This window comes from Haemaphysalis longicornis, unplaced genomic scaffold, assembly GCF_048455015.1.
Source record: "Haemaphysalis longicornis isolate Haplotype H1 unplaced genomic scaffold, Haemaphysalis longicornis Haplotype H1 scaffold_5, whole genome shotgun sequence".
Classification (NCBI taxonomy): domain Eukaryota; kingdom Metazoa; phylum Arthropoda; class Arachnida; order Ixodida; family Ixodidae; genus Haemaphysalis; species Haemaphysalis longicornis.
Window position 1 is genome coordinate 190,152,649 of NW_027526385.1, and position 144,179 is coordinate 190,296,827.

The following is a 144,179-nucleotide window of genomic DNA, read 5'->3' on the forward strand; positions in this document are numbered from 1 at the left end:
AGAAATGTGAACCAATTATTAAACCAGTGTTTTTTTTATTTCTTTGACAGGTATAAATGTGGTTTCTTAAAATAAACGTTTTTTCTCGGATGAGAATGTTTGTCGTACTGCTATTCTTTTTTGTTGGTTCGTAAATCTGATGGACTATCTGTTAGGGTCACAGAAACTTTCATTTGTCTTCTTGTAGTCCTGATATTCCGATTTTTTAAAGCGTTTAGCCTGGTAGTTTTTCCGCTGAGCCATCGCTTATGCTGTCTTCTGCGTTGATTTTTCCTGCTCGTTTCTTTTTGCAATCTACAGATAGGCAACACTTCTCAGTTTTGACTAGTCAGATTGATTTATAAGAGGTTTAACGCGCCGACGCTTCACTGGCGATGAGGCGTGCCGTAGTGGAGGGCTCGGGATTAATTTTGACCACGCAGGGGATCTTTAACATCCGCTGAAATCTCGAACAAACGGGTGTTTTCGCTTTCCGCCTCTATCAGAATAGCGGCCGCCGTGGCCGGGAATCGAACCCGAGTCCTTGCGCCCAGCAGCACGGCGCCTTAGCCACCGCGCCGGGTTGGGATCTGATCTGACAGCAACGGGAATATGTTGTGCCACACACACTGCATGCCCTTTCACGGCAGTTGTTGCGGATGAAACGTCTGGAAACAGGTAACATTTGTTCCAGGGCTGATCTTTAAGGCAACAATGTAGCGAATAAATGTTGCTACATTCTTCTGCCTTGTCAGCTGAGGGTGAATATACCCATTTTTATCGCTGTAGCTACACGGCGTAACAAGCAAACCTCTTGAATTAACTTCAACCGACAAGTTTTGCCCGACTACTGCACCCTTCTCAATCAGCACAATTGCGCCCAGAATCTTCGAGCTTGTAGAGGATAACCTGGGTAGCGAAGCCTTCACATTCTACGATTGAAATGTCGTACATTTGCTGAATTCCTGCATAACCGCGAACCACAGCTCAGTTCCCAACGTACGTGCTGACATCGGCGCTTTCTACACCACTCGCTCCACTTACGCCAGTTTCCTCACGCAAAGACCCATCATTTTGGCAGGACGCCACATAGGTGGGAACCACTGTCATCCATTTGGGTGGTTTTCGGCATGACTTTGACGTCTTTGGTGGCGACAGATGCTCAGGTATGTCAGGGAAAATACGGGGCGCCGCGCGGTCCCTCAGAGTCCACCTGCCTTACGGTATCCTTACAGTTTGGCCGTTCACGGCGTGTTCGTAACTGTTGACGATGTCTGAAGGCTCACAATGAATGTCACAAACGTATGTTTATGGCGTAACCTTGAAGTTTTTCCGCGGAATCGCGCTTTCCCACGCCTTCAATCCGTCAGGACCCTTCGGCGCTTTGAAGAAATGCCGCTGCACGTACTTGGCCGCTTCCGAAGCATACCCCGAACGGCAGCCCGGCGCGCAGCACGTTAAAAAACCGCACCGATCCTTCAGAGATCCACTAAAATGTGTATGCACGATGACAACACACAGCTAATACGTTAATACAAACGTGATGAACAGGCGAGCGCCAACAGCACAGCGAAAACACATGGGCGGGGCGAGCTTCGCTCCCCAAACTAGATCTCAACGCAACGCCAGCGCCACCTCTCGGAATGGCGACAAAATGGTGCCGCCTCTCGAGGCGCAGTTTGCAAACTGACCTAATCTAAAAACGTTGGCCGTGACGGGGCGCTAGTTCTGTGGCGCACTGGGGGATCTCGTTTAACGTGTCGCTCGCTTCATGCTTGCTGCATTTTTCCAAAGATAAAGACGGAGGCGGACTGAAATAGTGTAAGAAGCTAGTGATTGTCGGGTAGACATATAGCTATCAGAAAAACGATATTTTAGGATGGGGCAGCCATTATTTGACTGATATTTTTTTTTCTGGAGTATTTAGAGAAGAAAAAATTGCGTGCACGTTTTTTGTTCAGGCGCTCACTTCTACGATTACTTTCCAATTATATCACGTGCTTGTAAACTTAGAAAATTATAGGAAACAAAAGGATAAGCAGCTGAGATCCCGCCACGCTGTCCGGGCGCTTCTACAGTACAGTCCTCAATTTTAGAAGTGCGTACCGATACGGAGTGCGAACAGCGGGGTCAAAACAATGCCTAAATGCGGAGGGGATAGAGGGGGATGCCCCACTCAGAAAATTCCAGGGCCTGTGATCCGAGTAGATAAGCGCACAAAGCCGGCATCAGCTTGCGGCAGCGCAAGGGATTTTGCTTCGTGACAAAGGAAGTTTTATCAGTGACAGACCAAGACAGACAGGCATGGTGAAAAACAAGAAGGCGTAGGAGCGCCGCCTCGGGAACGCTAAACAAACTTTCCACTATTTTGCATAGTTTCCGAGAAGCGGCGCTGGCTGGCGGACACGAAAGCACGCTGGAAGGCTACGGAGCGGGGAAGGGTAGGATAGAGCAACAGGAGAGTGGCTGTTTGGCCATTTTTCGCTCACGGGTTAGGCAATGTTTATACAGGCGGCGTTGTCTGAACATAGTCTAACACATGCAATACGTTTTTAACTAAGATGGAGCTCTGAAGAACAGAAAATGAATTGAGGTGAGAAATAGTTTACTACACCAAAGTCCGATGAACGGTTGACATTGCAAACGTACGAAAATCTGTGCGGAGGGGGTCTTGTGGGTGTTGCCGTAAGTTTGACAAAAGCAACAAAAAGGAAAGCTGGTATTCTACACCAGCCATTAAAGGCACTCTGCAACACTCTTTGAGCAGTGCAAGTAAACCTGCGCGACGCTTAGCTTACACTGCCAGAAAAACCTGAGCCAAATATTACACGTGCACGTGAAGCGGTGAGCGCGCAAATCTCTGTGAAGGCCGCTGAAAATCCAACCGCGCTCTCTTCAGTTCTCCTCATTATGCACCCCTGTCATAGCCTAAACGACGTCATTGGCCGCAACCTCCCATGAATACGCCAATTAACCCACGGCCCTTTGTCTCCAGTGGCTGCGAAGCAACGTAGAACAATGATCGCTTATCCATCTTATGCGTTTTTCTATTTTGCAGGGTCTCCGGTTCCCATAGAATGCACGAAATTTGGGGCAGTCACCTGTTTCAGTACTTACAGTTTAGAGTGGGCAAACCCTGCCCTTCGGCCGGACAAGCAGGGAAGATTTAGAGAAGAAGCTTTTATGGAAGCGTGCAGGTAAGGACTCAAAGCTTTCCTCAAAGACACATAAAGAAAACAAAACTTCATACATCGGCTAGTAAAATTTGGTATATTATTACGAAAGTTATATAAGTGGTGAATCCGTGTGTTCCTTTGTCACTAATAGCTGTGCTGCAACAACCCTGCGCCGTTAGGAATACAGGTACAAAGTCAATAATCTTCACTACAACAGAAAGCTAACTCCATATTCCGCGCTAGCTGTGGTGATAAAGATGTTTTTGTACTGTATTGCATTTATGGCGTTGCAGTAAAGATTATGTATTGCTGCTTGAAACATTTTGTTGGTTAGCCATAGCATCTGGTGGCACGGGCGAGCAATAGAGTTTACACATTCACGTATACCATCAAGCATATTGCCGTCAAATTGCCGTCCGTAGTTCGCGTCAGCGATTAAACACACATCTATCTGCCGGCGATAACGCACACGTTGTTGCATCTCTGGAAAATATTTTTGTATACTACCAGTGTCCGCACCGACTTCTACATGTAAACATTGATCACCGTGCCTAAACCGGTTACCGTCTTTATTAGGTTTTTATTAAATGCTGTCAATTACGCCGTAACCATCAAAGCTGCTAGTGAACGACGCCTTAAGTTCGCGTGATCTCACTCATAATGTTTGTAGTTGTTTTGCGGTGAAACGCTCCAACAATTACTGTTATAGCCCGTTCGTATCTTTGAACAATTCTCTAGATATGTAAGTCGCGTTCTGTATATCAACCACAACGTTTTATTCAAGGCACCTGCAACGGTGCCAGTAAAACCCTTCACTCTTTGTTCCCTATGCAAGCACATGAAAAGTAATACTTTTTGCAGCACAGCGTGCTACTGGATGATTTGTTATTACCGGCAGATACCTCTCGTTGTTTCTGCTTGGTAGTTGTTACAGTTTTTGAAGTGGTTATCGAGCACCCTAATATCACTTCACTAAAGTCGCTGAATTCTGAAAACAATACTTAGACCCGAAATGGCAGAAGCGTTTATTTTAATTATTGACAAGCTTTAGGAGGTTCAGCTGTTATGTTCATATTCCGTACTCCGTGTCCACCATATCTGTGTACGGATTGTGCTTATGTACGTTTAAAAAGCATTTCGGGGTTGAAAAAAATTAGAAAAGTGTTGGAAGGATCATTGAAAGCCGACTGTGTATTTTAACCTACCACGTAATTGGCAACTTTGATTCCCCTGGCCAGTAGGCAACGCTACTTATTTTCGCGTCGTCAAGACCAAAATAGCCTCTTTTCTGAGCCTTAGCAGCGGACACTTTTTACAGCTTTTCCGCTTCTTGGCCCTTTCTTTGCGGCCGCTCAAACGAGGAAGAGCGATCGATGGCTGTGCCACTTTCTAAGACCGCCGACCAAACGGCATGATTAGGTGTTGGTATTTCGATAAACTGTGCCAAAACAGACAGTCTGAAAGACAAATGGACGTAACGAGAGCATACTAACACCTAATCTTTTGTTAACACAGGCTACGTACATATAAGTGTGTGCGTAGTACTGTTATAAAGAACAGGGCAACATGCGCCCTTGGCACTCACGCAAATAAAGGCCATCTCGCAGCTGCATTGTCGGGCGGAGAGCAATGCGGAGGCACTTGTTGGCGGATTAAGGGAAGACATACATGATATTGATTCTTCCTCATGTGTTGTTATGTTGTTCCTTATGTTATCAAGCGCCTTCCTAAATATTTTTTAGAATTTGTAATGAAATGTTAGCTTTCAATTTGGGCTCATGGAGTCTGTGCCTCCTGCAAAAGTGTCAGTTTATGCGCAGGTGTTTGTACTGAATTCGACCATCTCGCTCAGGCTTTAGGTGGCGTAAAGCTCTAGACTAGGCTAGTTGGTAATTCATAGTGAACAAAGGTAGCGCAGAAGAAACACACGGGAGGGAAAGAATACACACGGACGAGCGCTCGTGCGTGTATTCTTTCCGTCCCGTGTGTTTCTGCTGCGCTACGTTTGTTCATTAGGTGGTGTTTTTGTATAAGAACACCCAGCGGTGAACACCAAAAACTGCCTTGAAAAATTAAGGACAAGAAAACGACCGGGGCTGCATCACTTCTCTCAATAATTTGATCTGCTACACGCCAGTCATGCCACGGCAATGATTTTTTGGCCTTAAGCGGAACTTCGCTCCAATGTGTGTTTTAAGTCTGGTTCAGCACTTCCGCGTTTAACAGTTGTGGAACATCAATGAGTAGCCGTCTCCAATTACTGTCCCAATGATGCTCATACCATTATGTTGACTGTGTGACAGATTCCGGTTGCGGAGAGTCACATCTCTTTTCCCGATTCCCTGTCCAAGTCGGTTTACTCGCTGCTGTTTCTTCTTACGACGAGTTCATTCCTTCCACTTTCATGGGTTTTAGATTGTCAGTTTGGATTCTACGAACGAAAACTAACAAGCTGTAGTCGAGTGTGCATGTAAACTTTTTCTTAAGTGCCCTTAGCGCCCTGATAACCTCACTGTATTAATGAAGCCGTTTAAATGCCAGCCACCTACATCACTAATGGTAGAAGCTTTGCCATATCAAGAAACCTTGTTTTGTGTCCGATGCACTATGCAGAGCAATATCATAGAATGCGAAAATGAAGCCATGGTAATCCCACTGGGAAAATATCCATATTGTCTAGTAGTTTGTTGATACAGTAACCGACGGTGTTTTGGGACTCCGAAAATTTGGACATGCTGGATAACCGGAACCTTTCCAAGGAACCGCCTGTTGTCCTATAGAGGAATGTATGTGAACAACGCATATTGTGTACAAAATAAAGCAAAGGTTCAATTTTTCGGACAAAATTTTCCGCGACAGAGCCGCGGGGCGACTTGGGGACGACCGAATTTTGAATCCTAACCACCCGGGTTACCCCGGATTGGATGAGGATTAGCTTGACTCATGCCGGAGTAACCAACATTTTCCTTTTGCACATTTCGAGAGTTTGCTGGAGGGGACAGTAACATAGTGTTGTGGCGAAGCTAACGGACGACGAGAACTTGCGGAAATTACTCGGGCTGCCGCAAAGCTATTCTGAGTCCCACGAAGACACTCCCGACTGCTCGCACTCATCAACGTTGGACATTGCCAACGCTTTGGCGCTGTTGTCACATGTTTACGGAGGAAACGTGACGCTTGCTGAGATGCTAGAATACGTTCTTACACAAAGGTGGAGTTTCAGGCTAGAAACCGTTTGCGACTTCTTCAATCCTGTTTCAATGAGATATACTTCGTTTTTGCGAATAGTGGAGTTTGGGACTACTTTTTTATTCGAACTATTTTTCGTTCCCCTCCAGGTCCCAAAAATGGTTCGGCTACTGCACATCTCAATTAACGTTTGATCACGCAGAAGGTGCCCGTAAGGCACTTCTGGTACGAAATAGGCCACTCCGCGAGGATTCAGAGCGAACATGCTTCGTGCCACAACCTAAGCAACACTGTTGAGGATCTTGTCCAAGCATATTGCTTGAAAAGCGTATAGCAAAAACGAGGGCAACGACTTACTCGAGAGTGCAAAAGCAAAAGATAAGTGCCAAATAGGAGGGCTTTTTGTGATAAATGCACCGCAGATCGCTCAACCAGTCTGTAACAAGTATTAGTTTGAAAAGCTGCGTTACGATGTGCAGCGGTAGTCTGGCGGATCCTTACCGGGGATGGCGGTGATTATAAACAATTTAAGTTAGGAAATACACGGAAAGAGCTCGAACAAGCAAAAATGAGAATATAAAATAAGTATATTATAAAATAAAAGAATATAAGGTTAATATAAAAAAAAGAAGTTTACAAGATTTACTATTTTTCACGAGGTGGCACTAACTGCGGTTGCCGTTCCAGTGGGAATATGTGGATGACCAGTGTAGTTTTTTAGCACGCAAAATGAAAGGGACAAATAACCTAGGGGAATGGCCAGAGAGCAAAATTTACTTGTTTTGGTCTCGGGCATTTAGAAGGATACAGATACATATTTGTCACTCTCTTTTCTGGTGGCCTTTGCATCCCCCCGTCACCGAATACCTTGGCGTAATTTCAGTCTTTCTCTCTCTTTGTAGAGGCGTTAAACCTGATTGGAAGGCCTGCGCTACACGGTAACCTTAAATTGACAATTCGACTCCCCTCCAGAACTGCTCCCTATGTATTTACAACGGGGCACTCAATACACAATCGGTTGAACGGCCTTCCGAAGGCCTCTGAAACGACCGTGTAGCACAGGTATTAAAGCAAGTGCAGGGATACGAACCCACACATAAGAATGCCTCGCCCCTTAGAACGACCCGAGAATGAGGGTTCCAACGGTCCAAGACTTCCACGCCGACCGTGTTCTCATAGGTCACCCACCCCGACGTTCCTTTTTTCAAGTCCTCGCGATACAGAGCGCCCTCCGCCTCAAAGAACCATGAAGCTTAGGGAGCTCTCTTTCGCGGATATTGAATACAACCTTAGCCACAGAAACCTTGATTAAAAGTCACCTGGTGAGTGAAGTCACTGTGATTAAAACAATGCCGAGGCAGTAACAAAGAGCGAAATCCGGGGCCATTTTCACACACGTGAATCCTGGGGAGGTGGGCGAAGCATGCAGTGTATTAGTGTATTCTTCGCACCTTGGCGTTTGAAGCGACGCTTTCCGCCTCCAATCCCTAAGCATTCTTTTGCGACCGTTGTTTTCAACGGGAAATTTCGCGACCAAATAAAAGAAGTTACTAACACCGTCAGGAATCGAACATGAAACGAAACGGTAAACCGTGCGAGAGCCCGTTGTCTTACTGATTGAGCTACGAGCCCACTTTTTTTTTTCTTTAATGCATGGCAATGTTAGAAAACTTTAAAAGACAAGACACTTAACACGCAATAGAAACACTAACAGACAGCAAAGGGCAAGCACATCAGTCGAACAAAGATCAAAACTCGTGCAAGCAAACGCACGCATCCAAAAGAGGCAGCCACTCCGGTGGATCACTCACCGCAGCATTAACGCTCCGCACCAACGCCGCCTGTTCACGAAAAATGCACTTGGTTGGCCTAGGGCGTTCCGCATGCTGATCGGTCATGCGGCACTTCCGCGCTGAGACGAGGCATCCACATGTTACACTCACCGAGCACACCTGAGGGTTTAACCACGCCATTTTCGCGGAAAGCCATGTGATAGCGTCGTGCGAACTCTGGCGCCGCTCTGCGACCTCTGGCGCTACTGCTGTGCGCCGCTGCACCCACGGCAGGTGTAGCGGCCGTGTGCGCGCCTTGCGAATGCGCTAGGCGTTGGTAAAAGTTAAATGAAGCTCGGTGGCAGAGACGGCGGAAAACAAAGATCGTCTAACACCGCGTTTGAACTTCCTTTATTTTATAAAAAAAGGAATCGTCACTCATGTGCTTCACCAATACAACTCAACCAACCAACTTCCATGGATAATGCATTGATTTAAACTTAGCAAAGAATATCTGTTTGAAGTAATGTGTTTCCCTTGTCTCTGGTTTCACTGCTTCTGGAGCCATGTGTGTGAATTAAGTGACGGCGAATGGGTAATCAATGTGGGTGTCGTTTACAGCTCCGCTTTCTAACGACCTTCGCAGGGTGGATTGGCCCGCCTTTTTTGCCAACAGAGGTGAAACTATTGGGGGGCAGAGGTATACAGCTTAGCTGTAAAAGACTCGTTTCTTCGAAGCATGAAGAGATCTAGCGCAAGGTCAGCGAGTTCCCGAAGTTTTTTTAGTATGCGTTACGAAGCGTTCCCGTGCGACGCGTAAACGTGCGTCCCGGTGTTTTATTAGTAAACGTTACGTTCTAGCTCGAGGCCTAAACTTCGGGTAAAAAGGAACTAATTTCTAACTACAGGCCTATTTCATTACCGTGTACCTTTTGCAAGCTTTTAGACCACATAATCCATAAACATGTACTTCAGTACCACACTGATAACAGCGTATTGTCCCGTAATCAGCATGGTTTCCACTCTCATTTTTCTACAACTACACAGCTCATTGAACTCAGTCACGCATCGCTTCGGCTCTTGATACTCGAGATCAGATTGACGCCATATTCACAGATTATAGCGAGGCATTTGATGTGGTCTGTCACAGAAAACTTCTTATACGACTTAGAAATTTCAATAACAATGATAAAATAATACGCTCGATAGCTGATTGGCTATGTTTGAAGTCAAAATTTGTTACTTTTGAGCATGCGCAGTCATCGTTGTGTGCAGTCACTTCCGGGGTACCGCAGGGCTCACTACTTGGTCCCCAATTGTTCGTTATTTAGAATTATGATGTCACACAGGTAAATAAGGGCACACCAGTGAAGCTGCGATTGTACGCTGACGACTGTGGTTTTTATACTAGCGTAAAAATTGTAAATGCACATAACCAAGATGTTCTGAACAAAGTATTTTCATCTTTTTACGGCTGAAGCACCGCATGGAAAATGAGCATTAATTATCAAAAAACTGTTCAACTGGCATTTAACAATAAAAACCAGCCGCTAAGGTCCTGTTATAGTTACAATGGGCACTACCTAATTTCTGTGAATACATTCAAATATCCTGGTGTTACCTACACTCAAAACCTAAAGAAGTACCATTACTTCGAAACAATTTGCGCTACGGCACTAAGAAAACTGCGATACAAATTACGAACACTCAAACACTCCACCAAGGACTGCCAATTAACCGCGTAGAAATCGCTCGTCCGACAATTGCTAGAGTACGCCTCAGTGGTATGGTCACCCTATACTGCACTTGACATAAATATGCTCGAGGGCATACCGAAAAAAGCAGTACGGTTCATTTTCGGCCAGTATGACCGCTATTTTCCCCCTCATCCCACGCATGCTCATTGTCGTTATAACCCCTTGCATTTCGACACACCTGTTCGTATCACTCTGATACATGAGATTGTACACGGCCGCAGTTACATTGAAGCACCGATTACCTTTTGTCATTCAGCACGACGAGCCACGCGCCGATCTGACACACTCAATATTGTTCCTTTCAGTCATTTCTAAAATACTTTACAATATTTTTTCAGCCAATGTTGAGATTTGGAACAACCTAGATGGTTGTCTGCGCGAAAAACTAATTGAACCGTTTTTGAAAGAAATGCCTCACTATATTTTGTAATATGTTTTAAATTATTTGTATGTTTTTTTGGTGTTGCTTGATGTATGTTCTCTTTTTTTTCTGATGTACCCACTCCCGCTATGTCTCGTGTATCGAGACAACAGTATCTGTAAATATATAATGAAAGAAATAAACGAGTGTCCCGGTGTTATATTTCCTTGAATACATGAGACGACAGCTATGACGACGACATTATACGCCAACAGCCCGAACCGTTAGGGGGCTTCGCCCCTAATATCGCGTGTATGTTCCCAGGCGATGTTTCGCATTATACAGAGGATTAGCCTGCACGAAGCGCAGCCTGCGAAATCGACAGGAACACGTTCCGAAAACGTAAAACTTTCTCTGGCTTCTTAAACTTGAAAACTTTGTTCTGTTATTCGGTCGGACCCGACTTGGGGGGAATCAGCCAGTCGCCTTTTCCTGTCCTCTTCTTGATTCTTTTGCTTTCCTATCGTCTTTCCTAACCCTGTCCTGTCACCTGTCATCTTATCTGTTCCTTATTTCTCCGTTTTTTCTCCAGGCGGCGAGGGTTAACCCTGTGCGAAGGCTTCACCCTAGACCCCGAGCATAGGGTTATAGTGGCGAGGTACAGTTAACGTGCACTACAAAGCCACGTTCCCTTTTGGGCTCGGTGGTGGGCGACTGGCCTTGCCACCGAATTGATTCCATTTTAAATGGCTATCTGCTCACATCCCGCAAAACACCCTGATCGACCTCCTAAAAGGGGTCGCACCGAAGCACTCCGCACCCAACCACCTCAGGCAGATTTCAGCAAATACCTTGTTATACACTCGACCGACGAAAAACCTATCACCGACCTGTCAGCCTTTTTGATTGCCAAGTGTATTGAAAAGATTGTTGGAAAAGACTACAATGCCAAAACGATCCTCTCTGGAGACCTTCTTGTTGAAGTTATGCGAAAAAACCAAAGTGAGAACCTCCTGAAGCAAGAAAAAATTACCAACTTGACTGTCACACTTACGCCACACCGCACGCTAAACACTGTCCAAAGTGTTATCTCTGACAAAGAACTCCTCCATGAGAGAGATGATGATCTCCTTGAGGAACTGCATGACCAAGGTGTTGTTGGTGTCCGTAGAATTATTATAAGAGATGGAGCAGAGATTAAGACCAGACACATCATCCTAACATTTGCTAGCTCTACCCTGCCAGAAACAGTGAAGGCAGCTTTTCCTAGCTGTCATGTACGCGCCTACATTCCAAACCCGAGGCGATGCTTTAAATGTCAACACTACGGTCATGGAACTCTACCTTGCCGTGGCAAGCTCACCTGTGCGAAATGTGGCGAGAATGATCACTCCTCTGATGACTGCAAAAACACAATCATGAAATGTCCGAACTACAGTGGTTCACACGCTGCATACTCACGATCTTGCCCATCTTTCAAGAAAGAAAAAGAGATCATTCAGATCAAAGTAACCGAAAATATCAGTTTCCCTGAAGCACGCCAAAAGCACAAGATGTTTTCGGCTGCATCCTATGCAGACGCCGCCCGCCGGGGGCTGGGGCGACGTCTGGTTAGTACTGCGACACAATTCAGCTTAGCTGATGTGTCGCTGTCGTTAACCCCCTCCGAGCAACCACCAGCTCCTGCCTCTACAGCAGAGGCCCTGGTGGTTCCTCCTCCTGCTGGGCTGCCGTCCACAGCCGAGCACCCCGCCACTACTTCTGCGTAGCCCGTGGAGAATGTGGTGATGGGCGCGGTTAGGACTGGTCCGGCCTCTTCCAGTCTAGCTCCATCAGCCCGCACGACACCCGAGGGCATTGAGAGCATGAACTCAGGTGGCCCCACACGTACTCCTTCCCTTCCCGCACCGCAGGTTCCAACCAAGAAGCCTGCGGCCACATCAGGAACCAATCCGCGAGGTGGATGTCGGATGGACACCATGTCGGTGCCGCCTGATTTGTCAGACGGCACCGCAGCACTTTTGGCCGCAGCACTTTTGGCCGTGGGAAAAAACCACCTCATCGTACAACAGGCCCTAAACAAGATTCACTGACATCAACTAAAATAGGCAACTTCTCAACTACATCTTTATTATCGTCAATCCATAATAGCTGTTGAAAACATAGTTCAATGGAACTGTGGGGGTCTCATAAAAAACTTGGATGATGTATATGAACTCCTTTATAAACATCAACCCAGTATTGTTTGCCTCCAAGAGACACACCTGAATCCCAAGCAAAGTAACTTTCTTAAACAATACACTGTCTTCAGGAAAGATAGAGATGCCTTTGCTCATTCATCTGGTGGGGTTGCCATTGTGACGCGAAAATCCATTCCATCCCAGTCCATTAGACTACTCACCAGCCTTGAGGCAGTTGCTGTCCGCGTGATCATTTTTGGTCGGCTGATTGCAATGTGTTCCTTATACATTCCCCCGGATCATCAATTGACTACCTCAGAATTTGAGTCGTTGGTAAATGAGCTTCCTGAACCATTTGTCTTAGTTGGAGACCTAAATGCACACAACAAACTCTTGGGTTCTGGGTGAACTGACGCTCGTGGCCGCTTGATTGAACATTTCCTAGTATCATCTGGTGCGTGTTTGTTCAACAAAAAACAGCCCACATATTATAACATTACACACAACACGTACTCACACATAGGCTTGGCAATCGGTGCTGCTGTTCTTTTTCTACTCGTTGAGTGGCAGGTAGAGAAAAACCCGCTTGGAAGTGACCATTTCCCAGTATTCCTGAGATGCATAGACAGAGACCCTTACACTCCCACCTCAACTAAAAGGTTTAAACAAACCGCTGCAGACTGGGAGAAATTTAAGCAGAAATCTCAACTCACATACAGTTCCATAGAACACTTGGGTATTGATGAAGCTTGTAGCCTTGTCACGGCACATATACTTGATGCTGCAGAGAACTTCATTCCCCAGACTTCTGGTAACACAAGTAACCTAAGGCGGCCCTGGTGGAATGAAGAGTGTCGACAAGCATGCCAGGCACAGAAAAAGACGTGGGGCATTCTTCGCAAGTACCCCACTGCGGACAACATTGTAGCGTTCAAGCGCACCAAAGCCATGGGAAGGCGCATTCGCCGTCAGGCCAAAAACAATAGCTGGAGGTCCTTCTTAACTTCAATAAATTCTTTCACCGATACAAGAAAGGTTTGGAACAGGATAAGAAAAATAAATGGACAAAGCACACATCGCTTACCCCGTGTTTACACCACTGGTGGCACCCTAGAGGACCAGGCCAACGCGTTGGCACAATACTTCGAACACGTACGTCTCAAGCTCTTCACATTACACAAGCACATTTATACACTACAAAAAGTCAGCAGAGCGGAAGTCCATTCGCGACCACAAGCAATCAAACGACTCCTATAACTCTCAATTCTCCCTTCACGAGCTCATGACTGCGTTGGCTGGTTGCAAGCCTTCGGCGCCAGGTGCAGATAACATTACGTACGGCATGATCAAACACCTTCATACCGACACAACCAATACTCTCCTGTTTTTATTTAACAGAGTATGGCGTGCTGGGCATTTTGCTAAGGCATGGAAACCGGCTATTGTTGTGCCACTGCTGAACGAGGGAAAGGATGCATCCTGTGTTTCAAGTTATCGTCCAATTGCCCTGACCAGCTGCTTGTGCAAGCTGTTAGAAAAAATGATCAACAGAAGGTTACTATACTTCCTGAAATACAATAGTATTCTGGACAGCTGCCAGGCAGGTTTTCGGTCGGGCAGATCAAAAACAGACCAGCTTGTCGCTTTTGAATCCTATGGGAAAAATGCCTTTCTTAACAAACAGTTTTCTATGTCCATATTTTTTTATCTAGAAAAAGCATATGACACTGCCTGGCGCTACGGCATCCTGCGAGACCTGAAATCTTTTGGAATTTGTGGGAATATGCTTAATGCCCTTGAAAGCTATTTGTCTGAACGAACATTCAGAGTGAGGGTCGCGGCTGCAGTATCCGCGCTGTATATGCAAGAAAATGGCGTTCCTCAGGGTGGAATACTTAGTTGCACACTTTTTATAGCTAAGATGAACACACTTGGAAAAGCTCTGCCCCGTACCATTATTACTCCATTTACGTGGATGATGTTCATATCAGTTACCGGTCCTGTAACCTGTCTATCTGTGAACGGCAGTTACAACTTGCCACAAACAGGCTTGTAAAATGGGCCGACGAAAATGGCTTTAAGCTAAATCCTCAAAAGGGCACATGTGTCTTATTTTCCAAGAGGCGTGGTATTCACCCTGAGCCCACCGTCCAGCTCAGTGGAGTGGCTGTGCCTGTGAAGAAGGAACACAAGTTTTTAGGGATTGTGCTAGATGGAAAGCTGTCATTTATTCCACATATAAAGCTACTCAAAATAAAATGTATAAAGGCAATGAATATCCTAAAAGTCCTATCCCACCACTCCTACGGCGCAGATAAGATGTGCCTGCTGCGTCTCTACAACAGTTTAGTGAAGTCGTGGTTAGACTATGGGAGCGTAGTATACGGATCAGCTTCGAAAACCGCTTTAAAAATGATTGACCCTGTTCTGCACCTTGGGCTTCGCCTTTCGTCAGGAGCCTTCCGAACGAGTCCTGCACAAAGCCTATATGTGGAATGTGACCAGTGGTGCCTGGAAGACCAGCGCTTATACACAAATCTACTGTATGCCATAAAGGCAACATCCATAAAAAATCACCCTTCTTCGTTTATTGTCAATGACACCTTTGCCATGCATTCGTTTTTCAGTCGGCCCTCTATATCTATGCCTTTTTCGTTGAGAGTTAAAGTGCACGCTGAAGAGCTTGGGGTTTCTTTTAGCGAGACTTACAAAACTTCCATCACAGACCTTGTTGCTCCCTGGGAAATGTCCCCGAATTCTTGTGATTTATCTTTTAGAGCCATTAACAAAAGAACTGCACCAAGAGAACTCATCTTGCAGCACTTCCTACATCTACGACACAAAGTCCGCCCATTCTGTGTCTTGCCAAAGACAATGAACAAAAGACAAAGACAATGAACAAAAAATCCAGTATTTTTCCAGCTGAGGCACACGGAATTTTAACCACTGTGGAACACATTACAGATACCAGAATACACAGTTCCATTATTTTTACAGACTCCCTGAGTGTAGTATTAGCTCTCCATTCAGGAAAACCAACGAGAAACATTATTTTAAACCGTCTTATCAAATCCAGAATGTCTGCTTACGCTCTAAAATTGACTATAGCAATGTGCTGGGTACCTGGGCACAGCGGAATTTCGCGCAATGAAATTGCTGACCAGAATGCGGCTGTGGCGGCTCTCCCGAGTGTTGTAGATATCCCATATGTGCCCTACCTAGACATGAAACCACTAGTTCGGAGTATGCTTCGGAGGCGCTGGCAGGTACAGTGGGACACACAAATCGAAAACAAACTGCACATTATAAAACCACACATAGGGAAGTACAACACAGAGAAACGGAACAGGTTCACAGAAATATCAATATGCAGATTAAGAATAGGTCACACACACGCTACACACTCATATCTTTTAAACGGAACCCCACCACCATCTTGTGAGAAATGCGGACGAAGACTTACAGTCCTCCATGTATTGACTGAATGCTTGGCATACCATGACGCAAGAAAACGACACTTCCCAGAACTACACACCTACACGATACCCTTACACCCATCCTTTTTTTATCTGATCAACCCCCGATTAGAAGTGAACGCCTTTTAGCCTATCTCACTGACATTGGATTTTTAGCACTCGTCTCATACCATGTGTGACATCAGGGCCACCCAATGCAAATAGTGAGGGTGGTTCTGAGCGTTTTCATAACGGGCCAGGGACGTCACAGCCATCCCTGTTAAGTTATGGCGCTCCCAGCACACACATAAACATCGTCACTGTTACCTCTCATGTTATTCATCTTCGCTTCTTAGAATAAGGGCCCTTTACACCCATATATACATTATTTTTATCAAGTGCACATTTTACCCATATATACATTATTTTTATCAAGTACATCACAATCGTCGCCATGGCATTTTAACAAATGTGACAAAACAAACATTGTCTTGGCGCTCTTTGGCTTCATACGCCCTTGCGCCAATAAAATATACATAGTAGTAGTAGTGTTATTCGGTCCACCGTTCCATTCTGACTTCCGCCCAGAGGATGAAGCGATTGGTCAAAAATATAGATGCAGGTAGAGCCCTTTTAAATTTCTAAATCTAGAGGCGTAAGTCATACATTATCCCAGTATTTAGCGCGCAAGAAATCTCACGCCTGTATAAGGCAAGGTGTAAGTAGATAAGCGGGAGTACGGTGTTTTTACTTACAATTACACATGGATTTTATTTTAACGGTAGCAAGTGAAAACGCGTTAAAATGGTACAGAAAGAATAAATTTTTCGCAAGAGTAAATCCAGCACGAAAAGAACAGATCTTCTGGTCCTGCTGTTTTACAGAAAATGAGAAATAAAATAAAAACAAAGAACGCTTCATCTGGTCCTGCTGTTTTCCGGAGAACAAGAAATAAAATAAAATCAAATTGATGCGCGCTCTCGCAGAAGTGGCGGGCGAGCAGTGCGAAGGCGAGAAAATTGAATCATTTCCCGAGACGAGACAGGTGACATGAAGAAAGTGGATAGTGTGAGAAACCGAATAGCGGGGAAGGGGTTGCGTGCAAGGGCGTCAGACGACTATTTTTTAGGACATTTGCAATGATGGCCGAAGATAAGTAACAAATGTTTTGTTCAATTTTTTTCGCCAGTGAAACCTTCCTGGCACTGAGCTGTGCTCTTCGGATTTAGAAATAGAGTGCGACATCGAGAACGACGCAGAGAGAGGAACGATGGGACAAGCGCTCATTTGCAACTAACATTTATTTGAAAGATCGTCTCGTATTTATACAGGTATTTTTGCTGGGAGCATGCACACTTGAGTACACTATGCAGAAAGCACCAAACAGATGGTGGCCACAATCCAAGTGACGTTTCCTAAAAATCGAACACAGTGCACGCAAATGTACAGATGTACCGTTGACGCAATTGTCCCCTTTTTTCCCTATAAAACGCCTCCATGAGCTCCCTCGCTACTGTAGTAACCACACCTCTTTTGTTGGTTTCTGCTTGCGGCTGTGTGAGCAGTTGACGGACGTAGTAATGCTAGTGCACACATCGACAAAGCGGGATCGTCTGTTGAATGTGCTGCAGACTGCCGTGTCGCTACCCACACCCTAGTGGCAATATCTGGCCTTCTTTCACGTTAAATATAAAATTTAACGTTGCTTTAGGCCGTTTCATTCGAGCCATATTTCCTTGTACTCACAAATTTTTGTTTGACTTACTTGCGCGCGGCTTACGTCGTTTGATTATTGTGATCATTTACACTGAGGAAATGCGTGTCAAAACAGACAGGAGAGTGATACGACGTGATACACTGACTGGGTGCGATTTGCTTGCGGTCAGAATATCTGGTAACTGGTGTAAACGATGCAACGTTGAGGGCTGCTCTAAAATTGCTAAACCAACAATAACTCATAATTACCCAGCGTAAAAAATGCGTCGAGGGCTAACCTCGAATTTACCCCGCGTATTACAGGAATTTTATTAAACCTTTGATGTATTCCTCATCATTTTCATAGAGGATACGCACAAGTACAGAGAAAAGGACAGAGAGGACAAGTAGGGAAAAGAGAGGCTGCGCTAACGACAAACCGATTTTATGTGAAACAGTGTTGCATACATCTGTTTCTGTTAATTTTACAATCTCTCCACATGAGGCGATATAATAAGGGATCCATTACGGCAAAATACAACTTTTTTTCATTTTCCAAGAGCTCGCATCGTTCACGAAAGACGTGTTTTACAGAAAAAACGCAAGAAATGTTAAAACACCTTCAAAGTATTGCGCTACAGTGACCTTCAAGAAGCACAGTGGCGTAGCATAAGCCAGCACTAAAAAAGTATTCGTCTGTGTTTTGACTGCATGGCGGCATCGCAGTGGCCCCATCAAACGGAACTACAGACCTTACTACGATCGCGGACTTGTGCTTTTGGCAGTACATTTGTCCGGTGGCTCCCAATAACGCAAACAGGCTCTTGTGACGTCATACAAAAATTGCCAGATGACTGCTGATCAGTTGCTACAGCTTTCCCTAACGACGCTGCCTGCATAGCGTCGTTTAACGCTTAAGGAAAAAATGGCTATACAGCCACTCTTCTGTTGCTCTCTCCTAAGCGTTCCCGCTCCGTAGCCTTCCCACGTGCTTCCATGTCCACCAGCCAGCGCCGCTTCTCGGGATCTATGCAAAATAGTTGACAGTTTTTCTAGTGTTCCCCAGGCGGCGCTCCGACACCTTCGAGGCAAGCTGACCGACACACGTTGTAGACGTCGGTGCAGTGTCACGGTGTAAGAATATTTAGTTGTTGACAATGCGCGCGGCGGCGCAGCCAGATCTTGTTCGCCGCTCCATGCGCTTCTCCGGAACGCCGCCAGAGTGCGCCCCGCCACGAGGGCCTGTCTGCTCGCCGAGCTACGGCAGCCGTAATGCAGGTGCTGTGGGATCGTTCGGTGCTTCGGCGTGTACATGAAGTTTTTGTAATTGCAGATGGGCACAGACAGATTGAAAATGCTGCCGACACCAAATAATTTTGGGCTACTTTCATTTTTACTCACAGAAACTGCAGCAGTGCGCTGAACAGCAGCGAGAACGCGGTCGTGCGACCCTCCCGAGCTCGTTGTCGAAACACTTCTATTGCGAATAATTTTTTTCGCACGACTCCCGAAAGCGTAGTTACTTTGCCGCCTTTTAAAATAAAAGGTTGTCCTAAACGCACACGCTCGCCCTTTTGAACCGAAGAGTCTACGCGTAGCATAAATTGTTGCTTGAGCAGTGTACGTCGCCCAAGGTTTAAGGTGGCAATGCCCGCCTTGTAGAAAATATGGTAAAATTCGTCCAACTGTGGTTCTTTAACGTGTCGAGAGACGTCAGTGACGCCTTCGTATTTCTCCTGTATCAGAAATGCTACCTCCATAGCAGGGCACACAACCCGCTCTGTTTTGCTGTGTAGCGGGACGCCTACGCCTTTGTATGCGCGAGGGCCCGGAACGAAGCTAAACCAAGACAATACATATGTGACATTTTAATGGCTAAGGCACTGCACTGCTGCCTACTAGACGCGAAAATGGTCAGTGAAAATTTCCCACGCGTTTCTTTATCAAGCTCAGATTTCACGATGCTGCTGAGCGGTTGTCTATCTCACGGAAACGCAGGTGGGCACACCCAGATATAAAATACTGACGCGACTTTAAACTGGGATTGGCGGATGTCAGTTTGGAATAATTGCAGTCGGCGTGGTAAGGCGACTTCGTGGACCGCGAAATTCTCCACCGAACTTAGTAGGGTCAGGGCAAATTATACAGCTATATAAAGGTATTATGTTGAACCAAAATGATCAGCGGGTAAAAACTGGGCCCGTGATGGCTGTATAAACTTAAGCGCATCGCTGCCATGGCATACAGCGTGTGGTGTGCCTGTGTGAATGCTTCTTTGAAAACACATGGAAGATACCGGCATCGGTAGCCTCAATTATTTCTACTAACTGGTTCTTTCGCCCAGTTCGACAAAAACTGCACGCAGACAAGGGCGAATAAAGGAAAATACAAGAGCTCGTGTTTGTGTTTCCTTTCTTTGTCCTTATCTATGCACGTTTGTCAAAATTTGCGGAAGCCTCAATTATTTCTTCCGTGGACCTTGTGACCTCCTGACTTTTGATATTGTGAGATTTTACTGATCACGGAGCTCAATCAAACAACATAAGTGTAACACTGACTGCGGCATCAGCGAAAGAATGCAACTGGTGCCCGTGTTCTGTACGATTTGAATAATCCCATTTGGTCCTAATTTAAAGCCTTGCATTGCGGTGTCTATTATTTCCCACAGTGGCGTATCCAGAAATTATTTTCAGGGGTTGCTATACGCCACAGGTAACAAAATAAAAAGAAATAGATCCTGCGACGAAACAATGTTCGTTTTTCTGCTTTGGTAATGTCTGTGTTATTTGTTTCGTCGACCTAATATCTGCACAAAAATACGGGTACGTACAGGGCTCTGAACAACCATACTTCTGAACAAACCAACATTCTTGTTATCCTTGTTTTTTTTCATTTTAATACAACGATTCGGTGTGTTAATATTATTGCTCTACCTAGGCCCCTGATTACTCATGTATACATTGAGGATAAGGATAAAAATTATTTTTGTTCCAAGAAAGCCAAAATATCCGTTATGTGTCCCACACATTTTTAACTACGTGTCGCCTTTCTTGCTGGAGAAAACACAATGCATTACAAGTGCCGTTCGCGGAGATTTGCCATCAAAAAAGCACATGGGCAGCAATATCCGCGCTCTGCGTCGCCTTGCTTCACCGCGTGAGTTCCACAACGCTCACTGTGGCTGGTGCTGCAGTGATCGGTGACTAACACAACGTGGAAGCTGAATCATAATGTCTACTCCTCACTCTGGCAGCAGAAAACACCGAAACGCAGCGTGAATGACACGGAAAGTCAAGCACGCCGGGAATCCACCACAGCTGCGCCCGATACTCTCCGCAAGTGATAGGCGGTCCCTCATTCGCAGCGCCCCCGCGCCGCTGCGGTCTGCGCATGTACTAAGGGCGAATACGATCTGGCCGCGTTCTCTGCCGCGGCGGCCGGCGAGTGTCAACACCTAAATATTCGTACACCGTGTGCAGTGTTCGTGACCGGCGAGCAGTGACGTAAGTCGGGACGTCCGCCGGCGGGCGATACACGCGGGATGAGTGCCTGAAATAGGCGTCCCTACCAAGCCCATTGGAAAGCGGGCGACGCGTTAGGCAATGTTTTGTACAGGTTGCGTTGTCCTTAATAACTCGATTATCTTTTTACGTTCACAATAATGTGGGCATTTGTAGGTGCGGAGTACCTTAGGAGTGCACAATGTCCGTCCGCGTTCGTGCGGATAGCATTTACAATCGCAAAAAATCACACAGGCACCGGCAGGATTCGAGCCTGTGTCTGTTAGGCCACACAGACTTAGTGTTAGTCATCTTACACATTGAGCTGCGACCGTGTGTAACTACCCGAAAGTCAAACGGCTCACTCCCTCGCCTGTAACGGTGCGGTGTAACTTAGGGCCTCCAAATATCCGGCCGCGTCCATCCGTGCGCACACCACCATCAAGCGAAAATCAACCGAAATTCAATTAGAGCCATGAGTTGAAGTTTCATTTAGGGAATAATCAAGGTGCAACACACTGCTCAAATCGAATGACGGTCGGGGCGCAAATCGGATGAACTCGGGTCAAAACTTGGATGCGATTTCGAGTCCCCGTACACCGCGCCCTCGCCATCATCCACTCCGTGGAGATGCTGCCATTTTTTATCATGAAAAATTGTCGTATAATGAACGAAAGTTGTATTTTGTCTCCATGGCCACTTTCAAAAGATGCGAAGAAAGACAGGTTATTTTATCTTGCAGGCTAAGCGTTGCCACACCGCCGAGGAATGCTCGGATTAACATCAGCCTTAGTTCTCTTTTTCACATTCTGGTCCTTCTGTCCTTCACTGACAACGGGTTTGTTATATATCTTGATGCAGCAGAAGTCGGGGTAGTCCGCAACGTATTGATAACCCCGATACCTTGTAAAATTCGGTCTATGTTCTCTTGAGAACTAGTTACGACATCAGTCAATTCGACCCTTGGGTTGTTTGCAGCGCAACTACAGAATATCGTACACCACCTAGATTTGATGTGCTGCGAAGAGTGTTTAGTGTTGCATTGAACACACTCGCGGGTTCGATTCCCGGCCGCGGCGGCCGCTTTTCTGATGGAGGCGAAAAGCAAAAACGCCCGTGTGTACGAGATTTCGGCGCACGATAAAGATCCCCAGGTGGTCAAAATTAATCCGGAGCCCTCCACTACGGCGAGCCTCATCGCCTGCGTTGCGTCGGCGCGTTAAACCCTACAATCAATCAAATCAAGCATTGCACACACGGCCGGGGCTATCTCAAAGGAAGTAGGGATTTTTCAATTTTCTTCAGTTTGTCAGCTGCGCAGAGCAAAAACGTTACATTTATTCTACTGAAATGTTTAAAGTTATTGTGAGGCTGTTGTAAACTAATGAATCAATTATGTTTTTAAGGAGAAAGCCCTAAATGCCCACCGAGCAAAAAAATAGCCTGTGGCGTCCGTTCCCAAAATATGTCTCCTTCGGAGGCGGTATTTCGATCCTCCGTGTGTACAATCCAGGAACTTGAGGGATACTCTGGGTGTTCTCCAGTCGCTGGCTTTTAAGACTCCCACGATTTTTTAAGAAACTGCTAAAACATGCTCCACGTAAAGCCTCTGTAGCCAAATGGTAGCGTTCTTGGTTCTGACTCTGGCGAACTAGGTTCAAGCGGACGGGTATCTAACTATGTTCTGGAATTTTATTTAAAAATTTGTTCTAAGATCAACGTTCTTCGGATGGGATTGCGCCAACAAATAAGTTTGTTTTTGTTGATATTAGTATGGATACAAGCCTAGGACTACGTTTAATTACCGCTTTGCACAACGCCAGAAAGGCCGGGATTGTACGTACTTGGGAATGAAATGTCGCTTTTCGAAGCCGTTCTATTTCACGATCCATTCCACGACACGAGCACTGGCGAAAAATTCGGTACCTGGCTTATGTTTCTTCAATAGCAAAATGGCCTCTGCGCGAGTCGATCACCAGAAGGAGCGAAACTCGGCAGTAGCAAAACGTGGTACACCCCGCCATTATACCGCGGATAAACGACGGGAAAGAGCAAGCGGTGAAATTCGCCATCCTAGCAAACTATGAATTTGCACGGCTCCATGATGGAGCATCTGCACCATGTTGACGGGACATAACAAAGGTTCTTGACTGTGTTTAGTCAGATCGCTAAGTAAAACTTCTCCATGCAGCGACTTCGCCAGCGCAAAGCGAAACAAGGCCTCTGAGGGGATTTGCAGTTACGGCATTAGGCATTCACGGCCCATAAAAATCGCTTACTTATACCCGGATGTTTCTGTTTTATCTGTGCCCTGTGCACGCTTTTGCGTTTTCATATAGTTTAGTGAAGGTTATGCTGAATGTACCGTATAAACCGGATTATAGGTCGAGTGGGAATATAGGTCGACCCCCTACCCTGAGGTGGGAAAAGTTGACAAAAAAATAATTCGGCACAGAAGCGCACTCACAATGTCTATATTTATTTTCGACGCCCGTCTGTCAGTGCCACTCACTATGCCTGCCGAAGTCACTCGTCCGAGCTCTCAGAGTCGTCCAAGGATGACTGCTTCGCAGTCATCTTCCATGCCATCAGGCGCGTTGCTGATGAAGCACTTCCTGAACGCTCGTGTAACCATGTCGTCGGGCAGCGACTGCCAAGAGGAGGACACCCAGCTTGACACGGTCGCAACCGGCCCGTATAGGTCTTTTTGTTGTCGCCGGCTATCCCCTCATTGTACAGTTCGCGGAGCCGGTCCGCGCATGGCCTCCGGAGCGATCGTGAGCGAAGTTCCCGGACGAAGTCCGCCACTTTGTTCTCCAACTCGGGGTGGACCGCTTGACGTCCATGGAACGATCAGTTTCGGGGGTTGCCCGCGCACAGCTTGGCTTTTTGGCTCCGCCAGTACCGCACACTTTTCTCCGAAACGCCTAACTGGCGTTGCGCCGCCATATTCCCATTCTGCTCGGTGACTCAATCGCCGTCAGCTTAAACGCCGCGGTGAACTGGCGTCAACTGCCGCCACTCATCTCGGAACAGAGACGTACAGAAATGTATGCACGCACGCGTAATAGACGAGTAAAAGACGAAAAACTAGAGAAAAGCGAAATCAAATAAAAGCCTGATAGTGCGAGAGAGCAGTCCGACACGAATGGCAATGGCGACGGACTGCGCTTGCACATTGTTGCCAGACAACGATTTACATTCTGCCAATGACCGCTATATAAGACGAGGGGTGACTTTTGTGCGGATTTTTTTGGAAAAAAACTCGACCTATATTCCGGTTTATACGGTATATGATCGGCCAGGTGATATTAAGGTCCGAGCATGCATTACGATTACTCATAGACATGAGGATTTTCGAGGTAGAATGCCTCGATGCCAGCGCCACCGTACAGGATGGAGACACCCTGCGAACGGTCCCGTGCCGCCGCTGTTGTGTCAAAATGCTCAACGCGTTCTTCTTTTCCTTTTCCACAAGATCAAGCAACGTGAAACAGATAAGAAGATTAAAACGCCGCCAGTAAACTGCTTTGCGGCGATAAGCTATAGCGCGGTTCTGATACAATAACGTGCTGCGGCGCCGACCGAGTGACCCAAAATGGCAGCGCCAGCGTATACTTGTCTCCCCATTGTACGGCGGATACGCGCGTGAATCAAGGCACCCCTATTTCGAGGCGAAGAAAAGCGCAGTTGCTGGCTCTTTCAACCTTGGTATTTGGCGTCGACGTTGCCCAAAGTTGCTAATAAAGGGGCACGCCTAGAATGATGAGCTTGTTTTGCATACCCAATGCATTTCGTTTTCTTTTCCATTTTATACACAAAAGTTGGTCTTTGAGTGCGCTGTTTACGAAGTTTTGTACGTTTTGTTCAGCCAGCGATTAACCGCCAGATGACAGCGCTTCTGCAACCCTCGAATGCGAATCAACACAGTTTGTTAGCTGACCGTTTTTGCTAGTCCACTCCGTTCTCCATGGCCCGCTCAGCACAACGACAAAGTAGGCAGCACAAAGAAATTTATCTGATTAATAACCATATCTCCATAGATGGGGAATCATTGGGGCACTGGCCGTGGATCGTGCGTGTTCAAACCCGAACCTTGCCCAAAGGGGAATACAAGAAGTTATATTTAGGTCACCTGAATAAGGTACCGTATTTATTTCCTTATTTTACCTGTTTATGTAACGTCGTCGCTGCCACCCTAACATGGGTATAATGGTGCTCAATTATTTTTAAACAAGTCGGCCGTTCAACTTTCAAATTGCCCAGACAAGGATGTATTACTGGGAGCTGTATAAAATTAGGATGACGATTCGGTCGACATTTCTCGCTTCCCTCCTAAACCTCGTTGAGGTGTGTGACATGTTTGCCTATTCGGAAGCGTTCGCACGGTTTCGTCACTTATGCTTTAACTGAAGAAACGGAGTTCAGTGTAGCGCGCTCGCCTCACTCGGGCAGCTTTGATGGAATTCCGAGCGGTAGCTTAATTAGGCTACCGCGATGGTTCCCTCGGAGTGCTCGGCGAGCGGATCGGGGCCTGGCTCCGGTAACGCTGCTTGCGCTGGAGCGAGCCGGGCACGCGCAATGGCGCTTCCCGCTTGCTATCGCAGAGCAGCGAACCGTCATAAACGGTTATCGAAAACTCTCGAGTGTCTATTTCGAGCTGCCTCGGAATCCTGATGGCACCACTGAGAAGTGCCGGCTGCGATAAGAGCGAGCGACGTAAAGTAATGGCGGCACGGCAGAGAGTATGCCCACGTGGAGATCGCGTAAAAATATTTATTGTGCTGTCACGGCCGCTCGATGGGAACTGGTGTGATAGCTTGAAACGTAGATAAGCAAACCATCGTTTTGCCAGGTTTGAGTGCGATAAATAGGACGGTAATGAGGGCTTCATGGTCATTGTGGTTGTATTTCCAACATACGTGTTTTTGGGAAAACATCGATGATTTTGCACAAATTGCAAAATATACTTGTAAGAATCTTCATGCGTTAATTTTACACGTCGAAACATCTGTACAAGTAGAAAATAAATGCACTTACATACAAAAACCAACATTTTTTTTAATTGGTTTGAAAAGATTTTCAACCTACCCTAATATTCTGCTACGTTATTCACTTCAGTTTTGCCAGAAGAGCACCTGTATGGGTAAATAAACGCAAGTTGCTTGAAACCGGAGCCAGGCAGGACCCGTTCAAAGCTATTGGTGTTATGTGGGCTAAGTATAATGTTTCAAAATCAAACCCAAGCAGGACGCGATTAACAGTCCTTGACTTGAGTTAATCAAACACGCGGGGTGTGTTGGGCCCTATTGTGTCTTTTTAGGGGACTTGTACTTACCCCAACTACACGAATGTGTTTCCGGTTACTCAAAACGTTTTGGTGCTGACAGAATCTTGAGGGTTTTTTATGGTTGTTTAGCAGTTTGCAGCAGCAGGGTTGGCAATTTGCCATTATTTCAGACACTTGAAATTGGGGCTGAACTTTGCGGTTACAAAGGTTTAGCAATTCGTCGACAGTAAACAGACGTTGGTTCAACGACCTGTATGCCAAGTATATTACCCCAAGACGAACATACTCGTGCCACCCCACCATTCGGCACGCTCTCTGCTCAAAAAAACGGCCGACTAATGTGTTATAAGAACAAATTTACAAAGTCATAACACCATCCCTTGCAATGTAGCTTCAATTAGCGCTCAGACACCCGCTTTTAGTTGGGCATCTAAAAAGACGGGAAAAAGCAAGCGGTGAAATTCTGCATCCTAGCAAACTCTGAATTTACACGGCTGTATGAAGGAGCATCTGCGCCATATTGACGGGACATAACAAAGGTTCGTGACAGTGTTTAGTCACATCGCTAAGTAAAACTTCTCCATGCAGCGACGTCGCCAGCGCAAAGCGAAACAAGGCTTCTGAGGGGATTTGCAGTTACGGCATTAGGCATTCACGGCCCATAAAAATCGCTTACATATACCCGGATGTTTCTGTTTTATCTGTGCACTGTGCACGCTTTTGCGTTTTCATATATTTTAGGGAAGGTTATGCTGAATGTATATGATCGGCCAGGTGATATTAGGGTCCGAGCATGCATTCCGATTGCTCTATTCATGGGGCTTTTCGAGGTAGAATGCCTCGATGCCAGCGCCGCCGTACAGGGTGGAGACACCCTTTGAACGGCCCCGTGCCACCGCTGTTGTGTGAAAGTGCTCAACGCGTAGTTCGTATCCTTTTCCACATGACCCAGCAACGTGAAACAGATAAGATTATTAAAACTTGGCCAGTAAACCACGTTGCGTCGAATAAGTATGGTGCAGTTTTGATACAATGACGTTCTGCGGCCGTGACCGAGTGACCCAAAATGGCGGCGCCAACATATACGTGTCTCCACATTGTACGGCGGAGATGCGCGTTAATAAAGGCACCCCTATTTCGAGGCGAAGAAAAGAGCAGTTGGTGGCTCTTTCAGCCATTGTAGTTGGGGTCGACGTTGCCCAATGTTGCTAATAAAGGGGCACGCCTAGAATGATGAGCTTGTTTTGCATACCCACTGCATTTCGTTTTCTTTTCCATTTTATACACAAAAGTTGGTCTTTGAGTGCGCTGTTTACGAAGTTTTGTACGTTTTGTTTAGCCAGCGATTGACCGCCAGATGACAGCGCTTCTGCAACCCTCGAATGCGAATCAACACAGTTTGTTAGCTGACCGTTTTTGCTAGTCCACTCCGTTCTCCATGGCCCGCTCAGCACAACGAGAAAGTAGGCAGCACAAAGAAATTTATCTGATTAATAACCATATCTCCATAGATGGGGAATCATTGGGGCACTGGCCGTGGATCGTGCGTGTTCAAACCCGAACCTTGCCCAAAGGGGAATACAAGAAGTTATATTTAGGTCACCTGAATAAGGTACCGTATTTATTTCCTTATTTTACCTGTTTATGTAACGTCGTCGCTGCCACCCTAACATGGTTATAATGGTGCTCAATTATTTTTAAAAAAGTCGGCCATTCAACTTTCAAATTGCCCAGACAAGGATGCATTACTGGGAGCTGTATAAAATAAGGATGACGATTCGGTCGACATTTCTCGCTTCCCTCCTAAACCTCGTTGAGGTGTGTGACATGTTTGCCTATTCGGAAGCGTTCGCACGGTTTCGTCACTTATGCTTTAACTGAAGAAACGGAGTTCAGTGTAGCGCGCTCGCCTCACTCGGGCAGCTTTGATGGAATTCCGAGCGGTAGCTTAATTAGGCTACCGCGATGGTTCCCTCGGAGTGTTCGGCGAGCGGATCGGGGCCTGGCTCCGGTAACGCTGCTTGCGCTGGAGCGAGCCGGGCACGCGCAATGGCGCTTCCCGCTTGCTATCGCAGAGCAGCGAACCGTCATAAACGGTTATCGAAAACTCTCGAGTGTCTATTTCGAGCTGCCTCGGAATCCTGATGGCACCACTGAGAAGTGCCGGCTGCGATAAGAGCGAGCGACGTAAAGTAATGGCGGCACGGCAGAGAGTATGCCCACGTGGAGATCGCGTAAAAATATCTATTGTGCTGTCACGGCCGCTCGATGGGAACTGGTGTGATAGCTTCAAACGTAGATAAGCAAACCATCGTTTTGCCACGTTTGAGTGCGATAAATAGGACGGTAATGAGGGCTTCATGGTCATTGTGGTTGTATTTCCAACATACGTGTTTTTGGGAAAACGTCGATGATTTTGCACAAATTGCAAAATATACTTGTAAGAATCTTCATGCGTTAATTTTACACGTCGAAACATCTGTACAAGTAGAAAATAAATGCACTTACATACAAAAACCTACACTTTTTTTAATTGGTTTGAAAATATTTTCAACCTACCCTAATATTCTGCTACGTTATTCACTTCAGTTTTGCCAGAAGAGCACCTGTATGGGTAAATAAACGCAAGTTGCTTAAAACCGGAGCCAGGCAGTACCAAGTCAAAGCTTTTGGTGTTATGTGGGCTAAGTATAATGTTTCAAAATCAAACCCAAGCAGGACGCTATTAACAGTCCTTGATTTGAGTTAATCAAACACGAGGGGTGTGTTGGGCCCTATTGTGTCTTTTTAGGGGACTTGTACTTACCCCAACTACACGAATGTGTTTCCGATTACTCAAAACGTTTTGGTGCTGACGGAATCTTGAGGAGTTTTTATGGTTGTTTAGCAATTTGCAGCAGCAGGGTTGGCAATTTGCCATTGCCTGTTAGTAAACGCTGAGCCCTGTTTCAACAACATTTCAGACACTTGAAATTGGGCCTGAACTTTACGGTTACGAAGTTTAGCAATTCGTCGACAGTAAACAGACGTTTGTTCAACGACCTGTATGCCAGGTATATTACCCCAAGACGAACATACTCGTGCCACCCCACCATTCGGCACCCTCTCTGATCAGACAAAACGGCCTACTAATGCGTTATAAGAACAAATTTACAAAGTCATAACACCATCTCTTGCAATGTAGCTTCAATTAGCGCTCAGACACCCGCTTTTAGTTGGGTATCGGTGGCTGTTGCAGTAAGTGTAGTGGAATTAACGGTTAAAGTGTATAAAAGTTTATTACGTGGCCTAAGTGACGGATAAACAAAAAGACAGCAGGAGTAATTTCTGATTTCCGCCGCATATTGCCGTTCTAAAACCGGTGGTCGAAGAAATTATAATAATAGGTTCCCTTCAGTGTACCGTAAGACTAGATCAACTATGCAACATGGCTTCTGCCTTTCTCCAAAACCAAGGTTGTGGGCGCAAAGCCCCAGCTGACGCCTTTTGTAGCAAGGGGTGCTGAGCACGAGGTCGCGGGTTCGATTTCCGGCCTCGGCGGTGGCTTTTCTGATGGAGGAGAAAAGCAAAAACGCCCATGTGTACGAGATTTCGGCGCACGGTAAACATCCCCAGGTAGGTCAAAATTAATCCGGAGCCCCCCACTACGGCGCTCCTCATCACCTGCGTTGCGTCGGCGCGTTAAACCATACAATCAATCAATTTGTAGCAAGGGTAAGCGGACCGGTATTCTGCTATCTTGAGTGATGCACCGCATGGGACAAACCGGCCAATGTCTAATAACTGGATCAGGCCGTATTCAGACTGTTGCCGCAACAGTTGTAATAACTTTAAAAAATGACGTCATTTGATGTCTCAGCCAACCGAAGCGCGTGACACACAGTTTTTTGGGTCCTTCGATCACGATATGGCTGTTGCGTCGGTAGCCTGAACATTGCCTAAGGGGCTAAAATCATCAGAAAGATGGTGAGCTCACTGACACAGATGCGCCATGCGCTTATTTGCCGATGGAAGCGAAATATAAAGCGCAATCGCTCCCTCAAAGCACGCATCGATGCCCTCACAATCGAGGTTCTAGAATATGCGCGCACTCTTGAAACATCCAACTGGCTGTGTTTCTGTGACTCTCTGAGTGGAACGCTGCACAGAACTCGAATTTGGCAACTTATCCGTACTATATCTGAACAGGCACGACGATCCACGCACATGACATAGTTGCGGCTGCAGACAGGTCTTACCTTGGCTGATTTGGCTGGCAAACTTCAAGCGTCTATCTTTACTTTTCCTTCTTTGCCTCCATTGCGCCTCCGGTCACTCGTCCCAGTCAGGAACCTATTGACGCAGAATTTACGTTTGCTGAACTGTGCGCTGCACTTACCGTTTGCAAACGACACACAACACCAGGACCGGACATGATTACATACTCCCACTTAAGGAACCTTGAGGACTCCGCTCTAGTAATTCTTCTAGATTTCATCAATGAAGCATTGCGAACAGGCTCTATCCCCCCTGAGTGGAAGACTGCTAACATCCGCCCCCTCCCCAAACCAGGCAAATCACTTGCTTTGAACAGCCTACGCCAAATTTCACTTACGTGCTGTGTTGGAAAACTGATTGAACGTGTGGTCCTGCATCGTCTCACTTGGCTTCTCGAACATAGCCAATTCTTTGACTGGGCTATGTCTTGGTTCCGCGCTCATAGGTCAACACAGTATACAATGCTGCGAAATCAACAAGAGGTGTACGCATATCCGAGTGCAGCCCAACGTTGAACAACCGTGAGTCAAGGCTAGCAAAAGGCGTTTGATGCACTTCCTCACTACGCCATTCTAGAGCAAATCCGGATACTTACGCCTAGCTCCCGACTGTACAACTACATTCACACTTTTCTGACCACACGACTTCACTCTCTGGTGTTAGAGGACTACCGCCAAACCCCCTGGACTCCTACCAGGGGCGTTCCTCAGTGATATGTCCTTTCCCCTACTCTTTTCAATTTGGCGCTTCGATCCCTGCCTCGTCTGCTTCATTCCATTCCTACTCTCTCCTTCGTACTTTACGCTGACGATATAACCCTATGGTGTTCTACAGGCAGCCCAGCTGAACTGTCCGATAGACTTCAGGCGGGTATTGATGATGTCCACTCTTTCGAGTCAAGCGTAGGTCTCACACTATCACCACAGAAATCTGAGTACCTCGTTGTCACTGACGAGCGTTTGCGGGCTAAAGCTAGCGACCAACGTTCTCAAGTAGAACTCATGGTTGATGCCACCCCTCTCCCACGTACGGCCCGGCTGCGTGTCCTCGGCTTTGACCCGCAGGATAATGGGAAGGCCTCTCAGTGGCTCAGTCGATGTAAGGTTCAAATCACCCAACTCACTCACATAATCGGCTGGCTAACCCGACGTCGCCAAGGCCTACGAGAACACGATATTACGAGACTTGTGAACTCTCTGATATATACTCGCATTCTTTACTCCCTGCCATACGTAAAATTAACGTCATCACAGCGATCCCAGCTTGAGCAGCTCCTCAGGCCTGCCACACGCCTGGCTCTAGGGGTACCTAGATATACCCCCCTCGCTAAATTAGAGGCTGCTCAGCCGTTCGCGTCTCTGTCAGATCAGGTTGATCTTCATTTAGCTGCACAACACACTCGTCTCCAGCTTACTTGGCATGGCCGTCTTCTGCTAGCCTCACTTCATTACGAGGTATCGTCCTTACCCGACATTACACCGACATACCCCCCTTGGTATCCCTTCCCTCGCGTAAAAGTTCCTACAGTTCCAATCAACGTATCCGGAACCTCACATCCGGGACGTCGTTGAGCTCGAATATGCACTCTTCGCTACCGCTACGGTGATCTAACAACAGCTACGTACACAGATGCCTCCTTCTCAACCAAAGACGCACGCGGGGTCACAGTAGTTGTTCGTCCTGCTCACCAGCCCTTGCAGGAAAGATACTCGGACGTTCCTTCCGTCCTGTCTCTCGAGTCTTAAGCAATCACTGACGCCACCTTATCCTTAGACACTCCCGCTAACTACGTGATTCTCAGTGACAGTCAGGATGCTCTCTGCTTGTTTCAGGAGCAGCTGCTTCCCATCAATATGACGCGCGCACTTCACTCTCATCTGGCCAAACACACTGGTACTAGCTACGTGCTGGACTGAGTTCCTGGTCACGCAGGCGTCTCGGGCAACCAGCTGGCGCATCAGCTCTCCCGTGCTCCGTCCGAACCGGGAGACTCGGAGATGCCCTGGCCAACCCCTTTCCACCCACCCACGCAGGCGCGACAAGCCCGTCTACATCGACACCAGACTGTGCACGAGTTACACAGCAATAGGCAGACTTTACCCCATCTCACTTCTTACCCCGAGCAGATGCTTGTCTTATCCGGCAAGCGCAAACGGACAGCCTTCCAACCGCACACATACTACATCGATTAGAAGGCCATCGCAGCCCTGCACGGTGCTCTAAGTGTTCTGGCTTTCCCAACACGCCGCATGTTCTTTGGGACTCTTCTGCTTCGCAACCATCACTCTCAACTCATCTTAAATCCCTTTCACCTCCTCCGTCTTCTCTCTAAGACTGGCTCGCGTCGCCGGAGGGAACGGACCGAGCGGCCTGGTGGCGAGCTCTGGTGGCTCACATTCGTCAGGTCCTCCCGTCTGTATAGATAATTATTTTCCCCTTCAGAACCCCGGACTTTGGGGGTCTTTTTTTGTGTGTGTGGGTGTGTCAATAAAGTTTACCAACAACAACAACAACAGATGCGGCTAGGCGCTAATCTGATACGCGCGTCATGAGGCGAGTATTCAAGAGAAATATGCTATCGATATGAAACGTCTCATATGATTCCAAGATCCTGGTTGTCGTGCTGGAGTAGGCCCCCGATAAGTTGCGGGACAGGGGCTCCGCACTTTTCGCAGCTTTAACAAATCAGCCAGGGCGATAGTAGATAATGGCGCAAATACTTACCCACAGATCTCCTGAATGACGTGTTGGAATGTATTGCTGTGCGCTGTATCGTCTCTCCTTTGCAGTTGCGTGTAAGCACTATAAACATTTGAAAAAGTAAACCCAAAATCAACCAAAAATCTGCACTGGATTACAAATAAACACCGTATGAACATGCTGCTGCATACATCAGAAAACTGCCGGGGTTCCATTCTTCTCTTCTCATGCTAAAGATAGCTATGTTTCGGTCCAAAATGTCGTTTAAGGTGTCCGAAATCCCATAAACGTACTTACAACTGAGCAACCAAAAGTGGTGAGCCTATCCTACTAATTCCAAATAAATTAATATGCACAGCATATGCTGTGATACCCTGCCAGCATATTACTGTACACTTTTGGCTTTGCTTCTCTGCGTTCGCTTATAAAGCCGAAGGAAGCTCGCCAGGACTGTTCTTTCGCAAGAAGCACTGATGAGTGACAAAAATCGAGAGCAGAATTTACACCAAGCGGAATATTTCGGAACTACTACTACTGGTAGAGCTGCTCATTCATGACACTCATAGGTGCAAAGAATATTGCGTGCTTAGTTCCGCCACGGAACATTTACGTAAGGAAAGTTGTACATAAAAACACGCATTGACGATGGTGTTGAAAAATCAGCTTAATAAAGGAGCCAAAAAGAGACCAGCTGAAGAGAAAACACTGAGAACACTTAAGCGCAGCATATAAGAGTTGAAGGTAAAAGCGTTTCAGTGCGATTAAGTCGACTGGAAATGACGTCAGTTCACACGGATAAACCCGGAGTGCGCCGTCGTGTTTTGCGGCGTCGGCACTGTGTCCAGCGAAGACATCGGATCATTGGCAAGTGGCTGCAGATAAGCAACTATCTTCCCCGTACCCCCGCCCGCCATTCCAGCTGCGCCATCAGCCCTTCGGTTTATCTCTTAGTAGAGACAACGCCACGGTGTGTGACCTTAATCTTACGGGCACCCCAGCGCTCACCGCCTCCTTGCCCCTTGAGCCCTCGACCTTTTCGGCTGGCCCCATACCTACGATGACGTCGCTCCCACAAAGCCGAATGTCTCGTCGCACTGGGGGTGTCAGGACGGGGCAAGGCCGAATGGGGATTTGAAACAATTTACAGCGTATACATAAAAGAATAGAGGGCAGGGGGTACAAAGTGCTAACTTGCCACTACTTTTATTGAAATTACACGAACGTGTAGAAAACAATTTCCAAGTGTCATCTCACTTGACTGCAATAGTCGTCGAAAGACGGTAGTCTTGGGCGCCGCAGCAACTTAAATGTTTTGTAGCGTGAGCTACACTGGCCGAGGGTGAGCAGTTTCGCATGGGCCGTAAAGGGCCGTTCTGCGCAAAGCGAGGAGCATTGGACTGCTTTAGATTGGATTGGATTGGCTTAGATTGGATTGGATTAAAATGGATTGAGTTGGGTAGAAATCCAATCCAATTGGAGTACGTGCGTGTAGAGAATTGGGTCTGCACATTCTCCGGTCTGCGCATTCCAGAAGAGTGAGGGCAAAGCCGCGGCAGACGCACTGGTGTCGGCGCGTGCCTAGCTGTGCATCTTGGTTGCGCAGTAGCCAAGCTGACACTGCGCCGGAACTGCTTGATAGCCGTTTCGCGTTGCTCCTGGACAGCCGTGCTGCACATGCGTGAGGAGCAGTGACTGAACTGCATTGGACTGGATTGGATTGGTTAGGAAATAGTTTTAGCAGCAGTAAGCATGATAATCAGCTAATCCTAGACAACTTGGAAACCTAAGAATAACCACCTGAAACTCAGCTCACGCTACGTGTATCTTGGCATAGCCGAGCTAAGCCACTGCTATTATTTTAAATGCAGAGCATTTCTTTAACTCACGATGTCACCCGGCGTCGTCGGCGTGCCTCGGCGTCCGCAACAGCCATTCCAGGTGCGCCCTCTCCCCCACTCCTCCTCTCCCGCATCACGCTACCCTCCTCGCTCTCAACAACAGGTCCGCACCCCTCCCCCTACACTATATAAGAAAATAATACTTACCGGCGCCTGGTTTCGATCCCACGACCCTGCGGGCGGAACGCAAGGTACATGGTGCTCTACCCACTGCGCCACAAAGCCGACACAGAATGGAAGGCTACGAACGCGCCTTATATCCTTGACTCATTCAAACTACGTCAAGAAGCTGCTGATACAACGCATTCACTACCACCAACTCCCCAAACACTAAACGTTAACGCAATACACCCACCCCCTATGCGACGCATTTACTCGAGTCCCCTCGCGGGGAGATGGACCCTTTTTTTCTCTCCCCCGCCAAACTCTAACGCTCTTAGCCCTTCCGTTTCCCTCAATCCAGAGTAAACGTTGAAGAGGTTTGCGAAAACAATTTCAATTTTCGCACCTTCCACTGCTCGCACGCCATCAATAGAAACCTGTACCTTAAAAGTTGAAACGCCGACACGAGGAGAATACTCGTCGCTCTCGTTGTATTTTTGGGTCAAACAGCTTTTTTTCAACGCGTATATTTTATTTGCCATGGCGAAAACAATCATTCACGTATTTTAAAATAGATGAACACTGGAAATGCCATTATTTATTGATGCTTCGCCGGAAATATGCTTTACATTTTCTTTTTAGTGAATATATTGACACGTTTCAAGTACGTTTCCAGAATTAGTCGTTTTCAGAAATTTTCTCATAAAAACAACTGGTTCAAGTCCTTACCTGGGCTTTAGCAGGATGGCTATAACGATGGAGAGACATAGAAGAAGGTACTGTCCAAGAGGCAGGTTTGGATGCCGGCTCATAATGACGGGTAGTTTTTTGTTGTGGCTAAGGCGCATGCGGCCGTAAGTTCCCTATTGCCGTTGGGAGGAGCATTTGTTCCGTGGTGCGGAGGAGTTAGCTGCTTCTCCTTAGTAGCATGTATTCCCATTATTTTCTCTATGGTTACCATGTGAGTGGGTATTTGTAAAGAGCATTCCTCCTACTGCACAGAGTTAACTTGATTGTGATGACCTTTGTCAGTGTCCGTACAGCAGCCGAGCAATTTTTCGGGCCTGGAGGGGAACGAGAAATAGTCGGAACAAAAGAGCAGTTGGAAAATTATGCGAGTCAAAAAAGCGAATTTTATTTCATTGAAATAGGACTGAAGAACTTCTGAATGGTAGCTTGTCTTAAATTCCTACTTCGCGTAAGAGCGTCTGCTCGCATCTCTGAAAGCGTCACGTTTTCTTCAAGTAGGCATTGGACAATAACAGCAAAAGCATTGAAAATGTATTTCCGACCCGCAACCGGCTTTCGAGATTGCTTCTACCCCACGCTTATAGCCTCCAAGGTCAAAGTTTGTTAATTTGTTACCCCTGCTGATGTCAAGACAAACCCCATCCAATCCGAAGCTAGCCAGGTAGCTTAGGAAACAAAATGGCGTCTTCCTGGAATCGCACCGTGGCTCCGCAGGGGAAAATGTGCTGAAAATCGAACTTCTGGCCTTATTTTGTTCAAAATATCCGTTGTTCATTTACATTAGTCCTACAGGACAACTGGCGATTTCCCCCAAAAGTCAGGAATATTCAGGAAGTCAGAATTTTCGGGGTCCAAAAAAAAACGGTCGGCTTATATATATATATATATATATATATATATATATATATATATATATATATATATATATATATATATATATATATATAGACACTATTGTAGCTAACTTACTTATTGCAAGTTGGTTCAATAGTTAAGACAGTAAATGATGTTGATGCTTCGTATCAGCAGGGATTTGAACGACTTCTTTCATTGTGGCGTAAGTGGCACATGAACCTTAATCCCACAAAATGTGATTGTATTAATTTTAGTAGAACCCGCGCTAACATTCTGAGAAACATCAGTCTAAATAAACATAGAAAACGTACCTGAGAAAAAATATCACGGTGTTTTTTGTAGATCTTTTCTGGGATAAGCGAGTTAACTACAGCCCCGTAAAAGCCGGACGTTGTTTTAATTTCTTACAACAAAATTTTAAAATAACCCCTCAAGACATCAAGCAACTTATGTACTTCTCTAACGTTTGGACTATCGTTGAGTACTGTGCAGTGGTCTGGGACCTGAAAACTAAGATTATTTTGAATAAATTAGAGGCAATTAAAAATCTTGCTGTGTGGTTTGTTACAAACAAGTATATTCATGAATTTAGCCTTACAGATTTAAAGCGCTCTCTTTTGTGGGACACTCTAAAACTCCGGGGTAGCTTTGTGGGATGTCTATGCTTGAAACATAATGTCGAGGAGGTAGCAACAGGTCGACATGAGTAACTTCCCCCCCCCCCCCCCAAGTAGATATAAAGAAAAGAGACAACCGGACGAGATGTGGCAAATATTTGAGCAGAACATCTGCATTTGAAGCAGAAACTGCATTGTAATGTTTTCCCTTGCCTTTGGCAGTGCTTGCGTTGTGACGCAACATTTTATTTCTTATTTATTTATTCATCAAATTGTTACACAACTCATATAGAGGCAAGACGACGACGACAAAGAAGTGGCTAGCGCGGGCTCTCTAATGGCCGCCATGAAAATACTGCACATACATCATCGCTCTATCTTTGCATACATCGCTCTCTCTTCAACCATGGTTTCAGTCATTTGCTCGGCCGCTACGTAACATTTGGTGGAGCGTGCGGGGCACATCTCCATACTGGCCCCAGCTTTGCATACCATCAGCGTGGACCCAGCTGTCAACGTTAAGGGAGCCGCGCCGGGCAGCCCCAGCTCCACCATGACCACCGCTCGACCATGTCCTCCGCCCCGTACCCCAGCCCGTGAGACGTCGACGAAGACCTGCAAAGTACCGCCGACCTCAAATGCCGTATCCCCAGCCCTTTCGTCCAACGTGGTTCCTACAACCGCCGACACTGTCACGCTCGAAGACATCGCTGCTGCGGGGCCAGCATCACCAAGAACATCATCGACATCCATGGCGGCAAGCGATTCTTCCTTGTACTTTCTCATCGCATTCCTCATCCACATCACAAGTTCATCCTGCCGTGGATTCGACCGGGAGGGTCTCCGTTGACCGGGGGGTCATGTCACGGAACTCCTATACAGGCGGACAACGCCCCACAGGGTCATGATCCAATTAAGACGACGACGATGACGACGACAACGAATTGGCTGGCCTGGGCTCTCTAATGACCGCTATGCAAATACTGTACATAGATCATTCTAGCTTTAAATACATCGCTCTATCTTCAACTATGGCTCGAGTCATTTGCTGTGCCGCTAGGTAACAATAAATTTCCAGCCATCTGTTGGCAGCCAAGGCAGGCGGAGTCACATTTTTATACATTCAGCACTGTGGTGCAGTGGACAACTCGTGTGGTACAGCGAAACACATAACCAGACAAGGCAGCACCAAGTTTCCTAGGTGGAAACAAACAAGCAAAAAAAACAGCGCGTAACACACCCGACAACAAGCACTCTTGGGTAGGCACACCCCGGCTTCCAAGGAAATAAACACAAGTTGAATAGTGCACAGCGTTTACCCAGCGGGAGGCGATAACGCTGGTTGGCGTCTTGCTGGGTCGTTTTGTTAAACGCACGAGTTGATAGCCGACAGAAAAGAATCCTGGGCGACACTTTTAGTGACAGTTTGTGGCAGCGCATTCAACTCCGTAATTGTTCGTGCAAAAAAGTAAAACGGTGAGCTTTAGTTTTCGTACAGGGCATTTCAATTGTCTTAGCATGTTTGTTGAGTGTTTGACGTGATGCATTAAACTTTTTGTAGGCGTGAAAAGCTATTCCTAAGTTATTGTTACCATTGTTGAAAAGAAATTTTAGGCAGTGTAGTTTACGACGTGCTTTTAGTGTTGGAAGTCCTCATCGGATGCGGAGATCAGTAACTGAAACACGACTGCTTTGGCTTGAACATGACTTGAACTGCTGTTATTGAGTGCGCAGCTGTCACCTCCTGGCCCCGCCGTAATATGTGTACACCAATGAACACCCGCCAAACGCTGTATTTTATTCTTTTTTTGTTTTTTGTTAATTTTAGGCCTTGCTTGTAACATTTTGTGCTTTGATGAGGTGTAAAACCACAAGACAACAATGCCACCGGACGAATCTGGGTGTGTAAATTAATTACAAATACAAGAAATACCATTAACGAGTACGGGCTCCTGGGGAAGTCGGTGTGTAAGCTTCGTTCAAAGTTTGATATAAAGTCCGAAATGAAAGCTCCGAAGGTGTTTCTCTTACATTTATTCGAGAAGCGTTTTCTGAGGCCGGACCCCGAGGTGTTAAGAAAAAAGTCACTTTTACACCACTGCAGAGAAGCTCTCATCTAATCGGTTAAGAGCTGTTCGTTTTCATTTGAACTGATTGAGATTACTGTATTTTCACGATTCTAGCGCGAACCTTCTTTGCAAAAATTAGCCATCAAAGTTATGTGTGCGCTAAAATTGGGCTGGAAACCTTATTGGTGTTAAAAGCCGCCGTTGTGCCATGGACACGAACTGCTGCCGAATTCCACCTCAATTCAATCCGAAACACTCCGTCCACATCATGCCGGTAAAATTTGGTGTATCCTTTCTGTATGATGTGAAACCTTAGCCAGGTGTTGCACATATTGCTGCTGTCGTAATACGCAATTCCTATCAGTCGTTATGGCTCAGAAGAGGTGCCACTATGAAGTGCCCATCAAGCGCACGACAATTATCCTCGCTGACATTTAGGGAACCAAGAAGCATCGTGCATGCAGCGCGTCCCGAAACTGGCGTAAAAAGTTTTGTGTTGGTCCAAGGCTTCACTAGCCCTAAGCACGGTCGCCTTCAAAAACTTAGCGTGTGGAATTTATACCATATAAGCTAAGGAATCAACGGCCCGTCCCTTAACTACATATTTCAACGCATTTGGAATTACGAACTCATTTACATTCCCCACACTAGATGTTGGGCTGGCGGGATCTTGATTACCACATTTACGAAGCGGAATAATTATTTGGTAGTGCAGTTCTGTGCGTCAAATTAATTGTTTTCTGCCAGGTACGCGGTGTCCTGTCTTTGCATCCACGCCGTAGGGTCAGCGTCAGAGATTTTAGATGCGACTGCATCACATTCACTCTCCTTGCCCCTCCATACGGCGTTGTTGTCCGTCCACACCCCTCCCCCTACACTATAAAAAATAATAGATAGCGTCGACCGGTTTCGATCCCACGACCCTGTGGGCGGGACGCGAGGTACATGGTGCTCTTCCCACTGCGCCACAAAACCTTTTTTTTTCTTTAATGCCGGTCTTCGACACAACACAGAAGCACAAAACAAACTTATTCACATGAGCAACTCGAGCGACAAGCCACCAGCCTATATGTAGGCTGATGTCTCTAAAATTCCCTAAGCGTAGTCAAGGGTTCTATCCTTGACAGCCACTCAGGAGTGCATGCCTTGCGCGTCTGGACTTCTACGTACTGGTATATGGACTCACGAAAACATTGCCGCGTAGGGCGGGCTTCCACATCACCATGGAGCCAGGCCATGCGCGACCGCCATATGCTATGCAAGGCCACCAACAAAACGAGGTGCAGGGGCGTCCCCTCCTCGTTTTCCACCGCTAGATAGCGTATGCCCTGGGGGCTCAGCGGGAAATCTTTATGAAGGGTCCTCTGAAGGACATCCCACAAAAATACCGCAGGCCAACAATGCTGAAAAACGTGCTCTATCATTTCTGGTTGTTTACAAATTGAACACTGAGTTCCCCATGGCACAGATATCCCTCTATTCTGCATCCAGGTTCCAACAGACAAGGTGCCTGTGTGTAATTTGAAGAAAAAGGTTTTCACACCAGGGTGAACCTCCATTTCTTTGACGCGCTTTAGCACATTTTGGCCTGGCCCAACACGGTAATTATATCCATACATAGGGACGGGGAAAACAACATCGCAAATGTCCTTATACAGTTTTTTGCGTGTCACAGAGGACAGGTACTCGCCAGAAAAACGTGCGAATAGAAAACGGGCCATCATAACTATTTCCTTGAAATACCCATACACGCCACCTGGCATGCACCATGTTTATACTACATATTCCGGCATAGCACACGCCAGCCGTACTTGCATGACACTCTGCAAGAACGGGTCAAGAACATCTCGCCAAAACAAAAACCGGTTTACCAGCTGTCGCACATAAAGGTGCGCCAGCCCCAAGCCACCATCTCGGACTCTCTGAAACAGGTTTGTTCTGCTGCACCTCTCCCATGTTGAGCCCCGAACGAACATCGCAAATACCCGGTGAAGCCTTTGGACGTTGATTCGCGAACAATGCAGTACCTGCATGATATACCAAATCTTCGTTACAAAGAATAAGTTACATGCCGGGGCCCTTGCAAAAATTGACAACCTTGCCCCCTTCCATTTCTCGGCCGTCTCCCTCACTGCCTGTGTCTGGCTACGCCAGTATGGTTCACTATCCCTGTAATATTCCAGTTCAACGCCCAAGTACTTCACTGGAGTGGTGACCCTACTAATATTAGCGAAGGCTGGCGGTGTTGATGACCATTCCCCATGCCAAAATTCTAGGCACTTTGCCCAGTTAACAAAACTACCCGTCACCATGCCAAACTTTTTGACAGTGTCAACTACCAACTGAACGCTTTCTTCGCTCATACAAAAAACGGCCACGTCGTCTGCGTAAGCCAAAAGTTTAACTTCCGACTCATGCAGTCGGAAACCTTCGGTGCAACTATTTCTGATTATACTCATACACAGGGCTTCGATGTATATGCAAAACAATAGGGGGCTGAGGGGGCAGCCCTGGCACACCGAACGCTGCACTTCAATTGGGGCTCCCAACTTTTTGTTCACGATCAGCCGCGTAGTGCAATTGCGGTACGCCAGGGCGACTCCCTCTTTAATTTGTTTCTTGGAATTGTTTGGCGTAGACCTATAAAAGCTTTCGAAGGGGGCGTATTAGAATTGTGCAAACACGGTAACATTTAGCGGCAAAACTAGCGCCTTAAGAATTTGACACAATAAAAAAGCGACGTCGCAAAAAATGCGTGCCAATACAACCTGTGAACGTGTTTTGAAAGAGCAGCTGTAAACGACACCTACAATGATTACTCATGCGACGTCACTTGAATTCACACACGGGGCTCTACAAAGAGTGAAAACAGAGACAAGTGAAATGCACTTAACCACACTCTTTATTACTTTAAAGACATTTTATTTGATAAGGTTAAATCAATGCACGAGTCATGAACGGTGGTCGGTTGAGTCGTATTGGTGAGGCACCTGAGTGAAAACGCTTTTTATATAGACGGTATTCCATGGCGTAGAATGCATGCAGGCAACCATGCGAGTGCGCCGCCATATCTGTGGCCAAGCGTCTGTTGCAAATGCGTCATTGCGCGCACGGCCCCCGGATCAGGCACCCCTCTTCTCCTCCATGCCTTCATGGCGGTCAGGCAGGCCGCGGCCCGCGACGTGACCCTGTGTTTCCGTGCAAGGCGTGTGCAAGTGATTCAATAGTCAATTGTACCGCGGTAGCTTTGGTTACGCGAAAAGTCATGATTGCGTGTGAAAACCTTATATGCAATTCAACCGCAGCCTTCGCGCACACCTACAAGCGAGTGCGAGTCGGTCGTGGCACAACGGTTGCAACGTTAGCGCAGTGGTCCATTTGACAGCAGAAACTGCATCATTTCCAAACTATTGCCAACTGAAGGCAAAGTAATACGTCAACGCCAAGTGCTGTTGAGTGCAGCAGTACGATCTACCTATCGCCTGACGCGTGTGAAGTAGCCGCCGCTGTTCAGCTGATTGCCAGCCGCCGGGCTCTAACGTCAGACGTGAGTTGTTTTGCAGAGTGTGAAACATTTAGCGGACGAGAAAGACAGCGCTAAATGAATCTACGCGTGAACCATTGAACCAAAGAAATTATTCGGTTTTTGTACTTACCAGAGGGCACCTACCAGACATAAAGTCGTGGATGCGGTGCGGGTTCGCTTGCATCGACATCCGCAGCGGCAGCCAGCTGCATCGTCGGACTTATGCTGCTGATACGCCCCGTTCGCAGCCGCGGTTTCAATATCCGTGGATTAGAACTGCTCGAGGGTAGGTAGAGCGCCACCACTTAATGTGACTGAGATTAATATTGTATCTGTTGACGCGCATACCGGTAATCGGGCTGAAGCGCAGCGGACAATGTACGCTGGGGTTTTTTTTTCCTTTGAGATCGGGCGCAAAGCGCATGCCCTGGTACGGTGGCCACTGACATGGCGGTTTTCAGTGTTGTCAGGCGGATAAATCGCCCGCTAAACTTTTAATTGAATATCACCTATTAAGTGAAAGGAAGTTCAATCCCGGGGTTAGACGATTTTACTTCTCCTCCGCCTTTGCCGCCGCCGACGGGGGCTGCCAGATCGGCGGCAGAGCGGGAGAAATGAGATGCCATGCGTCGGTGTGAGCTTCCTTTAATTTTTGTAACTACAAGCGCACCCGCAAGGCGCCCACATGGCCACGGCGCGTGCTGTGGGCGGAGCGCATGGCGGCGCGAGAGGTCGCTGGACGCTATTACGTGTCAATCAGTGAGAACGCAGGGGGTAAACCCGCCGGTGTTCTCTGCGAGTGCACCGTCTGGCTCCTCCGTCTCCGCGTGGGCTCGCAGCTCAATCGGAAAGACAACGGGCTCTCGCTCCGTTTCTCTTCTTTTCCGGGTTCGAATACTGGCGCTGCCAGTAAAGTCATTTATTTTTTTGCGGGAGTTATTTGTTGACACCAACTTTCGCGACAGAACCCTTGTGGGTAGAGGTTAAAAACTTTGTTGTGAAACGTACAGCAGAAAGTGACGGTTCGCCCTAAAATTCCAGCCCACTACAATCCAATTCCGGCATTAGTGCCCTCCAAATGCAGTGTTTCGCTGTGAAATATCAGTGGTTGCAACTCGTCCGAATATTCGTTTCCGTTGGGTTCAACAGTCGAGGGTGTCAGTGATTGCTTGCAACAATGTCACATTTTTCTCGAACAAAAATGGCAGCCATAAATTGCACCAGAGACTACTAGTTTCTTTGCCTTTTTATTCTGAAACAGCAGCGCAGTCGATGTTGCACTTAGGGCTTTAATTAAACACCTTTTCATATCGTTCGGTGTCTTTTGATTGGAGAACTAATCGGAAGTGCAGAAATAACCGCTAACACAATGGCTAGTTTTTGGCCCCGCCTTGCAACTGTAATTCGAATGTGTTAAGTGTTTTTCTCCTTCCCTTACAGGATCATTAGTGAAAAGAACATCTGTCACAAGACATTTTTAAAATGCCCAACTGCATTTACGGCCAACTTCACCAAGCAGGAAGAAGGCTACGCAGCAATGCGGGAACTACTCTGTGACACACAAGCGCACAAAGGTTGAGTATCCCCATCGCCTGTTAAGGTGAAATGCTCAGGGAATGGTGCAATTACAAGACGGGAAAGTGAATTTTGTATTAGATGGGACATGGTTGGGTTGGAAGGGCTTTTGCCTTTGTTCGGGAAGCGCAGGAAAGCCGGAAAGAAAGGTCCCATGCGGTCACAAGTAAACAGACACGTATTTCGAAAACCTCATACACGCTACCTCCGTCGCCGATGTCCGACGCCGGCTTTGCGTAGCAGTAGCACATCCACAAATTTTTACAAACATATATACAAGCACAATTTTACAAATATATAATTTCTCTCCTTTACAGGTAGTCATTCCGCAGGTGGATTCGCTGAAACATCTTGGTATTACATAGAATTCTGTTCTTACTTGGCATAGACTTAATAATCTACCAGTCACGGAAGCGGAGTAAGCATTTGGTAGCATGAAAAGGCTCTTTGAGAAACGAGCCGGAATGCGCCAGGACACACTTTATCTATTGTACCGATCCTACTTCAGGCAGACGTGGAGACTGGCTGATTCCTGTGTTGCAATTGCCCTATTTACAAACTATGAACGTTATACCTATTGCAGAGGCTCACCCTTTGGTTTTGCTTTGGCCTCCCTCGGTTCGTCTGGAACTAGGCTTTGTACTTAGAGGCACGCATTCCAGAACTCAGGGTTCGATTTCTCTAGCTGACGGTTCACATACCTTTGCATGTACGAAGCCCCCTGAAGGTGACAAGTCTATATTTATCTGTGCTTCGAGTTTTTGTTTTACATCTACATAACCGAGACGTATTCCATCTACGTGAAATTCGTTCAAACATGCTTTTATTTTATTTGTGTTAAGCTATATGAATTTATCTGAGCATCCGCTATTGAGCAATAAATGACGTTTTCTTTCATGTCCCCTACCCTTCTGCCCCAAAACCTACCCTCTGTATTAACAGCTATTTTGACTGTGTTGATACATGCTTTATTCAGATGCAACTCAGAATAGCGAGAAATCTGGAATTGGTATTTTCTCACGCACTCCAGATTGAAGTGATTGGCTACGAATACTGGGCTATGGACCTATTTTATGGCAAAATGCTTAGCAATAGATCCTGCTCAACGTAAAGTATCGCCACAGGTATCAGAAATGACCATACTATTCGATTTGATGTCAGTTATATCGGCATTACTTCCTCTTCCGACTTTCCATTGTACCGCACAGTATTGTTTTTGTTCCAAGGCATGTGAAGGAGGTACGTTGAACTTGGGTCTCTGGCCATACGGACGTCAAGGGTAACGAGCTAGCGGACCATTTAGTTTAGCTAACATCGCTGTCGCAGCTCGTGTTCATTTCGGCAGACGTAATCTGGCCCTTTTAACGTCTTCAATACTAAGGAGATATTGGCATTTAAACGCTGTTCTTTCAGACGCACTCCTATTGTTTGAATAGTGCCAACATTTAAAGTTCGGGAGGAACGTTCTGTAACAGCTAAGCTGTTTTGCAAATAGTTATTTTTAGTGTCTGCAGTTAAAAATACGAAGAAGTTGCAGAGCGCGCGCACGTGAGCGCAGGCCTCCCGGCGTCCACCTGGTAATTAACAAAGCCAAGAAAATGCCGAGCGCTTGTGTGTACGCGCCTTCCGACGGCAGCCGAGCGTCCCCGGCGCACGGTTATCACGCCAAGCATACGTGCTTGGGGAGATTAGCCAAAATTACGGTGACTGCCCGGTAGTTAAAAAATAAAAAAATGCCTAGTGTTCGTGTGTGATTGCCTCGACTCTCGAGGCGGCCAGCCAGCGTCTCCGGTGAGCATTTTTCAAGCCAAGCATAGCTATTTATTGAGTGTGGCCAACAGTGGCAAAAAACTCCAGAGTTTATCGGAATCGCGGCAACTCTTTCTCGGAACGAGAAAGACTCCAGAGTTCGCCGTTATCGCGGCAACACTTACTCTCAACGAGAAAGACACGTCATCACCTACGCCCCTCCTAGGTGATGTCCGATGATTATGACTTCCATGATAATGAAGGAAACTCACACTTATAGCAACAATGATAGAGTAAAGGTAGTTGCGGCAGCGAAGACGACGCAAATAGTCTGCAATCGTGGACCTAAACCTTCATGATGCTTGTGAAAGTTGTGTACAGCTTCGCCACGTTCAAGTATTACGCGTTAGTGTGAGTTTCCTTCATTTTTTGTGGCCCGCGGCAACGCGAAGTGACCTTCACCGAGCTGCATTACAGGATTCCATGGCTAAAGTTCTATCTGTCTAGAACAGGGTTTTCCCGTGCTGAACTTTTCATGTGGTGGCAGGTCCCGGAAACAATCGAGCATTCTTTTTTCGCCTGTCACCGATTCAAGGCAGGTAAACACCTGCTTCTGAAGGACCCTATTGATAGTTTGGTGTTTACTCTAACTGTGCCACTAATAGTGTCTATTGGAGCAACACATTTTGGGTATGCCAAAAGTGGCATGTATTGTTGCATTCAAGCTTTTTTCTGCTCCAGGTCGCTTGAATTGCTCAAGTGTTCCAGTTAATGGACAATTGGAATTTAAATTAGTGAACTTTCGCGTTAGTGGCTATTTCTTTCCGGAAATAAATTCGTATTTTAAAGTCCTCACACATTTAGAAAGTGATTTAGCCCCGACCAATTATCGCTGGTGGGTACGTGCAAAAAACTTCAGGAGCATCATCAACATCATCCCCAGCCTATCTACGATTACTGCAGGGCAACGGCCTTTCCCATTAATATCCAATTATCCATTCCTGTGTTAACTGCGACCAATTTATCCCCGCAAATTTATTGATATCCTCTGCCCATCCAACTTTTTGCCGCCCCCTGACACACTTGGCTTTTCTAGGGATATACTGTGTTGCCTTTAATAACTACGGTTTTCTTGCCTTCGCATTACATACCCTGCCCACATCCATTTCTTCTTCTTAATTTCTAGCAATATTTCCTTAACCCGCGTTTGTTCTCTGACCCACACCGCTCTCTTCTTGTCCTTTAATGTTACACCTACCATCTTCCGTACCCGCGTGTTGATGAAATTACAAAATGAGGCTTGGTGTGCGGCCTGACCCCGGCGACCATTACCGGTAACGCACTGCCTCACCAGAGCAGGATTGGCCGCCCTGGTGTAGTAAGGGCCGCAAGCTCCCATAAATATGGCAATTAACCCCCGGCCCTCAGTTTCAATTTAGGTGTATCCAATGAAAGAATCGGGAAAACATCGGTGGTTGTAAAAAATATTTTTATCGAATTACGGCACTGAAGCAACGTATTATTAAGAGCTTGTGACTCCTCCTTCCCTTGTTTTCTTAGTCCTACAATGAAAATATTATCAGCACGCAGGCTGGCACATGCCACATCTTCCTTAAATTAAGGGTTCTGCGCGGCTGATCTGCTCCCGTTCTAGTCATGTGCCGTTACATTAAAGTATCATGTGGAACGCACTGTTCTCCAACTTTTACGCTTTCAATCTACTGTTTTGTTTATTTTGCAAAGCGGGCACTCCCCTCAAACTCCGAAGTCTTGGCAAATAACCCAGTGCGTACGTGCCCCATAAAAGGACAAAGAAATTTGGTTCTTCGCAGGCCACGTGTTGAGTAGTAAGGAGGTGTTTCTTCCTAGATCTGTTATTTTACACTTTTGTCACTATTGCGGCTATGTTGTTCAATCACAGCCGACGGACCGGTTGCATGTTCATGAAGCCTGCGCGTGCCTACGTGACTACTCATATATGTTATGTTTCAGTAAATGTACTGTGAATATACATAGGGAGTAATTTTAAACCTCTTATGGCTTGTTCCGTCGCCCAAAAAAGTGGAGATTGCTTCGTTGGAAGAGCACTGATCTGGTACTGCACAGATGAGGATTGAAATTCCATGGCATGACACGCGTGGTTTTATTCATGCTTTGCAGTTGTGCCAATTTCATTGACCGGAACTACTGCAGCAGCAAGAAAAGCGCATTTCCTCAGAATGAGGGAATACATGCTCTCCTCTTGAAATTATTTATCAAAACAACATTTCGGCTTAACTATTTAAAAAAACACGGCAGACGCCATGATAACAGTTGGACAAGTATATGTGCTTGTTGTGCCGACGGGTCTTTTAACTTCAAGCACCTCCCTGATTAATGAAAACCGCATGGCAATTAGATATCCTTCGCTGGGTATAGCGTGTTTTCCTGTACGTGGTTTTTTTTCATGCTGGCTGAGGTGATTTGGGCGCGATGAGCGTGGGGAGAAACCGGAGGTTTCTTTTTTTGTTTACCGCGCTTGTTTTGTTTACCTGTGTTCACCCAACGAGCGCACCTGGAGACGACTTATACAAATGCGTCAGTCACCCCAAAAAAGTTGAAAGCGATGTCAGCTTGGCAAGGAGGACTTCCTTGCGTTCGCTTGGAAACTGGCGGAGGAGGACCATTGACATTTTAGCGACGGCGATTTGCGCCTTGAGAATGCCTGTACCGGACGGGAGCTGGAAGTCAGTCAAGCGGTCAAAGATAGCAAGAGAGCACAAGATGTTCTGTCTACTCCAGCTAGACTGCTCAAAGCAGCTGGGCGAAGATTCCATTCTTCACACGTCTGACCCTGGCAATTCAGTTGGATGTGTCAATGGCCAGGCGACCAGACATTGTTATACACTCGACGTATTACAAAGCAAAGGAAATTTAGCGGCGGGTGGGGGCACAATCAGGCGTTCACGGTATTGAAAATACTTTAAGACGAGCCTCCCCACATCCCATGGCGGGCGCTAGAAATGCTTTTAGCTAGTAGGGTTTAATTTGAGTTATATTTGTGTTTTGCGGCATACCCTCGGGTTTCGGTATGAGAGTGCGACGGGAGTCCGGTGACTATTTTGCACTCACCTAAGTTTGTTTGTCACTGTGGCCAATCAGTGGCCTTGTGTGGTTAAGGAATACGCCATCCTCACTCACAAATTTTGACGCCCCTTATGTGTGCGGGGTTATAGTGATAAACTGGGGAATTTGATGTTTTTTGAGAGAGGGAAGAGAGAGAAGAGGGCTGTTGGATGCAGGCCTAGCCCGACCTCTTATATGCGATCATGAGCCTTGAGAGTTATATGCAGTGTAAATAAAGCGTGCATATTATACAATTGGTTGCAGTAGCTCATCGTTTGCCGCGTGCCGTCGACCACGAGCCATAGTTTCATGGGATCATCTTTTCGATCATCGGCTGACCGATACACCTTGTCAGGGGCTACGAAGAATTCGCTGGGGGCCGACGAACGAAAGAAAATAGAAGAACGAACGGAAAGCGGAGAAGACGGCCCTGCAGCGTATACGACACCGCCACAGCTTACGCCGCCAACGCCTCCCCGAGTCGCCGCCAGTTTTTATACGTACCATCACGCGGCCCCGAGCGGCGCCCGCGTTTATACGTGCTGTGTGCGTGTGTTTCGGATTTCGGACCCTCGCTTGCGAGGGTAAACTGAACTTCGTGCGCGGAGAGTCGCCCCACCGCCGCTCATCGCGACGGACGTTCTCAGTGCTGTTTCCCCGATCCTATAACGCAATGTAATCAGTTTTCCTGTCATTAAACAGTTTAATCTCTTTCCAAGAAAGTCCTTACTAAAACCGGCCACTCTGACATGGCGCAGCCGACTACGGAACTTCACGGTGACAATTGAAGCCCCGTTACCCGAAATTATCGGCAACCTAAAATTGAAGCGGACGGAGAATGGCGGAGCACTCGACGCAAGGGTCCCACGATGCTGACTCAACTCGGACACGCCCGACTCCGGGGTCTCACCTCCTTTCATCGGAAGACGCCAGTTCCCTGGAATTGTTCACAAAGAAAGAGCTGACGGACGAACTCAAGTTTCGCCTTTTGCGTCACACGGGCAACAAGAGTGAACTTGTGAAAAGGCTTCTCGAAGACAACGCACGGCGCCGAGCTGACGGTACCCTCGACTCTCTGACGATGCTACGCAACACCAGCAATGAACGGCTGGTAAGCATGGAGAGCCTGGCGGCTACCAACGAAAAGCTGCAAGCCGATGTCGACGCTTGGAAGTCTCAGCTCCAGATCCTCATGGCAACAGCCAACGAGCGCCCTTCGGAACAAGTTGGGCAACGTCACGACGACCAAGTTGATACCGGGCGCATCGACGAACAACGTGAGTGAACCCTTGATACTCCACGGCACGTTACTCCTGCTGACGCACGAGACGAAACTTTGGGAGTCCGCAGAACCCCATCGGAGACGAACGATATGGCTCGATTAATGGCTATGATGGTCGAGTCTCAAGTTACGATAGCCGAATTCTTAGCACGAGCGCAGCAGCCTCTGCAGGTCCACTCAACGAGCGATACTTCCACAGCCATTGCTTTCTTCGACGGCTCAGTAAGAGCAGACGTAAAGGCCTGGAAAGCGGAGACCGAGCGCATCGCATCGCTAGCCCACTGGACTCCAACACTGACTTTGGTGAACGCGATCTCTCGGTTGAAGGGTCCTGCCCGCGACTGGTACACGAGCTATGGCAGAAAAATAGAAACTTGGGATGCATGGAAAGAAGCACTAACAGAACGCTTCAAACGCAAAATGACCATGCAGGAATTCCTTAACTACCAAGCCCAACGAACGCTGCGCGAAAACGAAATCATAACCGAGTACGTTTACGCGAAGAATGCCATGCTTGAGAAAGCACCGTACAACCTCGCAACGGAAGAAAGAATTTCACTCATTCTCGCTGGAATCACGGACGACAAATGGGCCAACCCGTTGGCAGCGCAATGTTGCACTTCGGTCATCGACCTCATCGACAGAGCAACCATGCTAGACTGCCGCCGATCAACGGAACGCGACCAAACTGACGACAAAACACCAAATCCAACGAACCAAAAAAAATCAGAACGTGTGGGTTCGGGAACGAACAGTTTCTCACTATTCAGGGCACTAACCGGACGACCCTGTTACAATTGCAACGAGCCCGGTCATCTATCCCGCCAGTGCCCAAAACCGAAAACAAGCGCCACACTACGAGCTGAAGAAAGGCGTCGATCGCAACCAGCCCCCGACGATAGACGCCACAGTTCCAGCCGGCAAGCGAATTGCTTTTTGCAATCATCTGGTGGAACGCTGCCGGTCGTAGACGGACTTTTGAACAACTCCTCACCAGTGAAAGTTTGCATCGACAGTGGTGCCAACGTGTCACTAATCTCTGCGGAAGCATTGCCTCCAGATACACCCGTCACCCACTGGAAATCGCAAGACCGCATCGAAATATTGGACAGGACCATCCAGCCCAAGCTTTCAGCAACTATTGACATTACGGTAGGCAACACACGCACAACACTCTCGAACGTTGTGGTAAGCCCTCTTCCGAAGCCTTTGGACATCATTCTTGGTTCAGACTGGCGACGAAACGCCAACGTTGAAGTCACGTTTCATCCAACGAATGACGTCACGCTCGTTAACGTAACGAAAGAGGACAAACAGTGCCCAACTTTCGCAGTCCAAGATCCAACCAGTTCATCGAAACCGGATGAAATCGGAGAGACACTCATAGCCTCGTTCTGCCGTCACCGCGAAAACGAAAGAACGGACTTCGTACGCATCGAGGGCCTAGAAAGCGAAATAGACCCAGTCACCCGTGAAGGTATCGAAACTGCCGTTTCCTCGATGACAACAGACGCGACAAACGAAGAACGTGATCAGTTGAGAGCGTTGCTCCTGAAAAACTCTTCGGTTTTCGCGAGCAAAACAAGTCCGATTGGACTTTGTCCACACGTCGAACACTGTATCGAACTACGAGACAACATACCGGTTGCTTCACGACCCTACAGATGCTCTCCAGCGGATCGTAACTTTATGAAAGAGCAAGTCAACGAATACTTAAAGAAAGACATCGTTCGTCCAAGCGAAAGCGAGTATGCCGCACCGACGATTGTGGTTGACCAACCGAATCACCCGACCACACCTCGACGCATGGTTTACGACTACAGAAAGCTAAACGAGAAGACCATAAACGCGACGTATCCGATGCCTGTGATGGAAGACGTCATCTTTGATATCACAGCGGACAGAGCGCAGTACTTCACGGTTATGGATATAAAGGCTGCCTTCTTGACAGTTCGAGTGAAGGAGGACGACGTGCACAAAACAGCATTTGTCACCCCAGATGGGAAGTACGAATATCTCAGGATGGCGTTCGGTTTCTGCAAAGCGCCACAAACAATGCAGATAATAATGCGCCACACATTCGACGGTCTACCACGTACGGCGACCTACATGGACGATGTTGGTCAAGGCGCACGCACGATTCAAGAAGCTTTGGAACTTCTAGAAGAAGCTTTAGCTCGAATCAAGATCAATGGACTCAAGATGGACATCCGTAAATGCCAGTTCATACGCAGCAGCATCAACTTTCTTGGCTACGAGATCTCACTGGAAGGCCGAATTGCAGGCGGTTCACGCATCGCAGCCATTGATAAGTTGGAGCCGCACGTCAACGCTAAGAAGCTATACTCCTTCTTGCAATTTGCGAACCACTATCGCAAATTCATTCCGAACTTCTCGAAAATCACACGACCTCTACGGAATCTGGTTGCGGAACAGGCTGAATTTCAGTGGACTTCAGAACACGAAAGCATCGTCGACAACCTCAAAAGCACGCTGAAGAGTTTCCCAATTTTGTCAACGTTTCGTCCCGAATGTCAGACACGAGTCCACGTCGACGCCTGCCAAACAGGACTGGGAGCTGTACTGACTCAGCTCCAAGACGGAAAGGAACGAGTGATCGAGTATGCAAGCAAAGCGCTCAACGAACACGACTCTAAGCTTCATTCCAACCTACTGGAATGCATGGCGCTGCACTGGGCTCTAACAGAGAAATTCGCTTTGTATCTACGAGGAGGACCACGGTTCACCGTCTTCACGGACAACTTCAGCCTACCTCATGAAGAAGGGAGCAATCAATCGACGATTTGCTCGCTGGATGCTCGACTTGGCCGACTACACTTTCGACGTGTTGTATCGCCCAGGCCGACTCGACACCGCCGCAGATGCTTTATCACGCCAGACAGAAACTGAAAAAATGTCAGGAGACATTCTCGAAACGGAGGGTGCGAGAGGCTACGTACTTCAAACCGTCATCACCGGCAATCACGAGACGCTGCGGAAATTCCAAGCTTTGGACGCGGACTGCCGCAGGTTCATGGAGGACAGCCAGAGACGAGACAGCGCTTTTAAGATGGACGACGGCATTCTGACCAAAGAAATCGTCAACAAGGGGCGTTCATCGAAGAAAATTATTATACCGGGAGCTCTGCGCGACATTGTCATGAAGATTTTCCACGACAGTAACGGACATCTCGGCGCAACGAAAACGAAGGACCTCATCGAACGCAAATATTGGTGGCCTTCCATGTCAAAGGATGTCAAGACATACGTTCAGTCGTGTCATACCTGCCAGACTATAAACGCAAGAACAAAACGAAATCAAGGCTGCCTCCACCCACGAGAAATTCCGAACGACCCCAACACTGTTATCTCCTTGGATCACCTTGGTCCAATTAATGACAGCGAAGACGAGGGTTACGTCTTGGTATGCATCGATCACGCGACACGCTATATGGATGCAATAGCAGTGCCAAGTACGGCATCGACATACTACATAGATTATCTACTCAACAGATGGATTACACGTTTCGGCGTCGCAGAGGTAATAATCACCGACCAAGCCAGAGGATTCGTGAACAAGAAGACCGCCTCGCTTCACAAACGACTCGGCATCGAACACGTCAACACGCCACCTTACTGGCCTCAGGCCAACGGTCTCGTCAAAAGAATGGTGGCAACATTAAAGCAAGTTCTCAGAAAGCTGCTCAATGAGACGCGCGACTGGGATCGTTTGCTTGCAGACGCAGTGTTTGCCATCAACGTTGCAAAGACACAGCAGTCAGGGTACAGCGCATTCTAGCTTATGCACGGATACCAGCCGAGACTACCCGGTGAGCTGAACATTGGCTCCGTCAGAAATGACATTGAAGACTCGGTACGGCTTCACGAGCTTGCGATGGCACGCAAAGAAGCTAAAGAAAACTTACAGAAGAGCCAAGCATACTCTACGAGACGGTACGACGCGAGAAGGGATCCTCCAAATTTCAACGTAGGAGACAAGGTTTTGTGTTCTATTGGAGCCCGAAAGTGGACACTCGACCCACGATATGACGGTCCCTACGAAATCACGGACCTTGCTGGCGAAAACCTGGTGCGCATCAAGAGAATCGGAAACCTCGGAGGCCCAAGTGATAAAACTGTTAACGTGGAACAGTTGCGTCCAAATTACGAGCGCATCAATTACCCCACAGAGCTCGCGGATAGCTCCATCGGGCGCCAACTCGGTGAAGGACCTGGGGACAGATCCTTCTAAAGGGAGGTCGTGTCAGGGGCTACGAAGAATTCGCTGGGGGCCGACGAACGAAAGAAAATAGAAGAACGAACGGAAAGCGGAGAAGACGGCCCTGCAGCGTATACGACACCGCCACAGCTTACGCCGCCAACGCCTCCCCGAGTCGCCGCCAGTGTTTATACGTACCATCACGCGGCCCCGAGCGGCGCCCGCGTTTATACGTGCTGTGTGCGTGTGTTTCGGATTTCGGACCCTCACTTGCGAGGGTAAACTGAACTTCGTGCGCGGAGAGTCGCTCCACCGCCGCTCATCGCGACGGACGTTCTCAGTGCTGTTTCCCCGATCCTATAACGCAATGTAATCAGTTTTCCTGTCATTAAACAGTTTAATCTTTTTTCCAAGACACGTCCTTACTAAAACCGGCCACTCTGACAACCTGATGCGGGTCACGCATGATCATTCACCTCTTCGTTAATTTAAGTGGGTCCCTTTCTGAAGAACTCGATTTCACAAGAAGCTGATCCCGTTGACCATAGGTTGGTGCTAAATAATAGTGAACTATAGTAGAATGACTGCTGAAGTTCCTTGTTTTTTCTTTGTTTCAGCCATAATTTTTCTCACATTTGTACCCTGTTATTCCTCCTTTCCAGACCTACAAACTTCTTTGGCCTGCATGGATCACCATAAACTGGAGTGCGAAATATCTGATTTGGACTTGGAGAACACGAATTTTTTTGACGTACAGGGCGTGACATGCAAGTAAGTGCAGAAAAGGAATGAGTAGTTACGACAGTTTTCAGAACTATAGTGGCCATTTTTGCTGCGCTCTAATGCATCTTGCGTTAGCAGGATCCCTTCTTGCAGGAGCGTTATTTAAGCCAATTGCAACATCATATTCATTAAAAATGCGCACAAAAAAAGACAGATGGCCTAACTGGTGCGTCTAGAAAGGCAACCTTTCCCAGCTGGCGTTCTTTTAACAGCGAAGCTTTATAGCAAATGGTTATTTTTCGCGTCCGCAGTTAGTGGCTCCCGTTTTCCAAGCCAAGCATGCCCATTTCGAGAGATTGACCACGATTGCGGCGACAGCGCGGCAGTTCACAAACAAAAAAGTGCCGAGCGCTCGTGTGTGCGTTCATTGCGGCGACTGCCCAGCGTCCCCGGTGCACGTTTGAATTGCCAAGCATACCCACTTTGGGAGATTGGCCAAGATTGGCCTAAAAACTCCAACGTTTGCCGTAATAGTGGCGGCACTTTCTCGGAATGAGAAAGACTCCAGCGTTCGCCAGAATCGTGGCAACACTCACTGAAAACTAGAAGGACATGTCATAGCGTACGCCCCTCCCAGGGGATGCCCAATCATTTAAGGTTCCATAAAATGAGGGAGAGAAAACATTATTTAGTACATTCTGGGTTACTGAGCTGTGGTGACGGACAGCTGCATCTTGCCGGTGACCTCGGCCACTCGTTGCGTTAGATTCTTCACAACCTGCAGGTCTGAGCTGCCCAGCGCCTCCTCCCAGTGCAGTCCAGTGGGCATTAAGGGAAAAGGGCCTTTGGGGCAATTCCACCTAAGAAGAGTGATGGTGTCGTGTGCACCACATGCAGGGCAATTGGGTGACGGGTACACAGTAGGATAACTTAAATGCAACCTAAAGAGAATCGCACTAACAGCAACACTGATGGAGTAATGGTCATTGCCACATCGAAGAAGAAGGAAATCGGCTCCAATCATTAATTCAAACAGTCATGATTGTAGTGCAGGTTACATGCAGCTTCGCTACTTTTCGGGTTTAAGCTTTCGTGTGAGCTTCCGGCATTTTTTTTTGCTTGAAATACCACGTCAGTAAACCTAATCGTTCTACAGACACTGCCGTTAGATGATTTAGCCTTAACTGTTATTCCTATTCGTCATCCCACTCTGACAAAGCATGCGCCACAGGTTAACAACTTACAATTGCGGTTTATGAAAAAGACTGTGAGCACAATGCACCATATAACTTACGAAATCTTAATAACCATATCCGCCATACAACACTTCGTGCATTTCAAATTCCCCGTCTCTTTCCCTCTTGGAGCACGCGTAAGGAGGTCGGAGGTGACATGCCTAAAGGAAATGGTCCTTTTGAAGTTCCCGCTAAATGTAGCATTGTCGAGAGCATACCTGCGTATTTTTAAAGCCGGCAACAAAGCGCGTATATTAATCATTTGCAAATGTACACCAAGTGTACATTTGCAAATGATTTTTCGAGTATTCTAGAATTTTGGAGAATTCAAGAATTTTCGAGTATTCAAGTGTTTTTCGAGTATTCTAGAAAAACGCTTTCCGATGTACATCGCGTTCTCCTGTTCACAGTGACTAGTTATTCTCGTTCAAAATTGATGAATTGCTCTTTTTTTTTCAGAGCAATCCGGACATCAGTGAAGTGCTTCGACACCAAGTTTAATTCAAGCTGCCCTTTATCCTTGAAAAAGGCGAAAGCCTCTTTCCTAGACCTTCACCGACGCTGGGCAATGCTGCTTGGCTGTGCACAGCCCATTGGGGCCGCCGCCTCGGCACATTTGTCAAGATTTCTGCTGGGCGCAATGGCGGTATCGCTCCTTCGAAGGCTTTAAGCAGGAATATGAGATCAAGCACAGGCAGAAATTCGGCCTTCTAGCCGAAACAGTAACAATATCTTCTATAAAAGTTTTTATATGGTTTATCTTCTTCCGAGTGAAAATATTACAACAAATTTTGTTATGATTTGAGTTAAACAACCGGCATCCTTATTGTTTATCATCAGTGCTTTACCGGCACTGTTGGCGCTTACAAACAGCACATATACAGAATTTTCATTTCCCTTGTAATAAAAGCTGATGGCTCTGGATACCAGCCCACTCATCCCTTAGGGAAACTATACACCCTTTTTCTTCCGGCCCGACAGTTTGGATGACAGAGCATCAAGGAGTAAGGGCTCACTGGCTGCTCATCGTTACCTATTACGAAATGATATCATTAAAACGCTGAAAGAGAACATTAATTGTTTATTTTTTAACCCATTCTACCGAAGCGTTAACGAAGCGTCGTTCATCGCTCACAAACACTAGCCCGTTTTCCACTCGACGCCCCGCTTCATTTTTATTTGTGGCAGAGTAAGTAATAACGCAGCTTTGATGCCTCTACCACACTAGTAACAGATGTGGTGAAAGGAATATCATTCTCTCAAAAACTGATGGCTCAACCGAGCAGTGGGAGCATTTCTGTTGTAGGACACGCCGGTACATCAGATAAGTCTGGTAGACTAAGCTCAACGAATAGAACCCCTCAGGAGCTTTTAAAAGGAGCCCAAGAAGACTATATAACTAAAAGACTTTGTTCTTTTGGTATACATTTCCTGCACCAAATGATTCACTTCAGGAACTACATTTTTGGTTGCATAAAAAACGGGAGTTGTGTAGACAAAAAAGTACTATTCAAACTACTGCTACCCAAAAACACGATGCGATCTTTGGCATTTAACTGAAATAAAGTGATGTCGCGGGGCAAAATAGGAGAGTAGGTCCAAGTTACCACCTCCGGCCTAAATATCTGACTTCTCTTACTTCTCTAAGTGGTGTTAAAGATGAATGCATTATAATGGCGGTGTATGTGCGCACCATTTCTTTATTTTTGTGGGGAAGTTCCTTTTGCTAAACTGTTTTTACCCGATTTTAGCGTCTTTCTTAGTGCCCGACCCTTTAGAACAAACATAATAAACAGGTCACTGCTTCGAAGGGGCGTTGCTTATTTTTTCAACCTCTTGAAACGCCGGTTTCTGCAAGAAATGGAACCAGGCTTCGCAAATTGTCACTGTCTAACAGCAAATGAGCAAGGTAGTGCAACGGTTTACTTTAAACGAGTTGCACTGAATTTTGAAACCGCACGTCATGGTATGATTATATTTTACTCTCGATCAGCCGACGGGGTTCCAGAAGAAATTATGCGCACAGTACTCCAAAAATGGAAGACAAAGCCCTCTATCACAATACCACGCTTACGTTCACAAGTAAGCTTTGCGCGAAGGAAATTTTTCTACAGCTCCACAGTGAGCTGTTTGATGTGGCACCGAGAATCGGTGAGAGCACAGTGAATATTCTGATGTAAAAGCGCTTAGACAACGTCCTTCACGAAGCCGTCGTGAAAGGACCGGAAAAACTAAACTAGGGAAAATGGGCCTACGGCTACGGAACAGTTTTATAAAAAACACAATTGCAACGGCAGGACTGGGGAACCCAATTCCACTTTTCGAAATATGTATGAATCAAAGGCCCGAATGTTCGGTTATGTAACCCCTCTTATCCGACAAGCATTATTAAGCATTCCCACACAACACAACACCGAAATACCGAACGTGGTGAGGTTTCGCGTGTTTAAAAAAAATTGAATTTATTCGCCCAAGGAAAGGAGCCAAAAAATAAAATTGAAGTCCGGAAATACTCTAAATGGCCACCTAATCCGGAAAATTGAGCAAAGCAGAATTCTTTTAGTATCACAGCAGGGCGACAGAATTACAGCCGTAAAATCAACCAAGCAGTTAAGGAAACACCCGAAACGTAAAAATATTCTCTTAGCCAAAAAGGAGGAAACAATACAGAATGAAGGAACGGAGCAACCATTCGCCAAAAGGGCGAATATTTTGGGAGACCGTCGTCTCCTCGCATTATTTGGCAGCGCAATTTATCCACCAAAGGAAGAAGGATACTCTCCCGTTGGTCTCTTTGGTTTAAGAGTGCAAGTGTACACAGAATTGGCATTCGCTAGGTGTCATGAAAGAAGAAGACGCGCAACTATTTCTCAGCCACCTCCTAGTCAGTGGGGCGCATTACAGAGTGTCGTATCAACCTGACACATGGAAAGAGGGTGTTAATCATAATAAAAAGGTGGCTCACATGGGCACGCGACACTGCAATTGCTCGCTCCTCCCGCTCATGGCACTTGCTCGTGTACAGCTTAGCGAACAGGCGACCGGCTGTGCAGCTCCTTTATTCCGTCGCCTTCGGCGACATTCTGGTGCCGTAAAAATCAGGCGATCGAAGCAACGAGCAGAGCAGACTTGACGCGGTGCAGACGCCGAGATAGGCTAGGCGCGGGATTCGTTTGGATCCAGCTGGTTGGGGAAGCCTCAAACTTTACTGGCTGCTCGTGCTCGTGGCGAAGCCACCCCGTCGCACGGCTTCACCGCGGTCTGCCATACAGGAGCTACGCCACCACCGTGAATTTGCAAAGCAATTTGTTAAAAGGGACGTAGCTGCAATTGGATCACTCTAACAGGATCCAGGCACATTCACTGGCCAAACGTTTCGCACCGGCTCGCCGTCGAAAGAAGATACAAGAACTGAAATTTCTCGATGAATTGCGTCCAAAAGACAACCGATTTGGATTAGTAGAAGCCGATGTTTTCACTAGCTATGAGTACCCCGAAAAGATCGTTCAGATTCGCACGCAGGTTCACGTGGCTAGACCCTCAGCGCTCACTTCACTAGTTGCTGATCAGCGTGCGGAACGCCATGTCATGACTTCGTCGTCACCCGGCAGGGCAAGACAAGACCGCGGTGCCCTCAGTTGGCAGCAAGATAACTGCGAAGGCTAACATGGTGGCGAACGTGCCCACTGCGTGAGAGCCGTGCCCCTGCAACCTGCACGTTCTCACCGCTGGCAAGAATTCTGACCGACCGCAACAACTAGCGAAGCTTGCGACAAATTCCCTTGAGGGACGACTGGATGTAACCAGCATCGCCCCTGGCGACCAAGACTGCCTTCGTCCTCGTGAACGGTCAGGGCACCAGGCTCTCCAAGAACCCGTGAGCATGACGTATAACGTTGCGGACGACCCGGACCTGCCTAGGTTGACGTTCTGGAGGGTGGGGGATTGTTCGCTCAGAGTGCACGTGGTCGGGCATCGTGAGCGGCTGTAGTTTCCAAGTTCACGCTGCAGCCCGTGCTCCTCCAGGCATTAGCTTCTCTTCTGGCGTTTACGCTTCTGTTAATCTCTAAGTTTGATTGATGCACCGAGCGGGGCAATCAGATCGCATGAACCGCTTAACGAACACTGAGCCGGCGGAGTCGTGGACGCAAACCGGGAAGCTTCGATGACCGTGCTTCCTGTTCCCCTGGGAATCTCTTAAGAGCCCCATCATCCGCTGGCACGATCACAGTTCCGGATGCAAATTGACGCAGCTAACGATGATGATCCGTGCAGACGAAGAGCGGTCACTTGTGATCGGCTACCAGGCATGCCTCCCTGCGCTGGATACGTGCGTCCCGGTCACGGACGCAATTCTGAACTCGTGAATCGAAGACCACGGTCCCGGCAGGGCGACTTCGCGCATGATCTCGCAGCCTACGCCGGACCAGGAGGCAACCAGTGCGGTTACCAAGGCTCCGTCACCCTTGTGCGGACTACGGTGAAGATGGTCTGCCTAAGGACAAGCGAAATCCTCCACCGGCCATTCCAAGATACTGTATGAGGATAGCGAGGAGTTCCCAGTTGTTAAGGATGCCTCCAGCAACAAAGCTGGGCAAGGGGCGAGGATGACCCGGAACGCGATAGCGGTGAAGGGCTTGTTCATGCTAAGGATAGTGCTCCGGGTGACCAGGTGGCAGCATATCACCCACGGTTGCCGGACTAGCTAGATATGCGACTGGTGTGATTGGTGCACTAGCGTGGTGATACTGACGATCATATGGTCTTCAAGCTTCCTCAACTTAGAGATCAAGAAGCGCTTCCTCCAGTGGAACGAAGTTGACCGCATGATGTCATCGGGGGCTCATCTTCGTCCTGTTTGTGAACATCGGTATATCGCACGCACTGTAGGAGTGCAGCGCGTTCATGGCCACTGCGAAGAGGTCGAAGCAGCTGTCCATTGGCACGGCCTAGGTAAAACTTTTTTCTTTCATTTTTTTTGTAAAGATTAATTATGAAGTGACCTTAGTGAAGAAATGACTCCCAAAACCACAATAAATCTCCAGATACGTGAACACGCAGCCCCCCTAGTAACATAGTACTTTAGGTGCCCGTGGCCTCCCAACCGAACTACGTCTTATTGCCGAGCACGCTAAACGCCATTAACTTAGAGCTCGGTCGACTGGTCGCCCAGGATATTACCAACCTTTCTGGAGAAGGTTGTGATAGGTTTCCTGTTTTTGGGCATCATCAGCTGTGTGGGCAAATTATTGGGCGGCGACGAGATTTCACGTCTTTTCCACATCTACAAGTATTTTTTCTTCCCTCTGGCTGCTGCACTCTTGTCGCCGTGCTCCCGCTGAACGCCGTAGCGCTGCCCCAACCACCGGTATTGTACATACTACATGAGTGCATTTCCTGTTAACGGCTGCTGCCTACTAGTTGCTTGTCGGCGGCGGGAGTGTGTTGATGATAATAAAGAGATGGCTCGCATGGGCACAGGGCACGGCCATTGCTCGCTCCTCGCGCTCGTGGCAGTTGTTCGTATTAAGTGCAGCGACCTGGCGACCGGCTTTGTGGCTCCTTTTATCAGTCGCTGCCCGCGACAGAGGTATCAAAAAAGACATTAAGAGACGTAACCAGATTGGATTGGATTGCACAAACTTTGTAGGTGCCTGCAGTACGCACGCGCGCGCGTAGGCTGAGCCTACGTCGACCTCGGCGCAGGCGCCCTGCGTGGATCCCCGTAGGCCGTTGCCGGTTCACGGGCCCCTGCCTACCCAGAAATATTTTTTTGAAGGGCGAATGGGGGGGGGAAGGGGGGGGTTACGCCATTGGGAAAACACAACTTGTAAAATAAAGAAACACTGCGCCTGGAACCAAAAAACAGCGCGCCAATCCACCCTGTGAATGTGGATGGAAAGCGAAATGTAAGAGATACCCACAACGATTATCCATGCGACGTCACTTGAATTCTCACATGCGGATCTACCAGAGGCAAGTAAAATGCACTTAACCACACCCTTTTTGTATTTCAAAGGTATTCCTGGCTAAGGTTAAATCATTGCATGATCCACGAATGGTGGTTGGTTGAGTTTTATTGGTGAATCACATGAGTTATAAAATGAAGGAAGCTCAATCCCAATGTTAGACGATCTCAATTCTATGTTGGACTATCTCAACCTCACTTCTCCGTCTCTGCCGCCGATCTCGTCGCATCCGTCGGCGGCGGCAGAGACGTAGAAGTGAGGTGCGACGGATTTGTGTGAACTTCTTTTAATTTTTACTAACTCCTAGCGCATTCGCAAGGCGCGCACACGGCTGCGACTCGTGCCGTGGGCGGAGCGCACTGCGGTGCGAGTGGTCGCGTGATGCTATCACGTTGCATTTAGAGAGAATGGAACGGATAAACCGGCAGATGTGCTCGGTGAGTGCACCGTTTGTCTCCCCCCTCTCCGCGTGCGCTCGTTGATTAATCAATAAGACCATGGGCTTTCGCTTTGTTTCGCTATTCCTTCCAGGTTCGATTCCTGGAGGTGCCAGTAACCTTGATTTGTTCGCGCGAGTTTTCTGTGGACACCAACGGTCGTGACAGAACTCGTGGAGGGTATCGGTAAAAAGCTTCGCTTTATAATGTGGATTTCTCGGAATTGACAATTTTGTGGCTGTGTTCTGAAACAGAAATATCCCCTCTGGCTATGCCTCTGGAGATCGTATTACGTGAAGCCTGCAAAATAGCCCTCAGGGTTTGATGTAAAATTTCAAAAAAAGAAACCTCTTAGCACCGCAGCAGCACAGTACATTTGCAGGATTCAGATGATCCCTGCGAGCAGCACAAAATAACGAGTGAAGCTAACAATCTCAGGAATAAACCAGTGGCGTAGCCAGAGGGTGGTTTGGGGGGTTCAAACCCCCACCAAAAAAATTTTCACTGCACCCTCCTCCCCCTCTTTCCTCCGTAGTTTATAATAACCATATTCTGCCCGCAGCGCTGCACACAGTGCCTCATTTTCCCCAAATTGGCGAACTTCCCTGGCTCGTAGGGAATAAAAATTATGAATGACGCCGATTTTCTGGCAATTTTCGGTAAGATCTCGATGAAATTTTGGGTTCTAGTCGCTGTTGTGATCTCGCAATGCGTCTAGTTTGCCTCCCTAACGCGGGTTCTTCTATCCACGTATGGGTACGAGCTAGTTGGTACTCCATCTAAACACCGTAGAGCGAAGTAGGCAAGACAAAGGAAGAAGGGGACACGGACGAGCGCTCGTCCGTGTCCCCTTCGTCCTTTGTCTTTCCCACTGCGCTCTACGGTGTTCTTCTATCCGTCCGTCGCAACCAGTGGCGTAACCAGGGGGGTGCTGACCAGGGTTCAGCCCCCTCCACCCCGAAATATTTCCTGCTGGTGCCGTGCTGCCGGTTATGCCTGGTACCTCGCCTGTGAACAAAGGTTCATATCCTTTGGACGTATCACTATTAAAGACATTCACGACCCCATGCCTGTCCTAACGCTAAGGTGCTTACACAAAACGAAGCACCCGTGTCAGGATAATTGCTGAGGGGTGTAGCTCCAACAGCGATGGCGCCCTCGGGTATACCCCCGGTACGCCAAAGGCGTGAGTTGTGTCCCTTTTTGTGTGGCATGTCGCCACACAGAGAATAATTGGCGGGCTGAGTCGTTCTCAGCAGAGGACATTGACTCGTTACGGTATGGCCGAGGGAGCAAGGAGTGGTCCGCATCGACTCGCGGCGGAAAAAAAGAGATACCGCCGGCCATAGATTGGTAAACACTGGTACGATAAAGGACCGAAAAAGGAAAAGACGATCTTTGTATTTGTAAGCAAAACCACAGGAAAGAAGCGGTGGCAGACTGCAAGTTAACTGAAGAAAGCGATGGGTCTGCGTATTGGGCGAAACGTGTGCTTTAGGTGGAAGAATGTCGTGATTGGGCAGAGGCCCTTTGTGGATGAGGCTCATAGAAAAGTATGCCCCTCTTCTGAGCGTCACCCCTTCATTATTTTTCACGTTTCTGTGGAGCCCGGGAGGGTGTTGGCGTGGGATAATTAAATAAGCTCAGCTTGCACACACTGCGTGTCCCCTTCAGACATTTGTGTTGCATACACTCATTTTCTCCTCTGGGAGTAGGCGGACTTGTTCGGCGGTATTTTTCGCTAACCTAGGAAAGTGGGGAAAAGGGAGTGTACGAAAAGGGCACCCTGCGGCTTGCCGAGCGAGTTCAAGACTTTATACTACACGTGAAGGCGTGACCGTCACCAGCCCTGCCATAGGCAGACGGTGCTCGCGACAGTAACAAATACCCGATGGCCATCTTCGACATCGGTCACAACTAAAGCCCCTCCATTGCGTCCACGGTCGCTTTTTCCCTGGGCGGCGGCTGCCCAGGGCAAAGTATATTCAGGGGCCTGAGTCAAAACAACGCCGAAATTACAGAACGGTGCAAGGGCCGAAGCGCTCAGGCTTTGGGAAGCACACACATGAAGTACCTTGCAACACACGAAACAGGCCGCAATTGCAAGTCATTTTCTTCCCCTGACGCCTTATTTATCTTTGCGTGATCACTGTATCTTTTAGTATTTAAGGGGACCCTGCAACACTCTTTGAGCAGTGCAAGTAAACCTGCGCGACGTTTAGATTACACTGCCAGGAATACCTGAGCCAAATATTACACGTGCACGTGAAGCGGTGAGCGTGCAAATCGATGTGAAAGACGCGGAAAAACCAACCGCGCTCTCTTCAGTTGTCCTCATTATGCATGGCCTAAGGGACGTCACATAGGCCATGGCTGCCCGATCGGCTGTCACTGGTCAACTTCGCGGCTAGATTCTCCCATTTCCGTCGTCGTCATCGCTGTGTACGAACCTCTTCTATGTCTGAACCTGTAGGCACAGTTTTGCCGTTTCTTTTGTGTTTTGAGTGCGCGCGAAGTTTGAGTGATGAGCTCAACACTTCATTTTCAACGGGACCACTCGACTACAAACGTTTATTGCTTCAAGAACGCCCTACCAGCTCGAGCGCGCACTTGCGAGCAGGCACCCATGCCTGCTTTTTTGTGGCACCAGACCCAAAATAGGCCCCTCCACGTTGCGGAGAAAAGGAGAAAGAAAACTACCCGGCGTGTGATATATCGAAGGCCGCCGAAGAGAATGCCGCGAGCCGCCCCCCTCTCCGGGAGAGAGCGCGCGGGTTTCGTCGCGTTGCCCGCGGTCGAGTTGAGAGGGAACGATTATGCGCGATTTCTCATCGCGCGTAGTTTCGTTAATTGAGAACGGATTTTCATACTTCTTGCGGGAGGAGATTTCTGGGACAATAGACTTTATCCCAAAACACATTACTAGTAGTCGATGGCAAGTGTTGCAGGGTCCTTTTAAATATTAGCTCCCTAATATTTACACGGTGTCACAGTACTTTTATGTCAGCGAGACAAAAACAAAATATATCTTGTTTATTTCTGATGCAGTATATGCGTTTGAATTGGTTGTTGAAAGGAGCGCCAGCTCCGAAGCGGTTAGGTAACTTGGAAAGAAGGAAAGCGTAAATTCTATTTATATAAACGCCTAAATATCCTATGATACACAAAGTTGACGACGGTTAATCAAAGCGTATAGGGACAGCGTTAAGTACATGCAGAGTTACCCCATCACTTTTGTTGCCTCAGTTCATACGACGCGTACATCCACTGCTACACCCAATATTAAAATCATCATAGCAGTGTGCGCTAGTGAAGGACCTTGGTACTGCTGGCGAAGAAACGAACGTGCCTTTCTAGTAGAATTTTCTTTTGCCTCTTTCTGGCCTTTTTTTTAATTTTATATGTTTTGTGTGCTCGAGAGTATCGTTCTTTCGATGCTCAATCGATTTGGCATGATGAACGAATGTCGAAATTTAAAAAAAAAAAAACAGGCTACGGACCACGGGCCCTTCAAGAACACCAGCACACTTCTGAGTTCCCCCCACCCGCATTCACATACGGGTGCGCGCTGATGTGATTCTGCCTGGATCCACTACTTTTATACATCCTAAAATGTCGTATGAAGGAAAGTTAGAGCAATAGCCAGCAATAATTAAGTAACCAAGATGACCGAGGAATTATCACTGCAAACAACTTTGCAATTTTTGCCAATCTATCGTGTCGTAGCCTGAAGCCATGCTTCAGTTGGTTACGGTCGCCGTCAAGCAAGCCAAACTGCACCATTGCTGTCTGTTTTATCTTGAAACACGGTAGTCTTTAGCATTTATGAACGCGGGGCCATGCCATTACGCGTGTTTTCTTAGTGCACTGCGGGCAACAAAATGCTCCCTTGTTTCGAGCATCGACCCAAGCTTTCAGGTCGTGTGCAACTTCCCTCTACAACTTCCCAGTGCTCCCTGTTTTCTTGTAGATGAAGAAGCTTCCCAACATGGTTAACATGTCCACACTCGCCAATGAAAACTACAAAATTTCTACTAGTCCTATACATTTCCGTCCATGCTGTTTTATCGTTTAGCTTTAAAACCGGGAGTGTGTACTCCGCTAAATAATGGTAGCGCATGCGTCCGTTAAAAAGTATGTCATTTCATTAATGTTTGAAACCTGAAAGGTTGGACCACATTATAATCCTTTCATTAGATCTCACGACAAAATTCCAAACGGAGCCAGATTTTGCTCAACTTGCACAGAACAAGCCTAATGCCAAGGGTGTGGTCAGACAACTCCGTCTTTACGTTATTGTTTGTTGCTAAATTTAGAGTGCTATTTAGCATTGAATAGTGGACTTTGCAGTGACTTGTTCTACTTTATCCAGGAGTGGTACCTACACCTACTGGGGATGGCCGCCCCGGAAAAGTTACGGGATAGTACACGCCTTCAGGCAGACTATAGGGCATTTATGTACGAAGCATTGAAAACTTCACAGTGAATAACGCATCTACTGCAGAACACCAAGGGGCAGCTCATTACAGCTGAGTCGACATTTGGGCTTTACCGAAATTTTAACCTGACTGACGCTGTTACAAACCACCAGCTCCTCATGTCAGTCCAGAGACCTGATTGAAGCTACAACATAGATTGCGTCAGAGACTAAAAACAGAAGCGGAAATTTCTACTGCATGGCTTGACAAATACGGATGGCTGGATTATTCCGCTTTGCGTGTGGGCTTATCCTGCCATGATCGTGCAAGTTTCGCCGTTAACAGCGCAGTTCTTGTGCGTCATGTCTGTGTGTTACGGATTGGTATTTCCTGAAATTATGGTTAATGATATAACGCTTCTTGTATGCATAGCCATAGCCTGTCGTTTTTTTAAAGATGAGACCGGCATTACGCACAAATGCATAGATTCGATAGACTGCACAAAAACGAGCTTCAGTGGTCTTACACTGGAAGCCGCTGTTCGGGCGTAGAAAACTTATCAGCAAAAAACGTTTCTTCTGCATTTTGGACCACAGCAACTAAATAAAAATCTCATTCTTACCGCCTACGCCATTTTATTGCGGATGTCGCGCTCATCATACCACACACGTTGAAATAAAGCAAGAAATCAAATGAAACACTGCTCATTTATGCAATACCTGCACAAGGTGCCTGTGCGTGCAGTATACGTACCGCATCACGGGCGAAGATTTGCACCGCGCGATCTGCTGATCTTTACCGGTTTACAACTTCATCTGGAACTAACGACCATCATAAAGAACACCAATATCATGAGAGACCTTAAGCCCATTTGAAGACAAAATACAACTTTTGTGAAGTTTAAAGAAATAGCCGTTGGGAACTCACTCAGCTACATTCCAACCCCAGAAGACGTTTTCTAACGGAGCAATGCAACAAATATAAAAAAATTATCAAATTTCGCACTGCAGCGACGTAATATGGGCAGGAGTGATTTAGTACAGGCCAGCACAAAAACGTAGTTATAGTGTGTTAAAGGCCAACTGCACTCAAAATTTCGACCTCTTGAAAACCCTATTTTCTCATAGTCTGCTTAAAAAGAAACCAACAGGCCAAACACAACAGCTGAAATACGCCCGTGGACGCTGCACACGGCCAGCAAAAATCGGCGATTTTGAAACCGAAACCGAGGAGAGCGCGGCCATTGCAGTGACGTTGCAGCCGTCCAGCGAGCGGCCGGACGGTCACCAGCTCGGGCGAATGTCTGCGCGCAAGCTCCACGCGCGCACGGAGCAGCGAATGGGTGAAGCGGGCGCAGCAGAGCTCGACCGGTTCTCCAGCTTCGTGGCTGGCCAGAGGGAGAATCCCCTGTCGGCTGGAACGTCACAGGCGCGTCGTGGCTGTTTACCCGATCCACCGGCAGGTGCAGCGTGCTCTGCGGCGGAGCTTTTTTAAACGCTTCTAACTGATTAACGAGGCGTTTTACAGGGCTACGACTTGTTTCCCAGCCGATTTGGTGGTACTTAGTACGCATTAAAAATAAAATTGGTCGAGGTGAAATTTGAGTGCAGTTGGCCTTTAACTGCACGTAATAACTGAACTGATAGCATCAATGGCATTATATTCTCTCTAAAATCGCGCAGCCATGTTCCTTGGCTGTGTTTTAGGTCGTTTGACGCCAATCGTAAAAAGACCCTGTGATGTCGTCAAGAAACCACCGGAAAGTGGGCGGGGAGTCGCCGCTGCTTCATGTGTTCTATTTATTATCTCGATTAACCTTTTGAAGTTTGTGATAAGATTAGTATCACTCTTATCGGGACAATGCAGTCAGTTTATTGAACCAAACATGTATTTTGTCTTGATAGCCTTTAAGGACGCCTGGAAACTTCCTCGATTTTTCTCACGGGGGGAGGGGAGGCTTGAAACAACTCAAACCCTCCTCCCCCCGAAAAAAAATCCTGGCTACGCGCCTGGAATAGATATTCTCAAATTCTCGGCATGTACTAAGCACACTACATTCGAGCCTCTAGATAAGGAATGAGGAAAAAAAAATTTGAAGTTCAAGCTAGTACTGAAGCATGTCGACGTATCGCTGTTAGTAGGGAAAATAGACGCTATTGTGAAATTTGTGAAAACCTGGAGGAAAGTTCTACTGGCGTGGTCCACAAGGATGCGGATTCCCATTCCACCAACGGCAAGCGGCTGCCGTTATCGTCAACTACCGAATGAAAAATCTCTGCAGAGCAACCATACGTACAAGAGACGTTACTGAGGCGGAAGAAGCAGCGATTGGTACCACAAAAGCTGATGGCACTACGCGAGAAAGGCCCCTTACAAAAATAACAAACGCCAAGCCGGCCTGCAGAAACTATCTTAGGGGTACAACAGTGAAGTCCGCCGCTGAAACCCTCGACAACTTCCTGAAAAGCAAGCTAGCAAAAAGACGCATATCAGTGTGCATACCGAGGTAAGCCAGAATAGAATGTAGGGGCTTGGGCGACGAGGTGGTGCCAAGATACACACAAAACCGCACAGCTTCAAGAAGGACGCAGCACAGTAGCGCAGTGAGCTCAATGCCTGAGCCGTGCTGAATAAACTGTCCAAGAGTATCATGAGTGGTCTAACCATCAGTTCGTAGAAGTAAGTGGTGAATGTTCGAACGTTAAAATTAGGTGAAAGTTTATGGCCCGGTCTAGACCGGGTATTTTTTCGGGGCTCGGTCACGCAAGCCCCTTATACGTTGCCTGCATGTGATACGTGGATTTCTTTCACAGGGGTGAAAATTTTAGCGAGTCCTTACATTACTCGTAGAACCAAAATGTTGTAATTTAAGGTTAATCGAAGTATGTACTGTCTTTAAGGTTCCGTTAGGTTATACAGGGTGATCAAAGTTAAGTCGACAGGTTTTTTTAACTGCGAATGCACTTCTTAAGCGAGCCTGAATCGTCCGCCGCCGTAGTCCGCATAGCAACAGCTGCGGGTGCGCGCGCTCCTCGTCTTCCTCCTCGTCTTCCCTAGCAACGGGGGGAGATGGGCGCGCGCTACTCTCCTCCTCCTCTCTCCGCTCAGTGACTGCGGGTGTTGGGCGCCTCCTCTCCACTTCGGGCGGAAGAGCTCTCGCTCGCGTAGCGGGCGCTCCGCATTCCGACGCGTGAGGGTGCTCGTGTAGCCCTCGCCGTAACGGCGGGCGCTACTCTCCTCCTCCTCTCTCCGCTCAGTGACTGCGGGTGTTGGGTGCCTCCTCTCCACTCCAAGATCACGATATCCACCGTAATCGCGCAATCAACAACCGTGCATTCGCACTTACACACTCTCCCCCTCGGGGAAGTGCGAGGGAATTTTTTTAAATAGGCGCTTAGATTTAAGCGAAGACCACCTCAACAGTGATGTTATTCGCCCACGGGGACACATAAATATGAGGTGATAATTCATTTCGCAGGCTTAATTATCTAAACTTGATTAATGAACATTTGTGGCTACAGTAGCCAGGCATGTTTGTATTGGAAAGTTAGACGCAATCATGTTTCTACGCAGTTTCAATTGGCAGAATTCTTCTAGCACATCCGTGGTCCGAGATATAACACAGCGAAGTTTAATTTCCGTTCGCATGATTACGCATGCAAGACAGTCTGCACCGGCGCAAAGCTCCTCCCTTCTGCGACGTGCCTGCTGTGTACGGTCTTTAGTTCGACAAAGGCGTGGATGCATAGGCAAAAGTGATAACTGGAACCCATTCATTCTTGGCTGACGTTATCGCAATCTGCAGTACTCGGAACCGGTATGAAAACACAGAAGAAAAGAGAGGAGCTATACGCAGGTTTTGACTTCTAGCCTGCGTAATCAAGGGAGCGGCAATTAAACTTCGCTGTTTGATATCTCAGCATAGATGCGCTAGAAGAATTCTGCCAAATGACACTGCGTAGAAACACGATTGCGTCTAACTTTCCAATAGAAACATGCTTGGATACTGCAGCCGGTAGAAAATTAATCAATCAAGTTTAGTTAATTAGGCCACCTACATCAATAAATTCCTCCTAACTAGGTGTCCTCGTGCCCGCATAACCTCACTGTAGAGGTGGTCTTCGCGTAAATCTAAGCGCCTATTTTAAAAAAAAACCTGTCGACTTAACTTTGATCACCCTGTATATATATATATATATATATATATATATATATATATATATATATATATATATATATATATATATATATATGGTCGAACAAAAGAAGTTTGCAATGGTCCAGAAAAATATCAAAAAGTAGAGTCCGACGCAAGTCTCAAAAAACAAAAACAAACATGTTTACTAACGTTTCGACTGGTGGTCCAGTCTTCATCGGAGTCTTCAGTCTCCGATGAAGACTGGACCACCAGTCGAAACGTTAGTAAACATGTTTGTTTTTGTTTTTTGAGACTTGCGTCGACTCTACTTTTTGATATATATATATATATATATATATATATACATACATACATACATATATAGTGAATCAGAAATTGGAAATGAGGGGCTCGGTGAATTAGGACAGAATAAGGGTTGGCAGTCAAGAAAACCTCGGAAATCAAAGGGGGAATGCGGTAGGCCATAGAAACAGGTGAAGAATTTTTTGAGTCAGAAAGAAAGTGGTGAAAAAATGCCCGCCGGGTGGGATCCGAACCCACGAACTCCAGAATACCGGTCTGGTGGGATTACCACTACGCTACCGGCGGGGCTGTTTCGCCACCACTTTTTTGGGTATTTATGTTAAAGTATTTTTTTTTGCTTCCTGCACTTGAAGGTTTTAGCCAGCGCCACTCGGACTACTCGTGGTTTAGAGGACCTTGTTTTTAACCCCCGGGCCTTGATTCAAACAATTTTTCATCTGTGTCGTTGACCTACCGCATTTCGTTCTTGCTTTCTGAGGTTTTCTAGCTTGACTCCCAGGGCTTATTCTATATATATATATATATATATATATATATATATAGCAGGAAAATATTTCTTGGACACCGGCAAGTCGTAGCGAAAAAAGAAAGACATACGTCGAAAAAAGAAAAGGTTTAACGTTTCGGCCGAGGGACCGGCCTTCGTCAGAATCTGACGAAGGCCGGTCCCTCGGCCGAAACGTTAAACCTTTTCTTTTTTCGACGTGTGTCTTTCTTTTTTTGCTATATATATATATATATATATATATATATATATATATATATATATATATATAGAAAATAAGGGTTGGCAGTCAAGAGTCAAGAAAACCTCGGAAAGCAAAGGGGAGGTTTTGGTGGGTCATAGAGAGAGATGAAGAATTTTTTGAGTCGAAAAGAAAGTGGTGAAAAAATGCCCGCCGGATGGGATCCGAACCCACGACCAACAGAATACCGGTCTGGTGGGATAACCACTACGTTACCTGCGGGGCTGTTTCCCCAGCACTTTCTCGGGTATTTATGTTAAGGTATTTTTGTTTCCTGCAGTTGGGGGTGGTAGCCAGCGCCACTCGGACTACTCGGGGTGAAGGGGACCTTTTTTTTAACCCCCGGGCCGTGACTCGAGTGTCTACGACATGTCGAGAGTGGCTGACCAGCGTTGAACCCTCTTAAGCTCCCTTTGGCACCAAGACTGCCAGAACAGAGGCCCTCGCTAAGCATGTAGCGAATCAGAAAATGGGAAATGAGGGGCTCCGTGAAATAAGACAGAACATAAGGGTTGGCAGTCAAGAAAACCTCGGAAAGCAAAGGTGAGGTTGTGGTGGATCGTAGAAAGACATGAATATTTTGAGTCAAAAAGAAAACGGTGAAAAAAAAAATATATATATATACAGAAAGATAGGGCAGCAGTCTACAGCGCCAAAGGAGGCATAGGGGTGTGGTTAGGCTCTTTTCTTTTTCACTACAAATAATGAAGTAAACATTTTTTTAATATACAGAAGAAAGAAAGAAAGAAAAACACGCGCCCAGACTGGGGACCGAACCCACGCCTTTCGAATACATGTCGAATGCCTTCCCAGTTCGGCTATCTGGGCGACTGTGTTCTCCTTCACTTTCTGGTCTATTTATATTTACTAGAAGTGCAGCTGACGCTTGAGGGTGGTAGCCAGCGCCACTCTGACTACACGGGGAGAAGGGGACCTTCTTTTCAACCCCCGGGGCGTGACTCGAGCGTCTACAGCCTGTCATGAGCGGGTAACTGGCGGGAAGCCCTCTTATGCTACCTAGGCATCAAGGCTGCCAGAACCGAGACCCTCGCTAGGCTTTCGCAGAATAATATAGTAAGCAAATGAGGGGCTCTTTGACGAAATACAGAAAGATAGGGCAGCAGTCTACAGCGCTAAAGGAGGCATAGGGGTGTGGTTAGGCTCTTTTCTTTTTCACTACGGTTAATGAAGTAAACATTTTTTTTAATATACAAAAGAAAGAAAGAAAGAAAAACACGCGCCCAGAGTGGGGACCGAACCCACGCCTTTCGAATACATGTCGAATGCCTTACCAATTCGGCTATCTGGGCGACTGTGTTCTCCTTCACTTTCTGGGCTATTTATATTTACTAGAAGTGTAGCTGACGCTTGAGGGTGGTGGCCAGCGCCACTCTGACTACATGGGGAGAAGGGGACCTTCTTTTCAACCCCCGGGGCGTGACTCGAGCGTCTACAGCCTGTCATGAGCGGGTAACTGGCGGGAAGCCCTCTTATGCTACCTAGGCATCAAGGCTGTCAGAACCGAGACTCTCGCTAGGCTTTCGCAGAATAATATAGTAAGCAAATGAGGGGCTCGTTGAGGAAATACAGAAAGATAGGGCAGCAGTCTACAGCGCCAAAGGAGGCATAGGGGTGTGGTTAGGCTTTTTTCTTTTTCACTACGGTTAATGAAGTAAACATTTTTTTAATATACAGAAGAAAGAAAGAAAGGAAAACACGCGCCCAGAGTGGGGACCGAACCCACACCTTTCGAATACATGTCGAATGCCTTACCAATTCGGCTATCTGGGCGACTGTGTTCTCCTTCACTTTCTGGGCTATTTATATTTACTAGAAGTGTAGCTGACGCTTGAGGGTGGTGGCCAGCGCCACTCTGACTACACGGGGAGAAGGGGACCTTCTTTTCAACCCCCGGGGCGTGACTCGAGCGTCTACAGCCTGTCATGAGCGGGTAACTGGCGGGAAGCCCTCTTATGCTACCTAGGCATCAAGGCTGCCACAACCGAGACCCTCGCTAGGCTTTCGCAGAATAATATAGTGAGCAAATGAGCAAATAGTAAGCAAATTTTCAGTCTGTGACGCACCAATCCGGCACCAAAACCGCTCAACGCCATTGCAGCAGGTGACAAAGCATTATTGCCTGAGGAGGCAGACGCGTTTGGCACCAATGGGCAACTATCGACATACATGAGTTGTGGAACGTCAACAGCTGACCGGCAGCGGCTCCCTCACAACGCGTCTCCGGACGACTCATGAAAAAGTGTGTTTTTATTTGTGTCGTCAAGTTTGTGCAATCTCAAACAACGCATAACGATCTTCATACTTCCTTCTCGAACTGCTCAGCATCTAGAGCGGGCACTACTAAGTAATAACTCATTATAAAGTTCTGCACACTGTAAACTTAGCCTACAATTTCTGCCGAACAAAATTAGAGGCTCTCCTCGGTTTGCAATATGCTTTATTTACACATAATATACATTTTTGAAAAGGAAACAAGGTACACACCAAGTACACAAGCAACGAAAAAACACCAGGAATGAACAGAAAGACATAACGTACTGATAAATCGCTAGTGAGGCGGAAATATGGGCTTGGAAGCAATCGGTTAAACACCAACGTGGAGAAGAAAAGCGGTGGCAGGAAAGAATACAGCATTCGATTCTGGTGCAACCCACACACTGCTCATGCAGCAGAATGACTTCCATTTTGCGGCTAGGGACGCAAACACAAACACAAAAAAAGGTTAGGGGTTGTTCCTCGTCATACAAATTTTTGACGGGAGGGGGAATGGAGGTGTACACGCTTAATGCGCTCATCAATTCATTAAAAAGTGTGGTTCCCTGCAATTTGTCAGTTTTAATCAATGTTTCTTTCCATTGCTGGAAAACTTAAACGGTTAGGGGAATATGGTTCATGAATGAATCTTTTCACTGCACCGTGAACGTTCACTTAACATGTTACGTCTGGTTACAAAAAAAAACCAGATTGTATTTCGCGCATTCGGCTTTCTGACTGCCTTGATGGTAGTTCGCGTCGCAGCTGACAGATGGCGCCACCAGTCCACGGCGCGCGCGCTGCTCGTGGGACCTTGTTCTCGGCGGTTGCACTCGGTCTTGCAAGAGCTAGCGTCAAACATCCTCCTCGCGAGGGACACGATCAAATGCAGAGCATTTCCAGGGGCGCACGAAGTTAAGTAGTTTGCGTTACGTTAATGTTGTTGCACTTGTGGCAACTACTGACGAGAGAGCGCTCGTCAGCAGTAATTTGAATGAGTCAAGGACATAAGGCGCGTCCGTAGCCACCCATTCTGTGTCGGCTTTGTGGTGCAGTGGGTAGAGCACCATGTACATTGCGTTCCGCCCGCAGGGTCGAGGGATCGAAACCTGGCGCCGGATAGTATTTTCTTTTCTATAGTGTAGGGGGAGGGGTGCGGACAACGACGGTGCGGACTACAACGGGACAACGCGGGTGACTTCGTGAGTTACTGAAATGCTCTGCATTTAAAAGGATGAAGATGTTCACTGCCCGCAGAAGCGGTTGTACAAGGCCGTTTACTTAAGGTGTGAACGCGGCGCAGCTTGGCCGCGCTCCGCCGAGCGAAAGCGCACAAGCCGCGGCCGCGCATCCAAGCTAAGTGGCACAGGCGCATAGGAGCTTGGAGGCGGGGCTTCGGGTCGTCTGCTAGCGCGGCAGCCGCACGTGCTTGCTTTGCAGTAAAGTACGCCTAACTTTCGGCATGTTTGTAGCGTCTTAACTAGCCGCGACCCTGTTGCGGGAAAGCGCACTTCTCTCACTCCTCCACGGTGTGTATTTTCTGTGTACGACAACTCAGCACTTCCTCTTTTCACGTCCGCGTCCCAGTTTATTGCATGTATTGTTGAAGGCATTTCAGGGCTAGTTTGGCTGAGGTTACAAGGTTTAACGCCACAAAACGACTCTTGCTACGAAGACGCTGCAGAGGAGGGCTCCGGATAACCAACTGAGGCTCTTTATCGTGCACTGAGACCATGTAGGAAACGCGCGTTCTTCCATTTCGCCTCTTTTTAGATGCGGGACCTGGTACTGGGATCGAAAATTGGTCTCGCGGCTCAGTATATCGAAGCACACTAACCACTGAGCCACCATGGCGGGTCAGGTCAATTCCTGGTGGGTTTCTCAGTACTTCACTGCCCCCCCCCCCCCCCTAGGTGTAAAGAGATTCAAGAAACCAAGCTTTATTTTCTGCGTTCTATCTAAAGGAGATGGCTGTGTGACATAATATTCTACCGGGCCGCATTTTTAACAGCGGAGCTGTCGTTACTGGCCGTAAGTTCGCCGTTGCAGAAAAAAATATCAAGAAAATTTCGAGCGCTCGTGAGCGCGTGCCTCGCAGAGACTGCCGAGAGTCCGGCGCGTGCAGTGGCTTTAGCAAAAAAAAAAGAGAAAAAAGCCACCAGCGCTATCGTCAACCACTACTGCGCATTTAAAAAAAAACTCCAGCGCTAATGCTAAACATATAATGCGAATATTGAAAAGACATCCTGCTTAGGAGAGGTCGCCGCGGCATCTGCATTCTCTAGAAGCCATTACGGATAATTGGAGACATGGCTACAAGCGTGCCAATCCTTCTGAGACGACTTGCAGATCCCGCCACCGATGCTTCGAGTCGATGACGGGGAGAAGATGTAAGTACATATATAGCTGAGAGGATGACTTTCTAACCACAACTGTCGGCGAAGAAGACGGCAACCTCTTTGATGCATATGACAACGATTACTAGCATCGCAAATATGCAAATAAGCAATTATACTCAAACGTGACTGTGTCCGCAAAGCTCACGTAGAACAGCTTCACTATTCAAGTCTGAAAGAAAATTTATTAATAGCCGATACAAACACCGGCTGTGCTACACGGGCCGCCTAAACCAAACGCACTGCATGTATCACTTCACCACACTATCACACCACTCACTACACACACAGTTCATTCTACAGTTCTCCATAGTTCACTAGTACACACGCCACTAGAACCACTATTACACCGAAAGATCACTTTAGATCACATCCTCGACAGTTTACGACACAGTGCACGTATCACTCTAAAACTCTATCACACCACTCACTACACACACAGTTCACTCTAGAGTTCTCCACAGTTCACTAGCACACACTATTAGAACCACTATTACACCGAAAGATTACTGTAGATCACATTCTAGACCGTTCACAACAACAGGTAACTGTCAATACAACAATCAATAGGGTAGAATAGACACTTCTGTTTGCTTGTTTCTCACACGGATAAACCGATTGGACCACCGCTGAAGGAACTGCTCTTCCCCCAGCGCGGTGAGCTCAGCCTCCAGATTATCTAATAGGCGCTAGCGCATTTTTCGAAGCATTGGAAACAGTGACTAGGACATTTCGGTGCAAGAAGTTGCGGTGCGGACAATTCGGTGCACAGACATTTCGGTGCACGGACATTTTGGTGCACGGATATTGCGGTGCACGGACATTTCGGTGCACGGACATATCGGTGCACGGACATTTCGGTGAGGCGAAAAGCAAAAACGCCCGTGTGTACGAGATTTCGGCGCACGATAAAGATCCCCAGGTGGTCACAATTAATCCGGAGCCCTCCACTACGGCGCGCCTCATCGCCTGCGTTGCGTCGGCGCGTTAAACCCCAACAATCAATCAAATCATTTCGGTGAGCTAATCTTTCGCCAACCGAATTATCGGTGCCACGCTTGTTTGATACACCAGTTATATTTTTGTTACCGACTGATGAACAACAACCTAGCGAAGTGACTGCATATTTACATTGATGCCGTGATTGATTTTTACCACTTATTGTTCGAAATTAAACATTTGCATATATTTGTTTACTACCTTGTTCAGAGAATACTTGTATACGCAGCCAAGTGATTTAATTTTTTGCACATTTTTTAAATTTATGGCACGGCGGTAATTTATATTCGCTCCTTTTTTGCGACACGCAAATCAGGTAGGACAATTACCCAGTGGTTACCATGGTGTAATGCAGTTCTATGTAGTGTTCTCCAAATGAAAGGCACACTTGTACTATTGAAAGAAAGCAGCTTTACAAACATTCGGTTGCCCCAAAAAATGCAGAAAATCGTATGAAAAGTTTTATGTAGGCTGCGCTGTCACGCTAAAATGAATTCGGGAACACTGTTTCCGCTAGCTTGTTTACATACACGTATGTAGGATATTGTCGTGGAGGAAGAACGAGCCTCTTTGAAACAGCTTATGAAGCTCGTAGGGGTTGTGAGTACAAATACCACTCATTTCTATATTAGGGCTTTATGTTTGCACGCTTACTTTCATCTTATTTTATTCTTTGTCCCAGCCTCCACCCACCCCCTCCCCAATCCCGTCTTTATGTTTCAGCCCCCCCCCCCCCCAACATTTCTTTTTCACTCATAGTATTTTCTCTTTCCCCTGAAAACCTTAGAGGCCTCCAAAGCATCACCGCACTGATGCAAGAAAAAGCTGAGACAACCTCTCTAAAGCGCAACAAAAAGCCACCCGAACTTGAAGTCAGTGGTGACCAGTATCGTTGGCGGCTGTCGCCCCCATGGAGGAACAAGCTTGCTGGCTACACCCTTTCGCGCGTCGCGGTCATACCGACGGCGTCCCTCTCCAGGAATCGCGCTTTTCACCTTCGGTCGCCCTATCGGCAGTTAACTCTTCAAGACGTGCATATCATAGACCCACGAGACCTACCTTGCTTTCTTCTATTATAAGAAGACAAAAATTGGATTGGCTCTTTTGACGACAGCTGCGACAGTCGTCTTCAAGTTTTCGACATCCAGTTTACACATCGGAGACAAAGAAGTGACACCCCCTCTCTCTACCAAGAGGGCTGGTAACAACGCCTAGGTGGCGTTGCTGGTCGTCAACTGTGCGCTTCTCCCCCCCCCTTTTTTTAAGAACGCCACTGTAAGTGCGATCGTCGTTGGTTCGTGTTTAAGTAGAACCGACACTGAATGGAAAGAAGACGAGATAGAGAAAATAATTTAACGGGAAGGCACACGTGCTTAAGCTAGTTCGGTTACTTTCTTTTTTTAAAAAACGATAATTTTTCTTGGGCTACTTAAACCCACAAATTTTGGTCTGTCTGTATGTCTGTCTGTCTGTCTGTCCATCTGCCTGTCTGTAACTCGATTCAGCCACCCGGCCAAAGTAAAACGCTTAGTGCGCAATAGTCTTATATACTCACAGCCAGATGTAAACGTCAAAGCCCGGTTTATATGTTCATACTTGTCAACTTTGCTGAACAAGGCATTACGCAAATATAAGACAGGAAATTAGTACACAAGGGGTATTTACAGTGTTCCTTTATTAAAAATTCCTGGGTGCTTGGTTTTTCGATAGCAAATGATATTCTACATCTACTGCAGAACACCGCCACCACCTGGCGGCATATAAAAAATCACGCAGCAACAGCAACGAAAGGTTCCACTAGCTAGGTTCCACGTTCCGCTTGGAACGCACGTGGAGAATGGCCACGCGGTTCTATAAACATTGCAGTCGGCCCCCTCCATTCACGCGCGTCTACGCCGTACTGCAGCGCTGGCATCGAGGAACACCGCCTGTAGCATTGGAACGCGGTAAATTCAAACCGCCTTGAGCAAACCTTTAGTGTGTTTACTTAGGGATGAGCGCGACGGAACAGGAACAGCATGAGAGGTGAGCGGGAAAGCGAAGGAGGGCATTTCCTTGGCAAATGCCTACAAAGACTATTGTCTATTGACGACATTTGCAATGAAAGGAGCAGATGCGCGGCCAATATTTTCTTTTTCGCGGCGGCTTGGCGGGAAGGGCGGGGGGGGGGGAGCGGAAGAGGAGAGATAGGCATGGACTAAAACCGGCAGCGTCTTGCAGCGTTGGGTGAGGTGAAATCAAAGCACATTGTTAAAACTTAAAGTATTAGGATTGCTCACATGAATGTTAAAAGAATGAGAACGTTGAACGGAAGTAAATTAACAACGTTAATTCTTGACATATACTACGGGAATGCTCCGCCTCAGTCTAGCGTTCATTTCCGCGCAGGGCGGCGCAGACACAACTCTCGATTGCAAAATCATATCAACTGATGAAATTACAATATAAAAGCTAAAATGTTCTTAAAGGAAGCCTGGGACATCGCGTACACTGAAATATCCGCACTGAGACATCCTGCATCGAAAAGTCCGCGCACCGAAAAGGTCCTGCACCGAAAAGTCCGTGCACCGAAACGCCCGCACCGCAACGTCCTGCACCGAAATGTCCTACACCGAAATGTCCGGATCCCTTGGAAACATGCACTTTTGCACCCACGCTGTGAGCGCCCCTAAGCCGCGCCTTTTCCAGATGATCTGGGCACCAACGCACAGTAAAACAGAACAAATGCGTCACGCGACTTTGTGCATTTATTTATTTTTTTTTAATTTTTATTTTTATTTTTTTTATTTTTTTATTTTTTTTTTATTTTTATTTTTTTATTTTTATTTTTATTTTTATTTTATTTATTTATACTATTAGCTTAGGGGCCGGTACAGGGTGGACGTACAACAGAGAACATGTGCGTGCGTCGGGTTTGTGTGCAAACATCCGAGCTAACAATTTCCAGTAGGTCTTTGCAACCTGGCAATCGAACATCGCATGCTGCAGGGTTTCACACATCCCGCACTGTTGCCACCTCTTGGAGGGTGCCACACCCCATGCTGCGATGCGGTCTGCCGTGGGCAGGATCCCCCAGCCGCGTTGCCGGCTGAAATCTCTGACGTCGGCCGCTAAAAAGGACGCCGTCAGCTGCTTCTACCTTACCTTCCTGCTCCTTCGGGGCTCGTCCTCGGTCACCTGCATCACTGCTACGGTTTCGCAAATTTTAGTCGACGGTGTGTTGATGACGATCATGTCAAGGAGAAATTTCTGAACGTCTTTATGACGTGCTTATAAAAAGGGGGTGGCTGCTCGACTGAGGGTCCTACCCGCACGCTATCGAAAAACCATGCTCCGTCAGTGCCAAGGAACAACTCACAGAGCTTTCGCCCCTGGTATTCCTCATCACGCGCTAGGTTGAACAAGTTCCTTTTTGCGAATAGATTACTCATAGTTTCTAAACATGGTATACTAAAACCGCCTATGCTGCTTGGAAGTCGCAAGCAAGTGCGGGCCACTTTTTGAGTTTTCCTACCCTAGAAAAAGAGCCGAGCATAGTTCCCAGTTACCGAGTACATGCCGCGGTGGCCGCGCCACCCTCGCTACGTTAGTAGTAGGCTGCCGGTATGCAGACTTCTATCACATAGCTGCGCTCCTGCAAACAAAGGTCGAAGGATGCCGCTACCGCTAGCCGCGCCTCCGCGTTCTCTTCAACTCCCTCCAGGTCTCATTCACCACTTCTCCCGACGCGCGAAAGACAACCCCCAACACTTTCACTCTTGCAACCCACTCATTTCCGGGAGGCAGGTCCTACGCGAACGCGCCAAAGGGGAGCACCTTGCTTTTCCCCTTGTTCAGCTGGGCACCAGAGAACTCGCTTTACTCTGTGAAAAGCAGCAAAACGCTGCGTAACTGTCTTCGTCGTCCGCGTATGCCGAGTCCTTGACCTGGCCCTGGCCAGGCAACGGGAAGCCGCGTATCGCTGGGGAGTTAATTATTCGACGCAAAAGTGCATCGAAGTATAGGACGAAGAGGAGGGGCGACAGCGGGCAACCCTGTCTTATTCCACGAGTGGCGGGGAAGGGTTCAGTGAGCTACCCGTTCACAAAAAGCTGCGATGTCACGTCCGTTTACAGAGCCCCAAACCTTCCCACGCAGTCCCGAGCAAAGCGGAAGTTTTCTAGGACGGCGAGCAAGTACTGGTGCTCGACCCGATCGAAGGCTTTCGCCTAAGCGACCGAGACAAAACAGCCGGAGATACCCGTCCGAATGGCGAAGGTGAGAGGTCTCTAGTTAGTGTAAGCGCCGAGAATATAGTGAGGCCGGGGACGCTACACGTCTGAGCTAAGCTAACTATCTCCGGGAGCGCCATGCCGATGCGTTTAATCAGCACAGACGCTACCAGCTTTCAAAAACCTTTCAAAAACGTTGAGTCACGGGTAGCAATCTGTTGTGTTGGCACTGCGTGAAGAAAAGCAATGGCAATTGAAAAAGTGACCAGGTATCGGCGGTATAACAGTATAGCCTCGAGAGGGGCAGCAGAAGTATCACCAACGCCTTAGCAGATATGTGAAAACATCATAACACAGGCAAGTGCATCGCTGTAGTTTAGGCAATTATTCCTTTCTTTCTGCTTCTAGATTCAAACGCTCTCCAAAAGGACATTTTTTTTCATATACATAGGAAGGACGAGCGCTTTTTCAGTGCAAAGGCGTGCGAGAAAACGTTGCCATAATTTTATTTGACGCCGACACGTCAATTGGACGTCATAAAGAAACTCTGTTCGCTATTACATGCGGAGGGTAATATGTGCCGTAGTTTCTTTTTATGAAACAATTTCTACCATGGCGCGAAACATTTTATAAGAGATCGAACAAAATTGCTTGCAATATCTTTCGCTAAAGCATAGGTAAACTGTGCGGACCGAGCAACAGCAAGCGCATCTGTAACAATATTATAAGCCACTGCTTTGAGCGACGTCCGCGCCGGTGACGCGGCGCGTTTGCGCTGCCAATGCTATAGTATTTCTGCAAACCGCGGGTTGGCTCTTCGAGGCAGGCAAAAAAAAGAGACAGGCAGATGACAGCCGTGCCGAGCACAATGAGATGGTGGCTGGTGTTGCTAAGGAATGTTGCTTCATGTGAAAACTGTACCACAAACGCACCGTACTGAAGTTTTACAAATCGCCACAGAATCCAGACTATTCAACGTGCCAGAAACGTCACTAGCCGAAATGACGACGCGAAAACCTAGTTGCGAAAAAACGTTACCTAATTTTTTGCTACACCTGCAGAAAATGGCAGGCAGTGGCCATGGAATACTGAAAAATACAAAATTCTAACTGGGTTTAATGGGCCTTCACCTGGACAATGAAACGAGTGTAAAAATGCAATTTCTTTATGGCACCACGGTACTCATTCCGGCAACGGAAGTACCTCACATGTACACCCGGAAGCAAAATAAGGCGGTGCACGCGAGCGCGTGGCAAAATGTATCGTCGCGACATGTGATGTTGCACTTCTGGTGTGGAGACATCCGTGTGCGCGTGCGCGTCCATCCACGCTCGGTGCCCTGTATTTTCTTATCTAAGCTGACCACTTTTGCATTTAGCCATAGGAGTCACTTTTTTCGCCAGCATGACTGGATCGCACACGCTTCGGCGGTGAAGGGCGCGTTTCTCGCTCTGCCCCATCGAACAGATAACATGTCTTGAACGCATTGGTGACAATCTTGAGCCACATATATCCCATCACGTCTTCATATTTTTTGCTTAAAACATGCAGTTGGTTGGTAACTAAAATTGAGAACACCAACACGGGAAAATTTAAGGCGTGAACTAGATTATTTGAATAAGCGGTGATAAGTCACCTTGCACCAGTTGTAAAGCAGGTATTTATTTATTTATTTATTTATTTATTTATTTATTTATTTATTTATTTCACTTACTCTCAATCGCCGAAGCATTGTAGAGAGGAGTGGTTTACAGAGTACACACACACAGAAAAAGGACAGATGCGGAAAATTAAACAAACTCTCTTAAATTGGTTAGCTATACGTGGTCGCGACATAAATAACATAATCAAGAACAATTAGTAAAATCAAATATATTCACATCAGCAATGCATAAAGCAAAATATATGCACAACGCAAATGAAGGAAAAGAAAATAGGAACGGAAAGTGGCAATGCTGCATGCCACAAAACAAAAGCATTGCCACCGAGTGGTATATGCTGAAAAAGGCATACAAAATAAAAGATAAATGCATATACAAGGGCAACTGTCCGCCAAAACTAGAAGAAACAAATCATGATTGGTCATCTGGAACCAAATACGCATATAACGAGCGTCGAAAAAGTGCATGATCTGTTATGGATGCTAGATCTGCAGGAAGGCGGTTCCAATCATTTGATGTGCAGGGTAGGAATGAGTGAAAAAATGTGTTGGTTTGACAATGAGTGATTTCAACTTTATGCATGTGATCAATACGGGACGACCGATAGAATGGTGGTGGTATAGGCAAACTGCGCAGCAAGTCATGATTGGATACTTTGTGGAACAGGCAAAGACGAAAATACCTTCTGCGCAGGGTCAGGAAAGGAAATGATAAACTGTACTTCATTGATGTAACACTGGCTGCTCGTTGATAGTTCGACAATATAAAACGCACTGCGTTGTTTTGCACAAGCTCTAGAGGGAGAGAAAAAAAAGGGAGAGTGGAGAGTGGCGTAACCATGGGTTTGACAAAAAAAAAATAGTAGTAGTCTGCAATCCGCGTTGACCTCGTTGACACACACACAGAACAAAAGTTTCGCGTTTAGACAGCGAAACAAACGCTATCGTCCTTAACACTAAGATATCGAAATGTCGTTGCAATACGTCTTTTATCCGAGCCAGGCAGATTGAGCAAAGCAGGCTTCTCACCGTTCGCCGCCGAAGCGTGTGCCAGCGAGACGTGGTGAGCATAACAAGTTACTCCTAGCGCCAAGCGCTCACTTCTGTCAGCTTTGCCACTTGAAGCGAAAGAAAAGACAGGGTTGGTATGCCGCGGTTGGACGCGCACGAGCACATCGGTGTCTCGACTCCGGAGTGCAACGTCAGATGTCCCGGTGATGCATTTTGCCAGGCGCTCGCGTGCCCGGTTCATTTTGCTGCCGGGTGTACAAGCGTTATCATTTTTCATCTGGATCCCAACACGGCTGCCGCACTGGGAAACCGAATCCTCTCTATAAAGCACGTCAAATTTACCGTACGACAACGAGTATCGTAGAACGGTTTCGGTGAGGGCTTCTTACGACGACGAAAAAGGCATAATTTCATGACCCTTACTATTTGTCTGCAAACACTAATTCTTACAGTCTGCGTCCCTCCCCGTGCCCCTGGACAAAAAAAAAAACAAGAAATCCAGGGCCTTACCTATCCGTTCGTGTTCAACCGGGCTATGCCCGCAATAGGCACACCACCCGGCTTGACATGGCGCCGCTGCTTGGCTTGTGCTCCCGTTGGCCCTAATAAACCCATCGCATTCGCAGTTGTTTCCCCTGTTACGCCAACCTCGGAGCACACATTTGACGTCAGCGGAAGCGAACGCGGTCAAGAAAGTGTGAACGCTCGGAACTGAGTAGGAACTACACAGAGCAAGAGTCAAGGCGCGGGACCCCAACTTGCTCGCGCTGAAATTCCGACATACTGCGCACGTGCGCGGTTGACACAAATCACCGGAACACAACTCGCCGCGCGCAAACATTTTCCCACTCCTACTGCGGATGTGCGCGCAAGATTTTTAAGTGCGAATGCACTTTATAAGCGACCCCAAACCATCCACCGCCGCCGGCGGCGGCGGCGGCGTCGGCGTCCGCAGTGCTCCTCTGTATTTAAAAACGAAACAGCATTCGGCGCCAGGTTTCGATCCGAGGACTTTGCGGCCGCAGCGCGACGCTCTACCGACCAAGCCACGGACACGACGCTGATATCAGTGTTAGTGACGCGCCTTATATCTTTAACGCATTCAAACTACGTCGTCAGCGGCGTGCGTTGGCGACTCAGCGGCGTTATAGCGGCTTGATAACTGCGTGGTGTACACGTGATACTACAAACCCGATGGAAGAGATGGAAGAGAAGGCGGCGAGGCGGTGGGCTGCGGGGGCCGAGCGCAAGCGCCGCAAGCGGGCCGACAACCGTGCATTCGCACTTTCACATTCTCCCCCTCGGGGAAATGCGGGGGAATTTTTTTTAAAATGTTTTTCGGAATTCGCAGCGTCCTCGGGCGCGCGTCGTCGGCCACCGCAAAGGAAGCTCGCGGGCCATTGTGTGCGGAGGAATACGCGCATGCGCCGCAAGTCACTGATATTGCTCGGAGTTTCACGATTGCCCCGTTTTTTCATTTATGTACTGGCGTCAGGCTGGTCAGGCTATCTGCTAGTCCATAGCCGTGACACGGCCCGTTGGAGCAGCATATATAAGCGTGCACAACCACCTGAGGTTTTGTCAACGAAAAGAAGTCTTTCCGGGACCCTTATATCACTGCATTGAGACTGCCCACCGCATATAAATAGGACGCCATCCGGGACGCGACTAAGAGTGTAGGCAATAGTTTTTTAAATGAGGGCGGCTTGATACCCTTACGTGAGGTTAGGTGCAGAAAGTAGCCTGTCTCTACGTATAAGTTCTTCACCGCACTGGAAGATTGTGGCGTGCACAGATTTGGAAACTTAAGGTCGCTTTAAGAGTGGTTTAGCGGGCAAGTTCTCGTCATGCAACGTGAGCAACACTTGTTTTAAGTATGATTTAGGATACGCGACTGGTATCGCTTGGTACCTGTGTAAAAATACCTGAACTGGTCTTGTTTATTTAGCTAGAGCAATCAAAAACCAAGGTTTACATTTTGTGAATTTTTCCACAACGACGTGAAAAATAGGTGAGCGTGGGGTGCGTCTAGGCGGTCAAGTTCTTCAAATACGCTTCCTGGATAATGTGGAAAGTATTCGAAACAAAACAGAGGTGGTCACTGGCAGTTTCCTCCTGCTATCATCATTATCGCAATCGAACAATAAAGCGCTGACGTCCCGTGACCCCTCCCTCGATGTCATCAGAACCAAGTTAGTGAAGTTGGCAAGGGAGGATGGCAGCTGCCTTCACTGGCTGTCTTTAAATGCCGGAACCACAGAATAGTGCAGAACTCTCAGTCACTGCTCCAACCTTGTCATCATTCTCCCACAAACCACGTGCAAGTGAAGCTGTCGCATCATCGTCATTGTCTTATTTTACTCTCCAAAAAGGTGGGATGTGCACAGCGTGTCCCAGACACATTCAACCCTTATAATGCGGGCACAGTCGATACCATTATGAGACTTCAGCGGTTGAATTTATTTTCCAAAGCGAAGCTTTAGCGTCATTGGCGATACCGTTGTACGCCGACACGCCATGCGGAAAAGCCAGCTTTTCCTGACGATGATGATGAATTATCGTGGGTGAACTGAAAAAAAAAGAACGCTTCCTGCTGCCGGAATCAAGCCTGGGTCCCTCGCGTTATGAAGCCGGTGTCTATCCAACTGCATCATTCCGTCATGGTCGAAGTGAGCGCTAAGCATCAGGTACCAATTCGCGCCGTGCACCTAGAACCCAACCGTTAGGCGCACCTGAAACCCAACCGTTAGGCCTACGCAGTGCCCAACCGACGGTGGCTGTTGGTATTCTTGAAAAGCGGTGCGCGCCGCCAGAGTAGCGTGCACTCCCAGTGTGGGATTGCCCAACCAAAGAATCCATCACGAGAACGCTTCGCGTAAAATCAGCGTCGTCGTTGGGCGGAGTGCATGATTTTTGAAGAACACATTGAAAAAAAAAAATCACGGTAGAGTAAAAGAAGGCGCAAAGAGAAAATACACATTTCTTGAATTTCAAGGCCCCGAAAGACGTTTTTACCGTATAAACGCAAGAAATATGAAACAGTTTCCACTTCCGCGTCGCAGTGACAAATTACGGCTTGACTTCATCAGCTCACACTACTGTTTGCAGGTGAAGCAAATATCAGCAGATTTCCGAAAGTTATCAAAAGGAAGCACACCTATATACATACTGTATCTTGTTGGTACGGTACTTGAGTTCACTCGGCTGTGCGTACAATACCGGTGTAAAATCTTGCAGAAAATACTGCTTATCCTTAGCTTTCTGTTTATTCCATTCTTTTTAGACTTCTCGCCGAGGTCAAGTAAAAGTCACGCTTGTTTTAAAATAAAAGTAGTTAAAAGTGAGAAATGTTTCTTGCAGGTTTTGCGTCATTTTAATAACCACAATAGCAATCAGAAAGAACGAAGAAGACGCTCAGCCGGTCGCCAAACACGGTAAGCAATCACACCTTTTTTTCCAGCTGCCCTGTTTGCATGCACAAAGTAACAGCCCCCTCTGACCGAAACTACTGCTCGTAGGAAGAAGTGTCAGTTTCTCAATGTCTTATGCGTTGTTCTTCCTTTCCGGCTTGGATTTTTGGTTGAGGTGAAATTTGTGTATTTAAACGCTTCATCGCAGGGTTTCGCAGGTTACGCTACGCTGTCTCTGGTTCCGAATTCGTAAGTACGTCTTCCAAATGTTAATATTTTAAACTAAACACCCACAAATGTCCCTGTTGAAGAGCAAAGCCACGCCAGTACATAGCAGCAACAGCCAGATGAATTAGACCCGACACCTTGCCTACCCACTCCGGACCTCTGTCCTCTCGCATTTTGTAAATATGACATTAATGCGTGGTTTCTGTTCTGGTAATGTTAGGGTAGTTTCTCACATTCTTGCGAATTATGTCTTGCTTGTTTGGGACGGTATTCCTGGCAACGGCGAAATGAATGCGTACGATAAGCAACTGACAGGTATTCGTTCAGTATTCCCGTTTTTCTAGCCGATCAAGCGCTTTTTACAACCACAAACTGCATATTTGACTTTGCAGTTACAGAGCCGTAGGAGTCTGGGCAATTTCACCAGAAAAGTACTCAACAAAATGGCGTTAGCATATCTCACACTTTTGATGGGCCCATCCTTCCCATAGAACCTGAAAAGGGGCAGCGGAATAAATTTTGTTTCAAGAATTTTGCGCGCCAAGGTGTCCGCTTGTTAAGTAAAGGTACTCTTTATTGAGAGTATGTTAAATGGCTTATTGCGGATAATTATGCTACCTTCAGGACACCATGGACGCGGAGAAAAACCGAGGTAAAACCAGCAATTTTTAACGTACGGTTTAACAGTTGTGTTAACCTGTGCTTTAGAGACGGAACCCAAAGGGAAAGGCGGCCGCCGCATGCTTCAGAAAATAAAAGTTTCTCCAAAAAGTAGTGTTGCATCATTCAGTTAGCTAAAGCATCTTGCAGATTTCCCTCATGGACAAAAAATACCTCCACTGCTTAGGACACTATGCCGGAAATTTAAAATTTTATTCTGCAGAAATGTGAGCCTACTGACCCTGGATGTCGTCACCTTAGTGCTCATATTGCTTAAAACGCTTCTTGTCGGTATATCTCCACGGACCTACGGCACAAGCTGATGCGGACAAGCCGTCTCAATCTCGCGCTTTTTACTACACAAAAACCTGATTTAGCGTTGCTACGTGCTATCACAAAATGTTCAGCGCCAAGTTGAAAAGCGTAGGTGGCTGCGCCGATAGCTTAAGCCGTGCCGCTAAGGCAGTTCACTGGTTGGAAAATCAAGATCATTGCAATGCACGAAAATGTCTGAAGTGGCGTTGTGTAGCGAAACAATGTTCATTCACTGCGCTGCGGCATAATTAACTTTATGACACACATAGCGAATAGAAAGTCTCCCGAATAAACGCATCATAATTATTGCTTACTGCCCTTCCAGGTTTTTTTTTTCGTTCTCCTCCATGGTAACTGAGAACCAAAGAGACGTCTTTACCATTCTCTGAAGGGGTAGCCATGATCGCTGTAATGTGTATTAGTACAAAACGGTTCAAGTTATAACGCTCTCTCAACCGCTTTGATGTCCGTAACACGACCGAGCTAGTTTAGGCCGGTTACCAGGAAGTTGATTTGTGTGTATCACCAGTAGTCTTAAATATCCCACAGGCTCCGGCTGAATGGCTTTTTGCCTTTCATGTGGCGTCAAAATTTTGGAAAATAACTTGACCGAAACCAGGCATCCCTACAAATAATAACACCTCGTCTTGGGCACATCTCCCGGCGGGAGTTACTGCTGATGTGAATTTGGTTTGTTTGACGCGGGTTCGGAGCCATATTTTGGGAATATCGCTGCTGCGTAGCAGTTTTAATACGTCGTGACTATTTTCAGGGAACCTTAAACAAGAGAAAGCAGACAGTAACCTCTACAGAGCGGCTAGTCTTTCTGTACAATGATTTGGGAGTGTTAAGCTACAGTCGAAAAAAAAAATTATGTGAAGAACCTAACGCAGAAATGTTGCCCTTGTGAAAGACGTGATTAGATATGTAATATTCTTTGATAAAGAGTTCCTAACCTGTAATGAAAGCGTGGTTTACTTAGCTACAGCGAACGCCGTAACGACCCAGTTTGTGTGTATTCAGGATAGCCTAACGCTTTTTACGGCGAAGCCCCGTAGGGCTTGGACTCTAGGTGTCTCATGTCGTCGTCGTCTCATGTCGTCGTGGTATCCTTTAGTTAGGGTATAAAACACCAGGACACTCTTATTCCAACGCCTCGCGCTAGAACACAGCGCGCACTAAAAGAACATACCGGGACACTCCTTTTCCAACGCCTGGCGCTAGACCGTTTCATTTCCATGAAAAAAAACAAACGCGTAAAAAAAACTAACCCGAACACTCGTTTTTTGACGCCTCGAACTGAAACGTCGTACTTCAAAGACACGAGACTTACACCAAAGTTCTATACCTCCACCCCTAAATGGTTTCACCTCCGTGGGCAAAAACGCCAAGCCACCCATATACACTTATACACAGCATGACTCGCCCCTCCTCAGATTTCAGGTTAGTGGAGATGGCCCGAGATTTTTTTCGTATCATTTTTCCTCTACGAAGTGTTGTAAATATTGTTTTTATCTAGGAGCATTGCTCCGCGAGATCGATAAACCTGGCCTCCTTTACAATGCGGGCTTTCGGGCGGCACCCCCAGGTCCACTTTTATTGCCGCATAAAAATGAAAACAATGACGTTATCTTTTCCATAGGGGTATTGGGCTGCATTAGGAATTATCCAGCCGAAACAGTTCTGTTCGAAAGTCATTAGACGGGGCACCTGTCCTTCATTTAGCGTTGTTATGCCGTACAAGTATTCTGTGGCTTTTGTCGGTAAGATCGGTCACGCACTGCAAAGTTTAATAGTTTAAACACCGTGCTTCTAGTGTTAATAAGATGGGGTTCGTGTGCAAAACCGGTGCTTTAGAAACAAAGTATGGCAAAAACACAATACACACCAAAACTTATGTATGGAGGACCTATTTTCCCATGCCCCATTTTTTTCAACGCAGCAGTATATAGCCAACATCCGACGGTATTCGAGATGTGGCAGGCTACTCGTCTCGTCGACACAAAGACGTCTCCAGGTTTTTGGGAGTGTCCCGTAGCTCTTAATCTAGCATGAGCATATTTAAAAAGTTTTCAAAGAAATTGGGCGCTATGACAACTGTATTACTGAGGCAACCTTCATTTACTCGAGATCATTTGTTCGAAGCCAGGCTCCAAGCGTTAAAAATTCCCGTATGCCGGCAATACGTGGACCTCTACGAAGGTATTATGGTTGCACAAAAGAGCTGTAAATCATGTTTATTCTAAACTACCCCCAATCAAACTACTATATGACAATTTCCCGATAAGGCGACTCTAAAATTACTTTAATTTTGACCTACGTTTCAATATTACCCATTTCGCAATAAAGTGTTCACTATTGTGGAAATTCCGTTCAGTGTAAATACACGAGCTACTGGGGAGGAAGACGAGCAGTCTGAGGTTTGTCTTTAGAATAAAACTACACTCCTTCAAACTTCCGGTTTTATATTTAACTAGAAGTTAGGCTCAATCACATCGCAATAACGCACCCGACAAAAATACGGTTTCCGGATACGGTGGCGTGGTATCTATTCGTTATAAGGATCGGCCTAGGCCTCGAAATTGTAAACCACGGGACACCCAAAGAGCCTCGTTACCGCCTATCATTAGCATTGTGACTGCTTTTTGTGAGTGTATTGAACGCAAACAATTTTCGATTTACTCGCAATGCTCAAACTTCGGCGCCTCGCCCAGAACTCACCAGCAAACAATACTGTAAGCACTAAACACCCTCATGCTTGCACAATCACGGCTTTAATATAGCTATATAAATCATGCACACAACAGGAAACACATTGCCTTAAGTTGCACGTTCATTCTCTTTGGTTTGCAAAATCACGCCTATAATATAGCTATATATACCAACCACACAACAGGAAACACATTGCCTTAAGTTGCATGTTCATTATCTCTTGTTTTACCTAACCTGCACGTCGTATCTGATGCAGTGCACTGTTCCACAAGTTCCTCTACAATACCTCTGGTACCTGTCGTCATGCTACACATCACAGTTGCCTCAAAAGGGCGCTTAGGATTGTCATATTAGGCGACCTTACTTACACAACTGTCTTTGACATCCCGCGGGTTTGAAAAATATAACACGAGTAATGTTTTTAGACTTCCCTCAAAGGGAAGCAAGTCCGTTAGATTTGTTTCAGTGTCATTTACGTGACTAGACTTTTTACCCCAAATACGAATCAATCTGCGATGCTGCGTATCATTCCTGTGAAGACTTGTGGACTTCCAAACTCCAAGTCAGAGTGAGTTTTCGACATAGAACGATGCGGGTAGGCGCAGGCAAAAATTTATAATTATGCACAGTATTTATAAGACACTATTATCATGAATATTTCGAACATTAATATCTGATATTCACATAAATATAACGGATAAATATGTACACAGAGCAAAGGCCACAGCACCAAAATAACGCAGAGAAAAGCTAAACTTGGCATACTTATAAATGAATATAAAATATGTACACACAACAGAAAAAAATTAACTTGATAATGCATTTCAAGGCCAACCAATGAATATGTCTCGCTAATTTTTTTTTTGAAACTCAAACTCAATCAAACTTTATTTCAGGAATGTATACATTTACATGAATAAAATGTTACAGTACACAGGAGGTCCCGAAGTTAGAAAACTGTCGGGGGGACCTCCGTTAGAGAATAAGTCTAGTGCAATAAAAACGCAGCAAGCAGTGAAAACACTTTGTACAAATTAAACAAAGAATGGGTAACATTTCTTAAAAACAAGGCAAGAAAATTTCCGTGTAACAGCACGTGGTATGGTAAGTAGAAAAGATACTAACATGGTAAAAATTAGAAGCATTGCGTGATAGTAGAGTTTACCAAACAACACGTTTTGTGACCAGGTACTCTTTAAACAGTTTGCGAAACGAATAGAACGTGGACATAATTTTATTTCAAGTGGTATGTTATTCCAGACGGATTCACATGTAAATTTAAGAGTTAGTTTTCCATAATTGGTACGCACTTTTGGGAGAAGGAAATTGTGACAGGCTGAAAATCTGGTGTTATTAGTATTGACAAGATGTTGCGTGGATAGCCCTGAAATACATAGACGATGATAAATAAGGCGGTACATCAATATAGCTAACTTTAGAGTGAATAAATGATTAATTGGAAGCATGGAAAAATGAATAAAGAGTGGCGTAGAAGGCGATTGAAATGGAGCGAAGGCGATCAGACGTAGTGCCCGCTTCTGAAGATGTTGAAGGGGCTCTAGGTGACTGGCATATGTATTACCCCAGGATGAAATGCAACAGGAAAAATGGCTGTGAATATAGGCGTAGTATAATGATAAAATAATGTGTGGCTGAAAATAAGGGCGGGCTTTAATGAGAACATGAATACCAAAAAAAACGCTTTTTTTAATATTGAGAGTACATGATAGTTATATTTCAAATGTTTGTCTAGTACTACGCCTAAGAACTTCACGTGATCCGATACAGAAATAATGTGGTTGTTAAGAGATACGAAAACTGGTGTAGGAAAGGTGTTTTGTGCGGATGAATACACTACAAATGTAGTTTTTGAGGGATTTATATAAAGATGATTCTTAAAACACCATTGATAAATATTAGAGATATCGGAGTTTAAGCTTCTTTCAAGTTCAGCTCTTGTTTTCTTGGATGTGAAAATAGTAGTGTCATCGGCGTATAGAAGACAGTTAGTATGTTTAAGGGAACTAGGTAAGTCGTTAATAAAAAGTAGGAATAGAAGAGGGCCTAAGATTGAACCTTGAGGGACACCCATGGTAACCGGTTTAGCAGATGACGCAATGTTATTCACATAAACTACCTGTGATCGATTTGTTAAATAATCACGAATGAACTGCAAAGGGGGACCCACAATTCCGAAAGACTCAAGTTTACGTAGAAGGATTCGATGGTTGTGTGGAAAGCCTTAGTGAGGTCAATAAAAACTGCTCCAGTAAGTAAACCATCGTCTATGGCTTGTTTAATTTGGTCAGTAAAGCTGAGCAAGGCGAGCTCTGTCGAGTAGCCAGGTCGAAAACCAAATTGGTGGGAAGAGAGTAGGTTAAATTTAAGCAGATAGGACATCAAACGCAAGTAAAAAAGCTTTTCGATTACTTTGCTAAAGAAAGGAAGTACACAAATCGGGCGGTAATTATTAGTTGACAAACGATCACCTTTTTTGAAAACAGGCGTTATTTTTCCTACTTTTAAAGCATCAGGAAATGCACCTGCTTTAAACAACTTGTTAATTATTTCAGCTAAAATAGGAGACAGTTCACGTCCCACGAGCTTCATCCTAGACGGGTGAATGGAATCTAAGCCTGGCCCTTTGGTTTTAAGAGGTGACATGATTTGAAAGACTTCGTCTGCAGATGTCGGACGTAAATAAAAAGACTGAGGGGAACGAGATAGAATTGGAAAAGGAAGGTCAACTAGTGAATCGGCGGAATTTGATGCAAACGTATCACTGAAAGCATTAGCGATATCGATTGGCTCAGTAAGGGAACGTCCATCAAGCGTTATTTTTGATAAACACGCGGTCTCATTGCTGTTCAAGAATTTTTTTATTAACTGCCAGTTCTTCCTGGTATCAGTACCGTTCTTTTCTATTTGCTTTTCATAATACTCGCGCTTCATAATACTCATAATAATCGTCAGAGTTAGCAAATATTTTTCAAAAGAGTGGCCAGGGCGTGTCGGCGCATTTGTTGGCCATACATTCAACGAGAGAATGGAGTGTGCCAAATTTCATATTTGCAGAAACAATATCCGGAAACATTGTGGTTCTGACGAGGTATTTAGGGAACAAAATTTCCTTGCGGGGAATGCGTCGCGTATATTTTAAGAATTATTAATTCACATCGTAATAGAAGGTCACATGTGGTAACGGATAAATAGTTCTTTAGTGTGAGCGAGGTAGTAATAGAACAGGGCTGGAATTTATCGTACAGTTTTCGTCTGAAGCCTATATATATTGTCACTTGATATTTCTAGGTGTAGAACCTCAAGTTACAAATTAGTAATTTAGTTTTGATAAAAAATGTGCCCTATAAATTATTAGTCTTATATGCTTTGGCAGGAGATGCCAAAATTTTGAGAGAATTGCAGTGCACTGTACCAAATTCCCAAGAATGAACTGAACCTCAACGTCCCAACTCAAGGTGTAATAAAAAATATCCCCAAGACCTTGAAGGTACATACAAACTGTACCTGCGAAATAATTATGTAGATACACATATCGGTTTGAGTGGGAAACACTTTTGTATCGAAAACAGTAGCTTGAGTTTTTTAGTTTTATATGTAATAAGTTTGTTTCCCCCAATTATTAGCTTTGACAGGAATATCGTTTATAATAACAGGCACCAGAGGTTATATGGAACTACATATGAAACCTCACATGTTTCTTCCTCATCAATTACAAAAAGTCATCTGCTATCAGTCAAAACGAGGTAATTTATGTGTATACTAAACCAATACAGCCCTAAATTACCACCCTGTAATTCATTAGCTGTAATTGTTTAAAACATGAATGCATGTTGCCCTTTTTCAACACATTGTATGCAGTGTACTAGATATTTCAGGCGTTCAAGGGGAGTGCCTAGTATGCTGAATTCTATTTTTATTATGTAAGGTATTATAGTTAACGTAATCGAAAGCATTCCAGTATTCTATAAAGAATCGAACACAATCGTTTGTTTCCCAGAAAGCTCACGTTAATTTTTTGAGACAATAATGTTAATTGATCAAACGTACCTCCGAAAAAACAATGTGAGAATGTTGATAACAATTAAAGCTTATTTAAAAATGTAATTAACTTTTATTGAATAATTTTCTCTGACCCTTTTAAAAGAAGCCGTAACATAGAAACACTTCCATACTCAAAACGCTTTTTTCTCTCCTGTTATGCAATACAATTACGTCAGGTATGTGCATATGCCTTGGAAAAGTAACAGTTGACAAGGAAAGGCTGCAAATTTATGTTAAAATCTCGATATTGTTGTGATAACAAACTTAACAGCTGCGATTTGATTACTTTCAATATACCAAGACCTGTTGTTCTTAAAGACAGTAAAAACATTACCCTCTTCTGTGTGATTATTTGGTTCAAAAAATACACTGTTGTTCCATCGTAAAGTATTTCAAGCAAAATCAGAACAGAAACCTTTATTTATAGCATATTTAAAAAAAAATCCAATAAATACCCCTGAAACCTCCACGCTCTCAATACGTTCACCTTCAAAAAAAGGCTTTAGCATGTAATGGCGCAAACAACTTTCAGGATCGGAAATTTGCCGGTAGAGAACGTACAGCTGGAGATATTTTGTTTTGACCAATATTAGGCATCAGTCTGCATCGCGTGTGTTCCAGTGGAAATGAATATTTGTTGGTCATTCCTGTATCCGTAGGTGACATCGTAAATTATGATGGGAATGCCATTGTTTGAAGAAAATATCGAACGAGAAGAGGAGGACACTTCTCATGCCAAGGCTGGCCAGAGGTAAAGTCTGCTCTTCAATTTTTATTTATATCAGAATGTTTGTTGATTTCTTCGCAAATTGTTTTGAAATTTTGCGTTATATTGGAGTAAAGCTTCATTTCAACGGCCATAATGCTACTAGAACTCCTTCGGTTTTTTTTGGTTATGGGGAGACCACACCCAGAAAGTCCTTCATTTTTATGACTACTTGCTTTGATAATTGCAGCAAATACTCAAAATCCAATGAAGCAAATTGGAAAAAAGGTTTTGTTTTTATTAAACATTGTGTTCATACTCAAACAAACAACTTATAACCACCAAACGGTAAATAAGAATACGAGTTCGTATGTGGTCTACCGCTCTTAGAGGAGCGGTAGTCCACATAGGGACAAACGCGAGCTGGTTTATAACTGAAAAAATGACACTGCACGTCAGCAAATGTGCTGCCTTGCGCTTTCGGGAGAATAATAATGAAAACAGTATTCCTCTCTGGTAGCTCTGGCGTGTCTACCCGCACAGATCTGGGAAAGGGAACAAGACAGGCATTTGTTTTAAACTCTAAAGTAATTACCATCAGTTGCTCGTGACGTGTGGACGTATGTGCGAACAGTGAAGTTGTGTGGGGAACGAACCCAGCTAAGCCCTTCGGCAACGCTCAATAAATATTTTTCAAGCACTCCCAGAAGAAAATCTGCCCATTTGAAAGAATCTGGTAATATGAAAGCGAACATTGTACGGCCAAGAGTTCACGGGCTTGTTCCAAAGGAACAGGCATCTCTGCCGAGGCTCCACTTCCTTATTGGACGTTGGTCGATCTATAGATGCCAAGTTTTCAGCCATCGCTGTGTCCGCTTAGCAGCGCTGCTAGCGTTAGAAGGGCCACCCTCTGGAGAGAAGACCTGCACGATAGACGGTGCGTTGACACCACGGTCTAACAGCCTTTCGAGTCATCGTACCCTACTTGCGCTAATTCCGAGCTCTAGCTGTGTTAGATTGGCTATAGCGTTTCGCATTTGAAGGTGAACATTGTGCCTCCCGGAAGGTCTTTATGTTCGACGTCATTAGTCCTTCTTAAAGGCGCAATATCTTTCCCCGTTCTCATCGCAATGTATTGAAGGGTTGCGTTGTATATAAAAGAGCACATACTCAAAAGTGTACGTAAGAGAATACGTAAGAGAGTGTGTAAAAGAGTACGTACTCAATTTAGGACTCACCGCCACTAGCAGTCATACCCGTAGTGTTAAACTAGTTTTCATTATAGAGTGCGATGTATGCTGTCACAAAAGTTATCTGCTTCGCCTCCTCATTAAGTTCACTGCGGCAGCTTCCTCGTTGTCACCATCACTGTTTATTAGCGAGACTAGGACAACAAATTCTAACAAGTCGAAGCGTTTTCAAGGTAGGACTGCGCCGACACTTTGACGCACATATAATTTTTATTTCCGTTTCATGCACCCAAATTGCGAAACATTCTAGAGTTTTTTGGAGCTAGGGAAGGGGTACAGCTTATAGTAATCAAGCACTAGTGGTATACGGGTGCTACGTAAGCCCTGCCGGGGGCTAGCTAAACTTGCTTTCACCATATATGAAATTTACAATGAACTATTGTATTCCCTTAAACGCACACGCGTGCGCCGATTACATGCGTTAATGCGTGTGTGCGTTTGCCCGTATGGTTGAACCCACATGTCACCTTCTAATATATTGTGCATTCGAGATGATTGCGTAAAAACCAATGGTTAGCGCTGTATACATTTGTTAATATTTGAACAAAAAGTAAAGGTCTTAAGAAAGAATGGTTCAGCTCAAATACCGATGTATACGATCAGAAATCAACCGGCGAATGAATTTCTCCTAGTTAACACGCTCGCAGAACAGGTCAATGTGCGTTGAAATTCGTTTTTTTTTGATAATACGAAACATTACTCGCAGGTAAACCGAAGTTGCACCAAATGAAGCAAATAAATCCTGCTGTACAGCAGGGACCATGCTGCTGAATTTCGAGAGTTTCCCCGTCCTTCCTAAAGGAGCAAGAATGTATTTTTTTGTAATCTCCGCAGCCTAGTTTTTTGCCGGCGTGCTTTGAGATCTCGCGCAACCGGCATTCTTTGTCATGCAACTACAAGGCGGAAATGCCCTCACTCGCTTCTTTAGAACAAAACCCTTGTTAAAGAGACTATTGAAAGGCTCTAGTGGCAATTAATGAGGTAGACCATGTAGTTCGAAAACGCCGGAATATGTCCATACGCTCTATTCCTACCGATTACTGTTGTTTTTATTGTTTCTATTGTTCAGTTCCGCCTCCCATCCACTCACCCCACTTGAAGCACTGCAAATTAAACTAACGCATGCGTAATATTTCTTAATTCATTTTGCCGGTGCTTTACGTCCTCTTATCTGTACTCTACTCGGGAGAGGCTTTCGAGCAAAACGTCATTGCCCCAAAGGTAGACTGTGCGTAGCTTTTGAGGCCCGTATTTCTCTGAATGCCTTTAGCTGATGGGTTGGAGAGACTTCTAAGAATATTTCTATAGTGGAGTTGCCAGTTGTTGAAAAGAATGCGCAGCTACAATTTTAGTTCTTCTCTGGAGCCATAATGTGCAAGTACAGGTTTCTGTATTTCTAGCCTTAACTAGTACAAAGACATTCGCTTTTCTTAGGTCGGTGCACCAGATTAGGCGTAACCGACGCTCTGAATAATTATTTTCTGTTGGTATTTCTACCGCCTCCCTAATGCTACCTAAATGAAATTATTGCAGACCACCTCCATACACAGTTTCTTTTAAGGTCAAGCATAAATATTCTGTTCTAGAATATGTTTTAGGCCACCTGTGTTTTCCTAAAACTATTTTAGGTGTTTGCTGACGCAGAAGTAGCTTATCAGTTTATTCCAGATAGGCGCTCTGTGATATTCTTCTCACCGCCTAAATTATGGCAGTCTAAGGTAAGAAAGCAACAGGTCTCATAAAACTGTTTCCAGAACAGCTCTTAAACGACATTTCACGTTGTCACCAACAGCCCCCAGCTGGCTACTCCAACCACCTCGATGCTGTCGTTCCTTGTGCCCCTCGTGCTGGTGATAGGCACTGCCTTTGTGTTTTCCGCCGTGCTCAAACCACTGCAAGGTAAGTAGCGAGATTATGCACACATTGGCAGCAAATAAATCCCATACCTATCTCGTGGTCCCTAGACTTCACATGCGCAACGCTATTGCTACAGCTTTAAATGTTACCGTGCATGTTCATTAAGCCTTCCATAACTATTTACCCCTTACCCTGAATGCAAACTCCATTTCTTTACCGGCGCTGTCATTCGTAGACTTCAAACATTCGAAACAAACAATGAACAGGGGAGTGTATTTTTTACAATTTCTTTCAGCATTCTTTCGTACTCCTGGCTTCAACGCGTCCACCTATGTTCATAGCCGTGATGCTTTTAAAATGGCAGCGTTTTTAATGTTAAAGCCGCAGTTTATAAAGTCGCTTTTGCTTCGCTTACATACAACTTTGTGTCAACCTTGAGCTCGTGTAAGTGTCTCCAGAATAACTTCAATGCAAGCGCAATAAGGTAGGCAACCTTGCTTCGATCCTCAGCTCCAGTACCTAAGGACCTGCTTCCTATTACAAGGGGCTTGTTCTCGCTGGAGATATACTTAGCAATGTATTGTCTACAGGGGTATCCCCTTCGGGACGTGATGAAATAGTTCCCAACGTTGCTACTGTCATGCAGACTAGTCATTTTGTCAGAACGTGTGTCCTACGTAACCCATGACTTGTGTTCATTACACTCTATTACAGGCACTGCCCCGTATCATCGTAAGTATCCTTGCTACGTTTTGTGGCTTATAATAAAGGCATATACTGATCAAAATTTGCTCACTGGCGTATGAGAAGGTAATAGACTACATTTAAAAAAATTAGAATTCGTTTTTTAATGTTTGGGCTGTGGTACTCGCCCAGCGTTTGCTGAATTTGCCGCACAGTCGGTGCTCTCCTGCCAATGGTGCTTATAGCTCTGGGGAAGTTTATGCCATCTTTTCTTGAGTGAACGCACACAGTTAATCTTAGCACTGCTTTAAGTATGTCACTAACATTTACCATCTTCAAGCCAGTCAATGTAGAATAAAGGATGTAGAGAACCCAAAATTAGATGCGAGTAGACAATATTATAATCCATTACGATAATGTGATACGAAGGTCCAGACGAGAGCACAGTGTATGAACGTTTCCAGCACGCTGCAATATGGCCGTGTGAAATTATCGCTGGAACATAAAATTGTGCCTACTTTATACGCAAACGTGTCTACTAGTACAGCCGGTAAAACGCTTGTCTATAACAGCGATTTCAACTTCAACCAGCTACATCCGAAAACTGCCGAAACATACACGTTCCAAACATGTCGGAGGCAAAAGCGAAGGGCTAACACTTCAGAATTCCGCAGTAGTTTTATTCAAATCCCGCTCCGGCGGGGCAGGATAGGGTTGAGAGTACGAACGCTGTGTTATAGACAAGCCTTTTACCGGCTGTACATTAAACAAGCGCGTAGGCATTGTGCCGAGTGCTGGTTCATACTCCTATCAACACAGGGCTAGTGGGAAAGCCGTCTGTACAAGCCATCCTGCGTTTCGAGAACGGCAGGATAGAGTGAACTAGACAGGAACTTACGACGGATTATTTGGGGATGTTTAAAATGCGCTATCATCTCGTTCCTCTACCTAATTCAATAAAGAACGCTTAGGCCAAAATATTTCCGGACGTGAAGATGTGCATTAGCTACCTGTTTACACGAGAATTGTCACGGCCAGATGTAGGCAAAAAAAAGCTTACGTGAATGCGCACGTAATATTTTCAATCACGCTGTACATACTCAAAGTAAGACTCAAAATGCTCTTTTATACCCAAGATGACTTACAGTCACTCATAACATGCTCATTCGTAATCGTACTAACTAGTACTCAAACTTATTAGTCCTCACGAGTACTCCTACGCAATGTCTCCTCACGATTACTCATACGTACTCAGTCTATTTTGCCGAATACTCAAATCATTGGCACTCATTTGCACTCGTACTCAATCTGCACTCGCTCGCACTCATCAATGCTAATTGTACAGAATCTGTAGTGAGTTTTACTGGTATTTAAAACTGTTTATATTTAATTTTTCTTTTAATCAGCGCCTTGCGTTCAGGTGCTGCACAGGTACTATGGACTAGACTAAGCCACAGCCCGAGAATTCTTTCAGCTTATACCAGCGGATTCTCCTGGGTCCCTTTCCGCCATTTTGTCTAACCGAAACAGAAGAAAGCTTTTCTGGTTACCGGTTATGAAGACGAACAAAGAGCAGCTTCAGTGTGCGTTCTAGATGCTAACAGACTCCCTCGCTTCTCTCTTCGAGCCATTGAAACCAACAAAATGCCGCCAAGCCACCCGTGAGGGCCAGGGCATTTACAGTGGCAACCCCATGACGAGCCGTTGCCGAGAGGGGTAACACCGCGGAAGAGGTAATGGTGAGAGCCGCAGTATTCCCCTAACATCTTGATTTACCTCCATTTAGGGGTGCCATGGAATGAAAGAGACTAGTGCACGCGTTTCGCGGTTCGACTGCGTTATCAAAAATAAGTTTGCGCACTGAGTGATTGTATTCATGAGTACTCATGAGTACTCTACTTGCGAGCATTGCAGCATTGTACTCACGAGTACATATACTCGCAGCTGTACTCACTCGGCAGTGTACTCACTTTCTTTGGGCCTGTACTAACTCATCATTGTACTGAAATCTTTGTATGGGTCTTTGGTCTGTCATGATCGTACTTACTGGTAAGTTTGCATACAAGTGACTGTACTCACGAGTTAGTACACCAGCCTATGGCCATGGGTATAACTGCGAAATGTTTACTACAGCAGTCGCACCTGACAATTTTTTCGGTACTGGATTCCTAATCTCCAGAAACAAAGATAATGAACTTAATCCCAGCAAATGATATGGTTTTACATTATAGGTGCAATTTGCGAGGTTATTGATCACCTAACTATAGTAACATGTGTAGTACAAATAAACTAGTACTTGTGGACCTGAGTTAAAGCTTATTTCTGTGATTTCTTTGTTTACATTTGGCTACCGTACAGAGGCGTACAGATGTAGGACTGTCTTGGCATACTTGCGGGTATTTTTATTTCCATTAAAAAGATAGGTTTGCTGTAGGTGTTAAGGGTTTTGGTTACACGCATTTATAATGCGTTCAAATATACCAAACAACTTCTCGCCATGTCAGGAAGATAAGTTCACCTATTTATTTCTATTGAAGAGTTTAGTCTCGCAGTAGCACTTTTAAACACTCGTCACTTTACGCCACCTACGATGGCCATATGGTGCCCACCAAAGCCTGGAAACTGTTCCTCACTGTCGTGCATTGACAGCAAACACGTGCGTTCAGGAATTGTAAAACTGTACAAGTAAAAATTCAACACCGCGTATTGTGCATAACTGTTCAATTGATTAAGGATCATAGTAGGCTAGCGCGAACGTGTTGGCGAGCATGCAAATTATTAATACACATTTTGCGCCATGAAGTAGGAAAGTTGCGGAGATGTGTTTCTTCCAAAAAAACAGCACCATATTCCATAAATGATGCGTGTTTAGGCAAGTCGTGCAGCTACTGACTAGTGGTGGTTGAGCCGCCAGGGAACGGAGTTGTGGACACCCTAATGGAACGTCTCTTTAATGGCGACGACAGTCTAATGCCCATTGATGATGATATTGGTGCCATATGTTACAGAAGCCGCATCTACAATTGACAACGTACTCCCGGAAAAAACAGGTGTGGAAAAAACATGAACATATCGCAACAGGTTCCTGGCGAGAACACATTACCGTTGCCTAGGTAAACGAACAACATAGAGTGCGGTTCCGACCGGATTTTTTTAGGTCCTGCTGAAGGTTGTTTCGTTGTTTTGGTAGTGCAGCCTCGATGGTCATCTTCCAATGGTTTAGGAAGCGTGAATGGTCTCCTTGACCAGGACTGTGGAGTTGTGTGGTTGTACCGCTCGACTGATTCACTACCGTCTGACATCTGTCGGAGGTCCTGAGACGAGACAACCTCACGGAGATTTTTGTTTTCTAAAATACTCCTTTTGGGATCTGCGATAGTCATTCGCAGTCGAAATTCCTCATGAGTGTCTGTTTCTTGATTGTGTGCCCTAGACTGCTGTTTCAAAGGCACACAAAGGGCTTCGTTGTTGTCGTGTCCGTGTATCCGAGACTGGCATTACGAATGCCAGTGGCAGTGTCCACTCTTGGAAGCACTTACGTCATAAGAACGCCGATCATTACTTGCTGGCGGATAGATCTCGTGCTTCTTTCTGCGCTGGACCCTGAAGCGTTCATCTGAGAGCGGTATTGCGCTGCGTATTTTTTCGCCACTCACGAACTTCTACAGCTGGTTCGATACTATGAGTAGGCTGATACCTTTCTCGCCACATCCTCCAGCGACAGTCAGTTGGTCTGCCAGTCTGTGGCTTTGCTCCTGTAATTGGGGTGGGAAAACGCATTCCATGTCGGCAGCAGGGATGTCGTTGCCGATTGTTGGCATGAATATCGCCTCGATGATGTGCTCGTTTGAATCAACTGGCTACGTAGAAAAACCTCTACGGCCTTGCAATTCCTCACAGGTGACGAAACACCGCACGCGAAAGTGTTCACAACGAGGCGTGTCTCTCTCACGACTTTCAGTCCAAACGTCGCTACGATATCTTTGATGAGCGTGTGTTGGCGGCCTCCATTGAAAATGCTTCTTACATAGGACGTCTCCTTGGTCCCGACGATCAAGCAAAGGATGATCTTTAAATTCACGGCCTCCTCAAGTTGGCAGCTTTTAACTACAACCAACGGCGCGCTGTAATCTTTGTTTTTGCCGCATTAGAGCCTTTCGTGCCTAGCTTGTTGCTCCACCTGTCTTGAAAATGTGGATCGTACATCGTTGAAGCATGCCTACTTTTACATTTCTCGCATACCAACTTTCTGTGTCACTCCTTTGCACGGTAGCCCGTCGTAGTGCGTCGGTGGCATCGCCTAGCGCTAGCTAGTTGTTTTTTCTTCTCCGATTGGCGATGTAGTGCTGCATGCCTCATTAGCATGTTATTTAAGCCTTTAGAAGAAACAATCACACAGGTTTTTCTTCGTTTATTGGAATTCATGTAGGACTAATCACGAGGGCACGTGCTTCGTGCGGTAACCGCGGCTGTTGCAGGAGGACGTCGCAGAACACAACGCTCCCTTGCTTCAAGCTCCATCCGTACGTATCGAAGAGCTGCTCGAGTTTCTTTTCTGTCAAGATGTTGTGGTTGCCGCGACTGAAGCAGAAGACGCCGCTCCATGCGTATCACCTTGAATACGAAGCTATCGGTGGAATGCCTAGACGATTTCTTTCGACAACGCCTTCAGCAAATATTCTTACAGCATTGCCAAGAAGTTACTCGTTGAGGCGTCCAGAAAGTTGAGGCAGCGGACATGAAGCTAAACCCAGTCGTAAAGCCTGCGCAGCTCCTTCTCCCCGAGAGAGACGTCGTGTGCTGTAGCTCGCGGAGGTTTCAAATGCTGCTGTGTAATACGGCTGTTGTCCCCGAACCTGTCCTTAAGCAGCTGCACGGTATTCTCATAGCAGGCTTCCGTTGTCGATACTTCGGTGATGACAGCTGCTGCTTCATCTTCCAGGTAGTTTCGGAGGTAGTCAAACTTGTCGGTGGTAGTTAGAGCCCGGTTTGTGTGGACTGCGCCATTGAATTGCTCTTAGAACTATGTCCGGTTACAACACGTCCCCATAAAAAGGCTTGGTGGTGAGCATTGATAGACGAGGTCCAGAGACATGGGGTAGAACCATCGTTGGGGCATCTGGCGTGTCAATCGCAGCCCACGCGGTAGCCTCCACCGTGCTGCTGACGCTCAGGTCCTCGAGCACGCACTGAAGATGATTCAGAGCCTCGAGAATCTGATTGTTGTATTCCGCTGCAGACGCCTCCTCCTTAGCCAGCTCTTCGACAGAGAGCGTTTCCTCCATCTGAGCGCCGAAGTTGGCAAGCTCCTTGCGGCTGGCTATGGGCTTGCCAATCACATTTCTGAGCGCTGTTCGGCCAGAGCAGCAGGTCTCGATGAGCGCCGTTGCGTCGTTTAAAATCTTTGTAACTTGAACTTGCCTGGCAGCGCGTTTGCTTACAGCCAGTCCATTGTTGGGTAAAAATTTACGGGTTTCTTGGTCGACAGGTAGTCAGATCCGCGCGTTGTCTCACTTGGTACGGTGCAAAGGAGGATGAAGGTACTTTGGCGACCGTTTCCAGAAGAAACTCATATGGGCCATTGATTGTTGGTACCAACCAACCAAGCAAGTCGTCGTCGCCGTCGCTCGTTGTCCACGTGGCGGGGAGCCGTTCGTTGCGCTTAAGTTTGTGCACCAAATGTCATGGAGCGACCACATCGTTGCAGTTGAGACGCCAGGGAACGGAGCCGGGAGACATCCTGATTAAACGTCTCATTATAGGCGACGAAAGACTCACTTTTACAATAATGATGATAGTGTGGAGCCATGTTCTATAAGCTTTGTCTTCTAGAATTCAGAACCGGGTGGCCATTGCTTTTGTAAACGATGTTACGCTTATCCCCGACTTAGTTCGTAGATTTAATTACACAAGCGCCGCCCCACTGCGCGAGATGCCAACTGGCATGATTAATTAAAGGGGAAGGAAGGAAGGGAGCAAACGTTATTTTCATAAGCACAATTACTCCAGGGTGCCGTCTTGGGAAGTTGTGGGCATGGCGTCCTCCCCTCTGGACGTCAGCAGTAGCTGTGTCGCAGCGCTCGGATCAGCCAGACGTGCCTCCCGGGTTGCCAGAGTTGGATTAGAGATGCCGGTCAACTTTGGATGTCGATCACAGGCCCATATTGTGTTGAATATGTTTGGGTAATCTCCGAAAAACGAGCAAGTGGCGGTGTTGGGTTAAGTTCGAAAGCGATGTGTGAGATGTTCAATGGGTGATGTGTTAGTCTGTATCTGTGGAAGGGTGACTGACTGCCGCCTTGTGATTGTTACGATGTGAAGAGGGATGTACATTGCGCTGCGTGCGAAAAGACTCGAGGTATTCCCGCGTGCCGAAAGACGGCTGTGCATCGCTTAAGGTTGACGAGAGCTGTTCAGCTGCCCAGTAAATAGTTCCTCGGGCGATCGTATGCGCCCGCCCTTTTCCTGTTCAACACGCGTGCCCAGGAGTCCAAATATTGTGCCACGTGTGGTCATCGTCATCGATGTGGTCGTCGTCATCGATGGTCATCGTCATCGAAATATTGATCATCGAGCGCGTCTTTGATGAGGTGGGCTGTTAGGTGGTGCAGGTAATTTATCATCAATTGTCTGCAGGTGGCTTGCGAATCAGTCACGATGATGATGCGTGTTTGCGGAAAAACTATACGTGTGCAGCGGCGTACATGGCTCGTGCAATAGATCGAGTTTCTAGGTCGTCGAGAGCATGCACGCTTGGTTCAATCGCCACGAGTTCGTAGTTTAGGGGTTCGACGACAGGACGTGCGGCAACGTATTCAACGTGCTTGGCGCGGCCGAGGCGCTGCAGTGTTTTCGAGAGGACGGTGATCCTGATGTGGCGCCGTTCAGCTTGCCGGTCGCGGTCCATGTTCTTTGGCAGGGGAGGGATGGTGATACGAGCTCGATGTTCAAGGGAGAGGCATCTTCCTGCGATGCGGATGGTGGTGGGTCCGCAGAGATGCCGAAATCATGCAAGCTGGCCGTGCCTTGGTCGGTGCTACGGAGTCGGTGTAGCTGTCCTAGGCGCTGCGCGCTTAGCAGCTCCTCCAATGTGTTTGCGATTCCGGTTGTCTGGAGTGCTTCTGTCGATGTATATTGCGGCACTCTCAGTGCTTGCGTTTGAACTACATTTCTTCGAACTACCCTTTTGCGTTCGAATTCCGTCTTTGTGGGATCTTCATATGGGAGGTGATACAATATACGGGAGGCGATGAGCGCTGCGTTGAGTCGCACAAGGTCGGCCTCTCGCATTCCCATGTTGCGACGAACCCGTGGGCTTGCGCACAAAAAAGGCAACTAGGACAACTTGATAACAAATTCTCAGACGAAGAAACAGTTGGCTGAAGTTGTATCCGACAGATAAAGCTGTAAAATTAAAAAAAAATATTAGAACCCTTGCATAACGATAAGAGGGTAATCAAGGAAAGCAAATGTTGTTGGATTTGCCATGCTTGGGTTTCGATATATTGTGGATTTCATATATTTAAAAATAACCCCAGTAGTCCAATATCTACATCACAGTCGAATAACGCAAACAATCGTTGGGTAGCGGTAATGATGGTTTTAATTGGGTGTTTTTCGTTCGCGCCACGGCCTTTTGTGCGACGCAAATGACGGCGAGGTCTTGCGCAGTGGTAGGGAGGGAGCCCGCGGGGGCTGCGAGCAGTGTATACAATACTGGTAAAGATGCGGCGGCGGTAGACAGGAGTAATAAGTGGGGCTGTAAAACTTCTTACAAAGTAGATGGCCATGCTTCACTACGCAACACACATCGTGAAGAAACCACCTTACGAAAAAAATTGGCACACCGATATCCTCAAGGCGGCTATACATCGAACAACACGCGCATTGCTTGAAGATTTTCTCTGGAGGCAGTATTAGACATCTTGCATCAGAATTAGGGGTCCTGAGTGCCATTCACTGTATTGCTCTCGCGTAGAGAAGGTCCAACACATGATGATGATTATATATATGGGCAAGGAGGGAACACGGCTCTATTAACTATTTCTGATGCTAAAGTACAGATGAAGGCGATGTGCGAGTACTGTTTTTCGGAGTACTCCCACATAGCGGCCTTTGTTAGCAGTACTGCATTGTGCAAAAGACCTCTCCTATTATGAAAACATAGAGGCCTTAAGATGTTTTCTTTTTTTTGATATTTTCCCTACTCGGAATACTCACGGCTGAGTAAGGCGCCCACGCCACAGCAGCAACAACATAAGGGGATAGACATATACAACTACGCTTTAAAAGGCAGGGAGAAACGGGTGCATAGATCGCGGTTGTGTTGATGTACGTCTTGTCCCAGAAAAATCTCTGTATGACGTTTCAAGGGGGAGCTACAATAAAAAGGCGATAATTGTGTGAAAATAGCCACTAACTTATCAACGCCAACGAGTACACTTCAAACAATTTTGTTAAAGTGCTGCTCTTACAACGGCTTCTTTCCTTTGGAGGGTGCCAGTACTACGGCGCAATCATTTCGCGAGACTGAAAACCCCCACTGGCACTGTGGTGCAGCCACAAACAAATCTTTCCAGGCTCGTTGTCTTTGCAGCTTGTGCCATGGCCTATGCATCATTTTCAAAATTTTTCTCAGAAACGAACGTGTCAGACAAAAAATGAAATTGCGTTTCTCTATTTCTTCTTTTGCACTGGTCGGTCTTGCATACTAAAAAAATAACCCACAATAAATGGACGCATAGCAGAGGAAACCTCAAAAGGCCGCAAGAATTTCATACGCACCAGAACACATCGAAGAAGTTTCATCACGTTAAGGCGCTCATGACCGGTGTTGGTTGATGTTTTACAGATTCGTCGGCTAAATCCGACTAAAGCAAAAAAAAAAAAACAATTGGCTCGTTGTGGGATACAACTTTGTGTGCGAACAAAATTATTGGGAAAGAAAGCTATCATAGCTGAGTTACGACATATTTCTTGGCACCAGGCTGTTACGTCGCAGACGAGAGCCGGGTTTGGTCGTATAAGCTGTTGTTTGCATGAAAAAATCGCCGGATAAGTGTAGTGACCTCCGTGAACGTTTGTGGCAATGCGGAAGCGTCTCCACAAAAGTGAAGGTGGAACTTTTCTGGGTAGCTTTTCTTGCATCAGAGAGAGCAATGTAATTCTTCTAGGGCAAGCACGTCGAAGACCCGCCGAGGGCAACCACACCGCTATCAAGGCCGAAACTTTCGAAACAAGCCAGCACACTGTTGGGGATGCTACCACCAGCGACAAACCCGGCGAACGTAAGCCTCATTGGCGGGAGTATTTACGGATAATGATAGCCTATTTATAGTGACAAATGACTTGAACACTTATTTTGATTGACACCTGTTTCTTTTTGCCAGCGTTCTTTTTCAATTCTTTTGAAATTTTCGGAGTAATGTTGCGATCAAAACAGGAACGTTAGCATAGCTGACGTTCCTGTCAGCATAGCTGACGTCAGCATAGCTGACGTCAGCATAGCTGACGTCAGCATAGCTGAACGTCAGCATGGCTGACGGAACTTTGTTGTAGCACTTAATGAATAACGTTTTTTAAACGTTTGCAGCCACGGCCGTCGATATTCAGCGTAGTTATAAATCGTTCTTTTAGTAGCACTGTGGGCACGTAGAGAACTGTATTATTGTGCTAAGAACGAGTGGATAGGGTGTATAATTTTCGAAGACCTACATTACGAGCACCTTTTCTTCCGATTTAGGGCGAATTTGGAAACCTGAGTGAGCAAAATCTATCGCAAAGCAGGTTTTATGCTTATCACTCTTCCTCTCCACCTAAACTTTATTTTAGATTGTTGCTGGCTGCTATTGCTTTGTCAGTTAGGCGACGTACATGAAATCGGTGGTATTTCAACCTACTTGACAACCAAACTTTATACTTATTACAGGGGCAACTGACGTGACGGTCTTGACAATAGAGGAGGAATGGACTTCTAAAGTCACCACCACGAAGCGGAAGAAGCCAAAGCCAAGTACGAGTTTAACGCTGCGCAAGCTCTTAGACTGTAATTTCAGTGTTCGCAAACTGCTCATTGTTGCTAAAGCACAAATTTCGTTAAATGGTCGGGGATGTTGAGCGCCGGTCGATGTGCATCCCACTTTGTTACCCTAAACATATTTTATGGCGCAAAGCAATATAAACGTAGGTTAGATCGTTGAAAGAGGCGGCCGTTGGTCCTCGGGTCAGCTTGAATGCCATCCGTCTTCTGATTTGCCATCCCCTTATAGTCTTTACACACGCCCATCAAGGGGATCGGTTGGCGAACAGTGGAACGGTAAGCTGCACAGTGAGAGCGTCAAATGTTCTTATGTGACAGCTCAACAAATACAACAAACGATAGCTTAGCGAAATGTTTCATTTACAAGGTGTCAGCCATGAGAGAAAACCAACGCAGTCTACACGCCTCCCACAGCTTTGCCTTCATTGAACAAAGGGGCAAAGCTTTATGAGCGCGTGCTGACCTTGTCCATATTATTATACAGAGCGTTACCCCGAAGTAGTCCCAGCGGAAGGAGAAATAAAACATTGCAAGGAACAACACTTACAAGTGAATGGTTTACTGAATAAAACTTTCATGGTCTGTGAAATTCAAAGGGGGCAAATATGTCGTATCAAATATTTGAATGTCTCCTAATGAAAATTGCTGAGGACGCTTAGGTGTGTTTATGTTGATTAACAGTGGCAGGATTTAAACTTCCGCTGGCGCTGTATACTTGCTGTGCTTTGGCGTTGTTGGCGTATTTGCATGATTGACTTAACTTAGTGGACGTGACATGTGGCCTTATGGGGGATTACAAACACTTTCCATTCCTACACGCACCGCGGGTAACCTTGGTAGCCTAGATAAACATCAGGCAGTCTGTTGGCGTCCTAAGGCGCGCTTCATTGTTTAACCAATAGAGGACGCCCTTTTGGGAAGGGGGGGGGGGCGAATAGGTTAGCGCCCTGCCAGTTGTATTTCTTAAGCATCTAAAAAAAATTCTTGTCTTGTTCTATCTATATGCGTTTCTATTCATACGCACGGGCAAAAGTTGGGAGAACGCTCAATGAAGAAGCATGCACATGCACCATGCATGCCCCATGCACATCGTACTCTTCAGCAAAGAGAAAACACTAAGCCCACTTGATGTCGAACTGGAGGAGATATCTAATTCTACCAGCAGTCTTTGAATTGAAACAGATGTGATGACATCTGTTTTCAAACAAAACTTACCTGCACGTGAGTTTTGTTACAATGAAACATAAACTGCAGCAACCCCTTGAAGACCTACGATTTAAAAGTCAATGCTAAATAGGAATGTGTCTTCGAGCTGCTCGAACAACAAGTAAGAGAGAAGTTCCCACCGGAAAGAAGCGGGCGAGCAGTGAGAATGCGGGTAAACTGATTCATTGAATCTATTGAGTATATCTCTTTTTCCGTGTACAATGGTAGGAGGCAAAGCGGGATAAACGTTAGGGGTAACCATTGGAGACACCAGAAGGCGTTACTGGGGAGGGCAGATGAACACTGCCGTCTCTCTGCGACGTTTACAACCAAAAAAGTATCTAAGAGGCATTTTTTAGGTTCAGAGCAACGGTCGATGTCAAACGACTGTCTGAATGAGCTGGTGCCACGAGATAACAGATCCAAATAAAGCCCGGCATCCTGTAGTAGCGCGTCCAGCAGACGCTTCGAAAAGCAAGCTGCTTAAATAGTCATAACTGTTCAAAACTCGTGAAACGCTGGTGCTTGTCATGAATCTCCCCGTTGTTTAGCCCAAAAAAATCTGCAGGTACATTTGACGCAAATATATGAAATAAACCGGCAGCACCCGCGTGCACTTGGTTCAGAACTCTCGTTGGTTTCTTTTTTTTGCGATTGAGAAAAAGTGGCAGCGCAACGTCGGCACGAGCGGGAGCAAAAGCAAGCACAAATTGTGATTTTTGCAATAGTAAGCGAAAAACAGTGGCAGTGTAACGTCGGGAAGGGCGGGAGGAAAAGCAAGCACAAAAGGAGCAGAACTCCCGCTGGCCCTAGGCTGGCTGTTCTGACGGCAGGGATCTTTTCTATGACGTTCAATGACCCACCATTGGTGCTACTCGGGTATTCCTCCCAGTCTCTTACCTCTCTTCCCGCATTTTGGTCGCATGGCCTTCCCTTTTAAACACAGGATTACAACAACAACTCCCGCTGCCGATGTTTCAAGCAGGCGGGCGCGCGAGCACTAAAGAGGTGGGAAATTTGTATTGATTTTGGTTGTAGCAGTGAACGCATAACGGCGCTAAAGCTCATTGTGGCGAATCCCTTTCTCTGCACTGCCGTCAGCTTTCACGTTGAGTGGAACGGCTTAATTTTGTTTATTGTGTCCTTCCTCTTCTTACCTTTGACTTTTTTCAAATAATTGTTCTACGCCAGCATATTGAACATAGGTCTCCTTCAATCCTAACTCACAACGCCGGCCTCGTCTTGTCCTGGGCACGGCTGCCATTCGCTCTAAATTTTTCGTTAACCCGACAGCTCATCCCGGTAACACGCTATTGCATTCTAGCACATGAAAATAGGGCATTTCGAACACTTACTTCATGTTAACACAAAACTAATAAGTTAAAGTAAAATTGAGAATCTATACTCCTGCCACATGTGGAATTTATTGTCATTCCTGAAGAATGTCGCTCGTATACCCTAGTGCTGTTTTTGGCGTGCTGCTCCCTGGGAAAAATTAATGTCATTTGCAAGTTATGCCACTAGTGATTGAGAAAAAGTTTCGTAGATAAAATATTTTACTAAGCGCTTCATTATTAACGAAAGCTGGACCGAAAGAGCTTAACACCTTTATGGAACTTTTCAATGCACTTTAGGCCCAGTTGCTGCAGCTTACTGACCACGAATAAATGTAGCGAGAGTAGCACTTTTCTTTTTACAACTCTATTCGGTTTGTGTCATATGAACAAATAAATGACCAAAAATTATACACATGTAAAAATATTGCATTGCTATTGACGCTTCAGTAATCTGCTTTGGGTAGGCATTCCCACCAAGTCTCTTGTATCGAGGTAATACATTAGCTGGCACAAAACAGCCCAATAGGTTCCTCAAAATTATTAGATCCCTATTGTCATTTTGATCGAATGTCATTACATTTTCTCTCATAGATCCACACAATTGTCATTTTGAACAAGAGACGTGCAATGGGAATCGCATTATATTTGCCGTGTGGCTGGGGTATCACACAAGCGACAAGAATGCAAGCACCTTAAACTACACTAATTGGGCAGTTCCTCTTCTGGGGTTTGTGTAATTGCAATGACTATAACGCAATGCATTGCCACTCCGTGGGAACGTGTTTTTTAGCCGGATTTTCAACTAATGAGAATCGGATTTTAAGCGGTTTTTTGTTGTAACGACAAAAAGAACCACAAAATCTCTAAACCACTGGGGCAGTTTTTCAAACGCAATTCCTCCTGTGTGCATATGGGTTCGTATTAAAACATGCACACGAGCGCCAGTTTAATAAGGAAATCGTTGGAACTATTGCCAAGGTCGCGATTTCGCGTGCTTTTTGTGACAGAAAGGTTTTGAAGGCGTGAGAAAAAATGGTCTCATTTTCCGGTTTGTCGGTACTTGGTGTTTTGGTGTCACAGTCTCAGACGTTTCTGCCCCTGGTTGAATGCAGAATGCTGTGGACATTGCTATGGCTAACTGAGTAAATTTCCGCCCACTTCAGCTTTGAAATTGCGGCACTAGTGCCGTCACAGAACTGCTCTAGCATGTTTCGCGAACAATTTTGTACTCACAACTGTTGCCGTTTTTCAAATTGTTGCTTCATTTTTAAAAGGCTTTGCAATATATTAAACAAGTTAAAGTACAATAAAGTTGCTTCATAAATCATCTGGCAGACTGTGTGAGTTTAAAAGTACTCAGCAACTTTGCAAATGGGAGTTACTTTAGAAAAAAAATCGGCGATACCATAGTCGGAATACGTCGCCCTCGTGCTACGCTCCTAAGTATCGATTGAAGAGTGTCACTCTAAAATCCTTTCCCTGCATGGCTGACCTGTTTTCTACGTAAAGAATATTGTGGTCGAGGAATGAGGCAGCTGGGTATTTAATTGTGGTGTTTTTATTACAACCTTATTTCCGAAAACCTGTTCTGTGTTTGCGAGCTAAACCAATAACAACAATGCGTGAACACATCTTACCCGTATGTTTTAAGAGCTGATAGTCCATTGTTCTTTTTTCAGGTGTCACAGATGTGAAAATAACGCAACGTGTTTTCAGTACGAAGCGAACAACGCTTCAAACTCACCACCTCGGCAAGAAAACATCGAAGTTGTCGACACGCAAACACGAGGAACAATCTCGTCAATTATGGAATGACACAATCGGTGCCTCTCGGTGACCAGTGGGTGTAAAATTGCGGCTATCCCCATCGTGGCATCACATCGAAGAATTCATTGACGACAATAATGCCGCAGGCTTCTTTAAAATCTTGACGCAACGTACTGACCTACACAAGATATTGTACATAGTAAAAATTTTCGAAGATTTGAAGGTGGACTTTATTTCGGCAATGGCACAATATATTTTCTATGCGTTCCAGCAGAACCACTGGAATGAGCTTGTATGCGGGCCATGCAGCTCACTTGATTACAGAAACATCAATCACCCAATCAGTTGCATGTACATTACCGGCAAAAATAACACCTGTAAAGCTCTCACATAACGAAGTAGAGATCACTAACTACTTTTTGTTTATCTCGAAATCGTTTGCTCTTGAAATCTATATAAAAATGACCGGAAATGTGCCAACAAATGATTTCATGTTCATGCAAAACCAATTAAATAGCTGGCTTGATTCTAAGGATAATTGCACTATATTTTAGGCGCTGAATGGCAGGGTCATCTTGGACTGAATTATTCAATGTTTGCAATAATGTCGACAGAAATTTGTTAAACCATGTTTTAAAACTATGTCTGCCTTTACTTATACGAGTTTTTGTCATTACCGAGGCCTAACGCAAGCGCATCTCAAATCAATTAATTGATTGATTGACTTATTGATTGATTGATTGATTGACTGTTCGATTGATTGATTGATCGATTGACTTACTGATTGATTGATTGATTATGTTGTTTAACGCACCCACGTTAAGAGGCGATGAAGCGTGCCGTTGTGGAGTGCTCCGGGTTAATTCGGACCAGCTGGCGATCTTTAACCTGCGGCGAAATCTTGAGCACAGCGGCGTTTTCGGTTTTTGTAACCATTCCAAATCACGGCCTTGAGCGGTGCCGCTTAATAGAATATATTGCACCAGCCATTTTGGCTTCACTGACAAACCGTAAACAGCTTGGCTGCTGCAGTATACCGCTACCGCTGTGGCCGTGAGAGGTCACATCAGTGCTGGATGCTGAGCCTGAAATAGAAACCGCGGTCAAGTAGGTGGTGTTGCCGGAATTGAACTGAAATCCCGACGGGCGTTTCCTAAACCACCGAAAGCAATATAGAAAATTAGGTGTAAATGTTACTGATGAATGACAATACATTGAAAGTTTGCTAACCAAACTGTCGTCGCCCGAGTTGACGAATATTTCGAACTTTACGATTTGGTCCGGCCAAGCTAACTGTAGTGCAAGAATAAAAACGCCCGCAGTTCGAACACCACTAGGCTCCGCCACAGATGATCCCAACTACGCGAAACCGCGCCAGTGGCTAAGAGTCTTGCACGCGGCAAGAGAAACGCACAGGCACCTGCGCAAGAAGGGACGTTGCCTCCGGAACGGAGAAAACAAAGAGAGAAGAGCTAATGGTTTATATACGAGGTCAAATAGCCCGTCTTCCTGCATATTTCCTTTCTTGTCAATTTTTTTTCGCGCTTATTTACAAGATGAATCAACACCTACTCGCCCCACTTTCCATCCTGTTAAAACTACTTTAAAGCGCCCATGTAGGACGTTTTAGAAGCTCTAATATTTAAACTATAGCTCGATGTCGATGAGAGAGTACTGGTGTGTGCTGCGCTGTCAGATGAAGGTACGATTTCTCGGGATAAGAGTGCAAATCCTGTCGATGCGAGTGAAGGACGGAGCACCCGTTCGGCCACCCGCCCAGATATACCAACCTGAAGAATTGGTGCTCGCCTCTTCAGTTTTGGGGAAGGCAGATATGTGCCCTTTCGCTGCAATTTCTTCGTAGAGCAAAAGTGCTCCCTGTCACTTTTCTAGGGAATGGGCAGAGGGCCATCACAGGCATGTTCTAGCAATAATTCGTAGATGTACTGCTTCCATGTATCTGTTTAATAGTGATCCTAATTTTGTTTGTGTAAATTTTGGATATTACGAACACGTGCTTCTTTCCCGTAGGGTTTGAATAACAATATTTTACTTCGCGAGCTATCTATTCGTTGCCCCAAAACATGGAATACAGTGCGCATTAGTTATGTAGGCGAGCGCCCTTCGTTGCGATGATAATTTGAGCACGCTGCCAAATTGTGACGGTTACAAAAGTAAACAAGTGAAATACTTTTCGAATTTTTTTTATTTTCTCCACTGCTCTTTTAAAACGAAATTGAGTTTGCTGAATTGTTGTTTATAATAATGTCTCCAAACGTCGTGACAAGATTACCCCGAAAAATGTTTTTAAACTGTCAAGTTATATAATTTCTTTAAGCGCCAATTATTAATTTATCCATATCTTTTCAGGCCATTGATATATATGACGTATTCTTTCATACGAATGTCGCCAATATCAATGCCCAAAGTTTCAGTGTTGTGTCCTAACAAACCTGCAAACGAGCGAGATGTTTTAGAAGGCGCTGTTGTAAAGCGAAAATGGTTGAGAAAAGACATGAACGCCGAGCCAAAACGGGAGGCCTCCCTGCTTGAAATTTTGGGAGTACGTCTTCACCACTCTTTAAGAGCTCCCGAGTGCACCATTTTTTGAACCTCTTATAAAAAGGCCAAAATGCTACAGTGTTTATAAACGCAGTATTTATATATAAAGGATAAATATTATTAACGCTTACTTATACACAGAATCCGAAGACCTTAATAGTTTCCCCTTAACTACCATCACGTGTACTCGTGGATTCTCATTACCTGTTAGAACCAGTTACTTGAGAGCAAATGTGGGCATCGCTTATTATTCCTTTTTATTTTTCGGCAGTATTCAGGTGCACAATAGCGCATCGCCAATGTATCTTTGCTAAGTGAGCACCCATTTGGAGGGTAGGTGAACAGCCAGTTGCTTCCGCCTACCTCACGTCAGGTAACGCGCTGTGTCCCTGGCGTCCTGGCTTCAATGTTGCCCTGCGCGATCCTGCACAATAATCCGGCTGAGGAAACTAAGCTCGACGGCTGTGAAATTTGTTCGGTGTACAATTCCATTGGAGGCACTGCAGCCTCCAACGCAGACTCCGCAGTCAAGCATGGCATGCAACCCTTTTTGTTCTTCTGTTGGGGACATCTACGAACCTTCTGCCTGGTAGACCCTACATTTACCATCCTTCGAAGGGACGACACCCACGAATTCAAGGTTCTACAAAGTGTCATTTTTCTTACGGTGCGAGTTTGCGAAACAATTACAAGTATTCCGGCAACTGTGGTGGGGCGAGAATCCTCGCACATCCTTTAAACCACCCGCTCATTTCTTAGATGGCTATACACCAGTTTTCCTGTGAACACGCATGCTTTCGTACTTCAAAAGCGCGTGTCCGCGAGCAGGGGTGAAAAGGGGGCCTTTTGGCATTGTATAGAAAAGCTGTGGAAATAAACACTATAGACCAGGTTACAATGTTCATCAGAAGCTTCGACATTGACGTGTATATGGATATAAAAATATGCCGTAGTAAAAACAAAGAGAAATGATAATATAGCCGAGGATTTATATCCAGCCCGTTCGCACAAGGGATCGCTCACCTGGGGAAGGAAGTTGAAGGTGAAGATGAAAGCGGAGGCACTCTTTTAGAACAGTAGCACAATATACTTGCCCTAATCTCATGCTGTAAACAATTCTGCCTTCTAAGAGAACGTATTTCGGATAACCGGTGTAGTGTCTTGCCAACGGCACTCACCGATTCGTCTGCCTTGCTGCTGAAATTGTTTCTGCTTGTTTATTGTGGGGAACAGAGTCCGTCAAGGCTACTTGTCAAATATTGGAGTTCTCACACAGCGAAAGTAGAATGCATTTGCGAATACTTGGCAATGTCGTGTATATGTTATATATTGAATATAATGTTTTACAGTGGTAAACTACAAATGTGTCAAATATAAATTGACTTAGCGAACTCCCAATGCCTCTTCTGGGATCTGTTTTACGCACTTTATGGAATCTTGATTTCAAATCTCGCCCACAATAAAAAAATGTCCCCGCATTTCCCCGAGGGGAAGAATATAAAAGTGCGAATGCAAGAGTTGAATTTGCGCGGTTCGGTAATGTTCGCGAAAGAGGGATCACACACACGCACAACTACAAAGAAAGAAAGATGCATTTATTCACAGGCACCTATTTGTGTTGTCGTTGTACTTGATTGCTAGAGTGGATCTCAGCTTTGAAATTTCGTGTCAGTACTCCTTTAAGCGGGTGCATTAGCCCTTCTCACGCCCGATTCCTGGCCAATCCCCCACGTGGGTATGTGCCATGCACAGACACCTATTTGTGTTGTCGTTGTACTTGATTGCTAGAGCGGATCTCAGCTCTGAAATTTCGTGTCAGTACTCCTTTAAGCGGGTGCATTAGCCCTTCTCACGCCCGATTCCTGGCCAATCCCCCATGTGGGTATGTGCTATGTCAGCGGCCAGGCAGCGCGCGCCCATCTCCCCCCGTTGCCAAGGAAGACGAGGAGATTCCTGGCCAATCCCCCACGTGGGTATGTGCCATGTCAGCGGCCAGGCAGCGCGCGCCCATCTCCCCCCGTTGCCAAGGAAGACGAGGAGCGCGCGCACCCGCAGCTGTTGCTATGTGGACGGACGGCGGTCACCGGAATTCAGGGTCGCTTATAAAGTGCATTCGCACTTACTATCTTTACGTGGCGGCACGGCAACGGTAACAGGAACGATCGTGGGAACACCCTCATCCCGACACAATTTTAGGGCCTTTCCTGCGTATTACAGCAACAAACGTCAATATTAAATACCTACCCAACCCGGCAGAGGTGTTTGGGGAAATGGTAAAAAAATAATTCAAATAACTTTTATTTTCGTTGATATTGATTGGAGCACCATCGAAGGCGCCCTCAATTTGTCTGCCATGAAGTGTCATGTAAGTTGGGTAACGCTGCTGCTAACTGGGCTATTCGAGAAGAGTTTGCGCACCCACACCTTCCTGCCCCACTGCATTGTCGAAACAAGCTGCTGTAAAATAAGCCACGCGAGTGATGCCGCACCTCGATGTCTGTTCCTCTACCAAAGAAAAACTGCTTTAGGTGACTGCACCGGAACAAAACGCGTGACAATTGCCTACTGCCTTGCGTTCTTTTTGTGCAGTGCGACAGACTGGTTGCGCACTTTCTAACCAGCGTTTCTAGTTTTTATAAAACCTCCAACTGTCTACATGAAGGTGGGGGAATGTTTCTCTTTAAAAGTCAGGACCTGCCTCTTGGAACAACATAAAATAAGAAAGGTTCCCGATGAGGCGCTGTTGCGTCTCATCGGTGACTCTAACGACGTCTTCTTTGGTTACACTATAATGTATAAGTAAGTACTGGACTTCTGCTATGTTTTTGTATAACTTGAATGGCTTTATCAAACGTCAGAGCTGGGCCTTCTACCAGCAAGCGTTCCCTGGTGCGTTCTGACGCCAGTCCGACGATGTGTCGGTCGACTAATGAGGCGGCCTCATCTGAGCCGAAATGCACTCTCGACCCACATATTGCACCCGGCGCGCGAAGTCGAGTGCTGATTCTGTTTCTGATTGACGTAGATTTTAGAAATATTGTTACGTCCGGGAGGGATTTATTAAGGCAAGAGCGCAGGCTCCGAAGGCAGGGAAAAGTCGAGCACCGTTGAGCACGACGCGAGCAGCGGTACGGCTTCTTCTTCCTCTAGCCCAGAGAGCCCAGCTCCCGCATCCTCTTTCTCCTCTTCAGCTAATCCAATCCACTTGGCCAAGCCAATGTTGTAGAATTGGTTGACCGTTACAATATAAACGGTTGGCTAGTTGTAAAATAGAGCCGTCGAAACGAGCCGTGGGGCCCTGCACAAGGTACTTGTACTCATCGACATTGATCGTGCCCGCCGGCCTGGCTGACTCTCTGATGTGGCCGATGCGATCTGCTTCTATCCCCAAAAAGGTCTTTAGGAGTGCTGCTTTGCGTTTCGGCGTGAATTCGTCGCAGCCTGCTGCGAGAAGATATGTTTCAAACGAGCGATGTCACTCGCATCGTCAGATGGCCAGCCTCCATGGTCCGGCAAAAATGGAGGTGGCTCTGCGGGTATGTCAGCCATTTTGACAAGATAATGAACAAAGTGGTGCCGCTTTTCTGTGCTTCCTGAAGTTTATCTAATCCTGGTGCAATTAATATGTGGTGCCAGTCGGCGATATCTCCGATTATTACCTGATGGTCACATGTTATTAGAGGGATTCGCTACGTAGCGCTTGATCAAGGCCGATGTCGGAACGATGCCGCTGGCTGCGGTCTTCTTCCCGATGCTGTCGACCGCGTAGGCCTAACGCTCTACCGAACTTGACGGAACATTTCAACCAAAATACACAAACCAAAAACTTGCGGCCAGTACGGCGGCTTACATGTTACTCAAGAGATGTGGGGGGCTTACATTTTCGATGGATGAAGAGTCGACTGCACCATTGTAGTGTCGCATCACCAACGGCCCCGAAGGGCGAAGCGGGAGACGTAGGCTATAGTCCAAGAGTCAAGCCAAAACACACCAATTTATTTAGTTAAGTCTTATATATACCCTGGGGTTAGCCCCCTGGTGGTAGAATCAGTTGACATCAAAACCGAAACCGAAACCAAAAACCCCTGATACAACACTGTTAAAGCAATTCTTTACGCGGAGTACAATGTCAACATAGCTCGAAAAAGCTAGGGGAAAATGCATCGTCGGGATGCTTATCATGAGAGGTCAGTACTCGTTTTACTTTAAGTTGCACTTGCAGTACTGCTTTTACAGCACCACCAAAAAAAACAGATAAAAGGGAAAGTTTTTCTTATATAGGCCCAATTTCATTATTTAGCTCTCGTCGCATTTCATTGTTATGAGATTGTCACCGAAGGTACTCACAGCGCGATGGCGCGTGCTTCCGGGACGAGGGCCGCTTCCTATTGATTGGTTTCTCTATCACGTTCTAGGCAAGGTGCCCGAAGACCGTGTCGTGAAGATTTTTTTACGATATTTTGACGGCGCGATTGTCCGAAGCGGTTGGGATCAGTACGAGACGGCCTCTGGTCTAGCTTCCTTCGTTCTTCCGCTTCACAGTGCTCAGAGTAATATTATTTATTTATTTATATATTTTATTGTTTAATTATTTAGTTATTTATTTATTTATTCAGTAATTTATTTATTTTACTACCACAAAGGCCTAGACAACCGGCACTTCATGAGGGGTGAGCTGAAAGATGAAAACCACGCGAGAACTGAAAAAGGTGAACCACGCGAGATATTAAGTTCGCATTTTACATAAAAACGAACAGAACCAAGGTAGCAATTGGTGCTGCGCAGAAACATTGTTGCACAGTTTTATTTCCCTTTCTAGGACAATTTCCTGATGTGTACACGGTGGTACGTATCGTAACAAAAAACGAATTCGAAGTCATTCACGTTGCAAAATCAAAAAATGCAAAAGTATTACGGATAACCGAGCCTTAACGATTTATGCAGTGGGGCAAAGATGACATAAGCAGTGTCATTTCCCGGCTTTTCCCCTTTACGCTACATTTTCTTAGTATAAAAACATGCAACCTCTTTTACGTCTAATAATTTCGCGTGTCTTGCCTCTCGACTACAGAAGAAGACGAATCTCACCCCCGCGTCAAGACTGCCTTAGCGTTCCCTTGATCAGGCCTGCGCTTCTGCGTTGGAAAAGCATTTGTGGCGAAAGACTGTTTTCCCTCCACGCTTCAGCGACTAGGAGGAAACTGACATCGGCGGCGCCGCCCGTCCAACTTTGCGCCAAAGAGTATCAGCCAATCATGCCTTCCGAAAATACGCGTGAGTACTCCTGCTCGGTAAACTCCTTCGCCAGCGAATCGCAGAAACTTGTTGGTCAAGCTGCAGAATAGCGGACGCAAAGCATTCAGTACGGGTGCGGTAATTTTTGCAGTGTGGTTAATTGTTTCGGTGCGACATTCCATTTCTCGTTTAGGCCTTGATTCGTGTCATGTATTTCTACAACCAAAAAAAAGCGTAAGAGCAATATCGTTTCACGAAAGATGTAAAATGACACACATGGCGCTAACCGCAAACTTTTTCACTCTGCCCGTAGAGATATGCGCGGTGAAAAAAAAACTGTTTGATTCCCCTGCCCTAGGAATAAGAAAAACACAAAAGTGTAGTGTGCAGTGAAATTTGCAGCGCAGAGGACTTGGCGGGCGGTGGCTGTCTTGTGGGCATGCTTGGCGAGCGACGTCCTGGTGGCGGGTCGCTTCGGCATAGGTGTACTGGCGTCACTTCCATGACGGATATGACGTCAGTGAAATCTTGGTGTATCGCGGCATAAAACACTTTCGTGCCTAAATGTAAAACCCGAAAACGAGCAACCCGAAGTATAAGGTACTCTTTGGTTCTGAACGTTGCGTCCCCGCAAGAAGACCCTGTGTAGGAGGCGCACCCCTTTTAGGCCGCTTGCTTCGTTGTACTGGCGTCACTTTCGTGACGGATATGACGTCACTCGAATGTTTGTGTACCCAGGAATAAAACACTTTCTTTTTATAATGTGAAGCAAAGTTTTTAGCCAAACGCAAGTAGGAAAACTAGCCGAGCTGGTTAGAAAATAGCGACAGGTTCTCGCGTGATTTGGTGGCAGGTTGGATTGCATGTGAAGTGCACGAGGTTACTGCAAGGGTTATGTATGATGCTGAGGAATAATACAAAAATTATAGAAATTTAAAAATGGTATTTAAAGAGCACGGTAAAGAGAAGGTTTTTAAGAAAGTGTTTTCTTTACCTTGCGAGGCCGACTGAAGTGCATGGGCTATGCATGTTTCTTGAAGAACGGAATGGGAAATGAAATAATTACAAGTAATATTTATTTTACCGTAGAGCGGTCCTAACACGTGTAGACGTAGTGTAAGCTGCATGGTTCCGCAGCGCATGTGCAAACGTGCATCTTGGTGTGTTGAAATTAAAGCTTTCATGGGAATAACACGTCGCTGGGCAAATATATTTAATACTTTTTCATTCAGATAAAACGGGCAGAGCCACTTCGTCTCTAGACCTGGATGAAAGTTTGGTTTTAGATAATCGTCTTAGAAATATTTGTTCGTGCACTACAAAAGGACACCATCGGCGCATAAACCGCACTTTTACAAGGTTACTACTGTCCCTAGTCTACGAGATTTACCCTAGCATCTGATGTAAAGAAATTTCCATTTCTCTTAACTTTTACGCACTTGCAGAAAATCGGAGAGATTGATGTGCGGGTGTTTTTTTTTCTAGCAGGTCCGTAACGTTCTTAGGGTAGCTTACGATTTTTTTATATTTTCTGTGAAGGCGGCAAATATTCAAATTTGTGTTCACAGGACAAGTTACCACTTTACGGTGATAATTCCATTTGCTTCACGAAAAACTACCACCTCCCTTCGCGGGAACCTCTGTGTAGATGCGACGCATAGGGGGTTCACGTTGCAGCGTTGGACAGCGGAAGAACGGCGCTGGAACAATGGAGCGGAACGGCGCAGGCACCGCGTTTTATAGCGCGCATAACGTTGAGGGGATGCGCCGGCGCCAGTGCGTCTGCCGCGGCTATGACGCAACACAGTCCAACACAATTCACTTTAATCCAATCCAATCCAAATCCAATTCAATCCAATCCAATCCAAGCCAATCTAATCGAATCCAATCCAATGCCCCTCGCGAGAGAGTGTTCGCTATCGGAGAGGAGAGGGGGTGAGTGGCGGAGAGCGAAGCTGGCGCGGCGAGGAGAACGGGGGAGGGGCGGACGCCGACAACAACGACGCCGACGCCGGATGGATGGACAAGGCGGGTGAATAAGATGCGTGGCGTCTAATACAATTTTTCAGGACAAAGGCACTTTGAGGTATTTTCCAAGGTATTCGCCTTCTAGGCGCTGTGCAACAGTCGTTCACAGGCATTTTACGGTAGTAGCGAAGTAATATCCTCGTTTCGGAAGCGCCCTGAAGGGAGAAAAGATTTATTTTCGCCTGTTTAGGATCCCTTCAACCCATTTTGTGCTTCGAAGGAGCACCTTGAAGTAATGGTCACAAAAATATATAAAAATAAAAAAAATAATAAAATAGACCATGGTCTTTGCAATACTTTTCAAAAGCTATAGTTTGCAAGTGATATACTGTTGCAAAACATTTCATAGCCACTGTCCTACTGCCACCTACACAGAGCCAACCCAGCTCCCCAAAAATACCGCAAAGCAATTACGTTTGGGCGCAAAGCTTAGTGGGGCGAATGAATAAGTTCAGAGACTATTTAAGCCAGTGGTTTTAAATTATGCTTCCTCAGTAGGAAATATTACGGTGTATACCGCGCGTAATATGACGAATGGCAGTATTTTGCAATTACCCTGCGTCACTTTCGTAGAAACAAAGTAGTTGCGGTGACATTTCACTAAGTGGACGCAGTTTAAGTGTTAGCGCGTCGTTGGATATATAAATGCTTTGTTCAGGCGCTTTCGTTGCAGAAATTAGGAAATGTTGCGTAAAAGCAGCACACAATACTTATTCTGAACCCTTTACAGCCCAGGCCACAGGAACGTGTGGTTCAACAAATTCGTTCACTTAGTGGCGCGTACCCTCCGCGGTGGCTCAGTGGCTAAGGCGTTGCGCTGCTGAGCACGAGGTCACGGGTTCGATTCCCGGCCGCGGCGGTAGCTTTTCTGATGGAGGCGAAAATGAAAAACGCCCGTGGGTACGAGATTTCGGCGCACGATAAAGATCCCCAGGTGGTCAAAATTAATCCGGAGCCCACCACTACGGCGCGCCTCATCGCCTGCGTTGTGTCGGCGCGTTAAACCCTACAATCAACTTAGTGGCGCCTATTTCGGATTCGGTTTTAAAGTTTGGGTAGTCGGTGCGAACGCTTCCTTGACTTCATTGGTTTCAGTAGTTCACTCATTTTGCCACCAGGGGGCGAGAAATCGCACATGAAAACGATGCCCCAGCAGACACGATCACGCTAGCCGCCTTCAAGATAAAATCTGATATTTGCTTTGCTATCTCGTATTTTCTGAATACCAAATGTAAGGCCTGACTTGCCGGACTTGGAGAAACACGATCGGCTAAAGAATACACCCGTTTCCTTCTTGTGCGTTCAGTCATCACGCTTGAAAAATGCACCCACACATATGTGTGATCTGGGCTTCCGTCGTTACGAAAATTTTGCAGGAAGGTATAGGCTGGTGGGCTCGTGCACTGCAGCGCTAGCGATAAATAATTTTTTCTTGCTTTCTTGGTGTCTCATTTATTCGCGGTTTTGTACTGGCTCGTTGGTAGGGGTTTCGTGCGCCCGAAGCTTGAACTAGTTTCGTAAATACTTGTGATAATATTTTTCTTAAGTGTTAATTATGTAATTTTAAACTTCATTATTATTTATTTTCAGAAAATTTCATTTGTAATATACGTACTCCCGAAACAATACAAAACCTATTATAATACGTAAAGATGCAGTTTTTATGCACCTGATGCCGTTTATAAGGTATTGTTACTCTGCGCAGATCATACGAATAGAAGCCCCGCCCGCAAATGTGTGTGCGTTTGTATTCTGTGTGAAATATTCTGAGCTTTGCATTTTCACTTGTCGAAGCATCATTAGGAAGGGGTAAATACACAAAATTTAATTACTTGTGGCTATTTTTTCTAACATATTTTTGTTGGACAGGAAAGGGTTAAGTGTTGTTGAATTCTCTAGAACTTTTATCGGCTGTCTGTATTGACAGCCGTATACGATAGAAGACAGCGCCGTATCGCATTTTCTAGATAACTACAGACCGCAGTATAAAGACCGGCAGGCATCAGGTTGTGCCGAAGAGATCGTATAAGCCCTTGCGACGTTAAGTGGTACCCGGAGGTTGAAATACACTCAGTTTAATTAGGGCTGTTTTCAATAGGGACCAGTCGGCAACTTTGGGCTGCTAGACTAACCGTTGCTTCCAACATCATAACCTGAGGCAGAATCTGAGGACACCTTCATGTTGAGCTTCGCAAAATTCTTGCCATGTAACGCTTGTCTGCTGTCGATTTTAGGGAATCGGCTGAAGACGCTAGACAACAAAGTTTGGAATTAGTTCTAACTCGCAGCAATTGAATTTTTGCGTAACCCTGCTCCAAGGGGCGTATCAACTTTATGACAAGCGAGCGAAAATGCATAAATTAGTTTGATGAAGATTAATCAAATTGCTGTGGCCGTACAATTCCTTTCGCCGTCGAGTCAATCCCTACGTGAGTAGACCGACAGCTATCATCACCGGTACGTGATCGCGGTGCTCGAGTCGAATCCTTCGGCGGATTCACCTGGGACTGCCTGACTAGCGATCCCTCTCGGCACTTTACTAGTTGCAATGGGCATTATTAGCCAGAAAACTAAGTCCGCCTGATAGGCATCGAGAGGCAGGCAGTCCAAGGTGAACCAGCCAGACGATTCGACTCGTGCAGCGCGGTCACGCACTGGTGATGATAGCCGTCGGTCAGTGTCTCATACTCACGCAGGGATTGACCGTTCGACGGAAGGGATTGGACGGCCAGAACACTTCAATCAATCTTCACTACAAAATAAATAAATAAATAAATAAATAAATAAATAAATAAATAAATAAATAAATAAATAAATAAATAAATAAATAAATAAATAAATAAATAGGAAGATCAAGAATGCTAACGCCGCTATAACTAAAGGGACACCGATTCTTGCGAGTAAAACGTCACTTATCATGCAATAGAGATCTTTCGGTGAGTTTAGGTGGCAAAAAAAGGACAATCTTGTGTCAGAAGTTATATACATTATAATACAAGCAGGGTACTGCACGTATTATGTGCACGAACCATTTGTGATCTACGATATTAGAAACATAACTAAAATGGTTTGTTACTTAGACGCCACGCCATCGATTTCAGTTTTCTCTAACCAAATAACAGCATGTATTACGCCGAGTGACGCCCACTGGCGCTTCTTGGAAAACAATCCAATTAACGTCTACATACTTGGCAAACTAACGATGGCACGTCTTTTGCTTCACCCTAAAAGTTTGTGTCCTAAGATTGTTAAACTGAGTCCTAAGATTTGTAAACTCGTGCAAATAACAACGGCTTCTGGAAATAACACAAGACAAAATCTCTTTATTAACCAGCGGAGGTGTTTAGTCTCGACCTTGGTTCAGTGACATTAACAAAACAAGTACAAAAAATGGCCGCGTATCTGCTTGCATCGCTGGAATGTCATCGAAAGACGATAGTCTTCGGCCGCCGTTGCTACATATGTCACCGTATCTCTGCGTTTTATGGCCATGTCTCCGCGTCCACAACTGCCAATTTATGGCCACTGCCATTGTCGCTGAAAGGCGGAACATCGCGTGCTCTTTCTCCATTTATTCCAGCGCCGCCGAAGCGACCGCCAAAGCGACACATTAGCGCCAACTCGCATTGGCCCCGGGAAACGCACACAGCTTCCATCCCGGGGCCCCTGCCACGTCGCGGAACTGTGTCCACGCGGGGACTTTTCTTACATCCATAAATCCGCGTGTCACACCCCCAGAGCGGCTAAATTTCATTTGCTATCCAAGGTCAAGAAAATCTAGCGTCATATAATTGAAGAATTCAGGTATGTTGTAATAAAGAAACACTGCAAATGTCACCCATTTATTGATGTTGGCCATCAGATATGCCTAATAATTTCTTTCGACTAAACCATGTTAACAAGCATAAACATTGAAACCGACTTCGGTGTTCAGAAATGGGTGTTTAGAAATATATGGAAAGACCGACAGACAAAGAGACAGACCAAAATTTCGGCGATCAAGTTGCCCAAAAAATAGTCAAGTTAAAAAAAATGGCTGACGCTTCGCTCAGCTAGCCTCGGATGTGCAAAGCAAAAGCTTGGCTTAGTCTGTTTGAGTCTTGGTTTCACGTGGTTAACCTTTGATATAGCTGTATAGCCGACCACAGGTCAACGCAGTTCGGCCCCTTGCAACACTCACGAAGGAGGCCCGGCTCGCTTTTAGTCACAGCGAACGCGGCGTTTCTCTTCGCCGGGTGCAACATAAGTCACATGTCCCGAGCTCGGGTGGCTGCCAATCAGCTGAGCCGCGACTGCGCGCCGTTAAGTGGATGAGTTGAGCAGAACGACAGAAAACGGGGCGTTGTGCAAAGCGCCGAAATCCAGCCCGCCGAATTAACTGATCCGCTTCAAGGGGTGTGTCGTAAGGGTGTGTTTGAGGTCAAAAGATAAATTTGTGCATCAGCAGCAAAAATGCTGGACGAAAGTAGTAAAGCTTTGGTTCAAAACTCCTCCGGCGCGGACCGCCCGGTATGGTTGCCGCGCCGAACCTCGCCTAACTTCGTGCGGCTACGATGGCGAAGCCAAGCCCTGCATAAAACACCACTGCACTGAGGCCGCGTGACTCCGATCAGAGCCCAACGTTTAGACTGGGACGCTTCTGGCAACGACCCCTTAAGACGCAAATTATTATAATTACGAACTAAAATTGTGGTGGTTCCTTGAAATAGGGCTTCGAAAGCAAAGCGGAACTCAGTGCTATGAATCAAAACATGTTTATTGATCCAAGGAAAGAACATCTGGCATGTGTACACATGGCACCTCTGGACAGTAAAGCGTGTTCATGATTATAAGCAAAATCAAAAACACTTTCAGGTACCTGATTGGCCAGTGGTGCACAAGAGTGCATTTTCAATGCCTGTAAGATTTATTGCTTCAACGCCCATACTTTTAACGCGAAATTCAAGAAAGCAAACGCTTGCGGCACTGAGACAGATGCAAACTTTGCATTTGCGGCAGCGAACAGCCAACTCAAGACTCCCACAAAAAGCCTGGGCTTCGGCTCCTTTGATGGACGTTAGCGCTGATTTGAACTTTCCAAGGGCTCATTCCGTCAAGCCTTGTGAAGTTGGTTTGCATGGGCGTGCCGACAATTGGATTATTAGATAGGCATTCGTGAGGTCGTGCTTGGTCATACTTTGCTGTCGAGTACCCGGTGTGCCTGACTTCGGCAACCAGTGTATTTTACCGTTTGAGCGGCCCGTTGAGCGGGTGTTGAATGCGGGCGTTGCTAACGCGGGGTGCTGGTACAATATCACCTGCCAAGAATCAGATGTGGGGTACGGGAATTTATTGTTGTGCTTTTAAGAGCGGTGTCATGGGTATGTTGAGGACGGTTATGCAAGTGGCAGTAAAGAAAAAAACGCGTTCGGGAAGTGTACTTAGGTCCTGCTGTAGTGCAATGGAAAACAGCACAGGGTACTGCAATAACTTATGTTAAGAAGGTTATTCTCTGTTTTGAAACAGCAGGGCCAGTGGAGGACATCAGAAAATACGGTAATCTTACCCGTCCCTGGAATGTGGAAACCAAACTAGCTAAAAGTGGCGAGCAGCAGTGCTTTCCAACTCGTGACGTGAACGAACGAACGAATATAAAAATCGCAGTGATGGGCGAAAGCTACAGCACTCGGCTCGTATGCTGGATGTACCGGGTTCGAATACACGTGCCACCGGGCACCCACTAGTTTCTTTAATGTTTACTGGCCTCAGTGGTAGAGTGCGGACCCTTGAAAGGGGAATTACCACCTGGAGAGTTGCATTTATCCTTGCGAGAGGCAGCTGAACCTTATCTATCTGGCGAGACTCCCGGCAAACATGCCGGGTTGCTGCATTGCTGGTGGTGGAAGAGTCTGGTGCCATGTCCGGCCGCAGGTGGTTGCGGAGGTGAGCGTCCACCGTGGCTGTGGAAGCCCCCTTGTGCATTGGTGTGGTTTAGAGACGCTGGGCGTCTACCGGTAAAACAGTGTTACGTGGCGGCAAAATTGATGCGGAGATCCGTGATGCGGAGATCCGCAACAAATCTATTCACAAAGAGATGCGATGGACGTATCTACAGAATGTACATGGCGCCCGTCAGATAGGGCGTGCGAGGACACAGCCACTTCTGCACGTCCTCGTCGTCTTGTGTTAAGCCATGGACGTATGGGGCATTGCCCGCCATGTGTCCCGTAACATCACCCCCCAGCCGATGGCGCCCGTCGCGGTCGAAGCCGCGGCACTGCGAAAATTGTGATGGTGTGGGCAATGCGATGTAAATATGCAGTGAGAAATCGCTTGCCGCCACGGATGACAATGACGTGCTTGGTCACGCCTGGCTCCGTAACAGCCATGTCTTCAGAGGTGACCACGCATGGAAGGTTATTGAAGCCACGTCGGACGACTGGGCTGGGGACACATCTGCGGTTCGTCTCGTCATGGCTGGTCCAGAAAGGTCTTGATGAGTCTCTGATGGGCTGAGGGCACGAGGCACGGGATATTGTCGAGCTGTGGTTGCGGCGGGGCTCGGGCTGCCGACATGGCCCACGTTCCATCGGCGATTGTGTCCAGGCCGAGACGGCGCGAAGCTGTGGACAGGATGGGCATGATCGTCCCGCACACTCCACCAGAATATTTCGTGGCGGCAGGTATAATGAGGGATTCGATTGTTGATGGCAAGAAATCAGTTCACACAGAAATGCGATGGACGTATTGACAGAATGTGCATGGCTCCCATAAGATAGGGTGGCCAAGGACACAGCCACTTCTTCGTGGTAGTCATCGTGTTGTGTTAGCCGATGGAAGATAGGGGGCCAGTGGATTCAACCTCAAAGTAATGTCCACTCATCGTGGTTTATGAACGCCAATTACGAGGAGTAAGGAAGCATTGACCAGTACCAGTGGTTGGCGCTCATGGCTTCGAGAGAACGGGGGCGTGCTAAAGTTTGTAGAACCGTGACTAGGTTTTAGTCTAGGCCAATAGCGGCGTGCCGGTCTCAGACAGCAGCAGTGTCAGAAGTGTCGGCGGGTTCGTAAGGTAACAAGGAAAATTGGGCAAACTCTCTGGATGGCAGTTTTAACGGATAGGCACATGATCTGCAGAGCGGTCCCAGCGTTCTGGGTTGCTGCACTTTTACGAGACTTTTCCGACATTTTTACGTGGCTACTGGGGGAGTTATGTGAGAGTAGTAGGGGGTTGGTGAGTATAGTTGTGTGCTTTTAGGTAACGCGCCTAAGGTCCTGCCGGATATGGTGAGTTTCAAAAGCAAGTGATTCGAAGCAGCAGAGCGAAGTGCTGCAGTTACGGAAATGTGAGGCAGGGAGTGCGTGATTCCTGGTTTAAAGAGCGCAGCGGAGAGCCGGTTGCAGGGCACAGGCAGAGGAAACTGATATACTCGCACTGCTGGGAACAGATCTTCACGCTGTGTAGGTGAATCTCTACACAACCAAAGAGAAACCGAACTCCGGATCGGTGACAGAAACTGAGCGGTGTGCGGTCAAGGGTGGTGAAGGGGACAAATGAGAGGCATACACAATAAAAGATCGTGAAAGGAATGAAGATGAGACGGAAGCCGTGAGCACCTTCGGCAGGAATCCCTGATTGGGCAGTAAAACGTAACACGAGGGAACCGGCGGGGCGTAAATAGAACCGGGTGATTCGTCCCGCTCAGCACTACAGAGTAGAAAGTGGCTTGAATAAAAAGTATCCACTCTCAGTTGACACGCAACAGCTTCAAGACGCCGGCGGAATATCAAATGGAATTTTTCTGATAGTGTCGCGTTATCAACCATGGCCCGACCATTTCCCGATCCGATAAGTAAAGGCCTGGCGGTCTGTGCTGTCGGTCTATCTGTGTTGGTGACCCCCTGGCAAACCTATACGGGAAAGGGCATTTTTTGGCAAGAGGTGGACAAATACACTTCACAATGTTGAAGACGAGCATGGAAATAGAGTATTTAGTAGTTGGAAACATTAAAAACAGGTTGGGCAGGGAATAAAACAGGAATATCAACCAGGGCTGGTCATTCAGGAGGGCACAATAATAGTTGTGGACGTATTGTTGTGTTTTAGTGCTCTTTTAACAAAAATAGAAGACCATTTAAAAAGATGCACACAGGAAATTAGGAAGGGTTAAAAGGGGATGAAAAAAAACACAATTGTAAAAGCATAGAACGATATATGTAGAGTAATGTTTAAGGAAGACAGGAAAAGGTTAGAGTGGTGCACTGGCTTGAAAATATCGGAGATTAGTTGGCCGATATAATCGCGTAACGGGGTCCACGCGATCATATATTAGTGATAATGAGCCATAAACATGACACAAGAGCAATAGTGTAAAAGTAGGTTAAATTAGGATGTACAAATTATAAAGGGAGTATAAGTGAAGGAGTAGGAAGTGGCGGAAGTCCAAGAAATTTTCGTAAAAAACGACTTGCAACCACGATCAAGAAAGCTCAGGAAGGGATATAAGTAACAGGATCAAGGTGAATTCACAATCAAGATAGTTCAGGTTGGAACATCAGTAACAGCAAGGACTAATGTAACATAAACAGGAAGAAAAACACGGGGAAGGGAGGTTGGGTGGAGTAACCAGTCTTTGAGTTTTAATGAAGGTCTACCAGGGCACAAGGGACATCAGGACAAGGGAAGATGAAGATCAGATCACGGCAGAGAACAAAGATGGAAGATCAAGACGGAAGATCAAGAGGCGTTAACATTTAGCATGGGATTTCGCCATCGAGGAAGCACTCAAACTGCATATATGTTTGCATGTCAAGATCACATGTATGAAGAACGACATGCTGAGTCATGGCTAAGCTTTCACATCTTCGTTTAAAAGATACCGCTGACTGCCGCCCCTACCTTGGCTTTGTTTCACGTGATAGATCTCTCTTCTTTCTTCTTTTGTTCTTCTTTTCCTGTCTCTTAAAAACTTTTTTTACTTTGGTTCAGTTTGTTTATTTGTAATTGACGTCACCCGTGATACGTATGTGGCACGAGTTGGGCTTTTATTTTACTTTATAGCCCTTTAGTTTGTCTGTCTGTGTCTGCTGTCGATGCCACTTTGACTTCTGCGCACGGGGTGGTAACAGGCATAGGGAAATTTATAAAGGTATAAGATCATGGCCACCACGTGACCACACTGGTGGTACATGCCCGAGAGAGGGAGTGGCGGGAGTAGAAAACGTTATTCGGGAGCCAGATAGTCTTACAGAGCCGCCGGCTTCCAACAAAAGGAAGTGAGTATTGGCCCCGCTGCACTGCACAAGGCCCATACTTGTGCTACGCAAAATACAAACGTCAAACGCTCGTTGATAGGATGGATGGCACAAGATTTAGCGAATTGCAACCCGTTAGACGAGCTTTGAGCCATGCACACTTTACTCGGACCATACCCATTTTATTGGGAAAGCTCCACCAGAACGGCACGTTGTTGGACTTCGCGTTACATCTTGAAGGAGAAAACTTCGCGTAACGGTCGATACTGTGACAAAAAAAGGCGAGTGGAGAACACCAGCGGGCATAAAGGCAGAAGACCTGATGTGACAGTTCTGTCGTTCGTCGTGGTCCTGTTAACTGCGCGATTTTTCTGTAATAAAAGGCATTGCCAGTGCGTAAATGCTGCACAAGGTAGCGAAGTTGGCAGTGCATATTGATCCATCCTACATTGGGTGATATCCTTAATTGGGAAAGAAGCTTACCTTCAGGCAGTGGAACAGAAAAAAGAAGAGATCAACAAGGCACTGAGCTTCGTAATTGAGGAAAAAAACAAATAGCAGTGGCTTCGAGGCTGCAGCCTTGCCTCAGGCTTTTATTAAGAGCGCATGCATGGCGCAGTTTGCAGAATTACAAAAATACTCATAAGCTAATGACAAAATTAGTATGTGAAATGCGAACAGTTCACTAAATATTTTTGTTATATTTCCGTATTGTTTTCATTACGTGAAGTAACATACTTCTCAGCAAAGCCCCTGCGTGGAAACGAGTTACCAGTTACCAGTGACGCCATTACATTTTTGTATATTTTAGAAACATTTAGGAAGATCATTGTCGTTGGGATTGATCGCATGCATGAGCACGCAACAGTGATCTTTCCCCAACTAGCGCAAAGCTTGGTCTTTTCGACCACTACTGCGCAACATTTCTGGTATTGAGGGCCGACAGTCGAATGTACAAAACACTCCCGCAGTGGCCCACTTTTGAGGTTAATCGCAGTTCTTGTTTCTTCGAGACTGGTGTGTGAATGTTTACTATAAACTCGTTTCTTTTTTTTTACAGCGGAGGAGACCTCTTTGATTCCTACAGAGTCTGAAGGTAACTACAAAGACATCATTCCCAGATCAACAACTGAGCACCAAAGCGTTTACTAGAACCCAAAACTGACTACAAAGTCTTTAAAGAGTTTTTACAGCAACAGTGAGGCCGACAGAGAGAAAACGACATTGCAAAATCAGAAATGTGGCGACGCCCATTCTTTGGGATAGTCGCCATTGAATAACTGGCAATCATCCTCCAAATCACAAATGCTGTTCGATCGTACTTGTACCTGGCGAGGACCGGACGTGGTGCGGTCTCGTGATGTTTGAGTATGCCGTAAAATTCTCCTCGATTAAGGAGCAAGAACAGAGAAATTGATTGGTATATTACAGAGGCAACCCTCCACAATGCTGAGCTTGCTTCTTAAGACGCCTAGAGATAATATTGCGAGGACCAAATGCAAGCCGGAAAGGAACGTCTTACGGGCACTCGCCTGAGCGTGAATGTAAAGTTCTTTCAATAAAAGTAATATAAACATGTGTACAGCAAAATCTCAGTAAATCAACCCACATTAAACGCAGAAATTAGGGCTAGTTGGTGATACGACTTCGACATGGTAAAAAGCGCACTAGACGGGGACACAAGAAAAAAACACTTACATGGGATGAGCGCTCTTCCCGTGTCACTGTTTTTTTCTGTGTCCCCGTCTAGTGCGCTTTTTACCATGTCCAAGCCACATTAAATAAAAAAAATCGGTTAATTCGACCTGCGCTCGTAGTCCCTACAATTACACTCAGCAGTCTATGGAGCGGAACTCTCGTTAATTGAGGAAAATTTAAGCGCACATCAATTACTTTGACAGAGCGTTGAAGCCCGCGAGCTCGCCCAGTTGATGCGCGGAGAACAAGAAAAAAAAAACACTGAAAAGAGCAACACTACTGTAAAGCTCAAACAACACGAAATGCCGCATTGGCGAAACGCATGGTAGTCAGTATCACCCGAAATGAGTAGATGTGTATAGGATATGTCGAGTAAGCTGCCACCTGATACAACGGGTTTAGGCACTACCATCCATCCGTACATGTACGACGAAGGCGGGGTTGGTGGCAGCTGCAGCGGTCGAAGCTTGTGTGCTTTCTTACCTCTGGCGGCTTTGTGAAGCCGTGTTGCAGGTATGCGTATCTTCAGCAAGTGTGATTTCACTTGTATCATCCTTTTACGGGGAAGAAATATTTTAAGAGCTGATAGGCGCCAGCAACAACTATTCGCCGTTGACGATTTGCGAAGGTGACGATTGTGACCAACTGCCGCCACAAGCGAAACTCACGGTTAAAGAAGCCGCAGAAGCATCGTCCATGCTGGAGGACTTTTGTGAGCAAATTCTCCTTGTTGAGTGAGCTACGGAGCATCTGGAAGCAATTAGAGCTATCCTCACCGCTCAAATTCGCCCGGGAAAACAAAGATTCCACCCTTCTTTGGCGAATAAAGCATCATGCAGAGGAAAATTTGGCGCTTTTGTTGTTCATTCCAACTTTCGACACTGGGATAAGTTAACAACGATTAAAGGTCCCACCAGTGTTACATTAACAATCCTTTACTGTATACATCAAATATACAGAGTGTTTCAGCGAGTACTTTCAAAAATTCTTAAAAAAAAGGCTCTTCGAGAAAAAAAGAAACCCTCTTAAGAACTAGCTGCGGCGGACGCCAGATAGTATCAAGGGTGTGCACATTAGTTAGGTGGGTAATTAAACTCTACTGATGAACTTCTTAATTAGCGGAGTTCGGTGGCTATTGTAAATGGTGATTTTGTAGCCCCGGAGAAGACGATTTTAAATCAGTTTTTAAAAAAACGAGGAAGTCGGTGTTTAAAGCCCTGTAGCGGGAGGAAACCTGCCGTTGTTTTTCGCTCAAAAACGAAACTCGCCGCTCGAGTAGCGCTGCAAGTCTTAAGCGAACGCAATGCCGGGTGGTGACTTTTTCGAATGAATGTGGTGGCCAATTCAAAATGTAAGTGCAATTTTACCTAGCTAGGAAGCCTCAGCATGCGGCCACAGCCGCGAAAGCCCTCCTCGCCCAGCAAATAAATCTTTCCTTTGTCTGATGCGCTTTCTAACACGCAGGGATTATAAACAAACCGCAGTTAAACCTAACGAAAAAAATGAACTGATTGTGACGTTTTACATCTTGCACGTCTGGTAGCTACGTCAGATGTGGTCGGGGCAATAAAAAAAAGAAAATCAAAACTGTCACCAACGTCCACTAGGGCACCCTAAACAGGCGACCGTGTTCTGGGCAATGGCTAGCCTCTTTTTTGCGCCTACCAACGAAAGAAAAGATAACGCTAGCCGTGGTATAAGGTGAGCGTTGATCATTGAAAAAAGACAGGAGGCGATGGCATTGATATCAGCTGATTCCCTAGCGTGGGGAATCACCAGATCCTTCTTTAATTGGGCGACACAGTCACTGCAACACCTCATCAGAGGAAGTTGCGTATGCACTAGAGTTCTCGCGCGCCATGCGCGCTGCGTTTCGGTTTCATGGGGAAAAATACTTGATTTTTGCGGGCTGCAGGGCTCTACAGAGTGTATTTTCCTTTGCTTTTAGACTGATTGGTTATCGTATTCTCCGTGGCTACAAACTCGCCATTTGCAATAAAGAGCAAACTTCGCTAAATAAAAAAGTTTATTAGACATTTTAGTAATTGTACATAATTCTCATGTTTCACATAAATGCTCACATCCGCCGATCCTGATAGCTTGCTCCTTAAAAGGTCACTGACACAAAAATTTTGCATCTTGCTTTTTTTGTTGCGATAAGTAGCTAGTGACCTATTTATAACCTGTAGAAACCTCATTTGCTCAGCGTGCGACGGTTGTTTAATTAGAGGAATTTTCAATGCGACCAGTCACAGTTTCAGTTTCAGCGGGTACCGCGAAACGATGGATTTTGTGTGAACAAAGCTGACCACGTGACCGTCGGAGGGATATCACAGAGCAGAGCTGCCGTAGCACTGTCGAATCCGCATCGCCAGCAGTTTCTGCGAATGCCTCCACGTACCGATTTCGTGAGCCGCTTAATTAAAAAGCGACAGTGGACGTGACGCAGGCGCTGCGAGTGCAAATGCTACCGCGGCTAAAGAACGACGCGCGACGCTCGAGACAGTGGGTGGCAAGACGCGCTGGGAGCAGCCGGCCGGTCTACCTACAGGTCCGCCTACAGATGTGTTCGGCTTAGCACTGCGGCGGATATACGACTGCTGCTCTCGTAAGCGGTGCAGATGACAATTTTTAATGCAACCCGCCATCGCATCACTAACTCCTTTCTCATATATGCTGCCATGGTTGGGACTTGGCAGCGGTAACAAGCTATCACGCGAGTTACCTGCGCCGGCCTGGGTTACTTCGCGGCCGTGGCCGCCGCCTGCACAGCGACCGTGGGGCTCGCTCAGTGGGCTTTTCGTGTCTCCGGCGCGTTTTCGCATCCAATGTAAATATAAAGTAACAGAAACAGAGTGCCTGGAATCGCTGTAGAACTTTGGTTACGGCCAGCTGCCCGATGAGCCGACGAAAACACGGCGCCTCCGCCGCCAACGATCGGGTCGTTCGTTCTCGAGAGCAGAAGCTCCGCCCTCCGGCCCTCCGACTGGAGCGGCGAGCCGGGCGGCGTATTGCCAAACCATATCCCGTAGGGGCCCAGGCCAACCGCACCCCTTAAGCAGGGGCGCAGCCAATGAGGTTAAAAAAATTGAAATTTTTTAACCTCCTTGGGCGCAGCACCGTGACGTCTCTACCTATATGTGCGCGACTTCATGCGATGTGGCATTTTTCTTTTTTCCCTCTCCCCTCGTTTCGGCTGCTTTGCGAGCGGCCGATGGTTTCGCTCTGTGGGCGGGGCTGGACTGCGGCGCTGGGGAAGCTGACGCACATGTGATAGAAGTTAACCTTTTGTACCTGAGCCTCTGAACTCTCCGCGCTCTTCTCGCGCGCCTGCAAGTTGACGCTGACGTTCGATCGTGTTTCTAGATAAGCGCTCGGCTCGGTGCTCGAAGTGCGCGCGCGCGGATGGACCCTTTCAATACAAATGGCAATTATACAAGTCCCTGAAAGTAAACACTCTCATAAAAATGAAGACAAAAATTTGTTTTGATCTTTTGTGATCGCGCTGCTTCGCGGCGGCCGATGGTTTCGCCCTTAGCACAAGCCTGGCGTACGCGCAGGGAAGATGAAGCTCGCTCTCCGCGGTCTCTTGTGCGCCGTCAGTCGCTCGTCTCCCATGCTGTTCCTAGTTAAGCTAGCGCTCGGCGCGTTGCTCAAAGTGCGCGCGCGGATGGATGCCTTTGCACGTACTTATGTAGTTACTGTTTGCGTTCCGGAAGGCAAGCACTCCCAATAAAGGGAAGGAAAAAATGTTTTTTTTTTTGGTCTTGGGTGGTCCTTTGGACTCCCTACCGAAGCGCAGAACGTTTGCTCTCATTCGGTCGAAAGCGCACGCGTACGTCGGTCGCTCATCTGCTGCGAACATCAGCCAGCGTGTTATTCGCCATACTCGTCAGTGCCTCGCACTCACGCAGAACTGCCCATCACAGGGTCTGTTCTCATAATTGTGTGCGCCACGCGCGTCCCCCGCTCATTCACGCGATAACCGCGAAGCTTATAATTTCTGATTCATGAATAAGCACGAGCAGCCGCTCGAGGTCGTCAGAGATGACCTCGCGTCAACAAATCATGAGTGTGTTGCGCGCGAACCTGTCTGACAAAGTAGCAGTCAACGCCTTCATGGACACGTAGAGCGGGTGCACCAACACAACCTGGATAGTCCAAAAGGTCCAGAAACGGGGCGAAAGGTACGTTTTTCGATACGAAGCGTTGTAGTACGCGAGGCGGCGTTTTGCAATTTGTGTTGTACTATTTACATTTATATACCTGCTATTTCTTGTTTATACATTTGTATACTTTTTTGCGTGTGTGTGGCTTACAGTTGAGGCGCGAGCTGTGACACAATGCTGGCGAATTAAAAGGCCAGACACTACAGAAATCTATATATCTGGTAGCTAAAAATGCGTCGCAGGAAACAGACACAAACTGCTCATCTATACCAATCAGTCGATCTCTAAAAGTTACAATTTTTTGCCGCTATTTCGACTCCGAGATCACTATGGCAAAAATAGTGCGCCAAGGAGATAACGTTTTTACTTAGTTTTATCTCTGCTGCGACTACCGTGACTTCAAGCTCACGGTCAACTACTCATTATTCCCAGCGAAAAGAATATACGTATCTGAGTGAGTGTAACACTGTATTAAATGGGAGGCCATGGGCCCTGGGGGAGCAAGGATGAGGAGAAAAGGGGAAGGTCACAACTCGCACAATGAACACAGTTGCAGTCTTGGGGTCCTAATCGCAAAATGCACACATTAAAGTCAGTCAGTGGCAGCAAAACGCACAGTTCACACTTAAATGTACAGTTCGCACTGTAGTCAATGCGGTTCACACTGAAAACAGTGCACGCTGGAGACAGTTCACATTGTAGACCGAACGGCGAAGTCGGCCAGGCTGCTACACCAATTTGTAGAGTCTGTTTTCAACGGCGTACTCAGAAATTGCTTTTAGCGCGGTGTGATCGTCACGGACTCGACTAACATGTTCCTGTTCAGTCGCAGGGGCGGTACCTAGAGTTAAAAGCTGGTGGCGATTACGGTCGAATAATGGACAGAGCCAAATTAAGTGGTAACGATTTGGTGTGCCTTCCCGATTACAGGGGGGGGGGGGCATCAGCGCCATTCGGATCCTGCTGGAGCTGTCAATTTATAAATAACGTATCTTATGCAGCAAAATCTCTGTGTGCATCAAGCAGAAATTGTTACAAATAACTAATCGACATTGGCAACAGTATGAGTGGTAGCACGCATGATTACTGATATCAAACTTGGCCTGATGGCTCCAGTGAAGAGACTGGTCAATAGCCCTGTACAGAAGACATATATCAAACTGCTCGAGTACTTCAGTAGCTGTACAATCCAACTATTACTTTGACCTTGGTTGGTATATATTTTCGATATTGTTTCCCTAAATCGTTATGACTAGCAGTGCAAATTATGCAGAATTTATGACCGAGTGTAAAACGTGTACGTTTGAGCTGGTGTCTTTCTTATCTACGTATCACCCTTGCAAGAACGATTCACACCTTCCATTGCTGTTAACAAAATGTCAATGTTTTCCTTAGTGGCACTGTTCCTGATAAAGAATAATGCAATGAAGTTAATGTTAATGAAATTCAATGTAATATGCTAATGAAAGTGCCAAAATGTAGCAGCTCATGCAGCTGTAATATTTCGAAAGAGTAGGACAGTTTGTAAATGTAGTCATGGGTAATTGGCTGCCTTTCCTGTAATCCTTATCTGCAGCACCGAATCGTGTTTTGAGGTGTGTATATAGTGAAAGAGCACCCAACTCAATTGTATACCCTTCTGTCTGCTGTAGGATGAGCTTTCCATGAGGGTGCTTGCTTTCCAGAATGTGTATAATTGCCACATGAGCGTGAAAACATCTATCCGCGCTCGCGCACTTCGAGCACCGAGTCGAGCGTTTATCTAGGAACACGATCGGAGGTCAGCGTCAACTTGCAGGTGCGCAAGAAGAGCGCGGAGACATCAGGGGCTCAGGTAAAAAAGGTTAGCTTCTGCCACATGTGCGTCAGCTTCCCCAGCGCCGCAGGACAGCACCACCCACGAAGCGAAACCGTCCGCCGCCTGCCAAGCAGCCGAAACGAGGGGAGGGGGAAAAAAAGAAAAAATCCACCTCGCACGAAGTCGCGCACATATAGGTAGAGACGTCACGGTGCTGCGTCCAAGGAGGTTAAAAAATTGCAATTTTGTTTAGCCTCACCCCTGCTTAGGGCGTGTGGTCGGCCTGGTCCCCTACGGGATATGGTTTGGGAATACGCAGCCGGGCGAGCCGGCGAAAAACGCCGGGAGTGCCGGCAGTGCGGAAGCGGCAAACACAAACTCGTGACGTGTTTGGATGTTGTTTATTTACACAATATCCACGGAATGTCGATTGCGCGTGGTCCTCTGGTGGCTCCTCGTTTGCGTTTCGCACACTTGAAAATTGATTTTAAATATGTTGTAGGTTTTATTCGCCGCTGATATCTTGCAGATGATGTGTATGTGTTCACACCAATCTATCTCCAAAGTTATCTCGCCTTCAAAACGTTGTGTCAGTACCCCTTTAAGAGAATTCCTATTTTTCTAGAAAAGCCTACCTTCAGAAATTTTTGAAAGTTTTCACTGAGGCACCCTGGGCTTAAATATTGTGAATTGAAAGTAACAGTTTATTACGTGTAACTTTGTTTGTGGTAGACATGCAGTTGTTGTTTCAACTCACTTATTTTCTCACGTGTGTTCTAAACAGGAGAAAGCGCCAGCTCTCCACCAGAAGTGAAGTAAGTAATAGGCTTTTTTGTCGCACTTAGGCCTACGTAAAGTCGATGACCCTTTAAATACCATGCAGGGAGTGTTTCGGTGTGCGTCATATCACGGTACGAAGTGGAGAATTTAGCAAGGGCACTGACATTCTCCTTTTCTTGCGTTGTGTGAAGAAAAAATGGAAACAAAGGCATGGACGCAAAAATGGCCTGGCAGATAAAAAGTAGGTAAAGCTAATTTCGGCCAAAGACCAAACAAATTTAAATCGAAGAAAGAGGCGCAAATGCAATTTTGCAGTAAAGAACTTTGAAAGGGTAATCAGGCTTTTGTGTTCGAAGCCCGTCGGCAAGTGTAAATGTCCGGAGGAAAGTTTTTTTCCTGACCAGCAAACGTTGGTCGAAAGAGCGAAGAAGGCCGGTAGACTCCAAGGGGTCCTGGACTGAGGACTCCTCTCACCGGGCGGGTGCCCCTGACACCAGCACATTGCTGTTTAATAAAAGTTTATTCCTCCTCCTCCTCCTCCTGCCACAACCTAAACATACGGTTGCATTCGCAAGCCTCCTACTTTGCTCTTGCGCTCATCAAAATGGCACCCTTATCTTGTAGTCCTCCCTGCAGAGCGGAATAACAATGTTCTTTTTTTGTTACTCGGTCTTTGGGATCGACCGCCAGAGGGCCGAACAGTGAAGACAGGTTTCGCATTTGCTCAGCAATTTCGCTGGTGATTGCTCTATTCCCCGACGCGAACCCCATTCAAAATGCTCCATCATTTTCTTGAATATGTGAGGCACCTCTGGAAGCGAAAATTAGGCCACTTGGGACATC

At 46.3% G+C, this 144,179-nt stretch overlaps 2 protein-coding genes across 2 annotated transcripts; both read left to right on the forward strand.

Moving 5' to 3' along the window:
- The first annotated feature begins 2,468 nt into the window (after positions 1-2,468).
- On the forward strand, positions 2,469-58,826 carry LOC144138906 (uncharacterized). The gene is made up of 5 exons (XM_077671416.1): positions 2,469-2,572; positions 3,038-3,176; positions 44,569-44,702; positions 55,721-55,829; positions 57,476-58,826. Exons 2-5 carry the CDS (start codon positions 3,163-3,165, stop codon positions 57,684-57,686), a joined length of 468 nt encoding a protein of 155 aa, XP_077527542.1. The 5' UTR covers positions 2,469-2,572; positions 3,038-3,162; the 3' UTR covers positions 57,687-58,826.
- Positions 58,827-97,607: 38,781 nt separating this feature from the next.
- Positions 97,608-115,988, forward strand: LOC144139563 (uncharacterized). The gene is made up of 6 exons (XM_077671862.1): positions 97,608-97,737; positions 100,735-100,841; positions 101,514-101,531; positions 110,657-110,770; positions 111,412-111,495; positions 115,745-115,988. The coding sequence occupies exons 1-6, from the start codon at positions 97,661-97,663 to the stop codon at positions 115,900-115,902; spliced, it is 558 nt and encodes a 185-aa protein (XP_077527988.1). The 5' UTR covers positions 97,608-97,660; the 3' UTR covers positions 115,903-115,988.
- The last annotated feature ends 28,191 nt before the right edge of the window (positions 115,989-144,179 follow it).

What these genes read in the sequence shown, in the direction of transcription:
- LOC144138906 (XM_077671416.1), top strand. An exon ending in TGACACACAAGCGCACAAAG is followed by an intron (nt 44,703 to 55,720) that starts GTTGAGTATCCC and finishes CCTCCTTTCCAG; the next exon opens with ACCTACAAACTTCTTTGGCC. An exon ending in GTACAGGGCGTGACATGCAA is followed by an intron (nt 55,830 to 57,475) that starts GTAAGTGCAGAA and finishes TTTTTTTTTCAG; the next exon opens with AGCAATCCGGACATCAGTGA.
- LOC144139563 (XM_077671862.1), top strand. Translation starts at nt 97,661, where the DNA reads ATGATGGGAATGCCATTGTTTGAAGAAAATATCGAACGAGAAGAGGAG. An exon ending in CATGCCAAGGCTGGCCAGAG is followed by an intron (nt 97,738 to 100,734) that starts GTAAAGTCTGCT and finishes TGTCACCAACAG; the next exon opens with CCCCCAGCTGGCTACTCCAA. An exon ending in CAGCGACAAACCCGGCGAAC is followed by an intron (nt 110,771 to 111,411) that starts GTAAGCCTCATT and finishes TACTTATTACAG; the next exon opens with GGGCAACTGACGTGACGGTC.